The sequence below is a fragment of the Heterocephalus glaber genome, unplaced genomic scaffold (assembly GCF_053883595.1).
Source record: "Heterocephalus glaber isolate CG9 unplaced genomic scaffold, H.glaber_assembly_v1.0 deba00000470, whole genome shotgun sequence".
In the NCBI taxonomy this organism is placed as follows: Eukaryota; Metazoa; Chordata; class Mammalia; order Rodentia; family Bathyergidae; genus Heterocephalus; species Heterocephalus glaber.
The window spans coordinates 10,272,324-10,416,502 of record NW_028258145.1 but is presented as its reverse complement, the minus strand read 5'-3'; the positions used below and the strand labels follow the sequence as shown (position 1 = coordinate 10,416,502).

The window sequence follows — 144,179 nt, the reverse complement described above, 5'->3', positions numbered from 1 at the left end:
AGAATGCTTTGAACTGCTTGACTTAAATGATAACTGGATTTATTACGCCACATGACAAGGAGAGCAGGTGCCAAAGGTTGGACAACTGCTAAGGGACAGTCACAATAGCCTCCCCAGGGATATGAGTCTGCCCCATCTTTTGTTTTGTATTTGGTCAGCTTTCACTCCAGCCATATCCTTTTGCAGCTGCCTGGGGCTGGGCAGTCGCGGGATCCCAGCTTCACACAGCAACATCTAGACATCCAAAAGTTGCACTACAAGGCCCACAGATCCCCAACCCTTCCTGTCTCCTTATTGCTTTATTTTAAGAGGTTCTGGAGCACTCTGAATACCAGACTTCGATAGTCATGCAGAGAATTAGTCCCGCCCAGTGGCTGACTTCTCTTTGTTTGGATTCACAGAATCAAATGTTTTTGTTTTAGAGACATCTGCTTTATTTTGCTTTTTTTTATGGATCATACTTTTGGGGGGTTATGTCTAAAAAATCATCACTAAATCCAAGGCCACCTAGATTTTATTGCGTGTTACCTTTTCAATATACCTTTTTGACTTTTACAATGAGGACTACTGACCAGGAATGCTGCTGTAGATTTAGGCAAATGCAGTCTGCACCCTACACAATCTCTGTTATAGGAATGGAATCACCATCATTGGTTTCAACTACTGACTACCCAGGTTCTTCCAACATTGGTATCATCAGATATTTTAGTCAGGGTTCCCTAGAGAAACGGGGAAAAATGGGATATCTATGTGTAGAAACACAAGTATCAGTTAGACCCAGTCCGGGCCACCAGTGTCCCAGAGCAAGCCCAGCCATCAGGAACTGCACTGGCTCTTGGTTTTGCCTGCTCCACACCTTGTTCCATTCAGTCTGCCCTCGCTGCAGACAGAGGGATGGCCACACAGGGTGGACATCCCATGAGGAGGGACAGAGGTTGTGAGCCTTGGAGGTCAGGGAGTGACTTCAGTGCTGGACAACTACGGCCCTGCCTTTCAGGAAATCTTGCTCCAGCAGAGCCCCACAAGCATCTTGAAACCATTACAAGGATTTGCAAACATTTAAGTAGATGAGTAGCATCATCTCCTCAAAGAGCAGAAATGCTGGCAAGAAGGACTATAAATAAAGAGCAGAAGGCATTTGCCTTTCTAATAGAGCCTTAATTTCACTACAGTTTGAATCTTGGGGAGTAGATCTTCAAAAAAAGATGCTGAAATGTATTGAATGGTGGCTCCTAAAAAGACCTGTCCATGTGCAAATCCCAGGAACCTTGTTTGGAAAAAAGAGGATTTGTAAGTGGGAATCATCCCAGACTATCCAGGTGGGCTGGGAATCCAATGGCAGACGTCGTCACAAAAGATGTGCAGGGGAAAGGCTCAAGGGACACAGAGAAGAAGCTGTGTGAAAGTGAAGGCCTGGGTGGGCATCATGTAGCCCAAACCTAGCAGCCCAGGACTCCAGATACCAAGAGAGCAAGCAAGGACCCTCTCCCAGGAACCACAGAAGGAGTGTCAAGAAAACCTTGGTTTGGGGCTTCCACCTAATTAAAAACTGTCCATTATTTAAAGCCACAGAATTTGTGGTAGTTTATAACAACAGCTATAAGAAACTAATGTGAATGCTATGAAAAAAAATAGCTCACTGAATGATTCCAAAATTGGACCCTAGGAGGTATAAACCTAGAACGAGTTTCCTGTGTGTGTTAATTCTTACACTAACATTAAAAGAATATTAAACAAAATGCTTGCTGTTTATCCAAAAATATTTTCTTTGAAGCTAAGCCAGATTTGGGTAAAGCCCTGGCTAGGTTTCACAGACTTTGAATCCTTTTCTTAAGTCAAAGGCAATGCCGTTTTCAACTGCCACTAGAGGTAGTAGAGAAAAAGAAGTTAAAAGGGAGTCTTTATCTTCAAATGACTTTCGGGCTTTGTGGGTAGGGAGGGATGCTTCTACCCAGGTGAATATTTTGGCAGATACACTCAGGGCATTTAAAAGGCCTTTCATTGTCTGGTTCTATATTTCTACATTTTGGGCCAAGATAAAACATGTGGGAAGGGTAAAATTGCTATTATCCTTCAGGAAATAGGGGACGAAGTCTCCTCCATACATTGAATTGGGTTCTTCATATTTTTACACATTTCTAAGGCTTGCAGCAACTAAGGAGTAGAAATGACACTTCACTCCTATAGACCACTGCAAAGTGCCCAGCAAGGAAAGCATCCTATGTAATTGCAAGCAAACTAAACAAGTGTATTTACAATAAATTCTCACTGTGCCCTGGTGTGGGGCTTCAATATTATTTCCAAATTCTCCACACACAAAGGTCCAAAGAATTACATGATTTTCCTCTAAAGCCCCCTGGTGGCTTGGGCAGGTAAAGCTTTGCCTCCCCAGCATCTGCATCAGTGCTGCAGGTCCCAAGTGTCACTCCTGCACGTGGCTCAAGACTTCCTAGGGCATTGCTCCTCTTCTTCTGTGTGAGCCAGAAATGGGCCAGGCCCAAAGCAGTCCCAGCCGGTGGTGGTGATGCATTCACCACGCTACCCACTGTTGGGCAGAGACTGAAAACAGGAAGAGCAAAGCACCTGCCCAGTGGGTTCTCTCTCTCTCTCTTTCTCCCCACCCCCACCCCGAGTTCACCTCAGGCTACAGAGCCACACACTCAGCAAAGAATACTCGCCATGGAGTTGCCAGTGTCCTCACACAGAAGTGAGGTTGGAGTTCCTCTTGAACAGGCCAAGGACAGGGAGCGTACTTGAGGGGCAGTGGGTGCTGAAGTGAGCATAGGAAGACATGCATCCCTACCCAGAACTGCTCCTGCACCAGGCAGAGAGGCAAACATAGGAGCAAAAGGAGGTGTCCTTATGCCAATGTTGTCTGCTGGGCACCAAATTGTGGCCACAGGGCAGTACAGTGCTTGTAGGAACCCGCCTTGCTAGTGCTGCCCATGCAGAAGCTATGTCCCTGAAGCTCAGACTTCACTGCTGTCACCCAGCAGGCTGGCTCCCCAGTGCCATTGTTGCCGCTCTGTGTCCGAGGATTTTCTCTGGCAACAGGAATCTTCTCCACTAGCACAAAGAATCCACACTTCCCTCCACCCTCAGGCAAGCCTGGCACAGAGACTGGCAGGCCCTGGGCTTGAACAACCCCTCCCAGCACAGTCTCAGCTGCCCAAGCCCTGCAGAGCTGAGCTCAATGCCAGGGGCACTGTCAGTGCTTCACTGGCTGGAGTCCTCCCTACATTTCCTCACTGCCCACCAGGATCACCTCCAAATAAACATGTTCTTACCTCAAGGTCAGCTTCTAAAGAAACCAAACTAAATCCCTTAGTGGGTACATTCTTTGTGACCAGATCTCCCCCTGCCTAGGAGGCTGCTGGCTCTACAGTTCCAGAGGCCTGTTCCATCAGAGGGCAAGCTTCTCCCCCTAGAAAGGATCACCCAGCAGAGTCATAGGATCCAAGTGCATATTTTGTTTCTTGGCTTATATTTAATTGTTGACAGAGAAATACTTTGAGGTTTTCCATTTTAATACAGAAAGGATGGAGTGTCATGCTGCCAAGTCAGAATCTATACAGGATGAGGAGATACCCTACACTTCACATGAACCCAGCCCCCAAGGCTCCAACCCTATCTCTAGGCAGCAAGAAACAGAGCCCAGTGGAGGATATGGACTTTCACCACTGCCTCAAGAGTGATAAACAGATGCCTTTTCCTGCAGTGAATTGGTGTCAGAAAAGCCCTATCAAAGCAGACTGGAAATAAAATCCTCAATCATACAATACTCAAAATATTCAGGTGTAAGTAAAAAATAAAAAAATGTCTTGCCGTACAAAACACTGGAGAGATTTGAAACTACATGAAAAAAGATGGTAGACACCAAAACCAGGATGATACCAATTCTAGAGTTAATGACAAGGATTTAAGGCAGCCATCATAAAAATCCTTCAATGACTATTATAAAATGATTTTTAAAACATTTAAAAAATAGAACATCACAGAAAAGAAATAAAAGATGTGAATAAGAACAAATAACATTCTTAGAACTAAGCCAGGCATGGTGGCACATGCCTGTAACCCCAGCACTTTGGGAGGCTGAGGCAGGAGAATGACAAGTTTGATCCAACTTAGCTTGACTCTATCTCAAAATATAAATGTTGAAAAAGGTTGGGGATGTAGATCAGTGTTGATGCCCTGGGTTTCATCCTCTGACCACCAAAAAGAATGGAAAGGAAAAGAAATGAAGGGAAGGGAAGAGAAGGAGAAAAGACAGAAAGAAAAGAGTTTAGAACTACAAAATACACCACCAAAACAAAAGTTCGATGATGGGATCAACAGCAGAATGGAGAGGAGGAAAAAGGAAGAAAGAATAAGTGAAGTTGAAGATAGAACAATATAAATTACCAAACCTGAAAATCAAGAAAAGAGAAACTATAAAAAGGAGACTAAGAGAATTAAGGAGGAGAAGAAAAACAAGGAAGAGGGCCCCCTGAAGAACATATAAGATTATAACAAAATATCTAACACTTGTATCAGCATCACACCAGGAGGAAAGAAAGAAGATGGGGACAAAAAAATTGTAATGACTAAAATTTCCTAAAATTGGCAACAAAAAAAAAACATACAGATAAAGAAGCAAGCAATCACCTGAAGCTCAAAGAAATCCATACCAAGACATATTATTGACAAATTTCTGAAAACTCATGACAAAAAAATTCTTAGTAACAAGCAGAAAGAAATGACACATTACACACATAGGGAAATAATTCAGATGACACAGAATGTCTGATAAGAATTTGTGGAGGCCAGAAGAAAGTTGCACAATTTTCAAGCGCTACAAGAAAAAACTCGTGACCCAGAATTGCATATTCATTGAAAATGTCCTTCAAAAATTCAGGAGAAATACAGACACTCTACTATGAAGGGAGGCAGAGATCATCTTCACCAGAAGATCTATCCAGAGAAAGATGAGTAAGGGAAGTTCTCCAAAGAGAAAGGAAACTAGAATAACCTTGGAACATCAGGCAGGAAATGCTAAGAGCAAAACTGAGAAACTGCATTAGACTTTTCTTCTCCTCCTTGAATTTTCTAAATTATTTTTTATACCTGAAGCAAAATCATACATAATACAAAGTGATTTTCAATGAATGTTGAGGAAATATATAAGATAAATACAGTGGTCCCTCAAGATAAGATTGGCCTGACATATGAACATCTTGGGTTATGACCAGAATTTTAGTTTTAACTTATGGCCAAAGTCTTGACCAAATGCCAGCTGCTTGTGCTTCCATGTACAGATTTAACCCTTAAAGAGTTCCTGAACATTACAACATTCTTTCTTGTGTGGGGTTAATTGAGAAATCCTGGCACAGTGTCTCTCTAAGGACACTGGGATCTGCCTTGAAGAAAGGGTGGCCTAAAATTATCCAAGAAAGAGACTTCAAAGGCAATTGACCAACTTGAGTTTTAACAAGCTCTCACGAACAAATTGAGTTCATAAGTCAAGGATCCACTGTATAAAAATGGGAAAATACATAGTTGTGAAGAAATGTAAGTTTGCTACACTTTTCTCAACCTGGTAAAATACCAATCCTAATGGAATTTTATTCAGTGTGTGTCTACACTGTAATAACTAAGCAATTGGTAAATAAGCTATAATCAAAATATATTCAAAACACTATGTATAAATAAAAATAAAAGTTTAGTAGCTCACAAAAATACAGGAAAAAGAAACCAAAATATGAAAAAACAATTAATGGAAAAAAGTATAAATGGTAGCTTTAAGAGTCAAAAGATCAATAATTTCATTAAATGTAAGTGTTCTAAACATACCAATTAAAAGGCAGAAATTAAAAGAGTGGATTGAAATGGTGACCCAAGTAGATGCTGTGCATGAAAAACTCAATGACACTCAGAAATTGATAATAAAAGGTTGAAAAATAACATGATATGTAAACATATTCCAATGAAAGACAGAATTACCACTGAATTTAAGATAAAGTGGCTTTTAGACAAAATATTATTAAAGATAGAGGACATCACATAATTAAATATAAATCCATCAAGAAGACATAGAAATCCTAAATATGTCTGAACCAAGCAACAGGGTTGTAAGATAAATGAGCTTAACTTTTGAAAAAAAGAAACAGACAAATACAAACTTATAATTTGAAACTTCTCTGAACTCTACTATTCCATCAACCAACAGAGTATAAGTCATGAGCATAGAGTATTTCACCTAACAATAGCAGAAAATATATTTTTCAAGCACTCAAAGAATAGATACTAAGATAGACAATAATTTGGGTCACAAAATCAACCACATTGCAAAAGAAACTCAAGCAAAATAGAAAATATATAAATAGGAAGTAAAGAGATTGTTTTTCATGTGCGTGGGGGACAAAAGCTAGAGGGAAAGGGAAGAGAGAAGAGGGAAAGGGGATGGAAAAAATGAATTGAAGAGGAAAATAGAGCTTTTGCAAATGGGAAGGAGACCAAGAGTTGGAGGGGACAGGAAAGGAGAGGAGTGGTAGGAGAGAAGAAAGAAGGAAAGAAAGAAAGAAAGAAAGAAAGAAAGAAAGAAAGAAAGAAAGAAAGAAAGAAAGAAAGGAGAGAGAGAGAAAGAAAGAAAAAGAAAGAAAGGAAGGAAGGAAGGAAGGAAGGAAGGAAGGAAAGAGAGAGAGAAAGAAAGAAAGGAAGAAAGAAAGGAAGAAAGAAAGAAAGAAAGAAAGAAAGAAAGAAAGAAAGAAAGTTTAAGATGTACATGTACAGAGCCGGGGAGTTAGCTCAGTGGTGCTGCACCTGCCTCACAAGCACAAGGTCCTGTTCAATCCCTGGTACCAAAACAAAACAAAACAAAACAAAAAAAGATGTACTACTATGTGCACACACCAACTCCCCATAATAAAAGTAATCATTATGCACTACAAAGATGTACTAATAAAAAGTCAACCACAATAAATTTTAAAGAGCTAGAATCATGGAGATCATATTCTCTGACTACAGGGGAATGGATAACAGAAATCAATAACTTCTAAAAAACTCCTTGTGTTATTGATGATAAGATCTTAAGAGAAATGAGAACTATAATCAGTTAAATGAAAATGAACTTATAAGAAAATTTATGACAAGTTAAAGTAGTTCTAAGCATGAATTTTGTAGCACTGAACACTTACATTAAAATAGACAAAATTCTCGAAAGACTCACCTAGACTCCTACTTCAAGACAGAAAAAGAAAAGTAAACTAAATACAAAGAGATAAAAAAAAAAACCCACAAAGATCAGAAGTCAATAAATTAGGAAAAAGAGCAAATCAACAATGGTTGGGGACATAGATTGGTGGTGAAACACTTGCTAGAAAGCCCTGGTTCTATCCCTAGCATGTGTACATGTGTACACACACACACACACGAACAGCGTCTACCAAGAATAACAAAGAAAAAACACTCCTACACAAATTACCAATACTGGAAATGGAATAAGAGCTATCATTACAGATCCTACAGATATTAAATAAGTAATCAATTTCACATTACCTATTGTACATTTAGTCCTTATTTACACTTTCAGTTTCTCACACCAGAGAAACTATTTGGTATTTACACATGTGTGTCCTATTTATTTCACTTAAGAGTATTGCCTCAATGTGCATCCACTTAACTCTAAATGTCTCTAATTTCTCATTTTTTATGGCTGAGTAGTACTCCATTTTATAAAAAAAAACACATTTTCTTTATCCAGTCTCCAGTTGATAGGCATTTGGGCTGTTTCCAAGTTTTAGCTATTACAAACTGTGCTCCTATGAACATGGGTGCACATATATCACTGTGGTATGATTCTTTTAGTTCTTTGGGGAAGATCCCCAGCAGTGGAATAGCAGGGTCAAATGGGACTAAATGTATAATAGGTAATGTGAAATAGGAAGAAAAGGGGCAAAGGGGAAGGAAGTGGGAGGGCTAGGGGAAAGGATAGAAAGGAATGGGATTAATATGAGCAAATGGAAAAACAGGAACAAAATCTTTGTGAATAGGGAGGACTGGAGGGGTTGAAGGGAGGGCTGGGCAAGGGGGAAAAATAAGAACCAAGAGAGACTATGTGAAGGTGCAAATTTCCAATGATGAATGTCATTATATTGTATACCTAAAATGTACCGATGATTAGAATGAATAATTGATAATGTAAAATAGGAACAAAAGGTCCAACGGGGTTGGGGTAGTGGGAGGGGCAGGGGAAAGGAAAGAAGGGAAAGGAAAAATGCTGAGAAATGGAAAAAATGGAAATAAAGTCTTTGTAAATACGGAAGAGTGGAGGGTGTGAAAGGAGGGCTAGGAATGGGGAAAAAGTAAGAACCAAGATGCATTATATAAAGGTACAATTCCCAATGAGAAATGTAATTGTGTTGTATACCTACAATGTACCAATAAAAGTATTTAATACAAAAATAAATAAAAAAATAAGTAATCAAGAAATATGAAGAACTCTACACATATAATTTTGACAAATCAGATGAAATGAACCAATGTCTTAAAAAATAAAAACTACAAGAACTCATTGAATATAAAAAGATAATAGAGATATCCCTATAACTATGAAGGAATCAAATTTATATTTTTTAAATTCCTGAGAAAAAAATGCACTAGCCCAAAGGGGTTTATTTTAGAAATTATCAAATGTTTAAAAAAGAATTAACTACATTGTACATAACCTCTTCCAGAAAAAAAATACCTTTTAACCCAAAATAGATCTGAATGTAGAACATAAAATTATTAAACTCTTTGGAAGATAATGTAGGAGAAAAATTTTGGACTTAGGTCTCAGAAAAGAGTTCTAAACTATTGGGCAGGGGATTTAGCTCAGTGGCGCCACACCTGCCTCACAAGTGCAAGGTCCTAAAATTGATCCCTGGTACTGAAAAACAAAAAAGAAGTCTAAGCTATGACACTATAAATATGATCCATAAAAGAAAAATATTAACAAATTACACAAAGAATCTGTTAAAAAGGCAAAAATTCATTTGGATGTTGTGACACACACCTGTTGTCCTAGCACTCAGGAGGTTGAGGCAGGAGTATCATTGGGAGTTTGAAGCCAGTGTGAACTATATAGCAACACTCTGTCTGTAAAATCCCACACACACAAAAAAAAAAAACTGAAGGGAAAACCCATAGAATATGAAAAAAAAATTGTGAGCTACTCCTCAAAGGACTAACATCTAGAATATATAAAGAACTTGAAAAAATTAGATTGCCTAAATTTAAAGAACCAATTTTAAAATGGGCATTTGTAATAAATAGGTACTTATCAGCTGGAGAAATACAAATGGCCAATAAATACATGAAAAAATGTTCAACATCACTGACCATTCAAGAAATGCAAATTACAACAACACTGAGATTCCATCTCACTCCAGAAAGAATCGTCATAATCAAGAAATCAACCAATAACAAATACTGGTGGGCTGTGAGGAAAAGGGAACACTTCTTCATTGTTGGTGGGAATGTAGACTGATACAACCACTATGGAAAACATTATGGAGATTTCTCAAAAAAGTAAAAATAGAAATTCCATTTCATTTTCATCCAACTATTCTCCTTTAGCATACCTTCCTAAAAGAGTTAAAAAATCATACCACAGCAATATATATATATATATATATATATATATATGTTCCTATGCTTATAGCAACACAACTTTTAATAGCTAAATGGCCTATATGTCCATCAACAGATGAATGGATAAAGAAAGTATGGTATTTACACACAATGAAGTCAGTGGTATCTCAGTTCACAAACTTAATTCTTTTCATGATTTTGGTCACAAACTGAACCAGACAAGAACTGAATCAAATTTCCTCATAAGGTGAATTTGAACCTAACCTCTGAATTTGATTCAGTTCTTGTTCAACTTGATTTGTGACCAGAATCATGGAGAGAATCAAGTTCGTGAACTGAGGTCCCACTGTACTAATCTGTTATAAGATAAACTTGAGTCATTTGAAAGAAAATAAATGCATCTTGAGACCATAATGTTAAGTGAAGTAAATCAAACACACAAGCATGTACATCATATGGTTTCCCTTATATGAAAAATTTAGTAGGAAAGAGGAGATAAAAGAGAAAGAAAAAATAACTTATATTCTAAGTAAGTTGTCAGTCTCCAGTTTCACTCTAATATGGTGTGAGAACTCACTTTGCAGGATCTACATTTCTTTGCATGTATTAGGGTGTTTATTATTGTTACAAGCATGGTCTATTTTGAAAAGAAAATACAAATTCCCAGAATGGGAAAAATCTGTGAAGATAGAGAGTAGCTCAGTGGTTGCCTATATGTATAAGGGAGAGATTAGGAGAGATAATTAGTGGGCAGAGTGTTTTGATTTGAGATAACAAAAATGACCTGTGTTTGATTGTGGTGATAGTTATACAACACTTTCAATGTGCTAGAATCTATTGAAGCCTACATTTTAAGTTTGCAAATTGTGTAGTATGTAAATTTTTAGTTTAATAAAGTTGTTCTAGTATAAAATTTTTTTAAAAAACACCAAAAAGAAGACACCAAAATGTCAGAGTAATACTGCAAATCACATATATGACATAGGACTCATATATAGAACTGTCCAAGTCAACATTATAATCATTAATCCAATTAGGAAAATGACTAAAAACATAAAGAGGTATATAGATAGCAAATAAACACATGAACAGATGTTCAGCAATAGTAATCATGAAGAAGATTCAAATTGGTTATCACTACATATGTATTAGAGCACCTGAAGTAAACACTGGCAATCACACCAAATGTTGGCTAGGAAATAGAGGTGCTGGTGGAAATAGAGGCGCTCACCTAGATGGTGTTGGTGGGAATGAAGTGGCCTAGCAACCATGTGTGCTTTGAGCTCTGAGCTACTGCACTCCATGCATATGGTGAGACCCATCTACATCTTTGCCTGCAGTCACAGCATGTCTGTTTGTATTGCTGTAAAATAGCCCATATATGAATATGTCATAATTTCCAGCTGAAGGACTTGAAATTCTTCCTGTTGGGGGTAATGGAAATAATAGTAATGATAATGGAAATAATCTTAAGTTTTATTGTTGTTATTGTGTTTTATTAAATGTCAGTTAAACAGTTACAGAGATGAATTACAGGTTTATTTGCATATCTCTGATGACAAAGGCAGTTGAGCACCCTTTCTTGCTTATGAGTCATCTGCACTTCATTCTTTAATACAGTACCTGTTCAGTTTTCTGGCTCATTTTCCACCAGGCTGCTATCTGTTACTAACGGAATTGTGAATGTTGCAAGTGTCTTCTCCCATTCTGTGAATTTCATTTTCTCCTAACAGCCTCTGTGGATGAACTTGGTTTTTATAGCAGTTATATTAATATCAGCTCAAAACTGGTAATAACCAAAAATTTCATTAATAGATGAATAAGTAAATAAACTATACTGCCTTCATATCAGGGAACACTGCCTCTGTAGGAACTGAAATGAAATTCTGACACTCATAACTACTTGTGTTGAACCTAACTATGCCATCATGCTGAGTGAAAAATTCAAAGTTAATTGTGTGATAAAATTTATATGACTTTTAAATTTTTATTAGTATATGTTTACAATATATAACATCTACATTTGTTTGGGGAACTGGTACACATGTACTGGATCTTGATAATGTTTGATTCCCTTTTATCCGCTCCCAACTTTCCCTGTTCCAATCCCCTAGTCCCCTTTTCTACCTTCCAAAAAGTCTGTGTCTTATTTCCTACCACCTCTCCTTTATTTTTCACTTTAATTTATTTATATTTTGGATTTCTCATATAAGATAAATCATATATTTAACCTTCTGTGTCTGACTTATTTCACTTAACATCATGATCTCCATATTCAACCATTTTCCCACAGGTAACACAAATTCATTCTTGTTTATGACTATGTACAGGTCCATTGTGTGTGTGTGTATGTGTGTGTGTGTGTGTGTATACATATATATATATATATATACACACCAGATTTTCTTTCTCCATTCATCTGTTGATAGGCATCTAGCTTGCTTCCAGAGCTCAGCTATTGTGAGTAGAATTACTATCAACATGAGAGTGTCAGTGTAATATGATGACTTTAACTCTTAGGGAAAGTTACCTAAAAGGGAAATAGCAGAATCAAATGGAATTTCTATTTTTAGCTTTTTGAGAATTTTCCACACTGATTTCCATTGTGGTTGTACTAGTTCACATTCTCATCAAATATGTAGAAGTGTCCTTTTTTCCCACATTTTTTGCCAGGATTTGCTCTTTTTTGAGTCCTTAATGATAGCCATGCTATCTGGAGTAAGATGGAATCTCTATGTTGTTTTGATTTGCACTTCCCTGAAGGTTAGAGATGCTGAACGTTTGTCTTATACAGCATTGAAGATGGTCCTATTCCAAGGGACCCCCTGGTTTCTGTGATGGTGTTTTGCAGGCCAGCCAGGAACATGCAGAGAGCAGTGACAGTATTGTCACCCAGCACATGCTCCCAGCTGAGTTTGTGCAGAGGGATATTTTGTCTTCTTGTAAAATTCTTACACCTTAAACACATATCCTTTGTGCAGTTTATTTAGTACCACAATTCTCATTTTTACACATTTTGTTTGTGGACTCGAGGAGTAAACAGACTCTCCAGTAACACTCCAAGATGGTGCTTGCTACCCTGGGAACAAGAAGGCTGGGCCCTTCCTCAGGATAAGACACACACCAGAGACAACCTTCCTTGAGGCATGAGTGAAATGTGGTGAATGTTCACTTGTTAAACAAAATTCTTACAGTAAAAGACATCTTGCCATTGAGCATCCTAAAAATTTCCCTCTCATTTTGAACCCACTTATCCCAACATTCACGCCACTTTCCACAGCAGCTCTTGAAGTATCTTTTCAGGAGAATCTTTAGTTACACTGTCATGGGGGCCGCGGTGTCCTGAATCAGTTCAAAACATTTCTCTTTCCTGATCATTCTGATTTTGGGGAAGAACCAGAAACCCATGATAAATAAGGTAGATGAGGACACACTGTGTCTTACTCACCTTCAGTTCCCTGAGACACAACATCTGATACCCAAAATTTACCTGAAGGGTGGCTTCTTCTGGCTCAAATTTAATCTGAACTTGGCTGGCTCCAAGGCAGGAAAGACATGGTGGAAGGGCCTGCTGAGGAGAGCTGCTCACAGCATGGCAGCCAGGAAGCAGAGAGCAAAAAGGAGCCAGAGAGGGAAATAAACCCCTCCAGGTCATGCCCCCAGTGAACACCTCTGCTGACCAGGGCCTCTTTCTAACAGTAAGTCAGCTAGGTCATCCTCATGACTCCATCACCATCCAGAAGCCCTGCCTATGAGTGCATGAGACATTCTCATCCAAATCATAGCATTCAGATCTGTGTTTAACACTTTCCCCATCGCTGAGACACAATACTGGAAGCATGCAACTTAAAGGAGACAGGTTTATTTTGGCTTATGATTGCGGTACATGGTGAGCAAACAAAAGGACAGAAGTGGCATGGAAGAAGGGTATAGCAGAGGAAAGGTGCTCATGTCATGGTGGCCAAGAAACAGAGCAAAGGGAGGAGCTTGGAAGGGAGATCTTCCCTTCGAGATCATACCCCCAGTGACTCACCTTTAACAGCAAGATAACTATAGCATCTCTATGGTCCAAGCCTCTTCCAAAAGTCAGGTGTATGAGCACATCAGGTTCTTGGGGGTACATCTAGATATAAATGATAATATTCCACCCCTCCCCCCCCGAAAGACTTATGTACATATCTTTATGCAATACGCATTTAGGCCATCTCTAAAAGTTGCCAAAGTCTTAACAGTTCCAGCATTGCTGAAAGATCTAAATCCAAAGTTTCCTCTAAGACTCCAGGCAAACTCTTAGCTATGAGCCTCTATAAAAAGAAAAAAGACAATTAGACACTGCAGACATACAATGGCACAGAGTAAACATTTCCATTTCAAAAGGGAAGAATAGGTGAATAGAGGGATATTGGATAAAAACAAGACAAATCCCAGTAAGGCCAACATTAAATCCTATGGCTCCATGTCCAGCATCTGTGGGCAATCTGTGGCAAAATGTGACCCCCTCAGATGGCTTGGGCATCCTTGTCACTATGCCAGTGCCATAGCTTGTCTTTTGGGGTTGCCTTGCCCACTGTCTGTGGCCTTCTGCAGCAGGTATCCCATGTTCCAGGCATCTCCAACATCCTGGTGTCTGTGCATTTTTTTTTTTTTTGCTTTACTCTCACAGCTTCATGCACTGCTCTCTCAGCAGGGGCACATTGTCTGGCCTCCCAGGGCTTCTGAAATTTGGATGGAAGCCCCCTGATGTCATGACTCTGGCATTTAGCATGCTTGCAACCAGCACCATCTAGATGATCCCAAGGTCTACCACAAGCTGGGTCCCATGGATCATGTCTGCATCTGAACTCTAGGAAACTCTTGTATCACCCTAAATGAGCTGATTTCCCTTGAACTCTCTTTTCAAAGTGAAGTCTTTTAATTTTAGCCTATGAAGAGCGGGGTCTTGCTGATTTCTGAGGTTCCCTCAAGAGATATTTCCTATTATCATATTGTAAAGTACTTGGCTTCTTTTTAATGCTAACTCTTAGAAGGCAAGCTCTCTCATACCAAAGTTTACAGGCCTTCACTTTCTGGAAAAACTGCAAATTTAAAAATCACTCAGTTGTGCTGCTTAGTCTTGATTCTCATTGTAGGTCTGGCTAAAAGCCCCCAAGAGTACCCATGCCACAGCCTAAGTGTTGGGCTGCTTTGAAATTTTCTCAACTATATTAATTAATCTGACATCCTTAATTTCAGTGTCCTAGCAAGTCTCAGGTCTGTTGGCTCCATGCAATGAAGGGCATGATGGAAGGGTCTGGCAGGTCTGGCATAGAAAAGCTGCTTGCATCCTAACAGCCAAGAAGCAGAGAGCTAAAGGGCAAGTGAGGGTGGAAATATACCTTTCCAGGTCACACCCCAGTGACTTGCCTCTGTGACCAGACTATACCTCCTAAGAGCAACTTCAGCTCTGTAATTCTCATGAATCAGTCACCTTCCAAGAGCCCTGCATATGAATGCATGAGGTCTTTGGGGGACATTCATAATCCAAACAACAGCATGCTCTAATATTCTTATAAACCTCCCTTTTCATGGGATGCCACATGGCAGCAACATTCACCTATTTTTGATCATACCTCATAAAGACACTCTGGAAGTTCTCTTTCATGAGTATCTTTAATTATGCTCTTATGGCTGTCTTAATGTCTTGAACTGATTCAAAACTTTCACCCTTTCATGGGCATTTTGATTTGGGAGAAGAGCCAGAAGTCATATGGTACCAGATCTAGTGAGTAAAGTGGAAGAGGACACGCTCTCACGTTTTTGCAAGCCTGCCTTTCCATTCAACGGCACTCAGCAGCAGCATTCATTGTATTTGCTGCCACATCTTGTGAAGACATTCATGAAAGAGGACTTCAGAACAGCTTCAGAAAGCAGCAAAAATGACAAGATAAGTGTGTTCAAAGCAGGGGTGGTGAGTATTTTGAAGCAGATTAGTGGCAGTGTGTCTTTTAGTGTCTTTTACTTATTCGTGATATATTTCAACCACACATAAAATAAATAAGGCATCTTTAAACAGAAACTCACATCAAAGTACTTTATGTACTGATTGACTAATGAAAGTCTCATGGCCAGAGGCTCAATGGGACCAAGCTTGTATTTCTTCCACCAGTAGGGACTCAGCATTCACTCACACAGTGTTCAAGGGGATGTTTAGAACAAAACTGTGTTGGATAATGAGAATTAACAGTAAGTGTTTAAGAATGACACATAAAAAATTGAAGGGCAAATACTTTTACTTCATGTTTTTAAGTACTAGGTATTGAACCCAGGGTCTTCATATTGAACTGTAACCTCAGTTACTGTATACTTTTCTTCTTTTTTTTTTTTTTTTAGTTTTTGTTGAGACAGGGTCTCACTACAGTTGTCCAGGCTTGCAATCCTCCTGTCTTGGCCTCCCAGAGTGCTGGGATGACAGACATGCACCACTGTTCCTGGCTTTATTTTATTCTTAAAAATCCCAAATTAGCTGATAATGTGGGTTCTTATAGAGCACTGCATAACTTCTCAAACTTGGAATCAGACTGAGAGCTACCATCTTTATTCCTATTTCACTTGGATTTTTACATCATATTTTGATGCAATATTTTCACTGCAATAATTCCTGGAAACAAAACATCAAGGAGACACAATATCATCAATGAAAATCCTGCACAATCTAATGGTGCTGCTGTCAAGCCCTACCTATCCCTCACATAGATTGACTCTTCAGAACTTTTGCTGGAAAGTTAAAACATCCTGTGGCATCTCGAGGAGTCTGCTGTGCCACCCTAGGCACCTCCACACACAATTTAGAAAGATAGGTCTAATTAAAGAAAAATAAAAACAGTGAAATTGCATACCTTAAGAAATCACCACTATGAACATTTTTCTAATATGTAAAGAGATTGCATATTTATGAGAAATGGGAAAAAATAAAGAAATGGCTAATAAATTAGATTTTTTGCATATTAATAATTGTTATTCTACTTAGTTCAATTGTTCCAATATCTATGTCCTATCTTAGTCTGCTTTGGATTATTTGTATTGTTTTGTTTTTGTCTTTTTTATTAGAATGCACATGTTGCAGAACATACTGATTACACTCATCCCAGGGAGTTTGTACACAGAGTAACACATCTTAATTCTCTTTTGTCCCTTTCCTGTCTCATCCCTCCCTACTCCCTCCAACTCTTGTTCCCCTTCTCATTTGAAAAAGCTGTTTCCATTTCTCTTCAATTCTCTTTTTAATATCCCTTTTCCCTTCTCTTTCTCCTTTTTCTATCTCTTGTTCCCTTTCCCATTTGAAAAAAATTCCCCTGCTTCCTATTATCTATCCCTTACTTTGGTCTGTATTCACATTTTGGGTTTCTCATATGAAAGAAGCCAAGTGATATTGTGTATCTGATTTACTTCACTTAACATTATGGTCTCAAAGTGCATCCATTTATCTATGGATGCTCAATTTTATCTTTCTTTATAACAGAGTAGCTGCATTGAGTATAAAAACCACATTTTCTTTATCTATTCACCTGTTGATGGATGTATACACCTTTTTCAAGATTTAGTTATTATAAATCGTGCTGCTATAAACATGAATATGTATGTATTACTATAATATGATGACCTTAACTCTTTTGGGAAGATTCCTAGAGAGGGATTAGCTGGGTCAAATGGAATTCTATTTTCAGTTTTTTGAAGAATCTCCACACTGGTTTCTATAGTGGCTATACTAGTTTACATTCCCATCAGCAATGCAGGCGGATTCCTATTCCCTTCCTAGCCTTCCCAGCTTTTGATTTCTGGAAGATAACCATTCTTCCTAGAGTAGGATGGAATCTCAGTGTCATTCCACTTCGCATTTCTCTAAAGGTCAGAGACATTGAACATTTTTTCATGTATTTATTGGCTATCTGTACTTCTTCTGAGAAGAAGCACTCAGAAGTACTCAGTGTCATTCACTTCAGTTGACCAAAAAAGGAGATTTAAACTGGTGGATGAAGACCGTGAGCACTGCTTTGTGTCACTCAGTTTCTACCACTGTAATGACCCTAAGAAGATCAGCTGGAGAAGAGGAAAGGCTCACTCTCTTTGTGTTCGCAGAGGTTTCAGCAGTGGCTTCCTGGGCCTATGGTGAGGATGCACAAGATGGTGGAGGAAGCTGCTCACCCCATGGTGGCCAGGAAGCAAAGAGAGAGGGAAGAGGCTGGGTCCCAAAGTCCCTGCAAGGGCAGCTCCTTGATAGCCCCATTGCCTGCCCCTGTGCTCCATCTCTTCAGGGCTCTGCCACCTCTCAGTGGCTCCATGAACTGGTGACCAAACCTTCCATACATGGGACTTGGAGAAAACAAAATCCTAGGGTCCTTTACAACATATTCAGTTTCTATTTCAAAGATAATAGAGAGCCAGGGCAGGTTATAAAGAGGAGAAACTGGATTACATATCTGCACATGGATGTGTTTATATAGCAGGAAGGCATATCTACAAGGGTGATCGCAAAATTTGGTGAATGTTTGAATTTTTAAAAATGATGACAGTAAAAGACTACTTGCCAAGAAGAATGGGATGAGCATGTTAGAAGGGAGAGTCTCTGAGTATTTTGAGGGGGATTAATGGCAATGTTTTTTTTACTGTAATAATTTTTTAAATTTAAACATTGACAGTAGGTTTGAATCACTCCTCATGAATTGAACATTTATGGCACTTTCTATCCAATAGAAACATGGCACTGTGTCTCTTCCACCTTATTCACCAGATCTGGCATTGTGCAACTTCTTGCTCTTCCCCAAAGTCAAAATGACCATGAAAGGGAAACATTTCTAATCGACTTAGGACATCAAGGCAGCCACAACAGTGTAACTAAAGACACTTAGAAAAGAGGACTCCAGAGTTGCTTCAGAAACTGTCAAGAACCATATGATAAGTATGTTGGAAGCAACAGAGGGTGTTTTGAGGGGAACAAATGGCAATGTGTCATTTATTGTAATATAGTTTTAAAATTTAAATATCCACTGTATTTTATGATCATAGCTCACATACTTAGAAATAGATCAACTCATATTATGCATGTGTATTAATTTTTACAAGCCCACTATGGTGATCATCAAGGATGGGTTAAAGGGAGAAGACCAGAGGAGAGGAGATGAGTATATATAGTCATTCAGTGTGAGGTGATCTGAACCTGACCCAGAGTAATTGAAGTGGGATGGAACATTTTCCAGAGATGATGCAAATGCAGGGTTTGAAGAATCCCATTGAGTGTCAGGGATGAATAGATGTGTGTCTCTCCTTGGACTCTCGGCTTCCTAGCTTGCTCTGGCATCAAGGTGGCAGGTGGTGCATTTAACCAGGCTTATCTTAACTCCCTTCTAGGGTTCTTCCCATTAATGTTAGCTGAGGAGGTAAATTAAATGTCTCCATCCCTGTGCCAGTGAGCCCTCAGCATGACGACTGCTGAGTGATGCCAGGAACCCTTGCTGACTTATTTTCCTGCCCATGCCAAGCCCTGTTCAGGACCGATGGACTAAAATACTGCTGCTTCTGGACTTTGGGGCTAACCCTGTACCTTCAAACCACTCTCAAAATTTTTTATGGGTCCTGATGAGGTCAAACTTGCTAAGGTGCATACAGATAACTTTGCTAAGATGAGCACAGAAGGTGAGAGTTATGGCCCAGTCTCTCTGAGGACCACACCTCAGAGTTCCACATAGAAGGGATCCCCAGGGGCAGCAGGATGAGCAGCAGCCCTCAAACTGCCTAAGGAGGAGGTTGGAGCTCCCAGATGGAAGCTTCCTTTTTCAGGGTGTTGTGGACAAGAACCTGCACAGGGCATGGGAGGAAAAGCAGACACTCCTGTAGGGTGGCCAGGCAGAAGCTGTCTTGTGTCTGCTGCAAGGTGAAAGGAAGTGAAGACTTTCATAGGACAAATATTTACCAAGCACAGAACAGCATAGGTGACATCCTTGTCTTTATTGATTTAAGCACGGAAAGAGATACCAGAGAATGCTCCTGAATGTATTTTGAAAGCTTATGCTTCCTTGTAACGTTTAAGAAATGACTAAAGCTGCTTCTAGATGTTCCTACTCCTCCTGGCATCCAGGGCCTGGTCCATCTGGCCGTGCTCAGAGGGAGAGAGGAAAGGGGATGTAAAAAGAATGAAGGTGTGAGATGTCCATGTACGGAGTCCCCAGGAGAAGTGATCACTGTATGCTGCCAAGACCAACTCATAAAAGTAACAAATAAATGTAAATGAATAACTCAACCTACTCTTCTCTGTAGCTTGTATTCTCATCTGATGCACTGTATACTTTATCTACTTATTTGCTCATTGCCTGTGCTCTGCCCACTCTGCCCAGAGAAGCAGCCCCAGAAGGTCTGGGTTTTTCTGACTTGCATTTGTCACCTGGCCACACCCTGGATACTGGAGACACTCCACAAGAGTTTGTTCAGTACAGTCACACCACTGGTCCCTGCAGTCCAGAGGCACTGTGAGGACCCTGCTCCACAGCAACCATTTACTAAGAGGGTAAAAATGCCACAGAGCACAGCCTGGAGAGGGAGGGAGAGGCACAGACATGACGTCCCTGGAGGAGGTACAGGTTCCTGCCATTACCTGCTCTCTCTGAGCAGAGAGGAGGCCGGGCAGCTCGGGTCCTCACACCCTAGAACACTGTCATGGGAAAGGGGGCTCAGCTCTCCAGGGTCAGGTTCCCCAGCATTTCATCTCAGCATTTCTTCTCATCCTTAAAATCAGGGAGGACCCCAAGTGCTGCTTTAGTGTGGGCTGTAACTATTGGTATACACCACATGTGAAATTAAAACTTGGAGAAGCTTATTTAATGCACTTAAAGTTAACAAGCTATTGCATAGTAATCTACACTACATATTTTTATGTAAATGTATTTTTAAAAATTCTAGAGAGACAAATGACATTGTTTCCCATTTTGCAAATCACTTTAAAGCCTGGTTTAAAAGAGAGATTCTGAGAGCTGAAATATGAGATGTCACAGGGCCAGGGGGAATGAACAGAATGACAGCACCCAGTGTCACTGGGGACACCTGAAAACACAGGCAGTAGTACCCAACTCCATATACAAGGTGCTTTTCTCCTGTACCTGTGATAAAATTTAATTGGTCGATCAGATAGAGTAACAGACTACTGATAAGTAATAGTAAAGTGAAACAATTATAACAACATGCTGTGATATGTTAGAACTTATGAATTTTTTTATTTCTGGAATCTTACAAATATTTTTGGACCCGAGGTCCTTGCTGTAAATGAAATGACCAAAGTCGAAATGCAGGGTAGGTGGGGCTCACCTTTCAAGGGCCCGAGTTCTGTTCCTTCACAGGAATGCTGCCTTCTCCAAATAGCCTGTCCCCTGAAGGGCATGCTGCCACCTCTGAACTGTGTGTTCAGCAAAGCTTCTAAACAGATATTACTATATTTCTTAAAGTTAAATCATGAATATGTATTTTTCCTTTCATCATTTCTCAGGGACTTGATAAAGAACAGCCTTTACAACCCATATAAACTAGAAAGAAAAAAAAAGACTAAAATTCAAAATGCTTACCTTTCCAGAACAAATCACCCTTGTGTCTTATCAATACTGCCTCTGTAAGTCACGGCTGAACTAAGAGGTCTGAAGACAGCAACTGTCTTGTCCCTCCAATATTTTCACATGTCATAGTCTAATTGGTTTTCTTTAGCCAAGTCACTCAAAAACTTTAAAAAAGTTTTATCTTGCATATTATATAATATAGTTCACTTCAGTAATTTTTTTGTACTTTTGTTGATCTTTGAATTAAGATATGCATGACTGCCTAGATTGTGCTATTTAATACATGACACAATCAATCTTCATCATGTTAGAATTCTCATGGGAAACATATTGATTTTAAGCTTTGTTAGAAGAGACATAGAAATATGTTGGGCAAATGAGTTGAGTGGAATGAAACATCAGGCAATTTAGCACTTCTTTTTTTAAAGTGTGCAGTGTTTAAAAAAATCGTCCACATTTTCCACCTTCTATTCACACTCCTGACATCGTTAAATCGGTATTATTATTATCCACTGTTTTCGATAACCAAAGCTACAGGATTTAGAATTCTGAAATAGAATGGTGTTTCCAACTCTGAGGTAATTGTGTGTCAGTACAGCCTGCCTTATCCTAGAATGATTAGTGAATTGTGGAATATGTGTAAGAAATTGCTGCGCTAATCAAGGGAAAAATTACCCAACAGTTGAGGTGGGCTTTAATTAATTATATCATTCCACTTGCTTGTTAAGGGAAGGTCTTTGAGAATGTAATCAAAGAAATGCCACATATGGCTGTTTGATCTCTTCAGACGGTTTTTAAGATGGAAATGTCTTGAGTAGTGTTTAGTCCCTCTCTATGTCTTTCTGATAATTTCCTGATCAGTATCCCTTCTTCCTGTGAGGAAATAAACAAAGACCACCGCAATGAACAAACAAAGTCTACTAACCCTACTAACCCAGTTCTTGTCACAGTAGGGCAGCAGCAGGCCCCGCATACACAGTGGACGAGGACATGGCAGGTGACCCTGCCTGGTCCTGCTGGCTGGCAAGTGGCTTCCTAGAGAGGGGCCACTCCACTGCCAGGAGAGCTTATCCGGCTCCATCTCTCAGTGATGGAACCAGAGGTTTCGAGAGCAGCACCAGTTCTCACTTGATTTCGGCATCTCTGGGTCCAGGAACTGAACCCAGCAGATGACTGTGCTCCACCCAGAGCCACTGAGGGAATGGGTCAGGAGCCAGAACCTTCCAGCCACAGAGCGTCTTCATCTTCACATCTCTCTCTCGCTCTCTGTCAACAGATGCTCCTGTTCATACGATGGACTGACTCTCACCCTTTGAATAACAGCTCTGCTTACTGATTAGACGCCATATCTTAGTGGGGCAGGCACTTTGGCCATGATCTAATCCTCCACACCACCTTGGACATAAAGTTATTCTCATTTTGCAGACTGAGAAACTGACTCAGAGTTATCCTCTCCAGGATACTTCTGTGACTAGTATGTTTGATTGAGAGGCAACTAACCACCCCTCCAGGACCTCTCAGTTTGGCTCTCTTTAGGATGATAAAAACCACTGAATCAAAACATGGTCTGAATGAGGAGAAAATATTCCTTGTGGGAAAATGCCAGGTGCTAAACATAAGGGAAGAAGGGCATAGAGACTTCCAATGTTGAGATGGAATTGGGCTGGGAGGCAACAACTGGTGAGGGGAAGGCCCAAGGCAGACACATTCAACCTCTGCCCATGGGACAACTGACAGCCACAAGGAATGTGTGGCACATCCCAGAGGATCACACTCCTGGGAGAACCCCTCCTCCATGTCCCCAACACCCACCTTACCACTGCTGGAGGAGACAGATGGAGTCAGGCACTGAGTAGGTGCTACTGCTCTGGTGTTTCTGGCCAAGGACTAAAAGTAAAGATAAAAATCACAACTTGAAACTAATCTAATTCAAAATGTGGAGAAACAGTAGACAAGCCCCAACACAGGGGCATTTAACAAAATAAATAGCCTGAATTCTGCAAATACGTCAAGGTCATAAAACTCAGTTCCCTAAGGCAATGTTCCAGCTTAGAGACAGGAGGTGAGAGGGCTGCACCACTGGGATGGCATGGTTGTTGAGGTTAGGTAACAGTTCTGTATCAATGCCATTTTTATAATCATGATATTCTACTCTGATTATAAAAGAGAATGTCCTTAAAGATAAGTATTTAAGGAAATGGCAATGCTAATTACCCTCATCTGATCACTGCATATCATCTACATCTATTGAATTATCACTCTGTACCCCTATTTTTGCACAATTATTATGTGGCAACACAATATTTCTTCAGAGAGAGAAGGGGCAGTGTTCCCATCCTTAGGGAGCAATACATGGAGGATTTAGGGGTAAAGGGTCATGATGTATACAACTTACTTCCCAACTATTCAAGGATAATCATAAAAAGAAAGAAACCCTAAGAAAGATAGCCAAACACAGGAAAGGGTCAACATTCAGGGAATCTGGGTGGATGGTATTATTTATGCAACTTTCCTATGGGTCTTAAATTATTTCGTTTCAAAAAACTGGAAGTAAAAAGGGTTTTTAAAAGCTTTTTATGAGAATTAAATGCATTAATACTTAGAAAGGACATAGAACATAATCCTTAAAGCATCAGCAATCAGGTAGATTATTAACACCCCTCAGTGAGCCTGGGCAAGATCACCTCTGCTGCCCCAAAGCCTTGTCCTTGGCCCCATCACACCTGGACTTTGTCACACAGCCGGAAAAGTCCAGTGGGATGAAGGGTGAAATGTTTACACAAATCGTGAAGTGCCAAGCCATGGCAAGTGATTGTCCCCTTGGTCAGGTAGTCAGGTTCCTGTGGGCAGTGATGAGATGGCCACACTGCTACACTGCTGACTGAGTCATTAAAACTCATGACCTCAACCACTTTCACTCAGGATAAAAGGTTGGAATTAGAACCCAGGTCTCTCACCCTGGGTCTGATTCTCCTAACACTGGGTTGTGTCTGACAGGATGACAGGGGGAGGGGACAATGACTTGCACCCTGATGTGGTTTTCAGTCCTCTCTGTGGCCCTGCTCCTTGCAGGCTGAGGCCAGGTTTAGACCTAAGGCCTGGACTTACAGTGGCTCCTGAGCCCAGCGAAAGGCCAGCTAGGTGCTGGCTGTGGATCCTGACACCAAGTGCATCTCCTTCTCATCCGCCCATAGTGAAGGCTGCAAATGCATCTTTATTACCTTCAATGCTGAAAGTTATGTCTTTCTGTGTTAGCTGGGCTTCACTAGAGGAAGTGAATTAGTACAAAATATATGTATAATTATTTGAAGGATATATTAGGTAGGCTGACAGGATCAGAAAGGGAAGATTCCCAGTGGCTGTCAGTGGAATCAGAGGTGACAATTCATATTGGCGGCCTGCATGCTGGAGAATCCAGTAGCAGTCAAAAGTCAAGCCTGGAGCTCACTGCAGTCACCAATATGAGTCCATATTAGGAAGCTGAAGAGTCTGCACTGGTGGCAGAGGGAAGTGGGGACAAAAGTTCAAAGGCAATGGTGAAAAGGGAAGACTTCTATCTTCTTTCGCTCTTGAATCTACTGAGACTCGCAAACCTATTGGTTGGTGCCACCCACATCTGGGGTGCCCCCCCAGGTGTACAGTCTACTAGTCAATTGTCTAGGAACTCACCCAGAACCTTACTAATCTGCTAGGTGGTTGTTACTTCCATCCAGTGGACACAACACAATTAATGCTTACACCCTCTGTCTGACAGCACTGGAAGAAAGGTGGATAGGACCTTCCCCCTGGCTGTTTCTCCTTCATGCTGCTCTATTTCCATAATAACATTGGCAAAGATTAAGTGAATTCTTTAAAACAAATCTATGAGTTGACTAGCAAACAAATTATCTGCTCAATCTTAGGATTAAATAATGGGTTCCCAACAAGCCAGGGTCTGAAATTCATTTTTTATACCAACTTGCACAGATAGATTTGTTTCGCTGATTAAGTATGAAGAATCCAGATACAGGTGATTTCTTCCCTGAGGTACTAATTTCCCAAGCAAGGGAAGAAGTTACTGTGTTTTCCTCATGCTACGGAATGAAAATCTCACATTAATCAGGGCCAGAAGAGATTGGTTTACACATAAGTGTCCATAAGGGTTTGCACATAAGAGTATCTGTCAGGAAGTTTCCTCACCTGTAAAAATAACCTAGCTTATTATAAAAGGTGGACAGTATAAGGAATGAGAGAGAAATGGGTGCCTATGAATAACAGATAAATGAAAATAGCCCTGGAATCAGTGGTAGTGCAGTCAGAAAACCTTCACTCCTCCTTCCTCAACCCTCCAATGCTTTCCTCCCAGCTTAGGGATGTGGCTTGAGGACTGACCTTCCTAGATCTGCCACTTGGGATCATGGGCTTCAGGTTTCTTCCACACCACTTGGGATCATGAGCAGCAGGGACCCAAGGGCATTGGAGGGACCTGAGTTTTATTATTATTATTTTTCCCATTAAGTTTATTGGTACATTTTCAGTAAAAAATACAGTTACATTCATCATTGGGATCTTGTACCATACATGACTCTCTTGGTTCTTATTTTTTCCCCTTCCCTTGCCATCCCTTCACCCCCTCCACACTTCCCTATTTGCAAAGACCTTGTTTCCATTTTTTTTCCTCTTCTCATATTTTTTCCTTTCCCTTTTTTCCCTTCCCCTACTCCTCCCAATTCCCCTGCTCTTTTAGACCTATACATTTTTTTAAATTACAATATTAAGATCTAGGAGACATTACCACAGATTTTACAGAATTTAAAAGGATATAGGAAGCATATTACAAAAATCTTTTTTGAAATAAATTTGACAACTTCTAAGAAGTACCTTGGAAGACAAATTAATGAAACTAACTCTGGAGGAAATATAAAACTTGAATAGCACCTATTAAAGAAAGTAGATTCCTAGCTTGAAAACCTACCTATATGACAACAGCAGGCTCATAAACAATTTAACTGATAAATTATATCAAACAATTAAAGCAGAAAAAAGAAGGAACACTTCTCCCCTCATTTTAGGAACTCAACGTTGTGCTAATCCTAAAACTGGATAAAGATAATAGAAGAAAAAAGTATGAACATAGATAGAAATTTATTTAACAAAACAAACTATTGGAAGTCAGATCTGGCAGTATGTAGAAAGTGGTTTTGTTATAGGGATGGCAGTGTTGGTTCAGCATTGGAAGATCTGCCCCCAAAAGTCATCATTTAAACAGAGGAAAGGAAAAAGCCATATGATCCTGTCACTAGTTGGAGAAAAAGTATTGGACTAAATTCTACAGCTGTTCATGGTAAAAGCTATCAGGAGACTAGAAGTAAAACAGAACCTTCTCAACAGATTAAAGACATGTACTCCATACTTCCAGCGAGAATGCCTTATATGAATGGAGAAGATACAATGCTTTCTCCTTAAGGTGGGGAACAAGGGAAGATATGCTTACTCTTTAACTGTCCATTAAACTTTGAAACCTAGGCCCAACCAAAATAGTCTGGCAATAAAATGAAACAACTAGGATAGGATTGGCATGGCAGAAGCAAAACCTTTATATATAGATGAAATGATCATCTACAGAGAAAATACTAAGAAATCTCTAGGAGCCCCTAGAACTTGTACTTGAATTTAGCAGGATTAGAAAACACAAGCTATAAATCAAAATTCAGGTCTGTGTATACTTGCTATAAATGAAGAATTGGATATTGAAATTTAAAAGTTATGTAGGAGTACAAAGGACCTAAAAAAGTTAAAAACAAAAACAAAAACAGTGTTGGAAGATGTTCAGTACCTAATTTTAAGACTTCTTCTAAAGCTACAGTAATCAAGGCAGTGTTGGTGTAAGGAAAGACATAGAGATCATTTGAATAAAACAGAGTATCTAGAAATAGAACCACACATATATGGTCCACTGAGTTTTGAAAGATTATTTAACATTAGTATTTTATAGAATATAAACTCAATTTGAGAACCAAGGAAGAGACAGTGTTTTCAGCAAATGGCACTAGAACACCTGGTATCCCTATATAAAAAATTAACCTCAACCCTTTTTTTCCATACATGAAAATAACTTGAAGGGATCTATGAACCTAAATATGAAAGCCTAAAACTATAAAACTTTAAAAACAAATTATAAGGGAAAATACTTACAAATTCAGGGGAGGCAAGAACTACCTAGGATACAAAAAATATGATGTAGAAAAGAAAAAAATTGATAAATGAGATTCCATCAGAATTTAGAACTTTAAATGACATCATTAAAAAAAATGAAAAGTCGTTCTTAAACAGACCATATTTACAATGCATATAACCTATGACCAGAATATATAAAGAATTCTTAGAGCTCATTAATAGACAACCCAATTAAAATGTAGACATAAGAAGATGATAAATAGCCAGTATAGCACAAGGAATGGTGTGCAACTCTAGAATCAGAAAAATACTAATCTGTACAATAATAAGATTGAATTATACACTCATTGGGGAGATGAAGTTAAAAGTTTTAAAAGTCTTGTGATGACTTTTTCTTTTTGTTGGATTCTCCCCCTTTGTGTTTAATTTGTCATGCCCAATGGATTCATTCTGCTGGGTTTCCTGGTGTTGTGATCCTCATTATCTTTTCCTAGGGTATTGTATAAATTTTTTGGAGTGCCAGTTTGGTATTCATGAAGTTCCTGAGGTGCTCTTTATCATGAAAGTATCTTATTTCTCCATCAATTTTGAAAGATACTTTTGCAGGGTCCATCAATCTGGGTTGGAGGCTGTTTACCTTTAGGGCTTGAAATACATCACTCCCAGCTCTTCTTGCCTTGAGGGTTTGCATTGAGAAGTGTGTTGTGATTCTGATGGGCTTTCCTTTGTCTGTGATTTGTTTCTTTTCTCTCACTGCTTGTAGAATTTTGTTCTTCTGTTGGATTTCTGGAATCCTAACTATTATATGCCTATGTGTAGATTTTTTTTTATTAAGGCTAGCTGGAGTCCTATATGCCTCACTTATCTGTATGTCAAGTTCTTTTCCCCTGCTGGGGAAGTTTTCTGCCATCACTTCTGTGAACAGTATTTTTTATGTCATCTGCACTCTCTCCTCTTTCTTCATTGACTCCAATCAGTCTTATGTTATTCTTCTTTGCATCATCTAGCTGCTGCTGGATTGATTTCTCATGTTCCCTTACAATTTTAAAGCACTTTTTCTTTTCCTCCTCACTAATTGCAATCCTATTTTCTATATGTGAAAATCTATCCTCACATTGGTTCATTCTCCTGAGCAGACTTTCAATGGAGCTTTTAATCTCTTGGAAATCTGTTTGTATCTGTTTTATGGATTCCATTTGTTTCCTATGTTGGGATTCCATCATGTTCCTCAGATCCTCTATTTTTTTTATCTGTGTCCTCTCTAGATTTATTAATCATGTCTTGCACCATGAGCGAAATCTTTGCTGTTATCTGAGTAATTATTTCTGATTCCATTTTTCCCAGATCCTCTTTTGTTGCCAGTTCAGAGAGTCCAGGTGGTTGAGTATCAGAGTGTTCCATCTCGCTTCCCTTTGGGGTTGCTGTAGGTGATCTGGAAGTCTGTTTTTGAGACTTGTTTATGTGTCTTCTCGTTTCCACGGTGTGTGTGTGTGGGGGGGTGCTTCTGGCACCCACGCGGCTCACCTTCTCTGCCCTAGGAGCCTGGGATGGCAGCGGGGAGCTTCCTTCCGGGTTCTGGGACTGACTCAGCTTCTCTGCCCTAGGAGCTTGGGATGGCAGTGAGAGAGCTTCCTTCTGGGTGCTGGAATGGGCTCACCTTCTCTGCCCTAGGAGCCTGGGATGGCGGTGGGGGAGTTTCCTGGGACCTGAGTTTTAAACAGGAAAAGGAATTGCAGGTTCCAGTGAGCCAACAGATAGCAGAAATTGAGTTTTGGAATGCTTCCTGTTTTCTGTTTTTATTTTTAAAGGACAGGACTACTACAGTGCCAGATCTCAAGAATTCCTCTTAGAACTGTAAACCAATAAAAACAATCTGCTTTTGTCTTTGGTCACTGTGAGCAACTAAACTGAAGGCTGTCAAGACATTTACCACTATGCTCTGATAGAGACAGTCACTAACACAAGCCTCCATGTACACAAACCAGCACCACGATCCCTGGGAGGCAATAGATTAATCGAGCAGCCCCTTCATTTTGTATCTGAATCATAAATAATGAGCTCAATCCAACTAAAAATGCAGAACACTTCGCTTATTTGTCTTAAGGTGATAGTTTTTTTACAAGCACCAAGTTAGTTGTTATTTTGCTACTCTTATTTAATTCATTAAAATTTCTTTATGGTAGTCATTAAGACATCAGATTTGCTGAGGTTATGCAAAAAAGAACAAGAAATGTTACTCCCTCTAAGAAGTGTGCAAAATATTTTTTGTATTACGTAGAAATGTGTTTCCATAATGGTTACAATCATATATTAATTACTACAATTTTTTAGCTGTCATATATCAGGCACTAGGAAAGACACTTCTAAAAGATGTTCACTCCTTACAACCAGCTCTGATGACAGGTACAGTACTAATGTATCCATTGTAGGGACAAAAACTCCAAAGTCAAAGAGACTGAGGCCACTCTGGGGCCCTCATCCCCAGCTGCGGCATGTCTCTGGCATGACACTTTTCGGGGGGCACTGTTAGCACACTGCCCATTCCACATTTATGAGATATAGTTTGTTGTTTTAATCCGGGGGACATCAGAGAGGTCTGAAGAATCCCCAAGTGTCAGGAGCAGGTAATGCAATCTGGGGCCCTGTGCTGCCCTCCTCAGCCATGCTCCCGTTAAGCGCTGTAGCTTAACACTATGAGGTTTAAGTCAAATCCCTGTAACTTCTATTTTTGTTTTTGCTGTTCAATTCTTACTGTTTTAGGAGTGCATGTTTGCAGTGCATAGTAATCCCATTCCTCTTGGGAGCTGGTGCGTGGACATCACACATCTGAGTTCTTTTGTCAACCCTCCCCCTCCCTCTTCCCCCTCTCTCCATCTCTCGGTCCCCTTCCTGTCTAAGAGAGCTCTGTTCATCACCCTGGAGCGCAGTTCCAGGGCAGGGCGCATGGGTGAACTTCGAACGCATTGGGTAATTCAGTCAAAACCCTGCCTTCTTTGCAAAGCCTCTGGGAGTTCCATGAATATACTTGAGGTTTCTAAATTAGTCCACGCAGTGGAGTATTAGTCACCAGGACAAGGGTGGGTTCTGGATACAGCCCCCCACCCCCTGCGCAATGTCCCCTGACCCCTCCTGCTCCTAGGCCCTCTCCCCAGCCCTGGTAGGCTCCAGCGTCTTCGGCAGAGACAGGCTCCAGTCCAGACCGCCTGGATGCGCGGACAAAGCGCCACGACCACGTCCCGGGACAGCTGCTGTGGCACAAAGGCGAGGGCCGCGGGGACCAATGAACTCTCCGCACGCTACACCCAGGCCCTCCAAATCTCCTCCCGCCACTCCGGGTGGTCCCCGCGCAGCCCCCGGCCTCGGCCCGGGCCAGCGTCCCCTGGCTGGGGCCTTGGTGGGGACAGCGCGCGCCGCGGGGACCCGGAGCCCAGAACTCAGGCTGGCCAGGGAGGGTCCTTGTCCTACGCAGGAGCCCGGGCAGTGCAGGGCCGCGCCGACTCGGGAGCGCGAGGAACAAAGAGAACCCGCGGGTGCCGCGCTGCGCCCCGGGCGCGCAGGTCGCGGGCTGGCAGAGCAGGGCAGGGCGCGTCCCCGCGGGTGACCCCGCTCTCAGCCGGCTCCCGCAGGCCCGCGCCCCGCTCCCGGCGGGCTGGCAGGCAGCCCCCAGGCGCCAGGCGGATGGAGGCTGGTGAAGAGCAGCCTGCCTCTGCGGACAGCGCGCCGCCCCACGCAGCTGGGTCCGCGGCCGCCGGGACATAAGCTAGAGCTGCGGGCTGTACCCGAGCGGGGACGCGGGGACGCGGACGACTCCGGACCGGGCGCGCGCTTGGTGAGTGGGGTGCGGGGCGGGGAGGGGCGGGGCCAGGCAGGGGAGGAGCCGGGGAGCGGGATTCTTCGGCGGGCTCCGGGGCCGCCGCCCGCCCCGCGCCCTGCACCGCTGCCCCTCGGACCCGGAGCCCGTCCAGACCACGAGGCGCGTGGCGCTGGCCTGGATCCGCCGGCTGAGGCCGCGACCAGGAGGGGACCCGCAAGCCCCGGGACGCTTGCTCTCCCCAGGAACCAACAGTGGCAGTGGCCCGAGGACTGGACCCCGGCCAGGGTCCCCGTCCCAGCCCCGCAGAGCAGGACGTCACGGGAGTGCGGGGCGCGTGGCCGGGGATAAGATGTGAGGCGCGCGTCCCCGAGCCCCACCCGCGCGCCCCGCACCGCCGAGTTCCGGGCTGCAACGCAGCGCGGCGGGGAGCAGGTTGGTGCTCGGGGAGTGGGGCGCGGGGACGGCAGAGTCCCAGCGTGGGAGGATGGAGGATGGAGCGCGGGTAAGGGGAGCAGGACACAGAGAGGAGAGGGCGACTGACCGACACGGGGGCTCGCGCCCTGGGTAGGGACCCTGGCTGGCTCAGTAAAGGTGCTAAGTTATTGCACTGCATTTGGGCTGTGGGTAGAAGTGAAGAATTGTATTGTGTTCCCTGGCCCACACCCCCGCGAAAGTAGTCTTCCAGCTCGAAGTGCGTTTTGTTGGTGTCTTGTTCTCTGTAGCTACAGTGTTGTGGGGTGGAAGAGGTCTTAGAGATCCTAAAGCACTGTGTGGATCCTCATGCTCTCTGCCAGTGGAGAACTCCGCTTGGGGTTAGCTTACTTTCCGCCGCCCTGCGCGGAGTGGCTGTTGAGTGCATTCCTTTAAGCGCGGAACAGACGTCCGTCTCCGCTGGACAGAAGGTGCTGATGTCAGGAGACAAGTGAAGTTCTACGCCGTGCTCCAGCGAGCTGAATAGCTGTGTTTGGAAGAGCACTGCTTTCCAGGAATTTAAATGAGACTTTTTGTGATGGCTTCAGGTCCTCCTATGTTTGTCTTGTCAGGCAGAACTTCAAAACTGTTTCAAAATGTGAGAAGCACTTTGGCAGTGGGCGTTATATACTGCTTAGCGGGATTTTTGCAAATTTGTTTTTATTGGTGCTGAAAATGTGGCAAGCGGTGAGCCATATTAGATGAAATCTTTTTGTCCTGCACCACGGGGAGTCTCGCTGTGGAGAGGACTGCGATCCTCCAGGACCACTGCTCACCTGGGCAAGGGAATCTCGGGCGGGCTCGCCACACATTCTGTGCCCAAAGTATTTTTTGCACACTTACAAAGCCTCAAGAGTGACTTTATGGTTATTTCTTTTTGAGTTCCGATCAACTTTTTTTTTCTACCATTTTGAAACTTAAAATATGACTAAGGAAGGATTCCAATAAAGGCAAACTCTAAGTGTTGTCTCTCTTGCAAATTTAGGAAAAATGATGTGTGGGCTTGAATCTGCCTTTAGCCTCTTGTCTTCTATCATTTTCGGAAACTGACAACCAAAATTGTTACAGCAGTAGAGTCTTGCATTTTGTACCAGTGCATTAGAAAACCAGCTAGCAACAGTGCTTGAATATTGTGACCAAAATGCAGAAAAACTTAGTGGGTGGATTGCCTTAAATTTTACAAGCAGTCCAGAAAAGGAGTCCAGCATGCAGGGATTCTCCATCCAATTCCTATATGCTACTGTTAAAAATTGTAACAATTTGCCTTTTTGCTCGAGGCAGTAGCTTGAAGCTGCTGGAGTTTTGAGCTCAATCTCTTGAAGAGATTTTGATGTGAGCCTCTGCTCTCAGTGGAGTTCTGAGCTCCACAATTTAGACTGCCTGGGGACCCTGGAGGAGAGAGCGTTCAGAGCGAAGACCAGCATTTGGTGAATTTAGTACGTGGTGGAGAGAATCTAGGAAGTAAAGGTAGAGAACTGAAGATATTTAAACTGTGAACTTGAGGCAGAGACAATTTAATGTTTGAACATCTGTGAATGGTTTATTATGTGGGAAAGGCAATCAGCTAGGCTTAGCTTACAAGGAGTGAAAGGGGAAGAGTTTACTCTGGGTGAAGACAGAGTTGAGTCTATGAGTTGTGGTCAGTTCAGGCAGCAAGATCGGGTAAGTAAAGGAGCTAGGGAGAATTTCTGTGTGTGCTGTTTCTGGAGCATTTTTCCTTTTCTTTCCCCCCCCCTGAGTTTCTCCTCTTTCTGAGATGATTTAAGTGTGTCTCAGATCTATTGCTTATATTAACTGAAAACTTATCCTCTAAGTCTAGAATGTATTCAAGCATTTCTCAGTGCTTAAAAGTCTTCTCTCAAATGACACTCTCATTCCTAGGCTTCTGCAGCTCTTGCTTAGGTAAATAAATCTCCCCAATCTTGAAGATGTTTTTGCCTCTGGGAAACTCTTCATTAATTTGCAAATTCCTAGCCTCATACATAAGAATTTGAATAAATATATCTTATGTATGATAATGGGATCCACCTTGTTTTAAAAATGCATTTTCTCTTTAAGTATATTGAACTGTTATTCCTAATCGATTGTGTTTCTCCTCCTTGTGAATGTTCTGTAATATGATCTTAAAATTTAATTGCTTAAATTAAATTAAGTGTTTTATTCAACTTGTTTACATGCCTAAGAGAAACAGTGTTCTCATGTTAGGTGTATGTTAAGTTTTGATTTTTTTTTTTTAGGCATTGAAAGCTCATCCTTTTAAAAAGACATATGGCATGAAATTCACAAATGAGTGTAAAATAAATAATTACATAGAATCAGATGCTAATTTTGGAATCAGGTGAGTGAGGTGTGCGTTTACACAGAAATCCCCAATGTTCTTAGCACCAACTGTTGCTGTGGCCAAGGACAGAGGGGACAGTGGAAGATGTCCAACTGCTGCTAGCAGATTACCACCTTTCAGGGTCATAAAGCTGCCTACCACTTTGCTCAAAGTCCTCTTTTTTACTTTTGAGAGATTTGTTTGTAAACATTGTTAGGTACACCGTACAAAGACATGAGGGAAAAGCTGGATTCCTTGTGTCTCTTACCCAGTGGAAATTTATTCTTATGTGAAATTCCCAGCAACCCTCAAATTGAAAGGGAGCAGGTGCAATTCAGAATGTGCACTTGGAAACTACCTAGGTTGCATGTGACATGCATTTTAAGGACCTGAGGCAGGAGCTGAAGTCCTCTGGCTTTTCGGGAGTGGGTGACCCTGTCCAGCAGCAGCACTGGTCCTTGGTGAGGGCTGGTCAGGTGCTGTCTTCACCACAATACCAAGTGCCTCCTGGTTTGGAGGAAGAGCCGCTTTGTGCATACAGATGACATCAGAGCCCTTCGGGCCACTCTGGAATTGTCTCCGGGGTACTGTTCTGTGCCCCGTTGGCCTCTGCTGCCCCCTGTGGCCGGCTTTAAGAAAGAAGTCCAAATTCCAGGCACACCCTGACTCTACAAAGCTAGTGTGAGAACTGAATTGCAGACTTGCACAGGACTTTCTTAGATAAGAAAGAGGACAGGAGAGCAGGTGGCCCATGTTCATGCAGTGAGCTTCCCAGAGGGAGCCCCAGCCTCAGTGGAGCTCATTTCCAGGCCTGTCAAAGGAAGGCTGAGATGGAATCCTCTCCAGGTTGTCTCCAGGGGCTGGGGCTTCTTGTACTGATAATTGTATATTATGGTATACCAGAGAGTTAATTCCCCCACAGCTCCAGGAGACAGTAGCAACTCTGAGAATAATAATAGCAGCTGATTTGCAGGGATTCTGCACCACACCCTGCATTTGCTTTGCATAGATTATCACAGCTTCAAAAAGATGAAGAGCCTTGGCCTTGCTGGGTTTCAAGCCTGGCTCTGGGTGTTTGTGCTGTTAGATAGAGATCTGGCCAGTCCAGGAACGGGTCACACTCCTTCTGGCCATCGCTGTGCTCAGGCCCTGGAGGAGATAGAGCTTTGGTCTCCTGACTTCTGGCCAAGGCTGAGCTGGCTAGGTGGGGGTGTCCCACACAGAGAAGGGGACAGGGAGCCCCGGATTCAGAAACCTGTCCACACAAGGGCCTGCCAACAAAACAGAGCTCAGCTCAGAGCTTTGAAAGTGGACCATGAAATTTGGAATATCCAGGTAGTCAGTGTCAGAATGAAATTCTGGCTTATATGAAGGCTGTCAGCTCAGGTGAAATTTCCCAGGAAAAATTGAGGCTAAGATTGGAAAAATTATGCACCTGCACTGAGTTATTGGGCTGGTGAAGAGAGCAGGCTCAGAAAGTAGCCTCTTGGGATATTTAGAAATATATTGGCTGAGGCATTGGAGAATACACTGTAAAGAAAAACCCTGAAATCATGATTATAAGCCTCTGTTTTCAGAAGTTTATAATTCACACATTAAGTTCTATTCTGCACTGCTCCTGGTTTTTGAGCCTGAGAGGAAAATGGTTTATTAAATTTCAAACAATTGGTTTTTCTGTGTTCAAATTATACAAATTTTTCAAGTAGAGGTCCATGTGGGTAATTGTGGTTTCTAAAATGACTTAGCTTTAAATTAAATTCAATAAAGGGTAAATCTCTTAGATAATCCAATAGCTTTCATTATTCAGAAGCAAATTTGAGAAGCCAATTCTTTGGAAGGTCAGAGATGACTTCTGAAATATAAGTGTAGTGTCAGAGGCCAAAACCTATATTTCTTTCACTGACTACAAACAGGTCACAAAAATACAGTTGATACAGGATTTGTTCATTTCAGGTAATCCCATCACACATGGAACCATAAGTGTGTTCTTAAATTAATTATTTGTTTTTACAGTTAGAAGAGGAATCTTTCTATTGCTATGTTAATTATATCTTGAAATTGAAGGAGATATATCCCATTAGAAATCTCCACAAGGAAAAGAGGATTGTGTTTGAAAGATGCACACACTGACACACACTCACAAGTGATTGAGACCCTGCACCACATCAGCAATTAGGGGCACTCACAGCTGTCAAGTAGCTGGAGCAGGATGAGAGCCCACCCTCTCCCCAGGGCTCCTATATGACTTCTTTCACATGCTCCAGATTATGTATGGTTTGTGGGAAGCTAATAGATATGTTTAGTGTTCAATTTAAGCTAATTTCTTATAAATAGGACACAAATGGAAATACAACTTTATAATTTCGTGTGTGCAGAATACAGTGATTTACAAATAAATGGCAAGAGAATAAGTGCAGCATGTTTTATTTTAAAGCATATCAATATAAATGCATATAACATGTATAAAGTGTTACAGAGGTGTATAATTTCCATTTTCCAAAGAGCAGCCCAAACCGCCCACCTTGAGTCATACTGTAGTTAAAAATATTCTGCTCTATGTTCAATTAGTAAATGGGACAGTTGAACTAATTAGATAATTTGCCTGATTTAATCCAGTCAACTGTCTATATCTGTGAATTCCCCATCCACTCCCTCAATCCGCTGTGGATTGGAAATATTTGAAAAAAAAACTGTGTCTGTCACTGAACGTGCACAGACTTTTCTCTTGTCATCATTTCCCCAAACAAGACAACTACCACAACTGTGGTGTAACAGCTCTCACCACAGTGCTGGCAGTGCAGCGAGTGTCTCAGGTGATTCAGAGCAGGTGCAGCCATTGCATGGGCTCTGGGTGGACTATGTTCAGGCAACTTCAGCGTCTGCAGAGTTTGGTATCCACAAGGTCCTAGGACCTATTCCACCCTTATCCCAAGGGCAGAACATACTTGGTGCATTATAATACATTCAGGAGGTGCTGTTACATACATCACTTCATCATCATTTGAGGCAGGCGAGTGTCAGGCATTGACTTCCTACAGGAAAATATCTACAAGGTGTGCTTGAAAATAAGGCGATGCTTGCAGAAGTGGTACCTGAGTCCTTCCCTACGTGCCTCACCTTACACTTCACCCATCCCACTGCATCTGAACTACGCCCTGGGAATACCATGTGTCCCTGTTTGATTCTTACACAGACAACATTATTTTTGGTTTAGAATGTTTCCAGTGTTGTCTCATGACCGATAAGCCCAGCATTAGATGTAAAACCAGAGGGGATAAAAGAAAAGCTTGGAACAGTGTGTCATAATAGGCTGGACCCAGGAATGTATGACATGGATGTCCAGCTGTGACAGGGCTCTGGGAGGGTATTCGTGTGCAGGCCATGGCTGTGGACACACCTGACCCTGCATCTGTTGCTCAAGTTGAACCTGTCTGTACTTAGCAAGACAGGTGTGGAAAACAACAGATGAGCTTATGATATCCGGACATAGGAAGTGGCCTGCACATTTGACCTGGGCTTCCATGTCCATGGGGTGCCTGAGTGCAGCCCCTGAATGTTCAGTGCGATGGTCTCACACACAGGAGGAGCCAGGGTGCATGCTCTGGGACAACAGGAGCTTGGTTCCAGGCCTGTTCTAGAACTGCTCCCTGATGAGATGAAACTGTGTAGGCATTGAATAATTTGCTTCTCTGAGTATATATTTCCTACAAACCTACATGTTCTTTTGATCATGTGTACTTTTGTTTGCTTGCTTTACATTTTTAAAAATATGTATTGCAAAGAGAAAACAAGGATTGACTGTTGCAGCAAGTAAGGTACCATTCAGGTAGCTGCTAAGCAAGTTTGTTTTCAGACACGAGGTTAAACCCTGTGTTACCGTTTCCTGGCTGTGACAAAGCCTGAGAAAAGGCTTCTTTGCACTTGTGGTTTTGGGGGCTTCTGTCTGTGCTGCAGGGTTCCATGGTTTTTAGGGCCTGGTGAGGCAGAAGCATCACAGCAGTGGGAGTAGTGTGTGGCACAGCAGAGCTGCTAACCTAGAAAGTGGGGGGGGACAAGATGTAGCCCCCAGGGACAGGTCTCCATGGCACATGCCCTTCAACGAGGCCCCACCCATCAGCTTCCATCAGCCCCTATAATGTCATCCAAGCATGAATGGATCAAGCATGGTTAACAAGCTGATCACCTTCCAAAGCCCCAACTCTGAGCCCAGGAGTTTCTGGGGGTCATTTTAGACCCAAGCCATACTGAGCACCTTGGCACATTCAGCCATATGTTCCCAAATGATATCTCTTTCATTTGTCACTGCAGTCTTGAGACTAGGGAAGAAACAGTGACCAAGCCTGGGCGCCCACTGCCTGTGATAGTAGAATGGGACACGGCTGTGAAGTTTCTGAGAAAGCTCACAGCCACTGTGCATGCTGCACATCAGGTGCTCAGTGAGTGATGACCTTGAACAGGACGAGCAGCCTGTCCTGCAGTGTGAGGTGGAGGGGGTCAGTTCTGGTACCCCCACCCACAGGTGGCAGAATCCACCCATGCTCAGTCCCTCATGCAAAATGGTGCAGCACTTGTAGAACCTACACACATCTTCCCATGTACTTTAAATCATCCCTGGGCTCTTTGTAAAACCTAGCACAGCGTACAACTATGTACATAGATCTTACACTATATTATTTGGAAATTAGGAACAGGGAAAGTATCTTTACATTTTCAATACATACACAATTTTATTAATATTTTCACTTGTGGTTGAATTACAAAATGATTACATGCTATGTACAAGGTGTGTGTGTTTATGTGCATTATATATGTACCTATGTAATGCATGTGGATACATATATACAAACATGTATGAGATATGATCATAAATATGGTGAGTTTGAATAAAAAATGTTTTAAACATATTATAGACGAAGATACATTGTCATTAATGTCCCACAAAATACCCCTCATTTTGAACACACTTATCCCATTGTTCTTGCCACTTTCTAACAGAGTAGAGTAGATTACTTTTGTGTCCCTTGTGTACATTAAATTAAAAAAAAAAACTTATTTAGCAAGCTTTTCAAGAATGAAGGCAAAGTTAATGAGGAATGAAAGTCCTCCTGGTTGAGCTGTTAAAGTAAAAGAGTTCTGTACCTGCTCGTTGTGGAAACTTTGAATCCTAGGCTTGTTAATATCCTAAGAGCTTAGTCTCGCCATTTGCTGAAACCTGTAGATTTTTTTCTTTCCATTGACAAAAACTGCAAGATCAAAAATAATTTTTTAAAAAGTTCCAAAATCTACCACATTATGCTTTAAATATTGAAGACATACTTTAATAATCTGGGAAAAACACACAGTTAAAAGAAGCTTGGTTTTTCTAACAGAATATAATGTCATTTAGCAACCTGAGTCATTTACTACTTCAGGTGGACCCTGGTAGATGAGTAATTCTCAAAGCTGTTTTTATATGATGTAGTCAGACTCTGCTTGGAAATGTTGTAGAGGAAGCAGCTCATAGAAAAGATCAGCATGGCATGGAAGATTAAAGTCATACAGATTTCTTTGGCATTTTCATAGTGCTACACTGCCATTTGGAAATAAACAACAACCATAACCCTACCCAGCTACCTGGCCAGAGTGTGCCAACCAGCTCAGCAAGACGCTTGCACACTCCTGAGGACTGGAGTTCAACAGGACGTAGAGGAAGGTTAAAGAAATAATGTTAGAGCTTAGTAGAAAGGAAGAGCAATGGGGATGTATTTTAAGAAGTGAAGGAGTAACAAGGAGATTGTTCCATAAAGATCAGTTGTGCTCAGATGATAGTGTGTAAAGTCAGGATTTTCTCAAGCCCTAGAGCTGGGTTGCGTTTGAAACCAGATGCAGATAGTGCTATTCAGTGCAGAGCAGCCTGCCTGGCACCCGCTCTGGTGTCCAGGGCTCTGCTTCCGGTCTCTACCTCCTGAAGAGGAAGCTGTGCCACCACCTTCGGCCACTGAGCCTCATTCTGCATCGAGCCCTGGGCAGGTGCTGTTCAGGGGTCTGGGAAATAAGTCACTGCACCTCTGTTCTGAGTGTCTTCCCTGACAAGATGGTGCCATTTACAGTTTCTGGAGGGCAGTGTGTTCCCTGGGCCTTTGCTTGCAGTGTTTATCATTTCCAAGGAAAACCCTAACTGGAAGTCCTCACAGTTTGTACCAAAAGGAGTATCTTCTACCAGGAATCCCTTTTATGCCGGTCTACATCCAGGCTTTTCAAGAGTTTTGTTTGTTTGTGCTGACTGCATGCTTTAGGGGCACAGTGTGACAATCCAAGGAGGCAGTCCATCTCCTAAACCTGCATCGTTTCCTTCCCTGGTTACACCTGCCATCGCCTGCCTTGGCAGAATCCTGAGCTCGTTGTGGAGTGATGCCCCAACCTCCCCTGTCACCTGTAGGCCTGGTCTGTCATTTTTAGAGTGTCCTGTGCTTCTGGATTAGGTTCCAGCCCCTGGTCTCCACTTTCCCACTCTCTGGACCACTTTTAGACTCCTCTGACCAGACAGCAGTTATGAACCTTATTATTTCACATTCCCTCTCACCAGCCCCAACCAATTCCTGTTCTCTTTTTCAGCAAGCCTTCTCAGACACACACACACACACACACACACACACACACACACAAACACACATACATTCACTCACACACACACACATACACATGCACACCCTTCCTAGGTACCTAAGGTCCTTGCTACTCTGCCTTGTCTTTTCCCCCTCCTCCTGCTTCCCTGGAAGCTCCCTGCCCAGGACAGGGTACTGAGCTCAGTGGTTGCTGTGTGGGTGTCCCTGAGTGATGGAGCTGAGGGCCTGCGAACCCTGCAGTGACCTGGTGCAGTCCCTTACGGTTGAGGCGAGCAAGCAGCGTGTCTCCCTTTTCTTCAAGCTGCATCCCCATGATTTGGCTCCCAGATTCCTGCGCCCCACTTGTAAACACCACATCAAAGGACCTGGGGCCGAAGCTCAGGCAGACTATCTGTTCTTCTTTCTCTGAGGTCAGAGACAGGCACCCATCACTTAGAGAAGCCTTTTTACCAGTACTGGCAGGAAATCAAAGTTAAACCATTCAACCATCTAATTTGTGTGACACTTGTGAATCTCACAGAGAAAACCTGAATTCACTTTTCTTTTTATAATTATTACAAATAAGGTGAGACTCTTTGTTCCTCCCCTCACCAAAGCACTCAGAATAGAGGGACACATGTAATTGGTAAATAATTAGTGTATAAATGGTGTAGGATCTGTCTGGGGAGAACTTACAAAAGCGCGTTGTCTTGGATTCATAAATGCCCTATGAAATCCTAACAATTAGGACTGCCTATAGCACCGGAACCTGGTGAGATAATAAGGTGGCTTTGGAGGAAACGGGCTCAGGATGTTGTTTTGTAATTGGGCTGTGGTTTTCCAACCTGCCCACGTGTCTTCTTTGAATGGATCTTAGAGTTTGGAGAAGCCGTGTTAGACAGAATACAGAGCCCGGCAAAGTGACACACACATGACTCTGCTTGGTCCCGCGGCTGCAGTTGGGTAAGAGCATGCTGCCCACTGTACCTGGGCTCCTGCGGGAGTCCTGGGCTGGGGACAGATGGGCCAGTGTGCACTTAGGATCTCTGGGGTTCAGGTGGGTTTCACAGCATCTCCGTCTCCTCACTCTCATCCTCAGAGATAGGCCTCTGGAGGCCACAGACTCAGTCCCACATCCTCTGTGCTCTGCACTGTGCATTTCTCTCCCCCAGATTTGGTTTTTATCTTGTTTTTTTGAAATTTTGCTATTTCCCAAAACACAAGTCATGACTGGGGACACAGCTGGCACCTACCAGTTACCAAGGGCTCTTTCCTCACTCTGAATCCATACAAGCATGGAAGTTGAAAAGCCACCAGTGACTGAAGTTAGGGACATTGGATGGCACACGGCAGGACTTCTGCAAAAGCACAGGAGACGGAGTATGAAACAGACTGGGCAGAGAGGACCTGTTCTGTGTGTATTAGATGCTGGGGAGGCCTGGGTGTCCAGAGAGAAGAGCCAGAGTGGACCTCATGCCCACGTAGTTGTTTCCAATCACATCCATAGTCACCTTCAGTGGATTTGAATGACTTCCTGTGTGTGGACCATTAGTGATTTCCTGTGTGTGGCACAGCCGGGGCCTTCTGGTGACCCCACATTGCCTGGACTGTGCCTCGTTCCACAGCACAGTGTGGATCTGCAGCCCCAGACTCCGGCACCGGGTTGGGACATTCCACATGAGGCCGCCAAAGCATCCTGGGGTGACTGCTATTTAGAATAATGTATTCAAATGTGGAAAATTTGTGGAAATGAATTCGTGTTTTTAGTGATATGAAATCTTTTGTTTATCTTGAGGCACAACCTGCTCTTAATAGGGCTTCTGTGTCCTTTTTGTTTTGTTGTTGTCCTTAACAAGGTCTCTGGTAAGGGCCTGTGGTTAGAAGTCCCCCAACTTCTTGGAATGTGGGTGCCACCTGAGCTGCCCACCCTCTCTGAACCCCAGTGCATCTGTCTAAGAGTGCTGTTCTCTGCAGGAAACCCTAATGGCTGGGTACTGGAGTGGTTTCCGAAGGACCCCAGGCTCTGGGAAGAACTTGGCCTGGACATGCTGGTGTTTTGTTTATTTGTTGAATTTTTCCCAGCTGCTTTAGAGTCTATGAAAAGGTTGACTCGGCACTAAAAGTAAACACAATTTTGTGGCTTCCTAGAAAACTGGTAATAAATAACATGAATGTGACAAGACCTGGGTTTGCTTGTGGATCCTTCATGAACATCTGAGCTAACTGGGATAGCCTACGTCTTGGGCCTCTTTGGGATCACCATGTACTGCCCTGGTGACTCCCAAACAAGGACCTTTATTCTTTCTGGGAAGAAGAGGAGCATCCTCCTGTCCACAGATCAGGCTCTGCTCCATCTCTCTCTCTGCTGAGGGCCAAGTGGGAATATCAGAGCTGTGGCTGTCCTCGCAGCTTCAGTGAGGGCCTAGGTGGCCCCTGCTGTGTCCTGGCACGGCGAGGTCTTTGGTCCATTGTACCCTATAATACTCGTTGGGGAGAGGAAGAGGGCCACAACTGTTTGGAAGGCACTTCTTCCTTGCCCAGGGAAAAGTCTGTGGGGTCCCGGGAGTCCCTCCTGGCTTCGCATTGTCTCCTGGGCCCACACACTAATGCATATTCTGGTCACTACCCCCAAACACCCTCCAACTCCATGTCCTTCAGGGCTTCTAAGATACGGAGGCCTGGCTAACTTACCCTTTTCTATCCTACAGGCCAGGAAACCCCTTGCATAGATTTTCGATGAGTAAAGAAGGTTTCTGTTTCTAGTAGATATGAGTCTGCTACAGTGTTACATTATAACAGCTCCCAGGCCAGATACTCTTTATCTTGCTACTAACTTACTGCAGAGCCTAATGGCACTCTCTTAATGAATTACAAATTGTGTAAATGTTTGGTTTTTGTAAAAAAAATTGCACTCCCATATTCCCACTCTCCAGCCACCACTAACACATTCAGGGGCAGGAAGTAAAAAAAGAAAGGCACATTCGGAGGTCAGAGAATGGAAATGGGTTGGCTTGTTTTATTTGTCTGTTTGTTTTGGTACTGGGTTCGAACTCAGGACCTTGTGCTTGCAAGGCAGGTGGTGGAACCACTGAGCTAAATCCCCAGCCCAACAGGTCGGCTTGTTGCACTTGTCTGTGATGCCCCCAAACTGCATGAATGCTCCATTGACATTTTTATATTGGATTCTCCCCTCGACCTTCCATTTCTAGTTTCTGGATTCACTTCTGCTCTGTCCCTGGTCCGCAAGTCCAAGGCAGGGACTGGAGCAGGAGTTGCCCGCCCTTCAGAGGAGAGGCTTCAGGGCAGTCGTCTCCACTCAGGGACTCGTACACAGATATTTGGCTTATTATGACCAGTTCTAAAAATTTATGGCCTGTGAAAAGTTTATTTTCAGTGTAACTGAGGTCAGAATTGGACACTTAATATGAAATCCATGGGTCACTGATTTGCAGTCTGAAAGCACCAGGTAAACTGCAGAGGAGAACCCGGGGAGACACAAGGCTCTGACACAGCCAGCCTTGGGAGAGAGATGGCTCTGGAGACCACAGACTTGGTCCCAAATCCCAGGGCCTCCACCTTAGGGACACGCTATAAGGTAGTCTTTTTTCTTCTTCTTCTCCTCACCATTTTCGAATTCTAGTTTTTCTAATTCTCCTTCTCCTCCTCCTTCTAATTCTTTCTTCTCCCCTTCTTCCCCCTCCTCCTCATCTTCCTTCTCCTCTTCATCATCTTTTTCTAATTCTTCTTGTTTTTTTAAATTTTGTCTTCTATTTTTTAAAATAAAACACATACTCTCAAATTAACCATACTGTCGGTTTCAAATTCTTCTACAAAAATGAAGCAATGATCTGATTCTTTGTGCTGGCCCTCATCTTTCAGGGCCAACAGCAGCGCACCTGTCCAGGGCTGCAGGGGCCACCAGGCTCTTATTACTGGAGCACAATGGATCATGACAGAAAATGAACTTGGCTGTGTGTCTAGCATAGGTTTGGGCTCTTGCTTATGTAGCCTAGGGAAAGCCACGTGGCTCTCCTGTCAGTCTGCTCTGCACTTACCTTACCTTACAGAATGCCTACTCCATTAAGTGACTGTTGGTTGTTGTAATTTACAATCCAGGCAGTGGTTTTGAGGGTCAGAAGAGGGAAGAGCAGAAAATGTTTGGGGACAAAAGAAGTTGCCTGACTTAATCTCCTGGTCCCCATGCCCACTTGGTGCCCCCTTGAGCCCGGATGTCCGCATTGCAGCCAGGTGCTTGTGTCCTGCCACTCCTGCCCAGCCTGCTGTTCTGGAAGGTTAGACCTGGCTCCAGCTGGAGAGGTGATTAAGTGGGAAAGACTTTGAACTTAAGCGAAACCTGTCATCTTTTTGTTTTCGTTAAGGTTCTCAGAAAGGACTTGGCCATCTCTGTATCTAAAACAGTAGATTTTGCAGGATGCCCTTGGGTCAGGGGGCAGAGGTGAACAGAGAGAGAACTGCCAAGAGAACATGGAGCGAGCAGAAGAAAGCAAAGGGAATAAGCACTGTCTGGGCTCGATAGTGACAAGATTCTGAGAGAGAAGTGTCTGCTGCCCCCAACGGAGGCTAGATGAATGGGGGCAGAGAGGCTCTGGGGTCAACATGGAACTCTGGGTCTCTAGATGCAAGGATGCTGGGACTGACAAATCCTGTGATGTCCAGGGCTGGCCATGGGAGGCTGTTCAAAGTTAAAATAGATTGCTTTACTAAAAAGTAGGAAAAAGTGTCCTGAAAGTGACTAAACAGAATATGTTCCCTGCCCTTTTCTCCCTTCACTCCTTGCTATGTCCTGGTCTTTTAATGTCCTAAGAGATCTTTGAACTGTAATTGTGCACTTGACTTTTTCTGTCCATTTCTGTCTCGTGTAGGGTTAGTGCATACATAGCAGTGTGTGACTAGATTTAGGTCTTTGAAGTTACACTTCTCTCACTGCATAGCTGACACACACATGTGCTTCCTTCCCTCTGGCTTGGGAAGCCCATGTGAGGACCAACTCATCTGGGTTTCCGGCTCCACTTCATGGTCCACATGCATGCCCTGGCCTTCCCCTTGGCTGAGCGATGGGCAAGGCATTTGCCCTGTGTCCTCATCTTTGGGGCCATGTTTGCTGAAATGGGAAGCAGGAGAGGACAAGCTGGGGCTGTAGTCTGAGGTGGTTCTGGGAGCTCAGTTGTTTTCTCCCAGGTGCTCATAGAAGGCATCGCTACACAGAAACATGGTGACCTTTAAACCCGGTGGCCAGAGCAGCCTCCTGTGTGTTACATAACTAGAAGCCTAGTGCATAGACACACATGCTGCACACAGAACACTCACACCTGTTGTGCTTACACATGCATGTCCTCCCATCCAGCTCCACACCCAGCGTACCAGCTCTGTGACTCTAAAGGCTTTGCAGCCCCAGGAGCTGCAGGATGGGAAGCTGAGGCAGGAATGCCACCTCACCCAGAGTTTTTTCTCCTGTGTTTTGTGTTCATCACTTACACAGTGCTGCACTGGGTGTGGCGAAGGCTTTTCTGAAGTTAATTCTGCCACTTCTGCTACTGAGCACATTGTCAAGCTGGCTGGCTGTGTAGTTGTACAGACAGCCTGATGCATATGCAAGTCAGAGCCATTAAATATCACTCCTGGAACTGAGCAGCCTACAGAAGAGATTTTATAAGTTACAAATATGTTTTATTATCTCTTTTGAAATGAGTTGGTGCCTGAACAATTGAATAAGCAGGTAGAATGTAGTGCCTCAGAGGCTTTGAAGAACAAAGCCGTTTTTGAAAACTGCAATGCTGGGTTCCAATTCCACCTCCCAAACTGCAAGCAGCTTGCTGTCCTGCTGTGTGCCTCAGTTTCCCCACCTATAGAAAGAGAGTCGGACATGTGACAGGCATTCTGAAAATTGTCATGTCCTGGCATACTGCTTCCAGCTGGGAAGGACTTCAAATAAAATGAAGCCATGCAAGTAGATGCATGCCGTAAGGCTATGAGGGAGAGAAGCAGCACAGTGAATTTTTTGTATTATTTCCACCTTAGTTGGTGGAGTGCTTGCCGTGTGTTAGGGCTAAACTTCTTCCTGTCCTTACAGACAGGGTTTGCCCAGAAGAATGATGCATCCTATACAGGTGCACACTGACGGCAGCCACATTCCCCTCCAGAAACTCCAAGTTTGGCCTTCCTACATGTGTTTCAAGGATCTGGAAACAATAAAGCTCTGTAGGTAGCTGGAATTAATAATCTTCTGTAGCTGGAGTCTTCTTGATGGGGTGAGATGCTGTGGTGTGCTGGGGATGGCTGGTAGGTTTTCAAGAATTTTATGATCCAGTTATTAAATATTATTAAAAGCTCAGGTAGTAAATTTTCAACACCCATCACTAATGATTTTCTTTCACTTCACTGTGGACTGTGCTCCTGGAGTTATTTATATGCAGTGTGTCTGTGTGGTATGCACTTTGTACAGAGGCAAGCTTTCATCCATCTCTTCCCAGCTCTGCCCAGTGACATCACAATAGTGGCTTGGACTTGGTGGGGGGGGGGGATGTCTATACCACAGAATGGGCAGAGGCTGCCCAGCAGACCTCATTCTCCATGCCACCTCCCCAAGAGATGATTGAAGAACTTTGATCACCACGCCACGTTTGGTAGGGAAGTTCCTTCTGGAGGATTTGTTCAAAGCCCTGGCTGTTGTAGGCCATTACTGAACCCATCTGAGAATGTGAAAAAGAAAGGAGGATGAAGGAATGAATATTCTTGGAGTATCAGTGCCTGGCAGTGTGTGAATTGCCTATCATACAAAGGCCAGTTAAAATCCTCCTAAAGGTGGGAGAAGCTGTGATGCTACTCCAGTCCTACAGCTGAAGAAACTGATCTATGATTTTAAAAGTTGCCCAGGATGATGCATCATCCATGAAAAACCCAAAACAAAGGCCTGTGTTGTAAATATATTTGAGTCCAGGTATTTGTGTCTCAAATGCTTAATACTTTTCCCTTATTCAATGGAAAGCTGAATGCACTGGAATTTGTGTGTGTGTGTGGTGCTGGGGATCGAACACAAGGCCTGGTGCATGCTAGGCAAGCACTCTCCACTGAACTATACCCCTACCATGAAATGTGAGTGTATGTTGCAAACAGAACAATGGTAAATGTTGTGGTAAGGTCTTTACAAGTTTGATTAACAGTATTTTTATTCATTCATTTATTGTTGTACCTTGGATATTGAAAGTAAGTTGTACCAACTGCTTGCCATTCAAAGGTTGTGTCCAGGGAAGAAAGTTAGGTGTGAAGTCCAGAGCTGGGAGAGCTTGGGATGGAGGCAGGGAAGGTGGGAGGAGGCCACTTTTGAAGCAGGCCCTGCATAAGCCTGCTGGTGTGAGCCTGGCATTACACGGTCTCCAGGTATGAAGTGCGGCAAGACAGGTTTGCATGGGTCTCAGTGTGGTCAGACAGGTATCCGTGAGTATTTGGAGAATCCCGATCAGTGTGTTCAACATTGTTTCTGTGGGACACATGCCCAGAGTTCAGCATACCCAAGGCCCAGCTAGGATTCAGGTACCCACTTCTTCAGCCTCTTCTGGGTTCCTCTTGGCCAGCCATAGCCCTACCTGGACACAGATGGTAGGTGGGGTAGCTTGTCTTCCAAGGGCAGTTCATGTCTGGGCCCCAACAGTGGAGCTTAGTTTTCTGGGGTTGAACCCAGGAAGGTGCACTTTAAGCACAGGGCTTAGAGATTCCCAAGAGCTACAGGGTTCCCAGGATTCCATGCCCTAGTGTAATTGCTTTCCATCACTTGGACACAAGGGCTAACACCCCCAGCCCTGTACCACCTTCCTTCTCCGTGAGACTCTGTTGCTCTCCACCATGGCCCTCAAGGTGCTTGGCATGGTTCTTCTCTGCACTGGCCAGGTAAATTCAGCAGTGCCAGGTCCCTCTATTAACAAAGGATGGCCTGGACTTTACAGTATGTCCCCATGTGCTCTCCTTGGTGCTCAGAGCTCTACAGTGGCAATTGTGCCAGGACTAGCCTCATGGATATTGTGCTTTGGATAGTGGGGACCTGACACCTCAAAATATTCCTAACTCCTTGGAATGATTGCACAGAGTCCTCCTCCTCCTCAATTGTTGCAACTTCCTGTTTAGCTGCAGAACTTTGAACTGTGGTCATGCACTATATAATAACACTCTGGCCAGCAATAAAGGACACGTGATAGTGGCCCCAGGTGATTATATCACCTGGTGATGACATCGCCATCTTGGATGTTTGAACACCCTCTGTGAGGTTCCCACAGCCCTGGGCTTGACAAGGATGCATCTCTCAGGTCACATCCCTGTTGCTGAGCAATGCATGACTGTACTCCGAAAATGAAACCCATGATCTGATCCAGCTCATGCCAAGGAAACAGGGAGCTCCCTGCAGGTAGAACAGAGTTCTGCTGGTTTTAAGGGTTTCTAGCCCTTTCTGTCACTCAGTGGCAGAGATCACAACACTGAACAAGGTGACACATGTGCCAGAAACCTGTGTCTCCATTCTGTGTGTGCCTCGCTGGCCTGGTAACCACAGCTAACTTGCCTCATCTCTCCAGACCACAGGCTCCTCATCTGTGAGGGAAGAAAGTCAGAGTTCTTGGAAGATCCAGCTCACTTGACATATGATGAGAACCTCCAGGGAGAAAACCTCCATGCCTAAGGCCAGGAAAACGTCCCCAGTGTGAGCAGGGTATGCATGATTCTGCTTTGTGTTCATTTATTTAAAGTAGGAAAATAGAGACCCACTTTACCTATCTAGTCTTTGGGTTTAAAATAGCTCAATGACTTGGTTTCTCCAGCCTACATCAGCCCCTTTTCTCCTCGGCACTGCCCTTACTCTGTCTTCTTGGTCTAGAGAGCTTCCTTCCATGTCCCTCCTTGTTTTATTGCCTGGATCTCTGAGCACAGCAAGGCAGAACTGCATTCGTTGAAACCCATGCTGCTCCATTGTTTTCACTTAGGATCGATATTTTATTGCAAGATTGGGACTAAAAATTTTACTCCAATAAGAAAGGCAATCAAGTCAGAAGTGATTCTATAAGCATGTAATACGGTATACATTCTCAGAGACCATCATGGCTTAGCTTGAACCTCACACTCTGAGAGCCAGAATGCTTTTGGGCTGTAGTTTTTTTTTTCCTTTGAAATCAAAGTAATAACCCTACACTATTCAGAAATGAATTCCAGAGATAAATTTTTATCCAGCTCATCTGACACTTTAAATAAATTTCAGGCTAATGAATTCAGTGTTTCTGTAATAGGCATCAGAAATCTTCCTTTTTAAAAAGGCAATCCAGGGAATGTGTATTTGTGCTGTAGTTAATGCTGTGTAAGGCAGTGCAGTATAGCTGCTGTAAACATTTGTAGAGCAAAGGAAGAAAGCCTTTATTTAAATCTTGCCAAGAGCAGAAATAAAATGAGCAAAAGCACATTAGAGTGAGAGTAACATAAAGACTGGTGCTGTGTAATAAACCTGTGGTGCGGTGGCATTAGCATTTCCTTGAGCTCTGTGTCATGTATGAAGAAAATCGCTGCTAACTTTACATCTGAGCATGCGGCTTGCAAGAGAGGTCTGTTGAGCGAATAAGCATTGGGCAAGTGATTTATTTTGTGCTATGGAAGCATTATTTATCAGCACAGATACTGGATGCAGATTCCCTAATTATAATACCTTTTGTATATCTACATGACAGTGTAAAATACTTGAACAGCTGCTTCATTTAGTTATGAAATATTCTTGGCTGATGTGGGCACCATGAAGACCAGTTATTTCTACTAAATTACAGGATCACGGAAGATAAGAGTGTTATATTGTACATTTAATCCCTATCATCTAGCACAGTACCTGAATATCTAACAGATGTTTAGTGTGCACGTGTGTGAGTATGGGGTTGGGGGTATGTGCACACTTGCAGGCTTAAGCTGGGTATCCCTTATTCGAAATGCCTGGAACCAGAAGTCTTTCAGGTTTTAGATTGTTCTGGATTTTGGAATATTTTCATGTACTGTTATGGCTTGTATCTAGATATCTCCCTAAAGCCTCCTGTGCTCATAGGTGGGGCTTTCTGGACATGGCTGAATCTAGGGTGTGTGAATGTCGATTAAGGGTGTGATAACTAAATTAGTCCACTGATTGGTTTAGCATAGTTCTGGGTGTGGATAATGGGAAGGCCCACCAGTGTGGGTGGCACCACCTGATAGACTTGTAGCCTGGATGGGATAAAAGTCCAGAAGGCTTGCTGCTTGCTGCCTCCTGCCTGCTCTGCCATGCACTATTTCTCCTCTGCTGTGCTACTCTGCCTTGGAGCCAGCTGATGATAGACTAAAACCTTTACAAACTGTGAGCTGAAATAAACCTTTCCTCTTTTAACTTGTGGGTATCGGATATTTTGTCCCAGCAACAAGAAAGTAACTAAGAGAATGGGTAATGGGTACACAGTACAGTGAGACAGGGGCATGAGACCTGGTGTCTGGCACAGATTTCTAGCAGGAACCATGCCCCTGGATCCCAGTGCAGAGGGGAGCAAGGTCTTTGCACATTCAGTCCCCAAACTATGGGGGGTTCCATTGTCCTCCCTGGACACCAACTCCAGTAGATGGGGTCAGCAGGGCACAGGAAAGCTCTCTTCAGAGAACCTGCTGGGATTGGACTCTTCTGGTCCAGCCTGTAACCTTCCATCAGCCCTCAGGAAAGAGGAAACTGCCCAGCAGGTGTCCTTCCCAGGCTTTGCCCTCCTTCCCTCCTTGAAATGCATTTGTGAACCTAAAACCCACAATTACCAAGACTGCCCTCTGGTTCCTTTTTGACTGTGACACCTGTGGGTGGAAAATGTCCTTGGGAATGCATAAGGGTCACGGGATAAAAGCAGCTGTGGTGGGAAAATCAGCAAAGACCTAATGTATCAGCAAGATCTGTGTAGTCAGTGTGTCTCCCCTCCCAAACCACCCTCATCATCTCAGAGAGGTAGAAGTTAGACAGTCCTCCCTTGGGATCTGCAGGGGACAGTCCCATGACTCCTTGGATGCCAAAATCCCAGGATGCCCAAGACCCTACTGTAAGGACAGTCTGCAGAGATCCTTCACATGTCCTCTGGGGTCCATCCCATCATCTCCAGTGGCTCCCAATACTGAAGGTGCTATAAGTTCTGGGTGAACACTTATTGTCCTGTACTGGTTAGGGAATAATGATAGAGAAAAATCTGTACATGTTTTCTGCAAATGCAATTTTCCCCCAAAGATTTTTGCTCTGCAGCTGATTTTCTGTAGGGATCCTGAACCCAGCACACAGAAGGCCCTGTGGTGCCCTGATTAGCAGTATAGACCCAGAATCCAGTACACAGTAGCCGTTCAAGTGCCTGCAGAGTGTCTGAGTGAACAAAGCAGTGGGTGGGTGTATAAGGCATGCTCAGGCCCATGCTCCTGTATGTGCTTGTGCACGTGAACACACACGTGCACACCCCTCTGTGCTGCTGATAACATGGGAACATGACCCACAACAGGCTGGTCCTCAGGGTTTGTTATGGCTTGTATCTAGAATCCCCCCAAAGCCTAATGGGTTGGAGCTTTTTCATAGGTGGCTGGATCTAGAGTGTGTGATGCTGGAATTGATTCATGGTGCAATGCTAGAAAGGGCACTAGGATTAAAAGTGTGAATGCTGCATCCCCTAAGTAGTCTGGATAAGATTAAAGGGGCAGAAAGACATTGTTAAGGTCCCTTATTGCTTTGCTACTTTCTGCCTGCTGTTCATGGACTGAAACTTCTACTAACTGTGAAGTAAATAAACCTTTCCTCCCATAACTTGTGGGTGTTGGGTACTTTGTCTCAGCAATGAGAAAAGTAACTAAGACAGAGTTAGAAACTCAGAGATTACCGCATCAGCTGACAACTTTTACCAGCATTGACTCATGAAGGCCGATGCCAAGTCCTGAAGAGAATAAGCTGGACCTAGGTCCGGGTGACTGCTGCCCACTGTAGCATTTCTGAGTGTCACCAGAAGGCTGTGACTCTTGCTGCCCACTGGGCCTGAGAACAATTCTGCAGACCTAGGGTCTCCCATTCTACTCTAGGCCCTGGAGGCAGAGCTGAGAGCCTGCACTAAGAAATCTCCTGGAAGTCTCATGTTTGCTATTAAATATTCAAGTTGGCTTTGCATTTGACTCTGAAATATGTGTGTATATGCTTTAATACAAAAATTAACACATTCCTCTCTCCCATGCCTCTTGTTAAAATCACCTCAAGACAACATGGCTGGCTTGCCCTGTGGTTTCTGTGGCTAATTTGGAGCCAGCTATTAGGTCCTTAACAACTTTCTGTTTTCTTTTAATAAAATTTTGAATGTTCCAGCTTTAAAACCCACCCAGCTGGCAGTGTTAATCCCTACCAGCACCACCACCTCAGGCTCTACATAGCCTTACAAAGCAGATACCAAGAAGGGTCACTAGCCTGTGATTTATATTCATACCTCTACATCTCCCTAGGTGACTTTTTGTGTATTTCAGGATTATCTTTTCATTTACATGTATTTCAGGAAACAAAAATCAACTAAGATTACTGTGACATAATTATTGAATCTAAGTATTGATTATTCCTCAAATCACAGGAGCTGAATGAGTTTGTAGGACATCCAGATTTCAAATGCTCTACTAACAGTTTCTTTCCTGGCAATGTTCAAAACCCTGGAAGTAAGGACCATGGACATTACTACTGTCTCCCTTTTGACTGCCAGGAGTATAAGAAGGTGCTGTCCAAGCTCCACCTCATATTGACATATGGCCTTTTAGGCACCTGTGCTGTGGCTTATGTTCCCAGTTCTTAAAATGCTCTTAACCACAGATCCAAGGTCATAGAACTTGAAGAAAACTCTAATAGCAACTGTTCAGCATCTTGGGGCCATGAATGTCAGATGGAGGTTAGAGTGTCACACATGCATTAACAAAGCCATGCCAAGGTCATGAGCTGGATGTTAGCAACATATTGGATTGCCAGCCCCATCTCTGCTCCTGTACCTGAGTGTAGACCATGGACCAAGCATTGGAGGATAGGGGCTCTAAGGAGATTCACACCAAGGTGAATGGGCTGAGACTCCTCTATAGGAAAGATTAAAGGTTGGAGAAAGGGCTAGGGACACCAGACTTAGGACATCTTTAGGTACAGAGACAGGGGCACTGGGCACTGTCCTGTCAGAAGCTGCTTTTCACTCTGTTGTCCCCAGGAGTCAGGAGTCAAGATGGTGTATGTCACAGCTGTTCCTACAGTAGAGCCGGGCTTTTCAGATACTTAACGCTTGTGAGAGTAACAATAGAGTATATGTGCATTTATTGTATTTGTTTGCATTTTCTTATTTAAAAATTGTAATTGGCTTATCAGAAAGTATCTACACTCCCATGTTTATTGCAGTACCATTGATGGTAGCCAAGGTGCTAATAGACGAGTGGATAAAGAAAAGGTGGCATATTGAAATATTCTTCAGCCATAAACAGAATGAAATCCTGTCATCTGCTGCACAGTGGGTGGAACTAGAGGACATTATGTTAAGAAAAATCAGCCAGGCATAGAAAGAAAAATATTGCATGTTTTCTTTCATGAATATGAACCAAAAAAGTTAATCTCAAAGTAGAAGAGAGAAGCATAGCAGTTCCTAGGAACAGTAGAAAGGGATGGAGGGAAGTTCGATAGCAGGCACCAGTGAGTCACTAGTGAGGAAGGGGCATTTCCTGTTGTGTAGCACAGTCCAGTGCCTAGAGTAAACAGCAGCCTCCTATGTTTGTGATGAGAAACAGAAAAGAAGAGCTTGAAGGCTCCAAAGAGAGAAATGATAGAAATAGGAATATAATCACCTTGATTCCATCAGTGCACAATGGATGCATGGAGTGAAATGTTACTCTGCCTTGTAAGTATGTACAATTATCAACTAGAAAAAACTAAAATTTAAAACTATAGATTATTCTATGACAGTTCTTTGAGGTTGAGATTTTCCTTGTTTTACAGAAGAGTAGGCTGAGGCTCCAGATTCAGGTGACTGTGACAACTGGCCTCAAGGCAGGTTCCTCTGTAAGCTCAGTGCTCTTCCATGCTCCTCAAGCCCCTGTACTGCACAATTATTCTCCTTGTGACTGACAATGTCACTCCAGGAAAGTTTCCACCAACAGGAGTCCAGTGTAAAACGTTAGCTTTTTGCTTCCTGTCACTGTTTGCAGGAATTGTGACCTGAAGGGCTTGGGAAATAGAGACATGAATAGAAACACAACTAATGGCTTCTCTTTCTTATTTTTATAACTTCTTACAAGTTTTATTGCAAATGTTTTTTTAAAAAAAAACTTTTGTCATTGTTTAAAATCAAATAAGAATGTGATAAATCAGAAAAATATAAGGAACTTTATGTACCTAGAGTTAATGGATATTAATATCTTTACAGTTTTACTTCAAATCCTAAGAAAGGAAATATTTTAGCCACGATGCACACATCCTCCCACCTACCTACATCTCACTTCTCCCTGTTCACAGGTAGCAGTGCAACCTGTGTATGCAAGATCCTGCCTCAGTGGCCCACTTATGTGCTTTGCAACCTCTGTCCCCTACCCCCAGGTTACATTTGAGATATTTTCAGAGATGGAGCCAAGACACCTATCTTTTCTTAAATGTACCTCCTTCCACACATTTCTTTCCAGTGGGAGCAACAACTACCCTTCGGAAAGCATCCTTCTGCCCTTCTTCTCTGTTCTTGAGAGAGACGTTGTTTCAAATGCAGAGAGATTTCCAGAATTTGAATCTATAGAAACTTTCTGTTCATGTTTGTAATGCTCAAGCATTTAAACCTTCATTTCCACAAACTAAGTGAGTTTCCCAAAAGCAAAGGATCATGTGGTACAGAGCCACCTTACCTTAGGCTAAGTTCGTGTGCAGTTACAGCAGCACACATCCTAGTAAGCCAATGATACAGGGAACCCACAAAAGATGTTTATGGGCTTTGAGGTCCAGGACAGGCTCGCTTCCTATGACTGATGCACCAGGGACAGGTCCTTGTTCAGGCAGGATGTACTTAGTGCTTCTCAGCTGGATTTGCCTGTAGCATTTCTCTGAACTGGGGAAAATCATTTTGGGTCATTCAGATGGAGGGATGCCTCCTGCAAACTGTCACACATGACTGGAAGCCAGGAGACTAAATCCATGCTCAATGATGTTCCACTCTCACATTTACAGAATTTCAAAACCCTGCCTGAAAACTGATATCATGTAGCTGAGCTCACATGTGGGCCAGATGCTGTGCTGAGCTGTCAGTCATGCATCTGTGTTTGACAGCCTTGCCTATTTAGGCACCATGGAGATGAACCCTGGACCTGGAGCCTCCCAGGCCTCCCCAGAGTCTCTCAGCATCAGGCTTTCTGGCTGGGGGCCTCCTGGTCCACCTGGTGCTGCCTTTGCTTCTTATGATGGCATTGCCATCCTTGTCTCTCTGTGGCTTCCATTACAGCCTGGCACCCGTCCCTTGGCAGCAGCACTCTTTGGCCACTGGATGCCATCTGCTGCTGGCCCTCAGTGGTGCCCTGGGCCTTGCCAGGCATGGGTGAAGACCAAGCTCCATCACTCCTCCCAGAAATGGTGGCCTCTGCGGGCAACGAGCCTGCTTGTCAGAGCCACCTGCTGGCCACCACACTGCAGCACCAAACCCCACTGACGCCGGAAGCCCAGGTTAACCTTCTGAGTCTTGGGGCAGGCCTGCAGCTTTGCCTCTTCTTGACTACCAGACATTAGTGCCGCAGCAAATTCACAGCTCCAGCCATGAGCACGGCACATTTGGTATAAAGTGTAAATATTTGAATGCTAATTGCTGTAACACAAACAGGCCACCGTGTCCAAAGCAGATGAATGCTGTTTCAGGAAGCCAGCAGACCCGGGTGCACAGGCAGCTTGTGTTGGGACTGCACAGCCAATGACAGACGTCTGGAGCCCATTGCACCTCCCCAGCCCCACAGGGAGCTGCCAGAGTGGCTCACATATGTGAGGCTTTGCCTCTCAGCCATCACCCATCTGCCCAGTCTCACTTGAGGAAAACCTGTCCTGGGAAAGTGACCTGACCCAGAAAAATAAAGCCATCGTCTTTAAGAGCAGCCTGCTGTCATCCAACCCAAGCACGCCACTGTCTGTCCCCTGGACGTGTCTTTGCCCAGACCCACCAGCCAGCAACTCCAGCAAACAGAAATGGGATGCTCCTGGAAAGAGAGTGTGAGAGCATCCCTTGGTCTGGTTAATGTGAGCAACTTCCCTGATACTTGTCATAGCAGCTTGTGTCAGAGAAGCGGAAAAATTATTAAAATTGTGAAATTGGTACTTGAGGAGCACCTAGCATTTTTTTTCTGATGTTTTGATATACTGAGATAGCTGGGACAATATATTAGAAGGAAATCTATGGAAATTTAGCATCTTATAGACCAGATGAGAGTAATAATGTCAAATAAAGAGTTTCTTGTAGATTAAACTGAGATGAGGAATTAACATGAAAATATGCCAGATACAGATTGAGTGCCTGCTAAATGGCAGCCTCTGATGACTGTTGCTAGTTCACTCCACCACTGCCCTGACTAGAGCTGAAACTCTGTTAAGGACACAAGATCAGTCACCCAGGAATCCAGCCACCCAGAAGCTTAGCCATCAATTACCAGCCTAACCAGCAGGCAATTTAGCCATCTAGTGGCCTAACCATCCTGCAGCCTGACCATGCAACAGCCCAGCCATCCCATAGCCTGGCCATCCAGCAACCTTGCACCCAGCAGGTTTTCATACATTTGTCTGGAGCCAGCCAGACACTAATAACAGGCCAGGAAGCACAGCAAAACACAGACGCTCTCAGCAACCAACCAGAATCCCATGTGGACAACCCCAGTGCCATACATTTTCCCATTTATTTTTATTAATTCCAATCATTTATTTCATCTATTTTGAAATATTGATTAGGAACCTCCCCTGCCACCTCACCTGGTTTTCTGAATACAAGATGAATAAGATGTGGTTCTTCCCCTCAGGGAGCAAGAAGCATTCTCAGTTTTAAATAGCTGGTCTCCCTAGGACCGGCGCTTTAGACTCATGCCTTTGCCAGGTGAGGTCATTTGGATCTGTCCATCCCAGCAGAGCCCTTCCTCCTAGCTCAGCAGATTAGGCTACATCATCACATCCATCCAGAGTCAGAGACCAGGGTCACCAGAAGAGGCTCTGCCAGCCTCAGGAGGAGCCTCTCCAGGACAAAGATTTGACAAAGCCTGCTCTAGAGAATGGGGGCTGCTGTCCATGGCCCCAAGCTCAGCTGACCCAGCTGTCCTTTTTCTTTCTGCTCTCTGGACACTGGCTTAAGAATGGGCTGGAACTGAGAGAGGAGGGAGATGAACTCCACTCTCCACATGCAGCATGCTAGAGACTTGTCTCCCATTTATAAAAAATGAAGAAGGAAAGGGACCATTTGTAAGAGGTTGGCAGGAGACGGAAGAATTCCAGCTGGGGGAGGATTCTTCTTCCTGCAGACTGAGTGTGTCTCAGATCTGTGACAAGAGCTAATTTTAGAAAAATGATTCTCCAAAGAAAATGATTCCCCTGGGCTATTAAGATACAAGAGTGTCTCACTAAAGCTCACACACGAATCTTTATCATTTCAGCATTAAAATATTGAGACAGAAGATTAGTCCAGGCAACTCTTACACACACATACACACAGAAAACAAATCCACAAGTATTTCTCAGACCCACAGGAAACCTAGTCGGCTGGTGGGTATAGCACATACACCCATCAATGTGTGTTTAAAAGAAAAAGTCTCTATTCAAGAAAACTGGTGATAAAATTCATGGACTGCAGGGCTTGAGAGGGACATCATTAAAGTAGCACGGCCTAAAATTAACCTCTCTTTGCCCTTGAAGAAAAGGAGAAGCCGGCTGCAGTAAACCTTGCTGTGCTGTACTGTGTGTTGGCGGCAGGGTTCACATTTCATAATTTCATCTGACAACTGGTGATAAATTGTGCTGTTTGCAAAGTATGGTTTCCTTCAGAACAACTGGAGAGAGAATTTCACCACTCCTTGGCTTGTCTGGACATCCAGGAGGAATGTGGTTCCTTCCCTGGCTGAGGCCTCAGTGTTCAAGGCTTGGGCACTGCTAGACCCTCTGAGTGGACTCTTGGGCACAGTGTGTGTTGGGGGGTGATTTTGCCTGCAAAAACAGGTGGGTCCTGGAAACTTGGCTACACAGGGAAGAGAAGTAGGAGAAAAGGTGGGGAAGGAAGAAAGGGTAGCGGCTAGCAGAGAGCATCCACAGGGCATCAGCACCTTCCTGCTGCCAGATCAGAACCTTAGAAGTGCTATGGAAAGAAAAAGCCACTCTGCACCTGGTATGTGGATCACCTTGCCCAACCTCTTCCCAGGGGAGCCTCAGTCACTTAAACCATAGTCCACAAAACACGAGGAGTCTGGTCAGGGAGCACTTTCCATGAGCACCTGGGGACAGATGATTTGCCTGATGGGCCCCTTACATCTCCCCAGTGCCATTTCTATTACAGCACCTAATGATAGGGCATGGCAGCGAGTGTGACAGATGACTTTGCTTAAGCTGTGTCATTACCATATTTCAGATGTACTGTATTAGGGAAAAGGTGCTTTCCCTTCCTCAGCCACACCTTCCATTAGACTGTGTGGTCCTTTCCAGAAGAGGACAGGTCTGCTGGGCTTTAGCATTGATGATGTCCCCTGTCTCTCTGCCCTGGATTTGTTACAGATTTGTGGGTGACTGAGACTCATGCTACCTGGAGTGATTTCTGGAGCATTCTGCTATCAGAGGATTTGCTGTTGCCTTGAGATTTAATCCGTCTGGAGAAATGTTCCCTTAATTAGTAACAGAAGGTTTGCAGCTACAGAAGCTCCAGCAAAGGCTTTGGGATGATGAAAAGTTGAAGTCTTTTCACGAGTGGAGGCAGAAAACCCACTCCTTTCTATAATTACCATGCCGGGAGCCCTGATGCATCATGCTTCACAAGGAGCCATCATCCCTTGTACTGGGTGATGCACCCGTTTGTGGAGCTCAGAAGGTGCACAAATCCCTTCTGCCAACCTCCTAAAGCACAAATTGTCTTGGGGCCCTGGACCCAGGCACGCCCCCTGTCCTTTCCTTTCTGCTGTCCCCAGCCATGCTCTTCACATTCCCCCTCTCTATCAAGGCTGCCACCTCCTCCCCTGATGAGTGAGGCTGCCCATCTTTTCTGCTGGGAACAAGGTACATTCACATAAAGAAATCTGTATCTGATCAGCAGCAACCTTCAAGGATTATTTAGCAGGTTTTCCTTCTCAGCGGGTCCCTTGCAGCTTCCTGATGCCACCAAACCAAGACATCCCTCCTTTGCATGTTGTGGTACACTGACCCACATGCCAAAGGTTTTCGGCTCCTTCCTAACAGCTCAAGATTTTGTTTTTGTTGTTTAACCTCCCTCCATTCTGCACACACTTCACCTTGTTTCTCAAATGCTGCAAGCATAAACTTGCTTTCCTTCTAAAGGAGTACAGGAAACCAGGTGATACTAATTCCCAGCTACAGCAGGAAGACAATTCTTTAAATATGTGGCTGCAGCCCTGGCCTGGAGCTTCCAAATCTCTAGGAATTTCCTGAGCAATCGATGGTGCCTGCTGTCCTAATGAGGGTCCTCTTATGGACCCAAGGACAGCTTCAGGTTGGGCACTGATCCACAGAAAGAGCATCCAGGTGAAATTCTAGGGTTGTACCTTTATCCCAGCCTGGCCTCAAGGAAAGAGAGGGGCCCTGGAGATGGAGCTCAGTCACATGACCAACAAGTCTCTCAATCATGCCCCTATGATGAAACCCCAGTAAAACTCTGGCATCAGAGCTGAGTGGAGCCTTCTGGTTGGTAGTTTTGTGATGTGCCAGGAGGGACATGCACCCAGATTCCAACTGTACCCTCTAGATTTCACCCTGTGTGCACCCTGTGCTGGTTAATCTTGACTGTCAACCCTACTGGACTGACCTCACCAATTGGATTAACCTTGTTGTGCAGAATGTGTCCTTAGGAGAATGGGCTAGTAGGGGGAAGCAGATCAGCAGGGCATGAACGTAGGGACTGTATCTGGTCCCTGCTCCTTCCTATTGGTCTCTTCCCCTGCTCTCTGCTTTCCTTCTTTCTCCCTTGGAGCCGGCTGGCCTCTGAAACTATAAGCTGATAAACTTCTCCTTCAAGTTGTGGTGGTTAGGAATTTTGTCGCAGTAACAGGAAAGCTAATATATATGCTTTACAACAAAAATGTAATCCTAAGTATTGCATCTTCCTAACTTCTGTTAGTCTTTCCAACAAATTACCAAAGCTGAAGTGTGTTAAGTCATCAACTAGACTGTGGGTGGCCTGGGGACCCCACAGGCAGTAGGCATTGGCAGTGAGGGCAGTCTTGGGGATGATAGCGCTGACTCTGGGTAACGAGTGTCACGATTACCTTCAGTGTGGTAGAAACAGAAAAGTTGTTAGGGTAATTTTCCAAATTCTATTGGATACCTTGAAACACGGGAAAGAGCTTCTAGACCTTGTTGGGCATTGCAGCTTGAAGCCCTGGCTCCCATCACTGATTGCCACCAAGATGTCTGCAGAGCCTCAGAGTAACTACTTAGAAACTTTTACAGCCTTGGACACTGCCAGGACATTCGGGCACAGAAGGGAATACAAAAATATCAGATAGTGATGATTTGGGGAAGAATGATGCTTTATCACAGACAGTGTGAGGAACCTAATTTAGGAACTAGAACTTCAGTTGATAGGATGAGCAGATGGACTATGAATTTAGTGTTTAAACTGTGAGCCCTAGAATCAAGCAGATGGGTTTGCATTATCTGCTGTCTGCTATCTCTGTGGCTTTAAGTGAGTTATTTAACCTGGCTGGGCCTCAGTTTCCTCATCTAGAAAATGGATATAGCAGAAGTCTCTAGATGCTGAAAAAGCCAAATGAGATAGCCCAGGACACATGCTAAGTAGAGGGCTGGCACACAGCAAGTGAGCTGCTATGATCGTTTCTTCCATGTTTATTTCTTGGGGCTGGTGACCCTGTGCTAGTTGCACAGGGAGAAGGGTGATATTTGGGGGCACCACTGAAGTCCACGGGCACATACCTGGCCTAACACTTGCCAGAAAACATGGTCACCAGAGCACTGCTTCATTCAGTGTCATTGGTGACCCTTGGGCCTGAGGAGGTCATCCTGAGTCAGACCTGGCTGTCACCCCAGACATAAATGCACAGGGGTGCTGCTAGAAGACAGATAGGCTCGAGGCCTTTGGAAGACTACTCAGGAGAGATGTTTGCCTAGTTGGAATTCTGTAGCCCCCATGCAATCGCTTGTTAGGTGGGCCCTGTCTGGCACCTGCTGAGGGTTCTTCTCTCCCAAGACCCAGCAGAGGTGGTGAGACCGCTGGCTGGAGTGGTCTAGAGGTCTCTGACCCTGAATCCAGCCATCCCCCGTGGTTTTGGGTTCGGATGCCCTGTAAGCGCCCTACGCTAATGTCCAGGTGTTGGCTAATCCAAGCTCTTGTCCCTTTTTCAGGTTCCTCGGCCTGCCCCTGCGGCTTTGGGAACAGACGCTAACCCCAGAGATCCGCCATGAAACCACATTTGAAGCAATGGAGGCAGTGCATGCTCTTCGGAATATTTGCGTGGGGGCTCCTCTTCTTGGCCATTTTCATCTATTTCACCGACAGCAATCCCGCTGAGCCTGCACCTAGCTCCCTGTCCTTCCTAGAGACACGGCGGCTCCTGCCGGTGCAGGGCAAGCAGCGCGCCATCATGGGCGCCGCACACGAGCCCGTTCCACCCCGGACCGCGCTGCGTGGACGCCTAGTCGGCCCGGTCCACGTAGCGCCCGCGGACTGGCCGGAAGCGGTCTGGACCCAGGATGACACTGGAAATGAGGACGAATTCTTCTCCTCTCAGGTCGGGAGGAGATCCCAAAGCGCTTTCTACTCGGAGGACGACGACTACTTTTTTCTAGGCGGCGAGCCAGGGTGGTACAGCCACGCGCTGGGGGTCCTGGGGCTCCCGGGGCTCCCCTCCCCCGGCCAGCCCTCCCGGCGGGGACACTCTCGGTCCTCGGGGCCGGTCCCCAGCCGGCGCGCTCAGAAGAGGGCCCGGCAGTCGGCCAGGAGCCGCGTGTCGTTGTCATTAAGAGGCCTGGATGAGGACCGGCCGTCCGCGCCCCTGCCCGGCGCGCTCCTGCGGCGGCTGTGGACAGGCGAGGCGTCTGCGCGCATGCTGAGCCCGCGCCTGCAGAAGGCCATGCGCGACTACGTGCGCGCCAACAAGCACGGAGTGCAGTTCCGCGGGCGGCGCGCGCTGCGCCGGGCCCCGGCCGAGCTGCTGTGCGCGCTCAGGCGCGCGCGCCCACGCACCCTGGACGGCACCGAGCCGCCCTTCGCCGCGCTCGGGTGGCGGAGCCTGGTCCCAGCCACCGCCCTGAGCCAGCTGCACCCGCGCGGCCTGCGCAGCTGCGCCGTGGTCATGTCGGCAGGCGCCATCCTCAACTCGTCACTGGGTGCAGAGATAGGTGGGTGTCCGGGCGGGGCGGGCCTGCCTAGAGGTCACTGGCAGGGAGCTGGGGCAAGGCTTAGAGGTTCCAGGGCAAGGAGTGTGGTCCCCAAGCTGTGTTTTGGTCTTCCTGGTCCTCTCCACTGTGCTTGTCCCCAGTCACCTCCAACAGACACCATGCGCTGAGCTCCGTGAGTAGGTCCGGAGAGCCCCTCAGAGCCCAGAAAACAGGGAGCAGCCAACGGGAGACGGAAGGAAGGAGGTGTTTGGGCGATCTGCTGTCACCCAGAGGGAGCATGCACTATGAGGATTCTGGTCCTTCAGAATCCGAGCCCAAGTCCTGGGCTCCTAGGAGACCAGAGCAGGGCTGCATGGGGTGCGCCTTCCCAGCCTCGCATCAGACCTCTGGATCCCCACTAGGGCAAGCGGTGGGGGCCTCCTAAGAACAGGGAACCGCGTGTCACGCCGCGGTCTCTATTGTCCTGGCCAGACTGGCTCCAAAGCCTCCCAGAGCCTGGTATATGTTCGTTATAGAGAGATGGAGAGACTCAGGGGAAGGGGTTGGGCAGGGATGGTCAGTGTGCAGGTTCAGAATGTGTACAGTGTGCCCAGAGACAGAACCCAGGCAGAGGCTTTGTGGCATTCTTAAAGCAGAATACTTCCTTAGGACATTCCTACCTTAGTCCTTAAAGCTGACAGGATGAGGCCCACCTGCTGTGTGGAAGTATAGCTCTTCTTTAAGTCAGGGGTGTGGGTCACATCCAAAACCAGACCTTCCCAGCGACATCTCTTTGACCAACACCACCACCACAGCCTGGGCAGCTCTAGTCTTCACGTGGACTGTGGACAATGGTGTCTTCTGTTTGAAGGGCTGGGCAAGGCAGAGGCACAGTCCCCATACAGGGCACTCTTGGGACTGGCAGGGGCTCCATTCCCATGGATCACACCTGCTCTACCTTCCTACTCTCCCCTCCTTGACAGAGGGATCCCATTTCTCCTTGCAAGTTCTTCTCTCCTGCTGCAGTTCTGGACACCTTGGCAACTTCTCCCAGGGAACCCTGTTACTGCCTGGGTGTGAAATTCATTCATTTCACAAGTGTGTATTCTGTGTCCTTGAAGAGAGGCTGATGATGTTCTGAGACTGTCTTGGAATAGGAGACACTGCCATGGCAGGCTGAGAAAGCAGACTTCCACTCACATTCCTGGCAAGGAGGCTGAATGGGAAGTTTCTTCACTGAGAAACTAAGATGACGTGGCCCGAGGTCCCCGAGTCTCTGCTGACATTACATCAGGCTCATGATGACATTGTCCACGTGTTGCCACACTTGTAGCCAAGCCCAGAGCAGAGCAGAGTGCCTGCAGTTTATTAGGAAAGAGCAGTGGTTTAGAGCTCCCCAGGGTGGAATCACAGCGTGGTTCTTCCTCATTCTGGGGCCAATATTAATAATGTAGAGGAGGAATTTAAGTGATGCTGTGAAGCAGGCAGTAACTCGCTTCTGGTTTGGTTTTATTCTAAACTGCTCTGCATCGTAAATGTACAGTGTTTGGGCTGCTCCTGCATGCCAAGAATTCCCTTACTCTTTATTCCTGCATAAATATCCCTGTCCAGAGCCTTTGAAATGACTCTGAAGTTGGAAGAGAGTTTGAAAGATGACACTGGGAAGTCTGTGTTTGTGGGGAACATGAAAAGCTAGAGTTGGGTTTTTGCTATTTCTGGTTTCCAGATTCCACTCAGGCTGTATGCACTGCTGTGAGGCTTCGTGGTGGGAACTGTAAAATTCCAAATGAAGATCAAGCCTAGAAGTGTTTGAAAACCCTCTTTCCTGCTCTACCTCGTTCTCTAGAATCAGATTTGGTACCTACCATTTTCAGGACATGTAACTATAGACCCCTCATAAATTGTAAAAGCAAAGGCCTTCCTTTCCATAGGTTGGCATTACTGTGGGCCAGGTGATGCCCCTCTGTTCAGTCCCCGGTGGTTGCAGTGGTTCCTGAAAACCCAGGAGGCCTCGTGGCTTCCACAGTAAAGACAAATTTGTGCACTGGGTCTGCTGTAGCCACACTCAGGTTGGCCCCTCAGTATCTGCCCATGAATCAGGAATGTGAAGATCAAGGACTTGCCAAGTTCATGGCCTGATGAGGGCTGCAGCCAAGAGGTCCGTGCTGAAGTCCCACTTCTGTGGGCGCGCCCTCCAGAGGACAGAAGTCTGGTCAGAAGGCGGGGGGACACCCTCCATGGGAGGGGAAGGAACTAGTCTGCATACTGGGCGTGTGAATACTGGCATGTGGGTGGGAAACAGGAGGCAGGAGATGGAGGAAGAGGCGTGGGGACCCATAGTGGTTGCTGGGAAGAGCTTAGGGTATGGCACGTCTTGCTACCTTACTTTAAAGTGGTCAAGAAAGCTGATCATACAGCCATTCAGCAAGTACGGTAGCAACTCCCCTCCAGATCCTGTGTGGACACAAAGATGGATAAGCTACAGGCACAACCTACAAATTCTATGCAGTCTGGGGATCCAGACTGTACACAGACGAGCCCACATCCCAGGAAGAGGAGGAAGGAAAGCGCTGGAGTCATGAGTCACCATGAGGGTGGCAGCTGGGCAGAGGGAGGAAGGAGGAAAGGCTGCGCCAGATGTGCGAGTTGGACTGGAGGCTGGCACTAGGGAAGCAGAGAAGTAGCACAGGGTGATGGGAGGGTAAGAGAACCTGCAGGCATGCAGGCAGGACAGAGCAGAGGAGCTGGGCAGGCAGCACAGAAATGCCCTTGTGCATCATTGTACAGAAGTGGATCTCCTAGTAGCTCTCACCAGAGGCCCAGCTCCAGGGAGTTTCCTGCAGACAGAGACTGCTCCATGCTCAGTACATGCTGCCTAGGTTCAGGGACACTTGGCTGCTCCACTCACAGACAACCAGTTAGTGTCCCATAGTCACAAGGACAGGCAGACCATGACTTCTGTCCCCAGACTGGTCCCTAGAAATGTAAACTACCACCTGGCCCAGGATAGGGGGCCTCACTGCTGGGGTCTAACTCAGTCTTGTGTGTGCTGGGGCATTGGAGAGGTGATCACTGAGGCCCTGATCACAGGTGCCCATTGCAGTCTTACTCATTTTCTGACAGAAGACTAGGAAGGCAGAAGGGTGCAGGGTATGGACAAGGCAGGGCACTGCCTCAGTGTGTCCGGCCCCCAGTCTGGCACCACCTGGCAGGAGTGATCTTCAAGGGGTGGATGTCCTTGGCTCCTGTACTGAAGACCAGCACAGCCTGCCCTGGCAACGTTTTCTCCAGCCTTGGGCTTCGCTGGACCCCTCATGCTTGCTGTGCCACTCATTCCTCCTGTGTACAATGCATATGGACAGCTTGGCCTCTGCTGTTGAGTTGCCAGGCAGTGCCCAGCCAGGCTCCCACAGCCGAACCAGCCTACACAGAGGTGCTCAGCTCTGACACCTCCTGCAGCTTCACCAGGCATGGCACAAGGCTCCGTAGCTCTGCCCTACAGCTTTGAACTCTGCAGACTGGTACCACCTCTAGAAGAGGCCAGTGGCCTCTCCACAGGAGGGTAAACAGTGGGCATGTCAGTGCTGCAAGGCTTTCAGGGACATGATCCTTCTGTGGCCACTACTTAGGCAGCATGGCTCCCCAGAGAGCTGTGGCCAGGTAGTACAGGGCCATTGCCTCTTCCCTGGCCTGGCTGCTGACTCCTCGGAACCCAGAGTCCCTGGCTGTCTGGCACCCCCTCTCCTTTCCTGACTTCTCAGGGCTTGTCTCGAGCCACTCAAATCCAGATAGGGGCCCCGGGGACTCTTTCCAGGTCCACAAGGGAAAACTGGCTCTGGAGTGATGCTCAGGGCTCTTGTCCTTCTTCCTTTTGGCTTCTGCATCCTGAATGCAGAAGTGATGATGGATCACATGGTTCCTTCCTTAGCTGAAGACATGGCAGGGGTACTGGCCACCAGGGTGTTTCTCACCCAAATGCATCCCAGGTAGAGGGTGCCTTTTGCTACAGAAGGCCTGTAATGATCTGTAATGCCACAGAAGACATAATGGTCGACCTTTGAGCCCACAAGTGTCAGGTTCTGGGTGACCAAAGGGAAGAGAGAGGAAGCACTTCCTTGCCAGCTCACTTGGGAAATGACTTCTGGATGTGTTTGCTTGTCCACATTTGGCTATTCGACAGGTATTTGCTCAAAAAGGAATTAGGTGAGCCTGTCACCTGTAGGAAAATAATTGATAGTAGTTGTTGCCAGTGATAAAACTCAAGCTTTTAACCATGTGCTTGGAAGCTACCCGTCCTTGAAACCTAACAGAATCCAAGAGGCTGTTAGTCAGTGAGGCTTTTTGATACTTGATAAAGAAATGCACCAATATTTGAAAGATATGGCCAACTTACTGACTGGAGAATTTTCAAATGATCTTTGCTCCATAATACAAAATTATGCATGAGTGAAAGACCCATTTTAAGACCAAGATTTTAAGAGTGGATTTTCATGTAGCAAAACTAGTAGGATTCTTGGATTTGTACCCATTCACCCATTTGTTTGAATTTTCTAAAAATTCCCATTTTGGAAGCCCTTTAGCGTAGAGACAAGTGAACTGAGGAGTTCTTCTCTATGAAGAAGATCACTGGGATGGGGGTGCAGGTGCAGGGGTGGCATCAGACCCTTGCTTTCTGCTTAATTAAGTCTGGAGTTAACAGTTTATTAGGAAAAGGCAGCTCATTGGTTTATTTTTCAGATTCCATATTGCAACCAACCCTTAGCAAGTAGCATTTGCCAAGTTTTGCAGAAGTAACAAAGGAGAGTGTTCTCGGCTGTCTGGGAGGACACTTAAAATAGCCCCTTCTCAGGAGCTGTGTCCTAGGCTCCCCACACCGCAGCCAAAGCAACGCATTGCAGCAAACATCTGCATGGAGCAAAGAGGAGATACCAACTGTCTACAAAGCCAACTGGCCGAGCTTGAGAGAGTTTAAAGCAGTGCCAGCCTTCTCACTGTTTTTTAAACTATAGTTATGTTTATTAAAATGTTATTTAAAGATAAATTAATATGTGAACATTTAAAATTTTTCCATTCTACTTTCTAACAAAATGTTACCAACATTTTTTTCATAAAAGGGCCCTAAAGCTAAAAAGTCTACTGTTTGTGTAATCTAATGCTTTAGCTCAAATATCATTGGGTTTTTCGATAGAGTATTGAGTACACTATTTAATAAAAATAAATAATAAAGCAGTTCATTACCAGGAAAAAAATTGTGAGCAAGTGCTTAACTTATGATGTGAAGCAACTCCCCTAATGGGAAGTTCAGAGGTGTTTTGGCAGTGTTTATACCAAGCGTAGATCCCCTCGGCTCTGTAAACAGCGAGTAGAAGGATTTTCCATGGGTCTCCATTCCCACTGCTGAGTTCAGCCCTTGCAGACCGGGTGCACACAGGGCCTGTGTCTGTGTCACACTTTGGGTGTCTTTATTGCAACAGGGCAGCGGCAGACTTGGCCTTTGGGTCATGGCTTATTAACTGGGAAAATTTCCCCTAAAAGAATACTGGAGGGTTTTGCTGGCTCAGCCAGGCACCCTTCATGAGTTCACTGTGTTCCCAAAGTGTAACGAGTGTGATGCTCAACACTGGTATCCAATTGCATTTGAGTTCAGAGCTCTGGTTTGGGCTCAGGCTCATGCATAGAGATTCCCTCTGTGACTCAGTGAGCACATGTGTTGTTTCCACATGAGAACTGGGGACGGAGACACCAGCAGGGATCCAGGACCTCAGAGTGGCCTGTCTGCAGGGCCTGTGGGGTGGGCACAGTAGATGTGTCTGTGGCATTTCTTCCTCTCTCCGTGGCACGGGCATCACTGCAGCTTAAATGTGGTGTGAGCAGGAGTGTCCAAGGCCAAGGTGGTGCCCAGAAAGTCCCTCCCTACTGGTTCGTGCTGGTTTCAGGCTGGTTCCTGGGAATGGTGGCACCAGTATGTTTACAGCCTACTCTAAGGGAAGGGGACCCAGTTCCACCCTCAACCTCATCACCTGCACCCCAATTTCCACCTTCACTTTCTGTCTCCTCTTGGCACCCATGACAGGGAACCCAGTTTCCACAGCACCTGTCAGATGGCAGCCAGAGGATCCAGACACTGGGCTGTCCAGCTGTGAGTGGGGTGCAGGCTTCTGTAGATATGGGGTGCAGATCGTGTTTGGTGGACCATGGGGTGCAGGGCAGTGCAGAGAGCCCTGCAGCTATGACATGGCCCCAGCCTCCAGGTGGAGAGTCAGGTGGAAAGCTTCATGGAAATCAAGACTGGTTTTCTTTTTCTTTTTTTCCTTCCTTCACCCTTCTCTCTCTCTCCTTCCCTCCCTTCCTTCCTTTCTTCCTTCAGAAACGGGGCCTCACTGTGTAGCCCAGGCTGGCCTCAAGCTGACAATCCTCCTGCCTCAGCTTCCCAAGTGCTGGGATTAACAGTGTGTGCCACCATGCCCTTGAGGCTAGCTTTCTTTTTAAGCAAAAACTTTCGGCAGAAAGTAGTAATGTGGACTAGATGGTGGTGGTTCTCACCCAGTGAGAGATGCACTTGACCTCGGCGAGGGCAGCAGCCCTGGTGCAGTTCAGACTCACCCTGACAACCTTGGGGCTCTGTGGACAGCAGGGACCCCAAGGAGCACCCCCACCTGCCCAGCACCTGCACCTGCCCCTGTAGATCCACCTGTTTTCCACAGTTCAGTTCAGCACTTTGGGAATGGTGCATAAAGAATGTCACTCATAAAGAATGTGAGAAGATACAGTGTCTAAGTGTAACTTAGGAGACCCACTGTGATTGGGGCCTTTCTATACAGATGCACAGAGTCACTGCTCCCTCACTTAACACAGGGACAGGTTCTGAGGATGCATTCTTGGGTATGTTGCTCATTACAGAGCGTCGCAGAGTACTCACAGAGACTGAGGTGGCAGCAGCGTAACTAGGCCATGTGCTCTGGGGACACCTTGGGATGTGCAGTCTGTTCAGATGGACATGACATCATGCATGTGCAGCTGTGTGTTTTGATGTCAATCTCCTGAGCCAAGAGCTCATCCTAAATCAACAGTAAATTATCTGCAAAATGTGTGTGTGGATATCTTATCCTTACTGTCCATGTCTGAGTAGCTTCGGGTATTGAAAGGTTTGCTTTAAAGTTTTTTTTCCTAGATTATGTGATCCTACAGAGTAAAAGAGTAAGCTTGTCACTTGTGTGCCCTTAGATTCTCACGATGCAGTGTTGAGGTTTAACTCTGCTCCTACGCGTGGTTATGAGAAGGATGTTGGAAATAAAACCACTATTCGCATCATCAACTCCCAGGTGAGAGGATGGACTGGTCTCCTGGTTGTGCATTTCATAGGTAAATAGTTTAGCCTGGTTACCCATGACCATCATACTTGCCTATCCTTGGGCGTTGTAATTATAAAGACTCCATGATGAAAAGCGCAGAGGAATAAGAAGGTGATGAAATATAAATAAGAAGTTAGTAAGATTAAAAGGAAAATCAGGGTAGACACATAAAGACGCATGTCTTTTACAATCATAGACTTTCCAGGTTGCATTGTGTGACCCTAGGAAAAGCAGCAAACAGAAGAAATAACAAGAAGTGCAAGGATTAGCTGGCGTGGTGACGTGCACCTGTGATCCCATCACTCTGGGAAGCTGAAGGAGGAGGGTTGCAAATTTCAGCCCAGCCTAGCAACTTAGTGACTTAGTAAGACCCTGTCCCAGAGTTTCAAAAAGCTTTAAAAAAAGACTGGGAATGTAGCTTAGGGTAAAGACCCTGGGTTAAATCTCCAAACTGGGGAAAAACATTGCAGGGATTAAAGGGGGGGGGCGGGAATAAAGGCACCAAATCCGAGGGTTCATGGATGCCTTAGTTACTTGGAAATTTGAAAATGAACAGTGTTGTTTAATGAAAAATGAAAGTGCCCCATTGCCTTATATTCTTGATAAGAATGTCCTCCAAATTTATGGCAGAATTATTCTGAGAACAAACCACAAAAATTTCTAGAGTTTCAGAAATATATAGGAAAAATGAAGTGGTCAGTGATTTCTGATGAGTTGTCCCATAACAAAGGGTCAGCTCCCTGCACAGTTCACTGGGCCGGGCTGCCTCCAGGGAGGAGAGAAACAGTCCCCACACCTGCTTAATTTGAGGCTGTCATTGGCTGGAAGATCTGCCCATCCATTTGATAATAACTCTTGAGAGAGGAGGAGAAACCCACCGTGTTAAAATCCATGTCCCCTGTAAGATTCATCCTGATCTCAGAAAAAGTAACATGGAAAAGTGCATGTTGATCATCATGAAAATCCCCAAATGAGAGTTTATAAAGATGATTGGCAGGTGAAATTGACCAATTACAGGAGCCAGAGTGGGCCAGGGAGGGAGGATGGTGGCTGACCTTTGGGGACTGTCTCAGGACTCAGACTGTCCACACCTGCAACCCTGTCTCCTGACCATGTGATACGGCTCTGTATAGAAGGCAGGTCCTGAGGTACTGGGGTGTCACACCTTCCGGGCTGGAGCTGGGACCTCCAGACACAGTACAGTGCTGGTGAAAGTGGAAGAGTATCTCCAGGTGCCTTTGCCTGCTGTGCTGGCCTCTCTCACTCCCACAGAGATCAGAGAGCCTGGGTGCTTTGCTTCTTGTTCTGATGCCTCCTTTTAATTTACACCTGTTTCTAGAATATGCTTTCGAAGCAGCAGAGTTTTTAACGTGATGTTTTCTATGTCTTTGCAGATTCTGACCAACCCCAGCTATCACTTCATTGACAGTTCTTTATATAAAGATGTCATTTTGGTGGCCTGGGACCCAGCTCCTTATTCCTCCAATCTCTACCTGGTGAGTGTTTCCTTGATGGTCCCACCTCAGGTCCAGGATGCCTTTGATCTATGAGTCATGGGACCAAGATAGGGACTGACTTGCCCAGAGAAAAAAGGCCAGTGGCTGGGCCAATGTGGGTGCATGCAGAGTGGAGCCCATCAACAGTAGCATACTCAATGTCCTCTCCAACGGCTGTTGTGCTGGAAAAATGGGTGGAAATGGGGCGTCTCTGAACGCTCAGAAATTCCCAGTTACACTGAGGGGTAGGAGTTTCAACTCACAGCTTCACTTCCATTGAAACTCACAGTTTCAACTTCCGTTGTGACAGGATGACATCACACACACTCACAGTGACTGCAGGACCTTTGGAAATAAAACTGGAAGTGGCTGGCAAGAAAATCTAAACTTTGAGCAGCCACAGCTCATTGTTACTCACATGGAGCCTGTTCCAGTCTTTCCTTGAGTATTTCTCCTTGGCTTCTGAAAGGTAGATTTTCTGAGGTAGAATTGCAACAAGTTTATTGGCGGCCATCAAAATACGAGCAGGATGTATTTGGGACCTGCAGGCAAATGGTCACCTAGCTAAGCAAGCTGCTGGCTGCTTTTGGTGGATACTCAAATGCAAAGCCAGGGAGCTTGGGTTTTTAATGAGGCTGGGAAAGATGGATGAGGTTAGCCAAGTAAGAGATGCTGTCCACTCTTCAAATGTCCTCAACTTGGTTTGCTGGGACCAGAGAGCATTCAACCTTCTCAGATCGAATGTGGAGGACAGATTTTGGCTGCATCAAGGGGTGACAAGCTGAGAGAGCTATGTAAGAGAGCATGGGTCCCTCTAGGAGTGAGGACTACTGTCTGTCTTTAGCTTGGGGCTGGCCATACACCTTGCGTGATTGCTAATGGCTCTTACACAGAGGCACACATCAGGGGCATCTGCAGAGCATTTTTCAAAGTCTATCTGCCTGAGCCCCATCTCCAGGCATGGAAGACAGGGCTTCAATGTACATTTTTTGAGAATGCTGTCTGGCTAGTTCTCCTGTGCACCTCCACTGAGAATCCAGCATCAACTGTGGGTTGGGACTGTTTCTTCCCAACCCGAGCCTCCCAGGTGTGAATACTGGCAGCTCCTTTGCTGTTTGTGAGCTGGCTGCACTTATGAACTTCTGGATGTTCACCTTGTTTCTTCCTCTGTTGGAAGCACCCAGCTACCCAGCCCCAGGCACAGCACAAGCTCATCTGATCGGTGTGCATGGGAACCGTGCCCAGACACAAGGTCATGGCCCTTGCTCTAGGCTGGACTGCCATGGGAGGGAGAAAGGGCTGGGGAAAGACATGTTCCTGTCCTGGTCCCACATTCCTTTTCCATCCTTCCCAGTGCCACCTGGCCTGGCGCTTCATTTGTCACAGAAACTCTCATCTAGTCATTCCCAAAGGTATCAAAGCCACAGAACCTTCTTGTCACTGGATTATTAATTGGGATCTGAATACATGCCCATCGTATACCTACGGCATCTACTTAAAGAGAGCCTGGGGCTCACTGACCTCCATGAGCCAAACCTCTCCCCTTTTTTCTTGAAGCCAAACTTGCTGGCTTTTCCACATAATGCGCCTGTGATAAATGTGTGTGCACACATGCAGAGGTTTGAAGGAGCATATACCCAGGGTGTCTACCAGTCCAGGCAAGAAGACCTCTACCACCTGTGCCCCTGTCTCTGCTGTGGTCAGGCTCCAAGGTTACACCTTGTGCCAGGCTGCACTGAGGTGCTTTCTGTCACTCAAGCTGACATTTGAAGAAATTACTTTTAAATATGTACTCTATACCTGGGGATCAGCACATTCTAGCCAGGGACCAAATCTGGCCACCTTCTGTCTTTATAAATAAAGTTCTATTAGAACACAACATGCCTTCCTGTCCATAGGTACTGTTCAGCAGCTTCCATACGCTGTGGTAGAGGTAAGCTGGAGTTGCAGACACCATATGACCTGCTGACCCTCAGGTGTCCACTGTACTGCCCTTTGCAGGAAACATCTGTTGACCTGGATCCAGGCCATCTCTATCATTTTCCACTTGCCAGGGCCAGAACCCTGGTCTCTTTTTGCATGTGTTTCTAAGCAAGCATGTCTGGTCTCTGGTGGAGATGAGTCTTGGGCTCTACATCCCTCCAGCCCCAGCCTGGCCCCTTGGCCTCTTGACCCACAAGCTGCCCTGTCTCCTTGTCATGGCGTGTCCTTCACTAGATGCTCTTTTTCCTTTAGTGGTATAAGAAGCCAGATTACAACCTCTTCACTCCATATATTCAGCACCGTCAGAGAAACCCAGCTCAAGCATTTTACATTCTGCATCCTAAATTTATATGGCAGCTCTGGGACATTATCCAAGAGAACACAAAGGAGAAGATCCAGCCCAACCCACCATCCTCAGGGTTCATCGGTAGGTGTGGGGCAGCAATGGGGTGACTGGGGGTGGACAGGATGCCACTTCCTGCTCAAGGAGTAGACACCTACATTGCACAGCAGGAGCAATTAGCAATGAGGTGGCTTTGGAGAGGAACCCAGGGAAAGAGCTACACTGTCCCAGTTATCCACAACTTCATAACAGACTACTCCAAAATTTTAGGCTGGAGCACAAGGACCGTCTTATTGTCTCTCATGCCTCTGCAGGTCAGGACCACCTGTTATAAGTGGCATCAAAAGGGGCACTCGATGGTGTCCTGCTGCTTCTTGGATGGCTACGCTTGCACATCCAGCCCCTGGGCAGAAATGACTAAAGGCAGGCTCATCTAGGACCACTGGCCATGTACCTATATGTGGTCTTCTTCTGTGATGGTCCCAAGGTCATGGAGTTGGACCCAGGGTCTTCTCATGGAGTCATATCCCCAGCCCTTTTTTATTTTTTGAGAAAGGTTTTGATAAGTCCTTAAATTGCCCTGTTGGACTCAAACTATTGATCCTGCTGCCACAGCCTCCCAGAGTGCTGGGATTATAGGTGTACACCACCATGCCAGGTGATTTTTAGTCAGCCTCTTAACACAGCAGCTCAAGGATGCAGATGCCAGGGAGGGAGAGTGTTCCGAAAGTCAGGAAGTAAAAGTTTCTGGTTTCTCTGGACCAAGGCTGCAGACATCTGCCCTGTCCCCTGCACTGTCCTGGTGGTCAGGGCAAACACAGGCTCCCTGGATTCCCAGGTAGACACACAGAGCCCACCTTCCAGTGGAGGCACTCAGAGACCTGTGGAAGGAGGAATTCTCGGACCTCTTTAAGCTATACCCATTGTGTTCCCATTGTTTATACAATGCCAGTCTCAGGAGCTGGGTGTGTAATCCTGGGAGGTAAGGAGAGGGTTTAAGATCACTGGTGGGTGAGAAATGCACTGAGCCTGGCTCTCACATCTCACTATGCACTCATGCAGAGTCCATGCGCTCTCATTCAAATGTGGGCTTTATGGAGAGGATAATCACACTTGCCTTATATTTTTTCAGACAGACTTTGGTACTCAAAGTTTGTGGTTTTATCCCACTCTTTGTCTGTGGCCCATCAGGCCATTATCCCTTTTATTTTACATGGGTAGGGTGATCTTAAGGTACATCTTAGTCCCCCTTGGCAATGCAAGAGCCTGTGGCTGAGCCAAAGGATATTCCTTTCAGTGAATCTGCAGCCTGCATCCTTCAGGGCTGCACAGGTCCCCGTGAATACAGAACAGCTGTGTGGAGATGGCACAGGAGGGCTGGAGCGGGACACACAGTAACCTGCAGGGAGGCTATAAGATTATGAAGTGAGTTCAGACCCCTAGAAAGCTGAAATATTCTGTCTAGGATCCAAGGAAAGCATTCCAACTGGGCTACACATTAGCTCCTTTAAGCCCCACTTTTTTCCCTTTGTAAAAAGACACATCTTTGACCCTCTATTTCCAAATCATTCTTTTGAAATCTCAAATTCTCCATCTTTGGTGCAGTTTCATGTTGATTTGGGAAAGAAAATATAATCTGCCTTGTTGGCAAAAGGTAAAGCAGGAAAGAATAATTCATCCAAGGTATAATAGGATGTGGCAGAAGTTTAATAAAGGCTTTTTTATATATTGCTTTGAATACATGTGATGGTATTTGATTAGGGCAGAAGTTTTGAAGCAGAGTTGGGGCTGTCAGATATAATTACTATGGACATTATTTTAACAGATCAAGTTAGATTGTCATAGCCAAGAGAAGTAGAGAAGTGCTTTCCCAGGGGTGTGTGTGTGTGTGTGTGTGTGTGTGTTGAAAGGATAGTGCCACATCCAGCCACTTCCTTTCCTTGCTGTTTGCAAACAGCCTGGAGCTTTCCAAGGTTCAGAATTGCTTTAAGGCTTCCTTTGCATGAAGAGCAATTGCAGTTCAATGTCACTGTGAGAGTGGGTCTGGGCTTCCTGGATTTCACTGGATTTTTCTCTACCACTTGCTGGCTCTCTGACCTTTGGCACCATTGCTTAATCCTTTTGACACTTGATAGCCTCAGGTGAGAAACACAAATGACAATAAAACCTTCCAAGGATGCTGAGGATGAGGTAACTGGCTAGCGAGCAATCATTAGTATTTTCTAGCAGGGACTAGTACAGTACACAGCTGTAAGCCACGTGTGACTATTTAAATTTCAGCTAATTTGAATTACGTATGCGGATACCTCCTGCTTCTGAGCCCCCACCAACCTGTGCTCCTGGTGGCTGCCATACTACATGGCACAGACAGACAGCCTTTCCTGGTCCCACAAAGCCAAGTTTACCAATAAGAAAAGAAAGAAAAACAGCAAGTGGACAAGAAATCATGCAGTCCCACAGGGCAAGCTGTGCTCTAGCTGTGGTGTGCCATCATTAAATCCACTTGCTCCAGCCATGCCACCATGGGTGTGCCAGGCCCCTCTTGAGGGTCGGTGTGGAGACAGCCTGGGCAGCTTTGCCAGCACACCACGTGCCCCTGGTCCAGTTGTACTTTATCCCTCCTCTTTGATCCTGGCCAGAATTAGGCTGATGGTGCAGTCGGTCTCAGCATTTATTGGACTTTCTATGACAGCAGTAGAATAATCACCATGTCTCAATCTGCTATAGAACTTTTAGGAAATCAATGAAATTTTCTCTTTTTCTACTATCAAAAAGCTCTCCAAACATGCTCTGTGCTCCAAGGATATGTTGAGAAGTGTTGAATTGTTTCTCTGCCTAGTCATTCATGTGCTGGCCTCCAACCTTAGCTCCTAAGCAAAGCCCCTATGAAAGCCTTTGCAGGGATTAGGCATCCCTGTGTACATGGCCCAGTGCCCATCAGCAGGGCAGCCTCGAGCCAGGGAGCCTTCGGATTGTGAGTGAGATTCACCCTCTTTATCAGCAGGTTCATCCACAGTGAGGAACAGCCTCACCCTAATCACCCTGGTTTCTAAAACCAGCGCTGACATTTCCTTACACAGGGGTAGGAGTCTGCATGTGTGAAAGATAGGGACTCTTGAAGGTGACTGTTTTGAACACAAAAGAAGTGTCTCCTTAAGGAAGTAGATCTAGGGTGGTCAAGTCTCCAGGGAGATGCTCCTATGCACCTCAAGTCCAGTAGGTGCTGTTCAGAGGCTTACTACTGGACCTGAGTTCAAGAGCCCAGAGGGAGATAAACCCTTCCAACTCACAGGCCAGTGACCTGCTTCTTCCAACAGACCCCACTCCTAACAGCACATACGCTCTGATGTCATCAATAGATTAACCCACTGATGAGTGTAGTGCCTCCATGATCCAGTCACCTTCCAAAAACCTCACCTCTTTTTTTTTAGTACCAGGGATCAAACTCTGGACCTTGCGCTTTCAAGGCAGGAGGTGGAACCACTGAGCTAAATCCCCAGCCCAAAACCTAACCTCTTAAGTCATGAGATTTTGGAAGACATTCTAGATCTAACTATAACATTCTGCCTCTGGCCTCCAAAAGGCCCATATCCATCTTATTGTGAAAAATGCAGTTAGTCCATCTCTAAGAGTTGCCAGAACCTTAACAGTTCTCACATTGCTGAAAAGTCCAAAGTTGCCTCTGAGACTCAAGGCAAACTCTTGCTGTGACTATAAAAGTTAAAAAGAAAGTGAATACTTCTAACAAACAATGGCACAGGGTAAACATTTCCATTCCTAAAGGTATAAAAAAAAATGGAACCAAAGCAAGACAAAAACCCAGCAAAGCAAACATTAAATTCTATAGTTCTGTGTTCAGAACCCAGGCAAATTGTAGTGAGATGTAAGCTGCAAAGGGCTTGGGCAGCCCCACCCTTGTGGTATTACTGATTGCAGCCTTCATAGCCTTGCTCTCCAGGTGGCTTTGCTCACTGCCTGCAGCTTTCTTCAGTACATGTTTCACACTCTTGGCTTCTCCACTTTTCTGAGATCTCTGCAGAGAATGGCTTCACCCTCACAGGTTCACAAACTGCCCTCTCTGTGGCACACTGCCTGGCTTCCCAGGCCTTCTTCCAAAATCTGGGTAGAAGCTTCCCTGCCACCAGAACTCCTGCGTTCTACATGCCTGTAAAACCACCACCATGTGGATGATGCCAAGGTCTGCTGCTAGGTGGAGCAATAGCCAGGCTCCATTGGATTATAGCTGCAGTGGCCTTGAGTGCCTGGATGGCTGAGCCCAGGAAAACATTTCCCATTACAGCCTTGAATGAGCTGGGCTTCTTGAGGCTTTCTTTTCAAAGGAAAGCTTTACAATTTTGCACACTTAACTCTTCCAAGGGGTCTTGATGATTCCTGAGATGCCCTCAAAGCATCTTTCCTATTGTTCTGATGCAAAGTATTTGGCTTTTTAAATACTAATCTGTTCAGCAACCATGCTCTCCAGATCCTTGACTGTGCAGGAAGTGCTTCCTTTCTGTTAAAAATACAAACTTTTCATATTTTGGCACTAATGTTTCCTCCTAATTTTCATTGTAGATCTGGCTAAAGGCAGCCCACAGTTCCCATGCCACAGTCTGAATATTGATCTACTTTGAAATTCCCTCTGCCAGATTAATTAGTCCACTGTCCTTCATCTGTTTTGCCAAAAGTCTCAGAACCTGGGCAAAATGTAGACAAATTTCCTACTAGAACATAACACACGTGAGCTATAGTCCAACTGACAGTGGAGTCTTTGTTCCCAACAGAAACCTTCTAAGCCTGGTCCTTCCTGTCCACATTTCTATCAGTATTCTCATGTTCTGAACTCTGACTAGAATCTCTCATCAAGCTTGGCTTACAGCATTTCAGAACTTCTCTGGTTGGCATTTTCAAACCTTTTTAAACTTCTCCCTTGAACCACATCCAAAGGCTTCTAAATCACATGATTGAGTATAATCACAGCAGTGAGGCCCCTCGTAGTGTCAATATCTGTCTCAGTTGCTTTCCAGTTGCTGGGACTCAATATCCAATACCCACAACTTACAGGAGGAGAGGTTTACTTTGGCTCATAGTTTTAGTCTGTGGTCACTTGACTCCAAGGCAGAAACAGGATGGCAGAGGAATGTGGTGGAAGAAAAGGTGCTCAACCCACAAAGGCAGAACACAGAGAGAAGGGAGGAGCAGGAAAGGGAGACATACCCTTCCAGGTAACATCCTCAGTGACCCACCTCTTCCAACCAGGCCCTACCTCCACCATCACTCACTGATTTTACAACATCTTGCTTTCATTGGCAATGGTGAAAGGCTTCAGTACAATGGACTGAATGCTTAGTTTGCCCTTAGTTCCTATGTTGAAATCCTAGCCCACACGGTGCTGGATTTCGGGGTTGGGCCTTGGAAAAGTAATTAGGTTATGAAGGCTGAACTCTCGTGGATGGGATTAATGCCTGAATACAAGAGGCCCCAAAAGTTAATTCACCCCTCCCACCATGTGAGGACACTGCAAAAAAGATAGTCATCATTAAACCAGAAACAGAGTGCTGGTGCCTCAATCTTGGACTTCCCAGCCTTCAAAGTTGTGACAATTACATTTCTTTTTTTTATTAAATTTATTGGTACATTTTAGGTATATATTCATCATTGGGATCTTGTACCTTTACATAATATATCTTGGTTCTTTTTTTTCCCCATTCCCCTGCCCTCCCTTCACCTCCTCTACCCTTCCCTATTTAGAAAGATTTGCTTCTATTTTTTTCCTTTTCGCGTATTTTTTCTTTTTCCTTCTTTCCTTTCCCTTACCCCTCCCACTTCCCCTACTCCTTTAGACTTTTTCTTCCTATTACACAGTATCAATTATACATTTTGATCCTTATTTACACTTTTAGTTTTTTATACCAGAGAAACTATTCCGTATTCAAACATGTGTGTTCTATTAATTTCACTTAAAAGTATGGCCTCAATGTGTATCCACTTAGCTATACTATAAATGTCTCTAGTTTCTCATTCTTTGTGGCTGACACATTTCTATTGTTTATAAGTTACCCAGTTTAAAAGCAGCATGGACAGATGAAGGCATCCAGCAAAAGCTTCCACTTGGGAAGGATAGCATTGTTTTTGTACCTCATAAGCAGCCCCTAGCCTGGTTCTTTAGTGACTGCCATGGCTCACAGAACTCTCAGCCTTTACCTGTTGGGTGTGGAGCTGGATGTGTGCACATGTGCATGTGTGGGTTCTGTTGGGACAAGAGAAGCAATAAATGTTGAAGAGAGGAAGAATCAGATGCAGTTTCTGCTCAGACACCAATCTGAATGCTCCTTGGCTACCAGGAGTGTAGATATTTTGGCATCAGAATTGGTGCTGGTGCCCGTGGGCAGGATGAGTCCTCTTCCCCTGCTCAGAATGGGTGTATCACCATTACTAGTGGAGAAGGAAGTCAGGCTTCCTCAAGAAACCAAATAAATTTTTTGTTTTGTCTGCTTTTATAGGACTTCTTTTTCTGCTTTGAGAGAAAGAACAAAAAAATCATAGGATTTGAGGCTTACATTGCCCAAGCACTGAAGGAAGTAAATGCTAAAAATTTCTTCACTGAAACATTGTTGGAAGAGCAACTTGTTTCAGAAGTTTGTAGTCACATACAGAGATACTTTATCAAAGTTAATAATTTATTATGCTTTTTAAATAATCACTGCATTAGAGAACATGTAAATGGTTATAATGAAACAATGTAAATACATATTCATATAAATGAATTAAGCTATACTTTCATTATGCACTCAATTTAATATTAATAAGGTATGTTATTAAAGTTTTAATATCTGTAATGTATACTGAACTTAGTCCTGTCAAATTTTTAAATGAATATTTTAAAATCATGTTTTTTGCTTTTTAACATCAGATCTCATATTACTGAGCAGCTCTCCCCAATAAGATATTTTGAACACTCATCATCAGAGAGGTAAATATTTATTGAATTAAACATGAAAACTGAACCCAAAATGTGGCACACTGATTACTGATTGTTATGTTTCAAGACATTTTAAAATAACTCTACAAATATATTTTGACTGTAGGTAATAGGGTCTTTACATGGAAATCTGTGGTAACCTGAATAAGGTTTTTAAAAATCCCATTGTATTAACATGTATATCTAGGGCAGTGGTAGCAAACCTATGGCATGCATGCTGTTTTTCTTTTAAGACAAAAGATGTTAATGTTTGAGTTGTTTCTCCTAAACTAAAACCTCAGTATTCAGGTTTAATTTCAGTGTTGGCATTTTGTAATAAATAAGTGGGTTTGGGGTTGCATTTGGACACTCAATCCTGAAAGGTCTGCCATCACTGGTCTAGGAAGTTTAGGGATATTATTTAAAAGGTTTCACCAAACCTCAGAGAGTGACTGTCGTGCTTTGCAGCTTTTTGGAAGAATCACCTAAAGCTTTCCAGACCTTATAAAAAGAAGGAAAATAACATTATTAACTAAATGTTTTTAAACACACCAAATAACCACCTCCTTTCTGGTGCTAGTAGTTTCGTTCTAATGTATACTTTTCTAAGTTGGGACCACGCTGAGATCTGAGCACTGGTTCTGTGAGGGAACCCCTATGGTGAGGACACCACAGGATAGGCACACAGGAAGCATTTGCTGACTGAATGAGTGAGCAAGGGAATGGGAGGATGAGCTGGCATCTTAGGACTCTGGTCCTCATTGATGTAACCGGTCTTACCCCCAGGATGCCAGGCTCCTTGCACTGCAGAGACCAGGAGCAGATCTTGGCCCTACCACTCAGCTTGCTGGGGAATCTTGAGCAAAGTACCCTGCTAAACTCAAGTTCCACCCATAGATGAACATACTCAGTCCTTTTGTCTTGGAGTCATCATGGGCAGGACCACAATAGCTAATATTTAATGTTATTGTAAGATGCCTCGTCTAAAATGTCAGCCTTAGATAAGACTGTCCTCAAACAGAAAAGGATTGCTCACTAATGATGCCCTATAACCAAGGTGAAACAGACTTTGGATTTCTTTGATATTACAGAGGTCAAATAATTACATTAAATAGGTATATCTTCATTTAAGCCTCCCCTTAGTTGTCTAGGAGTTTGGTTGTTTCAGAATGTTCAATCTGATCAGATACTTATGTTGTTGACTCATTACTAGTTTCATGTACTAATATGTACTATAAGTTTCTTCTATATGTGATATATAAGCTTTTCTTTCCTTTAAACTATTTCCTCAAGATAAATTCCCAGCAGGTCCAGTGCCAGACAAAAGTTGTCACCTTCTGATGACCGTAGATCAGTGCCGGGGGGGGGGGGCTTTCCCAGGGATTAACCAGTGGCATTTCTAATTAGAGCTACATCAGTTTTCAGGGCTTGCAGAAAGAGGTAGGCTAGGGGACACACTGGAGCTGTCTTATGAGTACCACTGCTTCTCCAGAGAGGCAGGAAAGTGTATTCAGACCTATTATAAGGCACATGTAGTTTTCAAATTAAGAGGAAGCAACAAGATAATTTAGAAGATCCACAAAGACTGATTTCTTTGGAATAGGGTTTTCATGTCATTAGGCTCTTTGTCCTCAGCCCTTCTGGTGCTCGCTGCTCACGTGTGAGGAACCTGACTCCCTCGAGTCCCCACTTGGACAATTAGAGGTTTTATCTTGCTGTTTTGTAGAGTGCGTTCATTTTGATTCTGCTGCAGGAAGACTGAGTAAGGAATGATTTACTTGGGATCCCACAGCTTCTGTTTTGCCCTCCTGATGTTACATATCTTGTGGACAGCAAGTGAGCTTGCCCGGGGGCCAGGAAGCCTGGTAGACTGCTTGCCACCTACATGTGGAAGGTATCTGGGAAAACCTGGTGGGGCCCAGCTCCGTCAGGCAGGCAGGCCCTGCAGCCAGGAGTTGTGTCCAGCATCCTCATCCATGCCAACTTGGGTACAGGGTGCAGTTGCCAGCTTTTTATTATAGAAACCGCCAACACCCCACACTCTCTTTTCAAAGGCAGCCTCTTCTGGTTGTGTCATAAGTAATGTTTCTGAAATTCACAGAAGCAGACGCTGTAATTTCAATCTACTTAGTATATCCACAAGAGTAATATATTTAAAAATAAATCATAACTTCCTTTCTTTTCCATTTCATATGTATTTTGTGATCTAGTTTTCCAATATATCATCCAAACTCAGAAGATCAACATAAAATAATAAGCCACTTAATATCCTTATTTATTTGTGATTTTGCAAAATTCATTACAACTTTTTGCATTTTCCTTTAAATAATGAGCCTAATAATACAATATAAATGAGTCAAAAATGACCTTAAAGTATTATGTCATTTTCTTTAATGTAGCAGATGATTCTTAAATTATTATTTTATTACATCAAGGTTAAATTTCCAATCCATCTTTTAATCATAGATGTTTTCTGGAACTATCGCTTTAAAAGGCACTTATTCTCTTTAAGAAGTCTTATGTGGAGCTCTTGAGGGCTTACCCTTCTGCCCTTGGGCCAGTGTCAAATTTGTGGAGAAATCACAGAACAGCTGGGAGATATGCATTAGCCTGACACATTCAGTCTTTGACCTTTACTACTTCTTCATAAGAGTGTTCAGCAGTATTCTACTGGACATCCTCAGAAACTCCTAATTAACTTCACATATAAATTATGTTTGTGTATATTAGAATTGATGTAAGTGACTATTTTCCCCCGTTACATGAAATATATTCTGCTTTGTATCCATAACTCATTTTGCTATTTTGTGAAAGGTTATTTTCATCAAGGAGAAAATTTTGTTATTCTTAATGAGTCTGGATGTTATTTTAAATATTCTGCCAGGTGAAAAACAACCTTATTGTGGTGAAATCCTAACTCAGCTCAATGCAAAGCGACTAAACTATGGCAGACTCCAATGGCACAACACATACATCTGTACATGCAAGTAAGAGTTTGCAGAGAACCTTGTGCATTCAGAATTTGTGATGTCTGAACAAGGGTCCAAGTGTGATTCTTATCCAGGTTTTGTAGCAAATAAATAAGCGTCCATCTGTTAATTATGCTGAATCATGTAACATGACATTTTATTAAGACAAGTTGAAATGCTTTTAATTAGTATGATAATTATGTTGGATTACACAATATTTTAAAACATACAATTTGGCAAGTGAATGCTTCCTGGATCGTAATTGCCTGGAAAACAGTAATGCTGTTTATCTCCAGACGAATCCCTCATATGGACTCATCTGTAAAACTTGGCCACCTAAGAAACATTAACAGTTGAATTCTGTTTAAAGATCTCAACTAGCTGGCTGCATGCCCCTTGATTGCCTTGGAAGAATGCATCAAAAGGCACTTAACATGCATCTGCTTTTCAAAAAGTCCAGTTCCATACTGAAAGCAGTCAAACTTTTATTAGTGATGAAAATAATTAATTTGGATAGCTAGTAAACAAAATTATTTCACATAAAAGTTCCCTAAGTGATTTTTACAAGTTATCCTTTATTGAATTACCTGATATTAGGTGATTTGTACGTTTCTGCATCTCAGGAAATCTGAGCAGACAGAGAGAGGAAATGGGAAAAGAAGTCAGTAGCATTTTTAGCATGACCAGATGTGAAGTCCTCATGTCAGTCTGGTGGGGATGGGATTGTGAAAGCACATGGGATTTTGAGTGTAGACACTCCTGGTGTCCATGTGAGGAAGAGTCACTAAGGCGGGCTTAACTGCTTCTCCTTTTGGCCTTGGGCTGGTGGCTGGGAGCCTGGCTTTGGGGAGTCCCTGCCCACAGTGATAAAAGGGGTTCCCTGCACCTATGCTGTTCATGCAGCCAAGGGGCTGACAGCAAGCCCCACATTCCTTGCAAGAGCTAGGAACTCAGGGACAGGACAGGCAGACACTATGTGTGTGCAGCACCTAGTAAGCATCCCGAGTACTGTGTTCCTGACAAGCCTCCCTGGCTGATGGTGCTTCAGAGGTGCTGTCCTCTTAGTCCCTTTGGGTGATTAGACAGCAGAACCCACTCTCTGACAGTTCTGGAGTCTGAAAGTCCAAGGTCAGGGTGCAGCCAGGCCAGGTCTTGGTGGGGATCTCTTTCTGCCTGGTGGATGCTGCCTTCTCACTGTGGCCTCACAGGGCCTCATGGGGAGAGACATTGGCTGCATCTCTACTTATAAGGATGCCAGTCTCATTCATGAGGCTCCATGGCATAACCAGTTCTCCTAATACCATCCACTGGGGACCAGGGTTCCATCACATGGATTCAGAGCACCCGTTCTGTCCACACAGCTATCACAGCTCATTGCTGGGCACTGGAGGACACCCCTCATGACTGTGGCATAAGCTTTGGGGAGCCTGTCCCTGGCCTCTTCCAAGCCTCCTCCCAGCACGTTTCCTTGCTGATCATTCTCTACATCCTTTGCCATAATGAAGTGTATCCATGAGTGCAGCTGTGTGCAGCATCCTGCAGTACTGGAGGCAAATCTTCAAACCAAGGGTTGTGTTGGGACTTCCACAGTAGAGGTCCTAGGGGTAACAATTAGAAATTTTTCTCCACAAGACATTTCAAACATCCTAAGAGCTCATGGCTTGTCCCCATCTCCAAATATAGTGGTAAGATTTTTAGTTCGGCTTAATTATTTTTTTTAAAGAAAGTTTATCTAAACCCCAATGATTTGCCCTGGGCCCAGCTCAGAAATATCAAAGGTCACTGAGGAGGCTCCCACAGCACATGGCTCTGTTCTCACCAACACCCATCCCTCCTCCCTGCATGCCTGGCCATTTACCCCACACTCTAAACTACACAGCACTGTTCTGTACCTCCTGACGTGGGTGACAACCTGGTTCCTTCTGCAAAGCCCAAAGAAATTTATTCCTCAGCTTGAGAATTTATTAAGTGCTACTAAAGACTCTTAGAAAAACTGATATGTAGGTTTAACACATTTAATAATAATTTTCAGTTTTTATTATATGACAGTCTAAATTTAAATGCAAATTTATGTGCTAATAACAGCCTTGAGAAAATTAAAATGCACAGTATGCATATGCCAAATGAATTAACCATACTGACTGAAAAACAGTTTAAAGTATTAAACATTCTTCTCTTTTGGTATCATAAATCTCCCTGTCTACCTTTCACATAGAACCAATGAATTATAAGTAGCTTTTTCCTTCCCTTTGAAAGTGTGTCCATACCAGTTCATGCATCTGTACCATAGCTGGCTGCCTTTTCAACCTCTGGGGCAGATTCTGCTATTACTTAAATCTTAAGGTACTCTGGGCTGAAGTTCACCTCCTCCTCTATACTTTAAATCATCTCTAGATGACTTAAAATACTTCCTACAGTGTAAATGCCACAGAAGTAGCATTTCGGGAATAATGACAAGGACAAAAATATCTGTATACATTCAGTGCAGATACAGTTTTCTTTCCAAATATTTTCTCTTTGAATCCCCAAATATGGAACCTTGGGATATGAGGGCCGAGTGTGTATTCGCCAACGGTGCCCGTGCTGTAAACACAGGCCTGGAGTCAGCGAGCAGCCTAGGCCAAGTGCAGGGCCCAGCAGTGAGATAGGCTGGAGGCCCCCTGGCCCAAGAACAGGTCAAGGAAACCACACCCCGAGAAGGCCCACCAGAGTCCAGAGTGTTCCATGGCCACCCGCCCCACACCCGGAAGCCACACCCGCCCCCTGCTGGAAGTTGTGACATTGCAAATGTAAAAACAACAGGAAATCAGGCATCTCTGGCCAGGGCCCTCTGCTGCCTTTGCCACCTCTCCTAAACGCGGTTGGCTCTTCTTTGCCTGCTCACCCAGTCCTCTTTCTCCCCACCAGGTATCATCATCATGATGTCCATGTGCGACGAGGTACACGTGTACGAATACATTCCCTCCGTGCGGCAGACGGAGCTCTGCCACTACCATGAGCTGTACTACGACGCAGCCTGCACGCTGGGCGCCTACCATCCGCTGCTCTTCGAGAAGCTCCTGGTGCAACGCCTCAACACGGGCTCGCAGGCCGACCTGCACCGCAAGGGCAAGGTGGTGCTGCCGGGCTTCCGCACGGCACAGTGCCCTGCGCCTGGCCCAGGGGATGCATACTCTTAGGAAGGACCTTTGGGAACCCACGCGCAATAAGGTACCACTGCTGTCTTCGGAGTCACAGAGGATACTTGAAGCTAGATCCTAGACAGTGTGGTGTGGAGTCTTGAACCGTAATGTAGTGTGGACATGAGAATAATTCTCTCCCAAGCCATTGAGTATTTTTTAGTACTTTGAGTATGGAAATGGAATTTTAAATAAAACACTCAAAAAAGAGGCAAGAAAAAGACTAGATAGAAAACCATGGGTCCAGTACCTCGTGAAGTGCTGTCTTTCTTAGGTCAGGGCTGCCCTTTGTCAGGGTGACTGGGGCTACAGGCTTCACTGATGCTGTTGGTGACAGAAGAGGCTTTCTGTCTAGAAACAGCCACATGGAGGTCAGTGTGTGGCTGCCACTGATGAAGGCAGTCATCCTTAAAGATCCTCTGTTTTCTCATGAATGTCTGAGTCAGCAAGCAGACAAATTGAACAGGAGAAATCTCCCCAGATCAGGTCAGGTGCGCAAGTTCCCAGCTTTGTACCCCAACTCTGCTTCCCTCTTCCCACTGAATGCTCTGCTCCCTGTATCAGGACCAAGTTCTAATACCTGGCCAGTCCAAGAAACAGCCAGTCCGTGATGGCATCCTCAGGAGGCCCTTGTCCCCTGCAGTATTTCAGGACTCACCCACAGTGTCAGTCATAGGCAATATCTCAAAGGATCACTCACAAGGCACAGAGTGTCCCAGGCAGTGGCTTTTCTACCTTCCATCCCTGGTTTGCAGGTCCACCCCACAGGTGGCACATGTGGCACTCTGTCCTTCCAAACTAGAAGGAAGGACTTTGGACCTTCACCCCCGGGTTGCAGGGGACACACACCGGCCTCTTTTATGGGGCTTTCTACAAGTTCTTATAGCTGCTACAAACCTGACAGCTAATTCTTCCAACTGACAAGCATTTCAGAACCCAATCCTGGTTTTCACAGGTGTGTTTTCTGTCAGCAGCATTACAAAGCCTTAAAATTAAATAAAAATGAGTGAAAGCATTGCTCTTTAACAAGGAAAATCATACCTGTTCAGATGGAGAGGCAGGCAGGGGAGAAACTCATACCAGCCTGGTAGCGATACTGAGGTTTTTAACCTCACATTCTGTCTCTGATACATCAGTGATTTTTGGTGGTGCAACAGAAACATTTCAGAATACCTTAACTAAACATACTATTATTCCAATATCAAACCAAAACCTATCTTAATGGCACAGTTTAGACTTCAGGGAAGTGACAGCAGCTCAATTAAAGACAGACTCCTTTGCAGGGTGTGTGGCCATCGGGAGAGTTTAGTGGCAAAGGCTTTTTTGTTTCTGGATTGGTTTGTTTCAGTACTTTCAGGATGGCTTCTGTGAGCAAGAATAGTTTACTGAGACTGGCAGCTTCTCCTTGGCTATTCTACTCAGCAGAATAACATTATTCCCATAGAGAAATGGGAGCAATTGAAAAGTTTTCATTTATTAGATATTATCTAATAAAAGTCCATCCAAGGAACTTCCTTACCAAATCTATGAGAAGGGGTGGATGGTTTCATCTTATGTGTTAAATTATGTCCAAGTAGACACCATCCAGCCCTGGTTCTCCCTTATTTCCTGAAAGAGCTTGGTGGCATCCACACACTTAAGTAAGTAGAACCTTCCCAGCTCTGGAAGGAGGCAGCAGAGGTGCTGATGGAATGAGTTCTACCCCGGAGTCCAGGGATCTTCCTAGATCTTCCAAGCCTTGCCATTTTAAATGCCCAAAGCTACTAAAATCCCTGTTATAGTCTTCCAAGTGGATTCACTCATGGGCATCCTTATTATCCAGGACAGCCTCCCTTTGGTGGCATGAGAATTTGGTTAGCAAATAATAGATTCAGGCCAATGTAGATATTCAAGTTCAAAAGCTCCAGAAAACACTTCAGAGATTTGTTAAAATTGCATTCTGTTGTAGCACCTGTACTTCCAAAAGAGTACTTTCAGTTTGACAGAATTACAAGAAAGACTGGTGAACATAATGCAAATTTAATTAAAATTTGTGAATTTATTATGGCCTTAAAGAGTCTTGGGAATCAGAGTCAGTTGAAGCCTGAGGAGATGTGAGCACACATGTTTACACAGCGCTGGCTGCACAGTCTCCAGTTTAAAAGTTTAAATCGTTCAGCCTTACAAGTGCATTCTGCTGTGCATCAGTGCAAAGACTCCTCCTGGTACTCTTTGGTTCTGAGGGGTGGGATTTTGTCAGACATTGGTTAACTTCCTGTGTGCAGAGTGCTGAGCTCCAGTAGGCACATGGCCTTCTAAGGAGTGGTTAGTCGTGAGTGACTCAACTCCTCTCCCCACCTCTGCCCCTTCCAGAACATGCCATCCTCTGGGGAGGAAGAGCTGAGGAAATCCTTGCATCCTTCCTGAAGGCCTCTGGTGCCACTCTGCACTCAGCACTGGCCAGTGTCACATACCTCTGTACTTCAAGGTCATTTCCCTCTGTCTTTGTGAAGACCAATACTGGCATCTACTTGCACCTTGATTCCCCCATCATGTTTCTCCAGTTGTCGTTTTGGGGTTGGAGACTCTTCTGTCCACTGGGTTAGGGCCAGATGGACTGTCTGGGTGGATTAAGTGGGATCCATCTTAGATAAGCCACACTCACTCTGTGACAGAAAAATGTCATGAGCACCAATGACGTGATTGACTTTCTCCAGGTTTTCCCCTCACTAGACATAGTGCATGTGGCTGAGGGTACCTGGGCCCCTTCTGCTTATCTATGAGAAGACAGACAATGGGGGTTGCATGGAGCTGGGGGATTGTGGGCAGACACACAGCGTCCCATTGTGTTTCCATTTCTGACCTTTGGCTGATTCAGACTTACCCTGTGCCACACAGCAGACAGAGGCAGCTCTGTTTAGAAACTAACTGGGAACACACACTTGAGGTTCAGCTTGGCTTTGATACTCTTGATATTTCCATTGTGAAATTACTCTGCGTGATTGAACCACCGGGGCATTATTTAAACACTTGGCAAATGAAAGGGATTCCTCTGATAGCTCAAGGAAACAAAACGTATTTCTGATTCTTGTTTTATTAAATGATCGAAGTCTTTTAGAAAGAGAAAAATAATCCAGTCTATTCTGTACAAGTTTCGGTTATGAAATTTGAAGAATTCAAGACATTGATATAGTTCTTACTCTTAGTATAGAAGTGTGCATGTAGATATAGTTATATAATTGTATATATACATATCTACACACATGGTTGGTTTTATATTGTCTTTTTCATTAACTTTTATGATATAACCTTTACAGTAAATTTTTAAATTACGCAAACTCTAATTTTTCAAGAGAAGGAAACAAATGTTACACATCCTTCTATTAAAATATGGTTTTCCACACCCTCTGTACACACATTCTACACCCCCTGACTATGATAAACAAAAAGAATAACAGAAATATTTTAAAGGCACCATGAAGGTAGAATCACTACCTAATATTGGATCTTCACTGGAAGCCTGATTGTAACTCTGAACTCTGAAGTTTATCACTAATTTATGGCTTTTACAAGACTGGGTGAAGAAACATTTATTGGTTCCACGGAAAATAGCCTAACTGGATAAATGCATTGGTGTGATAAAATCTAGTGTTTATAACATGCATCCTATTTTGCTTTGGATTAAATACTTATAAAATTCTTCCATTGGAAACCAGTGAACTTTTGTAATAGCATTGGGAATTTTTTTGTATGACAATTTTTAAACTGAAATGTGTACTCTTCCAATTAATTAAGGCTTGAGGTTTTCCAGAAGTTGCATTTTAAAAGTGTTTGTACACATTTTAACACTTTGATATTTTCTACTTTTGTTTTGTATATTTTTATGTGTACACAGTGTACAGACTTTTCTTGTAAATAAAACATGTTTTCATTTGTCTAGAGGTTTCTGTTTTAATTTGTAGAAGTTATACACGCAGGGGAGTAAGTAGTAAAGAAATGGGCCATTAATAATGAGCATGGAGCCAAGATCTAATTAAAAGCCTGAGTGGCAAAAGCAGGGACCACTGCCTTCAGACTGTCAACACCACTGACGCAGCCCGGCTGGAACCAGAGGTGGCCACTGGGGTCTTCTTCCCTCATTAATTGTCACATGCAACAAACCGAAATGGCAGAATTGAGATAAAAGCATATTTTAAGCTCACACGACTTAGTAAACCAGTGTTTTGGTTCATTCTTACCCTTTTTAATTGATGACTTTTCCCAGCCTGCCCAGGCTTTACGTCATAGAAAACACACGCACATGTTGCAGGGGAGGCTGGGCAGCAAATGGACCGTAGTGTTTCCACTGTGCTGCAAAAGGAGAAGGTTCATCCGGCAGGCAGCCTGGCACACAGGCCACGCTGTTGTCAGAGAAGGCAGCCACCACCTTCGCAGTGGTCATCTTTCTTTCCTCACCAGATGCCAGCTTTGGGCTCTTTGCAGGTGATTGCACAGAGATGGCCCTGCCAGTCGGAAGGAGAAGGGCCAGGCCAGGGCTCCAAGATGACCTGCAGGTGACAGTGGGGTGAGCAAGCCCTGGAGACACCAAGGGCCATGCAGACTGTGTCTTCTGAGATTTGGGTGCTGTGGGAAGGACTCAGGGAAAGAAGAGGAATTGTTTGCAAGGACTCCGAGAGGAGGGAGAGGGCAGAGCTGCCACAGCATAGATACCAGCTTCCCTATATCTTTCAGCTTTACAGAGACACCAGTGACCCACAGTCTGTGGAAACCACAGTCAGTGTTTTGACTTTGGATCTTTGCCAGGATGGAGCTATGTGGTCCGATCTTCTCTCAAGGTGCTGGGCAACTCCAGTGGGCCCCAGGTCATGTAAGGACACAAGTGACATCCCACAGTGAGAAGGACCTGAAGTGGTTTTTGAGTCTGATGAGGAGGTGGTGGAGAAGGACAGGGAAAGGAAAGGAAGCCTAACTTGAAAAGGAGCATGTAATACCTCCCAAGGGTCTCTGGTGTCTCTTGAATATCAAAGTCATTAATTCAGAAACCAATCTACCCTCAGGGGACCTAGGGGTCCAGAGAATGGAGGGGCAGGAATCCTGGGGGTGGACTTCTAGGCAGGGTCCCTGCTGTCCTGGCCAGCTGTGCCTGGGGATGATTTTGTGAAAGAACTTGCAGAGAACACAGCAGGCTCCTTCCCCCTCCCTGGCTGTGGCTGTGCTCCTGCTTCCACAGCTGAGTGGAATAGTTGAGGCAGAGATCTTGTGGCTGGCCAAAAAGTGTTCACAATCTGGCCTTTTGTGGGAAAGCTTTGCTGACTGCTATCCTGAACTCTGCTATTCAGAGGTGGGAATTCTGTGAATCCTGGAAGGGGTGGAGTCAGAGAGGTCAGGTTGCCAACCTGCTATCACACAGCCAGAGCAGACAGCCGAGCTTGCAGTCCTGTGTGCTCCACAGAGCCATGGGTTAGTCCTTAACACAGTCCCCACTGAGCCTCTGCCCTGTGAATCAGATCACATACCCCAACCACTGCCAGGGACCCAGATAAGTGCTGTACAGTGACATTTCTGTTAAGTGACAGATTGTCTATGGGATGGTTTTGCACCACACGCCCAGTTGTGTGGTGGCCACACCATCCACATTGGTGCAAATGCACAGTGTGATATTTGCACAATCAGAAGCTCACCTGGCTTTGCATTTCTCAGTGCCCCAGCATTTCTCAGTTGTCATTAGGCAACACAGGATGGGTACTTTGGTGTCTGAAATTGAGCTGTGAATTTACGGAGAGGATCACTGGGCTTTTCCTGATGCTCTTCTAATCCTCTCAGACCCCAAGGCACTGACACGGATCGAACTGCTTGTGCCCACCAGGGTCAGTCTTTGTCTTATAGGAAGCCAACATCTCCAGATGTCACAGCTGAGGGAAGGGAGCACTGCTGTGTGGCGCTTGGACACAGCCATAAGAACTGACACCCACGGGCTCTGCTCCACCAGGCCCAAGACACTGAGTGATGCTGGAGAGGAATTAGGCCCCAGCTCAGAAACTGACTGACACAGTCAAGGTCAAGATAAATCAACAGCTTTGAAAAATGCTGCATCTTCTTGTCCTTGTCAAATTCCTCACTGTCCCCAGAGTGAAAGAACAAAAGGATGGAGACAGAAGGATGTCTTTTGCTTATTTGCAAATCAACAGAGTTTCTGCAAAAAGGGAAGGGGACCAAGAGATGGAGGGGGAAGAGAGGAGAAAGGGGATGAAAAAAGAAATTGAGATGTGTCCTGTTCATGTACCAACTCCCCCACAATGCATGTGATCATCATGTACTACAAACATGCACTCATGAAAACATAAAAACAAGCAAAACAATCCTGAGCAAAGAGATGAGAGGAGATGATTTCCAGCTGTTTTATTCCCATCTGCACACCTTCTTGGAAGAGCCCCTAGGGCTTGAAAACCAGGAGGAGGATGTCCAGAGGTGCTGACAGCTGAGGAGCTGCGGCCACAGTGGCTCACAAGCTCCGCTAGGAATCCTGCACACGTGGCCTCATCCTGTGCATGAGAATTACTGCTTTACTTCTCTCCTGAATCCCCTTCCCAGCATATGGTCTAAGCTATCATGTTTCATGCTTACTTTAGCACCACATGGACTAAAATTGGAAGGATACAGAGCAGGTCGGCATGGCCCCTACACAGGGTGGACACACCAACCCGAGATGTTCCATGTTTTGGAGGACCTCATTTTAAGTGCAATAATCCAGGTACAGAAAGACAAATCTGCGTGTTTTCACTCATACATGGAAACAAAAGTAGTTAAACTCAGAAGTAGAAAGTAGAATGGGGTCCCTGGAGGCTGAGAAGGGTGGGGATGGGGTACCAGAGTAGGGTTAGATAGGAGCAAGACCCAGTGTCCTGCAGCACCACAGGGACAGATCTCAAAATAACCAGAGGAGATGGAAGGATCCCAACAGAAAGAGTGACCATCCAAGGAAATGGAAAAACTAATGATGTGTTTGTCACCACACAGAGGCTCATGTGCTGGCCACAGTGGGGAAGCTGATCTGTGGGGATGCAAGGGAGTCAAAGAGAAAGGACTTTCCTGAGCCATGAGCTGTCTGGTTGGGAGAAGGCAGACTGCCCAAGGCATAATTAGTTATAGGAGGCTCTTTTGCACCCCACTACAGAGAAAAATGCTGTGACTGCACAGTGACCTGCAGTTTACAGTTCAGGTGAGCAGGTGAGACAGTCACTGTGGGCCACATGTGGGCCTGCGTAGCTAGGATCTGAACACTCCTCAGATGGGAAGTGGGGAACATAGTTTGGACTTCCAAAACCAAGACAAGTTGGACATAACTATCTCAATAACTTTATGTTAATTACATTTTGAACAGATATTTTAAATATACTCATTTAAATTAAAATATATTACTAAGATTAATTTCACCAACATTTTACATGCTTTAACACACTTACTAGAAGATTTAAAATTAATTTTTACCAATGGAACAGAATCTGGATTTTTACCTTCTGCAGCCAAATGACCTTTACAAAGGTGCTAAGAATGCATGCTGGGGAATGATGGTTCTTCAATTAATGGTGCTTGGAAAATTGTGTATCCACATGTGGAAGAATAATACTGGAATCCTGTTTCTCATCATATAGAAAAGGCAACTTACAATGATTAAAGTCTGGAATATAAGACCTGAAAAAATGGACCTACTGGAAGAAAACATAGGGGAAACACTTCAGAACATTGTACTAGGCAAAGACATTTGGATAAGACACCCAAGTCACAACAAACAAACAAAAAAGAGGAAACCAAAGACCTTTTTTGCATGAAACTAAAGACCTTTGGCACAGCAAAAGAAAACAATCAGTACAGTGAAGAAACAACCTATGGAATTGGAGAAAATATTTGCAAATTTACATCTTTCAGGTGGTAAATATTGAGAATATGTAAGTAACTCAAACAACTCAATGCCAAAATCACCACGACCACCACTATCATTGTCATCACCTGATTTATAAAATAGGCAATAGACCCAAATAGGCATTTCTCAAATAAGATGTATAAATGGCCAACAAGGATATGAAATATATCACTAATCATCAGGGAAATGCAAATGAAAACTACAGTGAGATGTCACCCTCACTCAATAGGAGTGGCTATTAGCAAATAACAAAATAACATGCCCCAGAAAAGAAGTGGTTAAAAAGAAACCCTACACACTGTTGGTGGAGGTGTGAGTTACTACAGCCATTGTGCTAGATAGTGTGGAGTTTTCTCAAAAATTAAAACAACAGTTCTACTACTGGTTGTGTATATAGAAAGAGGGAATGACATTATTATATCAGAGAGACATCTACAATTGAATTTTTTGTAGGTGAGTGTGTGATACTGGGAACCAAGCCCAGGGACATTCTGCCACTGAGCTACATCCCTAGCCCCTTTTATTTATTTTAAGACAGGGTCTCACTTATCTCCCCAGGTGGGAATTGAACTTGCAGTCTTCCTGCCTCACACAGTGCTGGATAACAGGTATATAGAACTGTGCCCAGTGTGCCCGTGCTTGTTTGTTGCAGTGTTATTCACAATAGCCCCAAAATGGAAATAACCTTAATGTCCATCAACAGATGAATTAGTAAAGAAAACGTAGTACACATACACAATGGAATACTACTCAAGTAGTGAAGTCATCGTTTACAACAACATGGAAGGAATAAGAGGACACTGTGTTTATGGATATAAGCCAGGCACAGAAAGACAAATGTCACATAATATTACTCACATGTAGAATCTAAAAAAGTTAATGCCATGGAAATTGAGAGTAGAATGGTAGTTACAAAAGGCTGAGGAGAGTAGTGTGGAGAGAGACGGGGTAAAGTTGCTCAATGGATATTAAGCTATAGATAGAAGAAATAAATTCTGGTGGGGTTTTTTGCATAGCAGAGTGACTGTGGATTATAATTATGTACTGTACCTTTCAAAAAACTAAACCAAAAGGATTTTGAATATTTCACCAAAAAGAAATGATGTTTGAAGAGACAGACATGCTTATCATGATTTAAACATTACACAACATAACATATACTGAAACATCACATCATACTACAAAATTATATACAGATTATATATATCAATTAAAAGTAAAATTAAGTCTGTGCTTGCATTATATAAACAATAGTAACTTAGAACTTATTTTATATTTGTTTGAAAAGATTTAGACTTATTTAGACATATTTTTTATTACATACAAAAAAGAAGAACATAGATGAAACTGATCATTTAGATTATTCTTGAAATATTCACAGTCATTCACTTCAGAAGTACTTTTTGAATGAGCAGTTGATTTCTCTGATTTTTCAACCCCTTTGTCCTGTGCATCATTAGAAAGTGATGGCAGTGCCCATGTATAAGTGTCCTGGCTAGGCCCACATAGGGTCTCGGGTTTGTCTCCTAAGCTGCTGATGTGGCCTTCAGTCCTGATGTCCACAGTAGACAGTGACTGAATCCTTGGGACTGCAGACTGGAGAAGGGTGACTACAAGATGCATTTCAAGTTCAGAGAAGTCAACATGGGGAAAAAATAAATCTTGGTGTTGATGAAAATCAGCATTTGAATCTAGAATGGGTTTAGTCCCATTCTTCTATGATTTTTTTTTTTTAATTCTGGGAAGCAGAAGCACTCCTGATATGGCAAAAGGAACACTTCAAAACATCCATTCCCCCCAAAAATCAAGAAGAATGCTGGCAAGAATTTTTCAAACCAAACTTTTCAGACCTTTGGGAATTAAGGATTTCAATAATCTGATTCCAGAAAAGTGGCCAGCTATCTGTAACATGTGGAATGTGTGGAACATGGGGACATTTACATTGTTCTATTGCATTTCTCCTCAGCTCCATGAGGATCTTGAAGACCAACAATATCACCACTATGGTAGCTGTGAAAGCTGGGAACCCCATGGCCCTTGGAGGTCTTGGAGGGGTCAGATAGCTTTGAAGCTTCCTGAAAGCCCAGACAACTTCCCCTGTATTTCTTATGCTCACTGAAAAGTTCCATTCTAGGTTATTGTACCTATTTTACCTGATTTAGAGCTCACTGTGGGCTAACAGCTCTATCCCTTGAGTGTTTGTTGATGACAATCAGTGCCAATTGTTTGACACCACAGCTATGAGATAGTGATGTTCCTTGGTACTACCAAGAGGCAGAGCAAAACACTTACAAGGAAAACTGGGGAATGAGATATCACCAGTGGAATTTGCAGACTTCTGCTCTATTCCTGTGAATTAAGAAGGGCGTGCCAATGTGCATGGCCAAAGAAGATCTAAGAGGAGCCTGATCTCACATCTGGCTGACCCAAGGCCAAGTGTTGAAACCATGTTCTGCACACAGTCCCCTTTTCTCTACCATGAGAGGAAAGGAATGAGTCAAATGAACACCTTTGTCCACCTAATACTGTAGACAAAAATTAACTCAAAATAGATTATAAACTAGAAGTAATAGTTAAAACAATAAAGTTCTTGGAAGAAAACAGAAGTAAATCTTTGTGATTTGTGATTGGGCAATGTTTTTCCAACTATAATATCTAAGCACAAGTGACAAGAAAAAAAATGATATACTGGATATCATAGAAATCAAGACCTTTTGTGGTTGAAAGATATCACCAAAGAAATGAAAAGCATGGAAGGAAATGCTTCCAAATCATACATCTGATATAGGTAAAGAATTATTACAGATCCAGCCCAGGCCAAGCACACCCACGGGGTGTCATAGAGACGTCCCGGGTAGCAGGGAGCCCCGCATCATCCAGCCCATGCCAAGCACACTGGCGGGGACCAGCCAGAAGGTGAGGACCTCTCGCCACTGGCCATGCCCACAGCAGGGATCCACTTAGTACCCCCACCCCACCCCGCTCCTCTGACTTCTTGGCTATACTGTTACATGGTTCCACACTACAAAGACACAGGGCAGGCCAGACCACCATAGTTGGTAAGTTGGAGGGATCATCACCTCCCATCGGAACCTGGACCATCTTCAGGGAAAGGGAAGCTGGAACCTGCAGTACAACCTTTCAGAGTTCAACCCTACAGGAGGACAGGGACTTACAGCCAGAAATCTGCCTGAATCTCACAGTCTGTGACTGGCTCGCTGAGACTTACTGACTTATATCTGCGCACTGCTGCCCATGTTGTCTAATTGTGACAGCAGAGACATACCCTGAAGGAGGCCCTTCATTTTCATTTTTATTTCCAAAATTATTATTGTTGGGGGGGGGTTCCTCTTATTTTTAATTTTTTTCCTACTCTTTTCAAACTTTTATTTTCCTATTCTTTTTTTTCTTTCTTTTCTCTTTCCTTTCTCTCACACACTCACTCTCTTACTGTCCCACATTGTTCTTCACCTACCTTTTTGTTCCTCTTCTGGCCCTAATTCAGATTTCTTCTTTATTTTTCTTTTATTCTCTTTTACCTTCTCTCGCCTGTGTCCTCTGGCCTTACTGCTAACCCTCCCCTATCCTTCTACCTATCTATCCCTCCATCCCCAACTCCTTCTGACTCCCCATCCAGAAGAGAAAAGTTGCTATATTGAAGAGTTTATTCACTATAAACATATGTTGGGTAGGTCCTCAATTTTGATTTAATTCCCACAGTTCAATGTGATAATAACTTTCATAAATTGTCATTTTCTAAGATGTACTTGATGCTATGGTGTTACTGATTGTATCACTTGGGCTAAGGTGTTGTTATTGATCTAGTCAGTGGTCCTTCCAGGTATAATGAAAATGAGATGGCCTCAGAGTCATTAGAGACTCAAAACCTAAAGACCAGCTATATCTGGAAGGCACCTCTGAGACACAATCATTCTATAAGGGCTCTAATTACAAAACAACAAAGATATTTACAATAAGTAATTTTGAAGTATCAACCCAGGAATTACACCAAGGACAATACCAAAAACAAAAATGAGAGGACAATTAAGCAAGGCACAAACTCAGACTTCCACCCCACCAAGGGTAAATTCTAGGGGAAACGAGGTGGAAAAGTCTGATAATCAACCACCTGGACATCCTGAATTGATAGCACAGGAAGTAACAAAACAGATGAATGAGGCTCTAGAAAAATTCAAAGTAGAAATAATCTCCCAGATAACTACAGAGATGGTGAGCAGAGTGAAAGACATGATTAGAGACTCTAGAATAGAAACACATAAAAAAAATAGATGAGCTCAGAAACATGCTAGAAGCCATGAATGCCCTGCATAAGAAAGAAATGGAATCCATGAAACAGATTCAAACAGATATTCAGGAGATTAAAAACTCCATTGAAAGTATGCACAGCAGATTAAGGGAATCTGAAGATAGAATATCAGATATAGAAAACAGGATTGTGGTTAAGGACCATGAACACAGAGATTTCTTAAAAATAGTAAGGGACCATGAGAAATCAATCCAGCAGCTGCTAGACAATGCAAAGAAGAATAATATAAGACTGATAGGAGTCCACAAAAAAACATGAGAAAGTACAATAGACATTAAAAAAAACTGTTCACAGAAGTAATAGTTGAAAACTTCCCAGACAGAGGTAGAGAATTGGACATACAGATAAGTCAGCCATATAGAACTCCAACTAGCCATGATCAAAAAAAAAAATCTGCACCTAGTCATATAAGAGTCAAGATTCCAGAAGCCCAACAGAAGAAAAAGATCCTACAAGCAGTTAAAGAAAAGAAACAAATCACCTACAAAGGAAAGGCCATCAGAATCACAGCAGACTTCTCAACACAAACCCTCAAGTCAAGGAGAGTCTGGAGTGAAGTATTTCAAGCCCTAAAAGAAAATAACTTCCAATAGAAGCCATCTATGAAAAACCAACAGCCAATATCATACTAAATGGTCAAAAACTGAAATCCCTCACACTCAAATCAGGAACAAGACAAGGATGTCCACTATCACCACTCTTGTTCAATATAGTTCTGGAAACATTAGCCACAGCAATTAGACAAGAGAAAGAAATAAAAGGAATAAAGATAGGTAATGAAGAAGTCAAATTGTCATTATTTGCAGATGAAATGATACTTTATGTAGAAGAACCCAAGAACTCCACCAAAAGTCTTCTAGACTTAATAACCAAATTCAGTCAAGGAGCTGTTACAAGGTCAACACACAAAAATCAATAGCTTTCCTCTACACCAATGACAGACTCACTGGGAGAGAAATAGGGCAAACAATTCCTTTCAGAATAGCATCCAAAAAACTGAAATACCTAGGAATCATCCTAATGAAAGAAATCAAAGACCTCTTCTCTGAAAACTATGGAACTCTGAAAAGAAAGATTGAAGATGATATCAGAAAATGGACAGACATCCCTTGCTCCTGGGTAGGAAGGATTAGTATAGTGAAAATGGCCATACTTCCAAAAATGCTATATAGATTTAATGCAATTCCAATTGAGATCCCAGCAGCATACTTCATAGACCCTGAGAAAACAATCCAAAAATTCATTTGGAACAATAAGAGACCCAGAATAGCAAAAGCAATTCTAGGTAACAGAGACATGGCAGGGGGTATCACAATCCCCAACCTGCAACTCTACTACAAAGCTACTGTGATAAAAACAGCATGGTACTGGCAAAGAAACAGACTTGAGGACCAGTGGAACAGATTAGAAGATGCAGAAACAACACCAGACACACCCAGCCATCTCATCTTCGACAAAGGAGCCAAACACCCTCACTGGAGGAAAGATAGCCTCTTTAATAAATGGTGCTGTGAAAATTGGGCTTCAACTTGCCAAAGATTAAAACTAGACCTATATCTCTCACCATGCACTAAACTAAAGTCAAAATGGATTAAAGATCTAAATATTATAATAGAAACTCTGAACCAGTTGGAACAGAGGTTAGGTAGAACCCTTGAAGACATCGGTGTAGGAAAAGATTTTATGAACAAAACCTCAGTTGCCCGTGAACTAGCACAAACAATCAACAAATGGGATCTCTTCTTATTAAAGAGCTTCTGCACAGCAAGAGAAATCACCAGCAGTGTGAGGAGACAACCCACAATGTGGGAAAAAATCTTCACCTGCTCTTCCTCAGACAAAGGTCTACTATCTCAAATCTATAAAGAACTTAAAAAGATCAGACCTCCCAAATTTAAAGACCCAATCCAAAAATGGGCATCTGAAATTAACAGACATTTCTCAGACAAAGAAGTAGAAACAGCAAATAAATACATGAAAAAATGTTCAACATCACTGGTCATTCGAGAGATGCAAATGAAAACAACTCTGAGATTCCACTTCACTCCAGAAAGAATGGCTGCTATCATGAAATCAACCAATAACAAATGCTGGCGGGGCTGTGGGGAAAGAGGAACCCTGCTCCACTGCTGGTGGGAGTGTAGACTGGTGCAACCACTGTGGAAATCAGTATGCAGATACCTCAAAGAACTAGGACTAGAAGTCCCATTTGACCCCACTATTCCACTGCCGGGGATCTTCCCCAAAGAATTAAAAGAATCATATCACAGTGATATATGTGCACCCATGTTCATAGCAGCACAGTTTGTAATAGCTAAAACTTGGAAACATCCCAAATGCCCATCAACTGGAGACTGGATAAAGAAAATGTGGTTTTTTTATAAAATGGAGTACTACTCAGCCATAAAAAATGAGAAATTAGAGACATTTATAGCTAAGTGGATGCACGGTGAGGCAATACTCTGAAGTGAAATAAATAGGACACACATGTATAAATACCAAATAGTTTCCCTGGTGTGAGAAACTGAAAGTGTAAATAAGGACTAAATGTATAATGTGAAATAGGAAGAAAAGGGGCAAAGGGGAAGGAAGTGGGAGGGCTAGGGGAAAGGATAGAAGGGAATGGGATTAATATGAGAAAATAGAAAAATAGGAACAAAATCTTTGTGAATAGGGAGGAATGGAGGGGTTGAAGGGAGGGCTGGGCAAGGGTGAAAAATAAGAACCAAGAGAGATTATGTGAAGGTGCAAATTTCCAATGATGAATGTCATTATATTGTATACCTAAAATGTACCAATGATTAGAATGAATAATCGATAATGTAAAATAGGAAGAAAAGGTCCAAAGGGGTAGGGGTAGTGGGAGGGGCAGGGGAAAGGAAAGAAGGGAAAGAAAAAAATGATAAGAAATGGAAAAAATGGAAATAAAGTCTTTGTAAATAGGGAAAGGTGGAGGGCGTGAAGGGAGGGCTAGGAATGAGGAAAAAATAAGAACCAAGATGTATCATATAAAGGTACAATTCCCAATGAGAAATGTAATTGTGTTGTATACCTACAATGTACCAATAAAAGAATTTAATACAAAAAAAAAAAAAAGAAAATAACTTCCAACCTAGACTGTTGTATCCTACAAAATTATCTTTCAAAATCAATGGAGAAATTGAATACTTCCACAACAAAGAACACCTGAGAAATTTCATGAACACCAAACCAGCACTACAAGCAATCCTAAACAATATCCTAGAAAAAACAGTGAAGGTCACAAGTCCATGAGGCTCAACAGAAGAAAGCCACCAGGCAAGGTAAGAAACTAAAGGGAAAGGGGAAAACCTAAGAAATAAAAGCCCAACAAAAGTAAAACATCATGATAAGGATGAGTCAATATCTATCAGTTATAAGCATAAATGTTAATGACCTCAATTCACCAATCAAAAGAAATATACTGGCAGAATGGATTAAGAAACAAAATCCAGCAATATGCTGTATACAAGAAAAAAGGAAATTCATAGACTGAAAGCAAAAGGATGGAAAACAGTTCTCCATGCCACAGGAACCCAGAAAAAAGCAGGCATAGCAATCTTATTTGCAGACAAAGTAGATTTCAAACCAAAACTAATTAAGAGAGACAAAGATGGTCACTACATCCTTGTGAAGGGAATAATCCAAGAGGAAGAGATGACAATCATAAATATATATGCACTAAATACGAATGCCCCCAACTATGCAAAACAAATATTAATGGACATGAAAAACTAAATAAGCACTAATACAATTGTAGTGGGAGACCTCAATACCCCACTATCACAAATAGACAGATCATCTAGACAAAAAATTAACAACAAAATTCTAAAACTCAAGCAAGCTATTGAAAAAATGGACTTAATAGATGTTTACAGAGTGTTCCACCCTACAAAAATCAGAATACACATTCTTTTCAGCTGCACATGGGTCATTCTCCAAAATAGACCACATGCTAGCTCATAGGACATGTCTAAGTACATGTAAAAGAATTGAAGTTACCCCCTGAATATTATCAGACCACAGTGCAATAAAATTGGAGATCAATAACATAAGAAAACGCAAATCTCCCACATATATATGGAAATTGAATAACACACTCCTGAACAACCAATGGGTCACAGAGGAAATTAAAGAAGAAATTAGATAGTTTCTACAAATAAATAGTAATGCCAGTACAACATACAGGAATCTATGGAACACAATGAAAGCAGTTCTATGCGGGAAATTCATAGCAGTGAATGCCCACATTAGGAAAACAGAGAGAACTCAAATAAATAACCTAATGCAGAACTTCAAGCTTGTAGAAAAAGAAGAACACAACAAACCCACAGCTCATGCAAGAGAGGAAATTATAAGGATCAGAACAGAAATCAATGTAATGGAGACTAAGAGAACGATACAGAAAATTAATAAATCAAAGAGTTGGTTTTTCAAAAGAATAAATAAAATCAATAAACTTTTAACCAACCTTTTCCAAAAAAAGGAAAGAAAAGGCTCAAGTCCATGCAATTAAGAACTAAAAACATGAAGTCACAATAGATCCAGCAGAAATCCAGAGGATCATCAATACCTACTTCAAGAACATGTACTCTAATAAAATGGAAAACATGGAACAAATGAACAGATACTTAGATACATACAAATTACCAAAGTTAAATGAAGAAGATATAGAAATACTAAACACCCCAATTACAATGAGTGAAATTGAAAATGTAACAAAAAGTTTACCAACAAAGAAAAGTCCAGGTCCTGATGTCTTCATTGCTGAATTCTACAAGACATTTAAAGAAGAACTATCACCATTACTCTTTAAACTCATCAAGGAAATTGAAAGGGAAGCAAGGCTTCTAAATTCATTCCTGGGAGCAAGTGTGACTTTGATCCCAAAACCAGGAAAAGACCCAACCCAAAAAAGAGAACTACAGGCCAATCTCCCTAATGAACATAGATGCAAAAATCCTCAACAAGATACTGGCAAACAGAATACAGAGGGTCATCAAGACGATCATACACCCTGACCAAGTGGGATTCATCCCAGGGACACAGGAATGGTTCAACATACATAAATCAATAAATGTAATACATTATATTAACAGAACCAAGGAAAAAAAATCATATGATCATCTCAATAGATGTAGAAAAAGCACTCGACAAAATCCAACACCCATTCATGAAAAAAACCCTACAGAAATTTAAAATAGAAGGTCTTTATCTCAACCTGATTAAGGCTATCTATGAAAAACCAACATCCAACATCATACTAAATGGTCAAAAACTGAAAACTTTCACACTAAAATCAGGAACAAGACAAGGATACCCACTATCATCACTCCTGTTCAATATAGTTGTGGAAACATTAGCCACAGCAATTAGAAAAGAGAAAGAAATAAAAGAAATAAAGATAGGAAAGGAAGAAGTGAAACTCTCATTATTTGCTGATGATATGATATTTTACATAGAAGACCCAAAAAACTCTGCCAAAAGACTTCTAGACTTAATTGACAGATTCAGTAGAGTAACTGGATACAAGGTCAACACTCAAAAAATGATGACCTTATACACAAATAACAGACTCACTGAGAGAGAAATTAGGGAAATAATTCCTTTTACAATAGCATCCAAATAAATGTAATATCTAGGAATCAATCTAACAAAGGAAGCAAAAGATCTCTACACTAAAAACTACAGCACTCTGAAAAAAGAGATTGAAGAGGATATAAGAAAATGGAAAGACATCCCTTGCTCCTTGGTAGGAAGAACCAATATAGTAAAAATGGCTATCCTTCCAAAACTACTATATAGATTTAATGCAATGCTGATTGAAATTCCAACATTATATTTCGCAGAACTAGAGACAATAATCCAAAACTTCATTTGGAACCAGAAGTGACCTAGAATAGCAAAAGCAATTCTAAGCAACAGAGATATGGCAGGGGGTATCACAATCCCCAATTTGAAACTATACTACAAAGCTACTATGATAAAAACAGCATGGTACTGGCAAAAGAACAGGCCTGAGGATCAGTGGAATAGATTGGAAGAGCAGAAATAACTCCAGACATACTCAGCCACCTCATCTTTGACAAAGGAGCCAACCAGCATCATTGGAGGAAATATAGCCTATTTAATAAATGGTGTTAGAAAAACTGGACTTCAGCCTACCAAAGATTAAAACTAGATCTATATCTCTCACCATGCACTAAACTAAGATCAAAGTGAATTAGAAATCTAAATATTAAAACAGAAGCACTAAACTTTCTAGATGATAAGTTAGGTAGAACTCTTGAAGACACTGGCATAGGAAAAGACTTTATGAAGAAAACCTCAGTAGCACACAAACTAGCACAAAGAATCAACAACTGGGACCTCATCTTATTAAAAAGCTTCTGCACTGCAAAAGAAACCACCAACAGAGCTAAGAGACAACCTACAATGTGGGAAAAAAAAATTAGCAGCTGTACCTCAGACAGCAGACTACTATCTAGAATATATAAAGAACTGAAAAAAATCAGTCCCCCCAAATTCAAAGACCCAATTTAAAAATGGGTATCTGAAATGAACAGACATTTCTCAGAAAAAGCAGTAAAAGCAGCAAATAAATATTTGAAAAAATGTTCAACATCACTGGTCAGATAAAAATGACACCAAGATTCCACCTCACTCCAGAAAGAATGGCTGCTATCAAAAAATCAACCAATAACAAATGCTGCCAGGAGTGTGGGGAGAAAGGAACCCTTCTCCATTGTTGGTGAGAGTGCGGACTGGTACAACCACTGTGGAAATCAGTATGGTGATACCTCAAAGAACTAGGACTCGAGGTCCCATTTGACTCAGATATTCCCCTGCTGGGGATCTTTCCAGAAGAATTAAAAGAATCATGCCACAGTGATATATGTGTACTCATGTTTACAGTGGCACAGTTCATAGTAGCTAAAGCTTGGAAACAGCCAAAGTGCCCATCAACTGGAAACTGGATAAAGATGATGTGGGTTTTTTATAAAATGGAGTACTACTCAGCCATAAAGAATGAGAAACTAGAGACATTTATAGCTAAATGGATGCACATTGAGGCCACACTCTTAAGTGAAATAAATAGGTCACACATGTAAATACCGAATAGTTTCTCTAGTGTGAGATACTGAAAGTATAAATAAGGGTTAAAATGATTAAAACAAATAATTGATAATTTGAAATAGAAATTAAAGGTTCAAAGGTGTAGGGGTGTTGGGAAGGGAGGAGGAAAGGAAAGGAAGGAAAGGAAAAATTGTGAGAAAAGAAAAAATTGGAAACAAAGTCTATGTAAATAGGGCAGGGTGGAGGGGGTGAAGGGTGCACAGTAATGGAGGAAAAATAAGAACCAAGATACATCATGTACAAATCCAAGCACCCAATGATAAATGTAAATGTATTGTATACCTAAAATGTACCAATAAAAGAATTTAAGAAAAAAAAGAATTATTACAGCTCAATAACAAACAGCCAAGAAGTTTGAGGAAAGTTAAAAGGAAAGGGCTTCAAATTGATATTTCTACAAAGAAGGTAGATCTTAGGTGTGTGAAAATAATGTCAACATTATCAGTCAGGAAACTGCAGATCGAAAACACAATGTGATACCACCTTGTGCCCATGAGGATGGCAGACTCAAAACTTAGACTTAATAGGGGTAGATGAGGATGGGGAGAACTGGAGCTGTCATAAATTGCTATAGGGATGTAGGATGGTGCAGATGCTTAGAAAAACAATCAGTAGTCCCTCAATAAAAATTAGAGATTGTAATATGACTCAACAATCCCATCAAAGGTGTACCCCTGTGGTAGGCAGAATATACCCTCCATAGACAACTCCATTGTGATCCCGAGAAATTGTGAATGTGCCATGTCATATGGTAAAGATGAATCAAGACTGCAGATAGAATTAAGGTCACTAATCAGCTGACCTTAAAGTACTGAGATTTTCTGGATTATGTGGTGGGTTTAATGAGTCACAATGGTTCTCAGAGAGACATAGGAGTAGGAGAACCATAGGCCAGAAGTGTGCAAAAGTTTCTGTCGAATGTTGCTGGCTTGCTCCTGGAAAAAGACAGCCAGGAGCCAAAAAATGTGGGCAGCTTCTATAAGCTGGAGAGAGCAGGAAAAACAGCTTTCCCAGAGCCTTCTACTGAGAATGCAGCTGTGCCACACCTGGGCTTTAGTCCATGTTGGACTTCTGCTCTATATATCTTAAGAAAATAACACTTTATTGTTTTAAATTACTGTGGTAACTTCTGATAGGATTCATAGGTAACTGATACAACACCAGAGAAAATTATTAACATATACCTGCAAAAAATTATACATAGATATCTATATTATCCTTATTTGTAATAGCAAAAAGCAGAAACAACCCAAACATCCATGCTGATAAATTGATAAAGAAAACGTGATGTATCCATGATGCCATAGAACTGTTTTCCATTAAAAGGAATGACGTATTGACAAATGCTACAATATGGGTGAACTTGATAATATTGTGGGAGGCGAGAAAGTATTCCATGTTTCCATTTTTATGAAATGTACAGAATAGGTGAATTCATAAGCAGAAAGGAGAGTTATGATTGCCAAGGAGTGGAAAGTGGATGGCTGGAGAGCACCTGTAGATGGGTGCAGTTTCTACTTCGGTGATGGAGAGTTCTGGAATTGGGTAAAGGTGATGGTTGCATAAACCTGGGAATATCCTCAAAAAGCATACTTTATGGGTGAATTCTGTAGTATGTGGATTTTATCTCAATAAAATATTAAACCTTTATATTCAATTTTACTTATTAAATTACAAAGTTATACTGAAAAATAAAACCTTTTATTATTGAAATAAAAATTCTAGACTATGAGAGGGAGTAGCTACTCACAGTGAATTTTGGGCATCAGGAGGAAGTCTAGTCTTGGCCACTGTTCCTCCATACTGAAATGTCCTCCCCCTGTCCACAACCTGGCCACAAGTCACTCTAATCTTGACCACCATCCATCCATGCTAAGATGTCCTCAACCCCATCCACAGCCCAACTGTAGGTCAGTCTGTCCTAGATGTTGTCTGGTGCAGCTCTACATTACTGCAAGCACAGCTGCTGCCTCCTCTCTCCCTACACCCCAAGGCCTCTGAAGTGTGGATCTCCCAGGTGGTTTCTTCTCCTCTGTGGGCTCACAGTTTCTGTCTATGTCTGGCTGGTCCATGTGGACATCAGCAAATTCTGCCATGCTGGAGTGGGATCCTGCTGCATGTCCCCATTTCCCAGGACAAGCAAGTCCTGTGGTGCCTCTTTGCCTACCTTTGAAGACTTTCACCACCCCAACTTGGGATTTAGGGTACAGTGGGAGGAGCAGGCAATGGTCCTTGCTTGAAAGCCCCAGTACCTTCTTGATTCCCTTCCCTCTTTTCTCTCACTCCCAGCCTGAAGAGTCCTTAGCCATTTATTTTCAAACTTTTGTCTTTAAACTGTGGCTAATGAAATTCAGAAACTGGAAATCTGGCTCTATTTCTGTTTGTTGTAGCTCTATCCCTTCCTGAGGAGCAACGGAGCATGCTTTTACCCCTGGACTAGGGAGAGCTGTGGCTATTAGTACTCATGGGGAGAAACTTTAAATTAATGTCACAACACACCAAATCCACAAGATGGCCCCACTCTAGGAGAGATGCAAATCAACAACAGTTCACAGTTTGGGAACTTCTTGTTCATCCACATCGTGCTCTGACTTAATGATTCTTCAATACCTGAAGGTTTTATAAAAGTTTAAAATAATGATATGTTACATTCATCTCATATCCTGGAAACATTTTCCTCCTAGAAAAAAAAGTCTCTATTTCATATGAGTCCAAAATAAAATTATAACCATGGGAAACTCTGTAGACAAACAGAGCAAATTTCTGAACTAAAAATAATTTACTCCTCAAGTTCAAAATTCCTCTTCTTTGAGTCTTGCTCATTGGATTTGGCATTTGGCATCATTAGTAGACAAGCAGCACTGTAGGCCAAAGGTTTAAGAGAAAAACATAGATGGTTTGCTTTACATTGAGGAAACTCTGCCAATTATGATAGTTTCTCTAGCTGCAAATAGGACATCACTGCTTTATTAGCAAGGCGGATTACCGCTGTAACAAGTCCCAGACATCAGAGTTGACTTCTGCTTATGTGATGTTTCTGGGTTTTGGCTGACATCTTCCCAAACAGGAGATAGGGACACAGGGCTCCAGAGCTTCCACTGCTTTCTCTGCTGTGCTGCAGGATGAGGGGACAGCTCCCCAGCTTGTAGGTCCCAGGAGATCTCTGTCCACTATTCCTGCCCTGAATTCCATAAGTTCCCCTCCCCATTATGAAGATGACTATATAAGAGCTGGTATTTATTAAGTGTTTCATTCTGTCCAGTGGCCTGCCATGTGTGCATTGTCTTTAACCTGCTGGAGGACACACCATTTCTCACTTGGCAGATGAGAAAACCAGAATAAGGGGAAGTGATTCAAGGTCAGAAAGTGGGCAAGTGGCAGAGCTGGGATCCATCTCCAGCAGTCAATTTCATGGCCCTTATTCTCTTTGTTGTGCCACCACTATGATAGAACAACTCAAAAGACCCAGCATCAAGCCATGTCAGAGGCTACACATACTAGACAGCCATCTTTTGGACATTATGAGACCCAAACTTTACTATTTAAAAACAGCCACTCCTTCCCTTCCTCAAAGGAATGAAGCCTGGAAAAAGGAATTAATATCAGATTCAAGTTGGACTCACTGTGTAGGAGATGCTTGCCAGTGTTTCTGGTTGACTTCACTAGTTCCTGGGGACTACATAGCGCCACTCAGTGGACATACAAGGGAACTGAGGCTTTAGTGTCCCTTCTGGACCAAGGTCGCTGTAATGAGACAGGATTTGAGCCCAGACCCCCTTTGATCAAAGTATGCCATTTTTCGAACCCATAGCCCACCTTGGGGACAGAGTTAAGGCAGGTGTAAACACTGGAACTTGACTGTGTCAACAACTTTGCACATCCACTGTGACTTGGGATTCCCAAAGAAACGGCCCCAGGCTTCAGCTCCTGTGTCCTGACTTCAGCAAAGCATCACAGAGAGACTGAACTAAAGCAGAAGGGGCCCCCCACAGCCACAAGAACCAGATTTGCAAGCAGAAATAAGTGACATGAGGACTCATGTGATATGCTTGGGAGGACTTGTAGCCTAGTGGGAAGAGCATGGGTTTGTTGTGTGGGTGATCTCAGAAGAAGAGTCACACTTGTTTATTCATTTGCTTAAACAGCGTGTGATGGGGACCAGAGCCCTGAATGCCCACACAACACTGGGAAGCCCCAGTAGTGAGCAATGCCACCGCTCAATGACCACACCACACAGCGTCACACAGAGCCAAATTCCTGAGCAGAGGCCAGAGTTCAGCACCCACCTGCCCAGCCAGCTCTGTGACCTGTGTACATCACCGATTTCCACAAAGTTCCCATTTCCTCAAGGGTAAAATAGAACTCGTAACAGTAATTACCCATGGAAACCTTGCAACGTTTAATTTAGGAGGTGCGTGTAAATTATTTAGCACAACTCGACACCTAGTGAATATGAATTGTTGGTGGTACCATCACTATTACACTTCCTTCTCCCCTACATATCTAAATAATTCATCGAAGAGAGCAGTGATGGATGCTAAATGCTGCCATGGCTTCTTTCTCCACAAAGGTTCAATAGCTTAACTGGAAAACGCAAAATAAAACCTGATCTTGGTGGAGATGCTTTGTTTTCAAGGCTCCCTACGCATAACTCTGCAGGAAGCCTCTTTGGTAAGATGAGGAAGCAGAGACCATACCTCTGATCACAGTTTTCACTTTCCTGTCCTTTTTCATATAAAGACTCCACCCCTGCTGTCCCAGGGTCATGGTCACTCCCCTGATGGAGGCTGATTCCCACCAGAATCTGCACCAACACTCACAGATGAAACACAGGGAGCAAGAGACTGTGAGCTCTGCTGCCAGGTTTCCCTGCCCTTTGCAGTGTCTCACCCAGGGGCACATCCCTCACAGCCTCTTGTGCTAATCTCTGTCACACACACCATCACTACTGGGAATGGAGATGATGACCACTCCACACTCAGAAGGGTGGCCAGGTGGCCCCTGCCACCTGCTCTAGAGCAGGCCACCAGCTCATCACTGAGCAGTTATGGCTGTAGCAATGACTGTCACTCATCCCCTCAGTATTCCTCCCCCGGGAACCTCATGCTAGTGACCCCTTTACCCCTGCAGGTGATATTCAGGCAGAGCTCTGACAGGATGGAGGGACAAAGGGAGAGGCCAGTGCTCACCCAGTGCCACATTCTATTTGTCAAAGTAAAGTGAGAGAAGAGACCCTGTGATGCAAGGGGCAGGGACAACTGAATCAGGAGTCACACCTGAATGTGATCCCCACCTATTCCACTTGAGCCAGTTAGCCCTTCAGAAGTCACTATTTTCCCACAAATTTGCCCAGATTGGAGCCAAGCTGACCCTGTTTCCAGTGCTGTCACAGAATGCCACATTCTGGATATCTCATAAGAAAAGAAAATTGTTCTCAATGCTGGGGGCTGGGGAGTCTAGATACATGGTAGGATGGGAGTGCTCCATGCTGCATCACCCCACGGGCCTCATAGGTGAGAACCCACTTTCACAGCAAAGCCAACCTCTGCCTCAATAACAGCATCCATCCCTTCACTGCATCACCTCCTAAAGCTCCTACACAGCTTAATTTCCAAGTGGAAATTGCAGGAAAGTCAGAGAAGGCCCCCCACAGGCCAGGTGCATGGGTTCATCTCACCAGTGCCTCAACCAAGGACACAGCACTTGCCCTTCCCAGAGCCACTACCTGCAGGGAGTAGAGAATGTGGATAAATACAGGGTCTCACAGAGTTCAAAGCATGTAGACGCCAGATTTTTTTAAAAGGCTGGAAAAAGCTTTAAGCATTGATGATCCATTAAGTCTTCTCAGTTACATAAAGTGATCCATCCCCATGGCAAGTGTCAGATCAACGGTGTGGCCTTCCCTCACCCCAGTTTTTTCCAACTGAAGCAAGCATAGAGTTCAGGAAGAAACATGATGATCATACCCAGAAAGACTTGGGCAGGGTGGAGTTATACAGATGAGAAGAAGCTTACAGAGATTTAAGGGAATTACCCTGAAGGAGGTAGACCAAAACCACATTTATTCATCAGATTTTAATTGATGTGACTAAAACCATGAGAAGTCAATGAAGAAGAGAAAAGGCTTATTTGGACTCCCGGTCTAGGAAGTTTCAGTCCATGGGTAGCTGGCTCCAGGGTGGGAACATCATGAATGAGAATATCTGGCTCCTCCTGACCAAGGGTCTGGCCCTGACCCCTGACCCCATAAGACAGGAGAAATTTCTCTCCCCTCCATTCACCAGCTGGGGGCTATGAATCCACCTGACAAGATAGCTTAGCGGGACAAAAATAGATTGACATCAGTACATTCTGACTGATGTTAGTATTTTTACATTCATGAGGATTTCATTAAAAAAAAAGTGAAAACTCAAAGTAGGTTGGAGACCCAGGGTCTAATATACCATTTTAACAAAGCATCATAAACAGTGGAGAAATGACCCAAAGAAAGAGGGGTTGAGCACTCAATCATGGGAAAGTGGAAGGTATCTAGGCAGAGCTAACAGAGGACAAGGGTTGTTTAGTTAGGTTTGGTATGGTTCTGTCTCTGTGACAGAAGGGCTGCTCCCCTCCTCCAGGTACAGGCTGAGGCCATGACAGATGTCACCTTCACAGAGGGAAGTCTGTGCCCTGCTTTAGGCATAGAGGGGGAACAGAGACCTATTCCTGAACTTGCTAGTTCTCAGTGGTTTCAGCTCAATCCTTAAGCCAAAGGGGCAAGTTTCAGGGTAACATGCTCTGGATGCCTGTGCTGGTGATCAGGACACACTCACACGAATGTTGTTGGTATTACCTGACAGGGATGCTTAGACATACAAAACTCCTCTTGGTCTCAGTCTGAGGGGGGTTGAAGACTGCCTGGGAGCCTGGGTGACTGTTTTGGGAAATGGGTGGGGACATGATGAGAAGGCACCAGCTATGAACCAGGAAGTGGTGCTCACCAGACAAGCACTCTGCCAGCACCTTGATCTTGGACTTCCAGCCTCTAGAACTGTGAGAAGTAAGTTTGTGTTGTGTTGTGCGTAAGTTCCACTTTAAAGTACTTTGTCACAGGAGAAAGGATGGACTTGGACTATACCTCTGCCCTGACTGTATCTGAAAGTTTTCTGTCCCACCAGCTCTCTCTTTTCCTCTGATGATCCTGAGTCAGGAGACTGTGGAAAGTCTAAGCATCCTGCAGATTTGATTCACACATGTGTTACTGGGCTCTGTGTCTTTAGTGCCCACCACATGAAAGCTACATGACAAATACTTATTGCCATCTCTTGAATTCTAAAGTAATCCTCAAACTAGAATCTCAGCTTCCTTATTTGTAAAATTCTATTCATGTTCTCTGTGAGAACTTTTCAGCAGGAAACGTCAAACAGCTTTATTTCTGCTCTTCAGGTCCTTCCCATGCCCTTCATCAATCATAGCGACCCAGTAATGGGTGAGACAGAAGGACAAGCTCTGCCTGAGCTTGAACACAGCTGCATGTGTGTGTGAAATGGCACAGTTTATAACAATTGGGGATAATATTACAATAACTGAGGAAATTTTACTTGATGTTTGTGAAATGTGTCATGATTAAAACTATCACTCTCAAATTGATTTTTGATAATTTTAGTATAACCATGCTCTTAAAATGATTTTGGAATAGAATACTAGCTTTTATCAATCAAAATAGAGAACAAAAATATCAGAAAAGAAAAAACAATCATCAACATTGAACAAACCAAAAAAATGTAAATGGACTCTTATGAGAGGTATGTATTAAAATGAGCTTGTCCCGGGTCCCAGCGCTGCTCTAGCTGATGTGGAAAGAACAGAAACAGTATTTGCCCCTGGACATCTGACCGCAGAGATATGACTGTGTCAACAGCAGCTGCTCCTGGACACAGTCCCATGTTCTCTCACTCTCATCAACCAAATTTGTCAGCCTCTCATCTGTCACTAACGTGAGTCCACAACAGGCATGGGGGACAGGGATCACCATCCTGACAGAGACCTGTGAGGACCAGAGTACTAGGGGGCGAGGATGCCCTGGCCCTGGCTCTTGGGGACACTCCCTAGTGGAGAAGGTGTGGGGCCTGAGAGACCAGAGTCATGCAGGGCACCTGTGAAGGCACAGAGGACAGGTGCCAGCCAACACCTGGGGACAGGAAGGGCGTAGTCAGTTGTCTGTGGCATGGGGGTGTTCCCTGCCCTTGAGTGAGCTCTGTGAGTTTCCAGTCCAGGTGAAACAATGAGACAGATGCCATGTCCAACCACACAGCATGTGCCCACCAATGACAGTGATGGCCAGCTTACTGTCCAGTCCTGTTCCAACACCAGCGACCTATCCACTGGCCATTGCAGCTCCTCAGTCTCTGTCATGGTAGGGCCTGGGGACCCCCAGGCTGACATGGAGGTTGGTGGTTAATAAGAGCAACCCAGCCATCCTGTGCCTTCCTTACTGGCTGTCAGAGTGACTGCCCACACTGCCCACGACCACTCTTGGCTTTGCTTCCTGCTGCAGAGAAAAGAGGGTGGCCAGCCTGATGGGGTGGAAGTCATTCTGACCTCTTCCTGGGAGCAGGCTGGAGGGGCAGTGCCCGGAGGAGCAGCAGAGGAGTCAGGCCTTCCTCTCCAAGATCAGTGGCCAAACAGCAGCATCCAAGATAGTATGGTTTCTTCCCAAAAGCAAGATTTCTAATTCCTTTCCCTGAAAAGTGCACTTCAATAGCAGCCCCATTGAATTGAAGGTGTCTCAGGGCTTAATTTAAAGAGAAAATAAGGTTTGCCTCAATCACAAACCAAAAAAGAAAAAAGATGTCTTAGAAGAGAGACTCACAGGAGCCCAGCACTGAACTTAATAGGAAGGCTTTTTGCTTTCCTCTCCAGAGGCTGAGGTTATGTGGTAAATTAGTGTGTGCTTCACCTCATCGTATTCCTGGAGGAGAATTTCCTCTGCAAAATAGAGGAGGTGGCTGGAAGTAACAGCTTAGGCCTTTGTCTCAGCCCTTAGCTTTCCTCAGGTTGTCTGCTTCATGCAGCCTTGGTTTCTCAGCCTCTGATTCCCAGCATTTATCTGTGAGTACCTTGTACAAGAGGAAAGGCACATAGCTTGGCTAATATTCTTACCAGAATTAAGAAAGTCAAGGGGATGTATCCTAGGGAATGGTCACAATGGCCAAGGGCACAGCCAGAGTGGGAAAAAGACCTTCAGACACCGAATCATTCCTGTACAGTCCCTAGCAGCTTGCAATCTCTCCCTAAATCCCACTTTTGGTTGAAATTTTTGGGGAAAAAAAAATTTTCCATACCTGGCACTGGAGAGATCTTCAAACACTGTTTCCTTGTTGCATGGATAGTGTGGAAACCTGTCAAAACTGGGCACCTATGTGCATTTCCCAGGCTTCCATATACAGGTACTGATGCCACAACAGCCAGATGGCTCCTTCCTGAGTTTCAACACAGGAGATTCCAACAAAGAAATCACACCACACTTTGCTTAAATTCTGAAGACTCTGCCATAGGAGTGAACAGCATGTACTGTGCTCATTACCATGTTCATTACTTGTGTCTACTATGCTCTTTTCTTGGTCCATTTCTGTTGCTAACCCAAGCCAAGGTAATTTACAGAGGAAAGGGGTTTAATCCACCTCCTGAGCTTTAGTGGGGACAAATCCTGTCTAACCGTCAGACTCATCATCTTGGAGGATAGGCCCCTCTCTTCAGAAGGCGACTGGCAGGCCCCACCATGGCCAGCAACCATGGTTCAGAGTGGAGGACGCAACTGCTCGGGGCTGTGGTTCAAGAGCTCAACCAAACACACTGCCAGCTCAGAGTTGCACACTGACCCTGGCCCTCCCTGTTTTGAGACCATTGATTCCTGCATGGAATTTTAAATCACAACAACACCTCCTCCTCCTCTGTTCTGGATTCTTTGGTCCCCTGCCTCTGTGCTGTCACTGTTACCAAGCTCAGCACAGGCCCCAAAAAGAGACTAGATGGACACACACACACAGCACCGACAAAGCTGAGTGTGCAGCTTTATGGCCGCCATTGCCTTTGCACCCAGAAGGAAAAGGATTAAGGACTGGTGGGTGACGAGAATTAAGGGAAGTTAGTAAGTATGTGCGAATGTGTTGTCTGCTGGACTTTACAGCTTGTGGAATGAAGCTTAGCTACTTTATATAAAGACAAAAAAGAAAAATAAAGAAATCATTTACCAACTTCCCGGGAGCCAATTTACAAGTTTTTAAAACACAGCATTATGTGTGCAACTGAAGTGTTGAAGTTTAATAAAGACTTGATACATTTTATAAAATGCAAACTCAAAACCCCACTGCATTCTGCTATTTTTGATAAAAGTCCTGGAGTTAAAAAAAAAAATCATAACAGCACTGCCATGTGCAGAAGATGAGTTCTAAGATCCTCTAGGAGTGCCTGAAATCATGGTAAGAATCCCATATATACCATGTTTTTTCTTATACATATATACCTTGCTGAGAGAGTTTAATTTATAAATTAGGCACAATAAAAGATTAATAACAGTAACTAATCATAAAATAGAATAATTGTAACAAGACACTGTGATAAACTTGCCAGACTGCTACTCACCTGCTCTGGGGCCATTAGTAAGTAAAACAAGGATTACTCAAACACAAGCACTATGATAATGTGACAGTGGGTCTGGTAACCCGGCCCCTAAGTGACTCACAGGAGGGAGAGTATCCCGAGGACACAAAGGGATGATTCATATGCCATGTGGGATGGAGCAGGACAACATGAGATTTCATCACACTATTCCAAACCAAATGGTGAGCAATTCACAACTTATGAATTATTAACTTTTTTAATTCTCCACTTAATATCTTCAGACTGCAGTTCACCGAATGTAACTGAAACTACAGAAAGCAAGTAGGGGGAAATGACTATAATGGATTTTTAGGAAGGCTCATCGTCAACATCTGCATTAACTTACTACTCATTCCTGTTTACTCATTTTCAGCTCTAAAGCCACACTGATATGGAAAACAGCATTTTACTTCAGTAAGAGAAGAATCAGTCCTTTAGCAAATGGCACCTAGTATGTTCCAGGAACTGTATTAATTAAGAATTTATTGACACCAACCAGAGGTAGTGAAGAACCAAAGCATCCCAGACCCAGTAGACTGCTTCATGCTTAGGGTGAGTGTCACACTGTGCACCTGGCTCTGACCCTCCAGTGTCCACTCTCAGAAGATTAGGAGTACCCCCCTAACTGATGAACTCCAGTGTCAACTCTCAGAAGACCAAGGATGCCCCCTGCCTGCTCCTGAGCTAGGTCCGTATTTCACCCCTCCTTGATGTCTTTGCTCAGGAAAGGTTGTTAGGGCCCATGTGTTACATTTCAAGGCATCTAAACTTCTTCCATACCTCCTTGCCTACTCTAAATTAGTTAATAAAAGCTTACTGAAGCAGGGCTATTCTTGTCTTCCTTACAGAGCCCTCCCAGAAAGCCCATGACACATACCTGCTACCCAGCCACTGTGTTGAAAGATTTAATAAGGCTATACAAAATCTACAGAGGAGCCATCAAAGAGACTAAGGGACTAGAGGAACAAGAACTTTCCACTGTGAAAGATGAGTGATGAGGCAGGATAGTGGGTCCATAGTCCTATATAGTTCCGGTGAATTCAGGCAAAGTGTAACAGGAATCCTAGACTAGCAGACAAGGGTAGGTTTTGGTAAAGTTCTCAGCACAGTGCATAGCAGCATTCTGAAGTAAACCATCTTCAGCTAGGGTCAAATCAGCACAAGCAGGAAAGAAGAAAATTTGGGAAGCCCTAGGAATCTTTCTCATCCCTAGACAATAGTCCCACTGGACCAGTGTCTGGTGCGACCTTCTTGCAACTCTGGAGTCTACTGAAGGTTGCAACTTCTGGGAGAAGATAATTTAGGGTCAATTTCAACTAGAAGAATAGTGAGGTGGGTGAGAAAATGGGGAGTTGGAGTCCAATGCTTCCATTCGGGCAGATGCAAACCTCTAGCCATGGTCAGTGGTAATGGTTCCCCATCGATCTAAATGCACTTAATACCATACTTAACAGTGGTTAGGAGGATAAATTTTATGTTATGTGTACTTCAATGGAATAGGATATAGAAAAAATGAATACATAGACATTAGAGAAGCATTCTGGTCTACTTAGAGTTGGGGAATTTATTTAAGTTCTCAAGATAAAGACACAGTGTTTGAGTATTGTACTTCTCACCTCATTTGAAGCAAGATTAAGGAGGCCAGGGATATTTCTTGCTGTCACTATCAGTGTCAGAAACTAACATCTTATTACTGAATATGTACTGGGCAATGGTCCACCTCTGTGTTAATTCCACAGTCTGTCCCCTGTCCAGTAGAAACGAAATTGCTTGGGCTTGCTTCAGTGAGAGATGTTGGCCTTAGAACACGGTCCTGCAACAACACAGGATGCCAGGCCCCTTAAAAGAAGCCTCAGGAAAGAGGGCTCGCTGCTTGATTCTGTTCCCTTCAAGGTCTAGAAAGGGAAAACTGACCCAAGGTGGGGAAACATCTGAACAATACCGCCTCCAAGAGGATGGAGCACTGGTTGATGCGGACAAGGTGCAGGGAACTCTGGGAGGGCAATTCCGACTCATCACAGGGGCTTGGTGTTCACAGTTAGAGAGTTTTGTACAGCCTGTGTGACCATTGTCTGTGAAGTTTATATTACAAGGGATCCTTGACTTATGAACTCAATTCATTCACAATGACTGGTTGTAACTCAAGTTGGTCAAGTGAAGGCTCGGGCTCCTCTACCCAGCCTACAAAGTCTCTCTCCTACAGCCAGATCTCAGTGTCCTTAGTGAGACACTGGCCTAGGATTTCTCAGTGAACCGCACACAGGAAAGGATGCTGTAATGTTCCTTCCAGAACTCTTTAAGGGTTAAATCTGTATCTCAGACCATCTGTAAGCACAAGTGGTGGGCATTCAGGTAGTAACTCAAGATGTTGTTCATAAGTTAAAACTAAAATCCTAGTCTTAACCCAAGTTGTTCAAATGTCTCTCTCTCTTTTTCTTTAAATAATTGTATTGGTACATTTTAGGTATGAATTATAATGACATTAATCATTACAAATTTGCACTGTTACATAATCTCTCTTGGTTTTTATTTTTTCCCCATTCCCTGCCCGCCCTTCAACCCCTCCATCCCTCCCTATTTACAAAGACTTTGTTCCCATTTTTTCATTTTCTCATATTAATTCCATTCCCTTCTTTTCTTTCCCCTACCCTCCCACTTCCCCTTCCCCATTGCCCCTTTTCTGCCTATTTCACATCATCTATTATACCTTTTAGTCCTTATTTACACTTTCAGTTTCTCACACTACAGAAACTATTTGGTATATGCACGTGTGTCCAATTTATTTCACTGAACAATAGCACCTCAATGTGCATCCATTTAGCTATGAATGTCTCTAATTTCTCATTTTTTATGGCTGAGTAGTACTCCATTTTACAAAAAAAAACCCACACATTTTCTTTATCCAGTCTCCAGTTGATGGGCAATTGGGCTGTTTGCAAGTTTTACCTATTACAAATTGTGCTGGTATGAGCATGGGTGCACATCTATCACTGTAGAATGATTCTTTTATTTCTTTGGGGAAGATACCCAAAATAACTGTGGAATAGCTGGGTCAAATGGGACTTCCAGTCCTAGTTCTTCGAGGTATTGCCATGCTGATTTCCACAGTGGTTGCACCAGCCTGCACTCCCACCAACAATGGAGAAGGGTTCCTTTCTCCCCACACCCCCACCAGCATTTGTTATTGGTTGACTTCATGATTGCAGCCATTCTTTCTGGGGTGAGGTGAAATCTCAGCATAGTTTCCATTTGCATCGCTCAAATGACCACTGATGTTGAACATTTTTTCATATATTTATTTGCTATGTCTACTTCTTTGTCTGAGAAATGTCTGTTCATTTCAGATGCCCATTTTTGGATTGGGTCTTTAAATTTGGGAGGTTTGATCTTTTTAAGTTCTTTATAGATTCTAGATAGTAGACCTTTGTCTGAGGAACGGCAGGTGAAAATTTTTTCCCACATTGTGGGTTGTCTCTTCACACTGCTGGTGGTTTCTCTTGCTGTGAAGAAGCTTTTTAATAAGAAGAGATCCCACTTGTTGATTGTTTGTGCTAGTTCACAGGCAACTGAGGTTTTGTTCATAAATTCTTTTCCTACACCAATGTCTTCAAAAGTTCTACCTAAGCTGTGTTCCAGCTGGTTCAGAGTTTTTCTTTTAATATTTAGATCTTTAGGGGAAAAAATAAGAACCAAGAGAGTATGTAAAGGCGCATATCTCCATTGATGAATGTCATTATATTGTACACCTAAAATATACCAATAAAAGGATATTCAAAAAATTTAGATCTTTAATCCCTTTTGATTTTAGTTTAGTGCATGGTGAGAGATATAGGCCTAATTTTAATCTTTGGCAAGTTGAAACCCAATTTTTCCAGCACCATTAATAAAGAGGTTATCTTTCCTCCAGTGAGAGTGTTTGACTCCTTTGTCCAAGATGAGGTGGCTGAGTGTGTCTGGAGTTATTTCTGCATCTTCTGATCTGTTCCACTGGTCTTCAGGTCTGTTTCTTTACCAGTACCATGCTGTTTTTATCACAGTAGCCTTGTAGTATAGTTTCCAGTTGAGGATTGTGGTACGCCCTGCCACGTCTCTGTTGCCTAGAATTGCTTTTGCTATTCTAGGCCACTTCTTGTTCCAAATGAATTTTTTGATTGTTTTCTCAAGATCCGTGAAGTATGCTGCTGGGATCTCAATTGGGATTGCATTGAATATATGTAGCAGTTTTGGAAGTATGGGCATTTTCACTATGTTGATTCTTCCTACTCAGGAGCAAGGGATGTCTTTCCATTTTCTAATATCATTTTCAATCTCTCTTTTCAGGGTGCTGTAGTTTTCAGAGAAGAGGCCTTTGATTTCTTTCATTAGGTTGATTCCTAGGTATTTTAGTGTTTTGGATGCTATTGTGAAAGGAATTATTTGCCCTATTTTTCTCTCAGTGAGTGTGTTATTCAAGTACAGTAAAGCTATTGAATTTTGTGTGCTGACCTAGTGTTCTCTACTCTACAGAATTCGGTTACTCAGTCTAGAAGACTTTTGGCGGAGTTCTTGGGGTCTTCTATATAGAGTATCATGTCATCTGTAAATAATAATGATTTGACTTCTTAATTTCCTGTCTTTATTCCTTTTATTTCTTTCGCTTGTCTAATTGCTGTGGCTGATGTTTCCAAAACTATGTTGAACAGGAGTGGTGACAGTGGACATTCTTCTCTTGTTCCTGATTTTAGTGTGAAGGATTTCAGGTTTTGGCCATTCAGTATAATATTGGCTGTTGGTTTTTTCATAGATGGCTTTTATCAGATTGAGGTAGAGACCATCTATTCCAATATTTTGTAGAGTTTTTATCATAAATGAGTGTTGGATTTTGTCAAATGCTTCTTCTGCATCTATTGGGATAATCATATGGGCTTTGTCCTTGGCTCTATTATTGCAGTATATTACATGTATTAATTTACATATGTTGAATCATCCCTGCATCCCTGGGATGAATTCCACTTGATCGGGATGTATAATGTTCTTGATGATCTTCTGCATTCTATTTGCCAGTATCTTATTAAGGATTTTTGCGTCTATGTTCGTTAGTGAGATTGGCCTATAGTTCTCTTTTTCAGTTGGGTCTTTCTCTGCTTTGGGGATCAAGGTGATGCTTGCTTCCAGGAATGAATTTGGGAGTATTGCTTCCCTTTCAATTTCATTGAAGAGTTTGAACAGTAGTGGCAGAGGTTCCTCTCTAAATGTCTTGTAGAATTCAGCAGTGAAGCCATCAGGGCCTGGGCTTTTCTTAGTTGTTAAGTTTTTAATTACATTTTCAATTTCATTGGTTGATATTGGGTTGTTTAGAATTTTTAGGTCTTCTTCATTCAACTTTGGTAATTAGTACATAACTAGGAATCTTTCCATTTCTTCTGTGTTTTCCATCTTATTGGCATATAGGTTCTCTAAGTAGGTATTGATGATCCTCTGGATTTCTGCTGGGTCTGTTGTAATTTCAGCCTTTTCATTCCTAATTGCATGGATTTGGGACTTTTCTTTCCTTTTTCTGATAAAATTGGCTAAAGGTTTATCAATTTTGTTTGTTCTATCGAAGAACCAACTCTTGGCTTCATTGATTTTTTTGTATCATTCTCTTAGTCTCCATTGCATTGATTTCTGCTCTAATCTTTATAATTTCCTCCCTTGTATGAGCTTTGGGTTTGTGCTGCTCTTCTTTTTCTGGAAGTTTGAGGTTCAGCATCAAGTTGTTTAATTGGGCTGGCTCTGTTTTCCTAATATGTGTATTCACTGCTATGAATTTCCCTCATAAGACTGCTTTCATTGTGTTTCATAGATTCCAATACATTGTATTGTCATTATAATTTAAATGAAGGAACTGTCTGATTTCTTCTTTAATTTCCTCTGTGACCTATTGGTTATTTAGAAGTGTGTTGTTCAGTTTTCATGTGTTTATGAAATTTTTGCAGTTTCTTTTCCTATTGATCTCCAGTTTCATCGCACTACTGTCTGATAATATACAGGGGATAACTTCAATTCCTTTGCACTTACTTAAACATATACTATGAAGGAATATGTGGTCTATTTTGGAGAACAACCTGTATGCAGCTGAGAAGAATGTATATTCTGATTTTGTAGGGTGGAACACTCTGTAAACATCTGTTAAGTTCACTTGTTCAAGAGTTCAATTGAATTCTAGTATTTCATTACTTATTTTTTGTCTAGTTGAACTATTTATTTGTGACAGTGAGGTATTGAGGTCCCCCACTACTATTGTATTAGTGCATATATGACTTTTCATGTCCATTAGTACTTGTTTTATATAGTTGGGTGCACTAGCGTTTGGTGCATATATATTTATGATTGTCATCTCTTCCTCTTGTATTGTTCCCTTTTCAAGAATATAGTGTCCTTCTTTGTCTCTCTTAATCAGTGTGGGTTTGAAATCCACTTGATCTGCAAGGAGGATAGCTACTCCTGCTTTTTGGGGGGTTTCTGTAGCATGGAGTATGGTTTTACACCCTTGAACTTTCAATCTGAGTTTGTTTTTGAATTAAATGTGTTTCTTGTATGCAGCACCTTGTCGGATCTTGCTTCTCAACCCATTCTGCCAGTCCATTTCTTTTGATTGGTGAGTTGAGACCATTAATATTTATGGTTATAAGTGATACTTATTGACTTATCATTGTCATGACTTTCTTGTTGTTGGATTCTCCCCCTTTGCACTTAATTTCTTGTCACACCCAATGGATTCATTCTGCTGGGCTTCCTGGGGTTGTGATCCTCATTGTCTTTTCCTAGGATGTTGTCTAAAATTTTTTGGAGTGCTGGTTTGGTATTCATGAAGTTCCTATGGTGCTCTTTGTCATGAAAGTATTTTATTTCTCCATCAATTTTGAAAGATAGTTTTGCAGGGCACATCAATCTGGGTTGGAGGCTGTTTTCCTTTAGTGCTTGGAATACGTCACTCCAAGCTCCTCTTGCCTTGAAGGTTTGCATTGAGAAGTGTTCTGTGATTCTGATGGGCTTTCCTTTTTATGTGATTTGTTTCTTTTCTCTAACTGCTTGTAGAATTTTGTTCTTCTGTTGGGTTTCTGGAATCTTAAAAATTATATGCCTATGTGTAGGGGTTTTTTTGATCAAGGCTAGCTGGAGTCCTATATACCTCACTTATCTGTATTTTAAATTCTTTTCTCCTGCTTGGGAAGTTTTCTGCAATTACTTCTGTGAAAAGTTTTTTCTTTTTATGTCATCTACATGCTCTCCTGTTTCTTCACTGACTCCAATCAGTCTTATGTTATTCTTCTTTGCATCATCTAGCAGCTACTGGATTGATTTCTCATAGTGCCTTACTATTTTAAAGAAATTTTTCTTTTCCTGGTCACTAATTGCAATCTTATCTTCTATATCTGAAATTCTGTCCTAGTATTGGCTCATTCTGCTGCATAAACATTCAATGGAGTATTTAATCTCCTGGAAACCTGTTTTATGGATTCTATTTGTTTCCTATGTTGGGATTCCATCATGTTCCTCAGCTCTTCTTTTTTTTTTAATCTGTCTGCTCTAGATTTATTAATCATGCCCTGCACTCTAGGCACAATCTCTGCTGTTTCCTGACAGAGGCCCTGTTTCTGTTGTTCACTTCTGCTCTATCTTCTGGAGCTCACAACAATGTCCTTTATGACCCCGGCAACTCTGAGGTGTGGCAGTAGAACTCGTGAAGAAATTGTGATAAGAAAAGACTTCATGAACAAAACCTCAGTAGCACAGGAACTAGCACAAAGAATCAACAATTGAGACCTCATCTTATTAAAAAGCTTCTGCACTGCAAAAGAAACCACCGACAGAGCTAAGAGACAACCTACAATGTGGGAAAAAAATTTTAGCAGCTGTACCTCAGACAAAGGACTACTACCTAGAATATATAAAGAACTGGAAAAAAACAGATCCCCCAAATTCAAAGACCCAATTCAAAAATGGGCATCTGAAATGAATAGACATTTCTCAGACAAAGAAGTAAAACCAGCAAATAAATATATGAAAAACTCTTCAACATCACTGGTCATTGAGAGATGCAGATGAAAACAACACCAAGATTCCACCTCACTGCAGAAAGAATGGCTGCTATCAAGAAATCAACCAATAACAAACGCCGGCAGGGGTGTGCAGAGAAAGGAACCCTTCTCCACTGTTGGTGGGAGAGCACACTGGTGGAAACACTGTGGAAATCAATATGGAGATACCTCAAAGTACTAGGGCTAGAGGTCCCATTTGACCGAGCTATTCCCCTGCTGGGGATCTTCCCAAAACAATTAAAAGAATCATACCACAGTGATATACGTGCACCCATGTTTATAGTGGCACAGATTGTAATAGCTAAAACTTGGAAACAGCCCAAGTGCCCATGAACTGGAAACTGGATAAAGAAGATGTGGGTTTTTTATAAAATGGAGTACTACTCAGCCATAAAGAATGAGAAACTAGAATCATTTATACCTAAATGGATGCATATTGAGGCCATACTCTTAAGCAAGATAAACTGAACATACATGTGTAAATACCGAATAGTTTCTCTAGTGTGAGAAACTGAAAGTGTAAATAAGAATTAAAATGATTAAAACAAATAATTGATAATTTGAAATAAGAATTAAAGGTCCAAAGGGATAGGGGTGATGGGCGGGGAAGGGGAAAGGAAAGGAGGGAAGGGAAAAATAATGAGAAAAGAAAAAAATGAAAATGAAGTCTATGTAAATAGGGCAGGGTGGAGGGCATGAAGGACCCACAGGTAATGGGGAAAAAATAAGAACCAAGATACATCATGTACAGGTACAAGCACCCAATTATAAATGTAAAATGTAAATGTATTGTATACCTAAAATGTACCAATAAAAGAAATTAAGGGAAAAAAGAAAATGGAAAGACATCCCCTCCTCCTAACTTGAAACTATGCTAAAAAGTTACTGTGATAAAAACAGCATGGTACTGGCAAAGAAACAGACCTGAGGACCAGTGGAACAGGCTAGAAGATGCAGAAACAACTCCAGACATACTCAGCCATCTCATCTTTGACAAAGGAGCCAAACACCCTCACTGGAGGAAAGATAGCCTCTTTAATAAATGGTGCTGGAAAAATTGGGTTTCAACTTGCCAAAGATTAAAACTAGACCTATTTCTCTCACCACCCACTGAACTAAAATTGAAATGGATTAAAGATCTAAATATTAAAACAGAAACACTGATCCAGCTGGAACAGAGGTTAAGTAGAACTCTTGAAGACATCAGTGTAGGAAAAGATTTTATGAACAAAATCTCAGTTGCCCATGAACTAGCACAAACAATCAACAAGTGGGATCTCTTCTTATCAAAAAGTTTCTGCACAGCAAGAGAAACCACCAGCAGTGTGAAGAGACAACCCACAATGTGGGAAAAAATCTTCTCCTGCTGTTCCTCAGACAAAGGCCTACTATCTTGAATCTATAAAGAACTTAAAATGATCAGACCTTCCAAATTTAAAGGCCCAATCCAAAAATGGGCATCTGAAATGAACAGACATTTCTCACTCAAAGAAGTAGAAATAGTAAATAAATACATGAAAATATGTTCAACATCAGTGGTCATTCGAGCGATGCAAATTGAAACTATGCTGAGATTTCACCTCACCCCAGAAAGAATGGCTGCAATCATGAAGTCAACCAATAACAAATGCTGGTGGGGGTGTGGGGAAAGAAGAACCCTGCTCCACTGCTGGTGGGAGTGTAGGCTAGTGCAGCTACTGTGGAAATCAGTATGGAGATACCTCAAAGAACTAGGACTGAAAGTCCCATTTGACCCAGCTATTCCCCTGCTAGTTATCTTCCCCAAAGAATTAAAAGAATCATACTACAGTGATATATGTGTGGCCATGTTCATAGCAGCACAATTTGTGATAGCTAAAACTTTGAAGTAGCCCAAATGCCCATCAACTGGAGACTGGATGAAGAAAATGTGTTTTTTTAAAACAATAAAATGGATTACTATTCAGCCATCAAAAATGAGAAATTAGAGACATTTATTGCTAAATGGATGCACATTGAGGCCATACTCTTAAGTGAAATAAGTAGAACACACTTGTGTACATACCCAATAGTTTCTCTGGTGTGAGAAACTGAAAGTTAAATAAGGACTAAAAGGTATAATAGATAATGTGAAATAGGATGAAAAGGGGCAAAGGGGGAAGGGGAAGTGGGAGGGATAGGGGAAAGGAAAGAAGGAAATGGAATTAATATGAGAAAATGAAAAAATGGAAACAAAGTCTTTGTAAATAGGGAGGGGTGGAGGAGTTGAAAGAAGGGCAGGCGAATGGGAAAAAAAATAAAAACCAAGAGAGATTATGTAAAAGTGCAAATTTCCAATGATGAATGTCATTATATTGTATACCTAAAATATACTAGTAAAATAAAATTTAAAAATAAAAGTAATGTGGTCTCACCCTTGTGAAATATTGCAGGATTAACAGTAATATGATTTGACACTTGAAAGGAAAATATCAAAAGTGAAAATATTGCAGAGAAGCCAGATGTGGCAGTGTATTCCTGTAGTCCCAGCCTCTGAGGAGGCTGAGGAGAAAGGAATTGTGGAGGAGAAAGCCATTGTAGGAATTCAGGCTCCCTTCATGTCCAAGAAGGAAAATGTGCCAAAGTGCCATTCTCTTTATTCTGGTAATACCGCGCCCTGCTCAGGCTCATGATGGCAAGAGGCAGAATGCATGATTATCACCGCTACTGATGCCAGCCATATAGTAAATGTCAGGAGCAGACTGATTAAGAGAATGATTACAAGGATGACACATCAAGTCTCTTTCAAAAAAGAAAGAGGAGGGGAAGTCTCCCTCAGATTCTCTCTGAGGGCCAGGCAGTGATGGACAGGAAGTCTGAGCCCAGGGTCTGGGACTCCTTCGTCCCCAGTGATGGAGAAAGATTTGTCCTCAGCACAAGGTCCCAAGGTCATGCTTCTCTCTAAAGTCCAATTCTAGACTCCACCCTGAGTGGCCTCAGGCACCAGGAAAGTCCCTGTGGTGACCAGGGACCAGGTCAGCCTGAACTCCTAAGGACAGGGTTGTGATCAAGCTCCCCCTTGGTTCAGAGCTGTCTCTGTGACTAATGTGGCTCTATGGCTTGGGTACCAGGCTGGTCTCTACAGGAGAGGCAACTCTCTCTCCATGTCCCCAAAGGACTTGGATTGCCCCTGCTTCTGGAAGGGGTGTCTGGCCCTCAGCCCTGTCTCAGTGCTCTGCCAGCCCCTGAACATCTGTTCAGCTTGCACCTGAAAACCTCTCTGGCTGTGCCCTTCCTGTCCCCGGACCTCATGTTCACACCCAGTGGAAACTCCTCCTCCCTCTGCTCTTCCCAGGAAAATGTCATTGGCTCAGGGTTCAACCCAAAGCCACCAGGGCCCCATGCTGTTGTTTCTGCAAGAACTATCTCCTACCCAAAGAGAGTTTTTATGAAGGCCTCTGTTCTCATAAATATCATTACAAAGGCAAATCTATACTTTGGGTCATGGTTTGCATACATGCTCAATTAGCTAAAGGCTGAAAATTCTCCAAGAAAGAATCACCACTTTACTCTGTATTCTTCAGGGCCATAAGATAGCACACAAGTGGAAAAACTGGGGTGGGTGGATGAGTAATTAGGTGATACTGATACTGCCACCTCGGCATGGTGGAATCCAGAGGGGAACATCATGGCTTCCACTAGGTTCCCACATCTGCCATCACGGAGTCCCACAGCCTGGGGCTTCAACAACACAAAGCCATTGTTTCACAGTCTGAAGGCCTGAAGCCTTCAATCAAGGCATCTGTGGGGCTATTTCCTGTGTCCCGGTCTGGTAGGCGCCACCTTCTCCCTGTGTCCTCACCTGGTCATCCCTCTTAGAACGTCTGTGTCTTCAACTTGCCTCCTGCAAGGACAACAGTTTCCATGAAATCTTCATGGTTTCTTTGAAGACCTTATCTCTACATATAGGTATGAAATGAGGGTTAGGGCTTTGGTGTAAGTTTTAGGGGACACAAGTCATCACAAGAATGTTCACTCTAAAATTTCTCCAAACTCATTAAATATTTAGACTTATCCACAACAAAATGTTGGGGGAAATTTAAATCAGGCAGAAATATATTTCTTGCTTATAATTCTTCTAGACAGCTTGGCCAGGAAGGAGGTTACAACCCCTCAGCCAAGAAAAATGCAAGAGTTTTATAGATAGTCTCACCCTCAGTATCAGGCTCTATCAGTGGGGACAAGAGGGGGCCTGCAGAAGTTTGTATTTTGCTTACAATCACTGCTAAAATCTCTTAGTACTTGGCTAAGCATCTTCTTCTCCCTGGGTGATAGAGACAGACAATGTCAGTGGCCATCGTGGTTTGAGACTGAAATGTATCCCTTTGGAGTGGTGACTCTTCTGAGAGACTGAGCTGGCTCTCTAGCCTCTGACCTTGGACCTGGACTTTAGACTGGGAGTGATGCTATGCATAGGAACTCCTGAGGGAGATTCATGCAACAAAGGCTGGAGATTCCCTGACATCTACCAAGGCACAGGTCAGAGTACAGCAGTCCTCCATCACCTCTGCACAAAAAGACTCCAAGCAATTCCAAGGAAACAGGTAAAACAGCTTTAGCAAAATCAAGTGGACTGCATTTGGGTCCAGTTAGTATCCCAGAGTGATTTACAAATAGGGAATTTGGCACTTTTCCATTGGTAATGGCAAATCCCACACTGTTAATTAAAGGCTGTAGAAAATGCCAGGTTGTGATGGGAATGGAGGAGCTGGGCAGGGGAGGGGGAGGAGCCACCCAGGAAGTTTGAAGACTGCCAGCGTGACCACAGGACACATCTGCACACATGAGAAGCCCTCAGCTAGAGCTGCCACCATCTGTTTTCAATTCCTCAATAATGCTGGCTGGACTTTTAGGTATTATTCTCATTTTTCATATAGCTTATCCCATAGACTAATCATACCAGGCAGAAAGTGAATACACCACAGCGTTTCTGCAGAAGGCTACAAAACTGATGGGAACTTCAGGAAGTCAGAGCTTGGATGTTGTCTTGGTCATCAACTCGTAGCGACCTTGAGAGAGTCACACTTTGATGTGGCTGGCATCTCTGGTAATGGGAGGTGACAGCTTTAATCTCCATCTGGGGAGAGCTGGAGAGAGGAGGGCTCAATATACCCTCACTGTCACTGTCCATGACATCCACAATGAGATCCATGTGTTCAGCAGGGCATGGATAATTTCTTGTTGAACATAAGGGAGAACTTCCCATGTATGAAAGCTGAGCACACTGTGGTACAGGACTTTGAAAGAACAGATCATTGTCGAGATGTCACAGTTGACTGGCTGGGTTTGGGTGTCGGTCACTGAAACACATGGGTGGGCATGTGGGGTTCCAGGGGATGTGGGCTGGGTGTGCATGGGGTCCTAGCAGTGTCCAATGTCACACTCACATGCCCTCATTCGCTTAAGTTCAAAAAAGTGACCATTTGTAAACATGCGGGCATGTTGGGAAATAGCACAGTCCTTGGGCACCCATTGGGTGGAAGGGACAGGAGAAGGAGGTGTCTCGAACTACAGAGGGCAGCTGTGGTCTCACCTAGGGTCAGAGTCCAGCCTCTGGTGAACCAGAGGGAGGAGACGGGACCAGGGAAACCTTGGCCACATGCTTCCCCTCCCTCCCAGCCCCACTGACCCCACAGGTTGTGTGGGCACAAGGGACAGGTCCAGGAAGCCCATCCATGTCACCAACCAGCCAACCTTGAGGACCAGTACCAGTGGGGGGGGGCAGGAGGGCTGCTGCAGTATGCAGTCAGCACAGGGCTTGAGGTGGGTGTGGGGTTCAGTGTGCCAGCTCTGGAGCCACTGCTTAGATGGAACCCCAGCTCCTCAGTTTATCAGGAGTCATCTGAATTATGCAGACTTTCAGCAAATTGCCAATCACGTGACTACAGAGTGGCACAAACAAAACTGAACACTCCTTTCAGAACTCATGCCTCAGTGACTGGGCAGGAGGGAGCTGAGGCTGCTGGCCAGGGTCCAGGCTTCCCAGGCATCCCTGGTCCAGGGCTGTCAAGCAAAGCAATAGGGGAAGAGACAAGGGCACTGCCAGGAGGGCGGGGCTCTGCTCCCTGAAGGCCTCTAACAGGACATCACTGCTCAGGAACAACTTCAGTAAACAGACCCAGAATCCACCAAGCAAGGCTTCCCAGGAGAAGGCCAGGAGGGCAGGATGACTCTCTGGGGTTCACTATGGAGTGAGGAAACCCCTCGCAGTGAGAGTCCTCGCTTTCTCTGCTGACCCAGACAAGTGTGTGGGTGGGAGAGGGAAGAAGCCCTTCCTTCAAAGCACCAGCCACCTGCAGTCCAGAGTTATTGGGAAGGATGAGGCAAGCTCCCTCGGCAGGGACCAGGAGGAGGCCACTGAGGTGGTCAGGACACAGGAGAAAGGAGACCCTCACTCTCCACACCCTGTGAATGGAAGCAGGTGTTGGGGAGGGGCATTCTGGTACTTTGTACCTAGCACTGGTTGGGCCTCAGCCTCATCCTGCCCCACCCCACCCACTGGGATAGTGCACTGGTCCTTTGTGCACATTCGGCTCCATGGAGCCCTGGTCTGGGTCCCTGCTGTCCAAGGAGGCTCCCAGCTCCCCCTGCACACCTCAGACCTGCTGAGTCTGTATCTGAGCTTCAGTAGGACCTGCAGGTGCCCATGTGGACACTCATAGAGTGCCTGAGACCTTCTTACCTAGAAGTGGAATTCACAGCCACAGCCTGGCTCCTCACCATCCAGGCTGGATGGATGAGATTTAGGGCAAAGTGTATGCCTCTGTCAACAGGCTGGGGTCTCTGGACACTCCAGGGAGCACATTGCAGGTGGAAGTCCCTGGAGTTTCCTTCCAAGCTCCTTGGCGTCCCAAAGAAGGAATCAGAAAGACACACAGTAAAGACAGTGTAGGTGCACATTTATTGAAGGTAGAAATGAGGTTCACTCTACAGGGCAAGAGCTGGCCAGTAAACAGACTCACAATATCCTGAGGATAAGGGAAAGGGCTCTTCTGTGTCCAAAATTCACAAGTTGGCTTCCCCCTTCACACAAATGAGGCATGGGGACAGTTTTCCTATGAAAAACTCACTTGGGCTTTCACCAGGTATGAACTGTCCCGTGGAAAAACTCGATTTCCCACCAGGTGGAAATGAAGGATCTGGAGCAGTGTCTTTTGATTGGTTGTGCCCACATGCAAATGAAGGATTGAGAATAGCATCTTCTGATTGGTCCTAGAAACAATACCAGATTCAAATGAAGGATTGAAACTAGCATTGTTCTGATTGGTCCACAGTGCTCAGACTGACATGATTTTGAGTCCCTTGTTCTGAACATGTCCTCTCTTTTTAGAGAATGTCTCACTCAACCTCTTAGCTATGGATTCTTACGTGTTTAACACATTCAGCCCTGCTGGTTGTCAGTTTGCCCAGGCCTCTGTCCTTTCTCACTAGGAACATGATGATTCCCAAGAGTCAGAGCTGCTGGCAGGTGACGAGGCTCCAGGGCAGAGTGATGGATTCTCTCCAGTATGCAGGGAGCCAGTTCACTTCAGAAGTGAGCTTGGCCCCTTTCCTGTGTCCCTTTGCTCTCTGCCTGCCACTGTGGGACAAGGCAACAGGAATCCTCTCCAGCAGCAGGCTCCTTGACCTTGGACTTCTGCTCTCCAGAAGTCCAAGCTGAGCCAAGGACTTTATGTTCCTCACTCACTACCAGTCTCAAGTGCTCTTTGAAGGCAGCACACAGCGGTGAAGAAGAGCTGTGCCCTGACTCTCAGGGCCATTGGTGACCATTGAGAAGCTCAGTGCAGTGCCCACATCTGCAGAGTGCTCAGAGTGAGCCCTGTGACAAAGTGGACCCCACCCAGAAAGTGAACACCGAGAGGCTGTAACTCTGAAACACCTGACTTTACACCCAAGGGGACAACTTCACAGCCTGCTCCCAAATCAACATGCCATTCAGCAGCCTCCAAGCACAGACAAGCAAGTGGACAAAGCACACAGAACCCACGATGGCATACGCCTGCCTCTGTGGACCTCAGATGCACCAAAGGGCAGTCTGGACGCCGAGTCTGCTTTTCCTGTCGCTCTGTTCCAGAGATGAAGATTCATGCAGGGAAGTCTGACACGGTTCTTGCTGTGGCCTCACTTGAAGGCAGTGGGGAAGCTTTCTGGCTTTCTCCAGAGAAAAGGCATCTGTGACCCCAGGAAAGAACACAGTGCTTCAAGCTTTCAGGAGCCAACCCAAATAAGACCTTCAATTTTTATTCCAAAATCCAAGTTGACTTCTCTGCTCTAGGAGGAATTCTCTGCACCCAGTCTATGGCTGTGCAGTTGCTGGGGGTTAAGGCTGTCATATGGAATTCATTTATAATTGCATTCAGCAGGTCAGGTCTGGATAAAGCTAATACTGGTGGGCATGACTTTTATAATTCCTCACAATCAAACTTTTAGCTCAAGTCCCAGGATAGATCATTAGCAGCTCAGATAAGCTTTGCCCTTGATTTTTCAGTTTTTCCTCAAAGAATTCTGAGGTTCAGCTGGGCACTGCATGCTTAGCCTCCGTGTCCTGAGGTGACCACCTGCAATCCTCAGAGGATGTCAGAATTTCCAGAATGTCAGTGCCCATGCTGACAAACACTCTCAAAGCTGCGGATTGCTGAGAAAAGGAGAAATGTTTCAAATACCAGCTCGAGAAATCTCAGCATTAATATCTATCATGTGTACAAACAAGAAGACTATTAAGTTTCAAGAAAGCAACTTGAGAAACCACACGGCAAATTGCTATTTAATTCACTCCCCTGCCCTGAGGGTCACAATGTTACAACTGATCAGTATTTCAACTCCATCCAAGGAAACTGGGAACTCCATTAGAGAAGGGGCATTTCAGGCAGAAACACCTTACCAAGTGGCATTTGTCAAAGATGTTACATTATTATTATATAATAAAATATCTTTCTAGACAAATGTAGGATAATTTTAGAACTGAAATCGAGAACAAACATATCAGAAAAGTAGGGTATAGTCAGAGCAACATAAAACCAAACTCAGATTTTGAGAAAGTTTCACGAGTTTTCAGCAAATTTAGAAAGAAAAGGAAAAAAAATAATGAAATATTGCAGCTTGTGTTCAGATTTGGAGTCAACTTTGACAAAATGAATTAAATTCCTATGGGACTGGGGTCAAGCTAGCTGATTTGGGCTTTTGGATTTTTAAAATCTTGTGCAGGGGAGGCTGATAGAGGATAGAAAAAAGTTAAAAACAAAATAGTGGGCACACTGAAGGCCAGGCCAATTTCTGGCCCCACTTCTTCATCTGAGCCTGTGGTCCCTCACCATGCCCTGGCCCCAAGGAGTGCCCAGGGGAGCTTTGCTGAGAGGGAAGCAGCCAGGCTGGGATCTCACATCTCAGTGTCGTGCTCAGTCAGGTCTCCTCCAGGCCCAGAGCCAGCTGAGGTTGCTCAGTTTCCAGGGAAGGAAGATGCTCCCAGTGTTTTATGCATGGAAGATGGTGCTGTGCTGCTGGCGTAGCAGATAGAGATGGGTGAGCTCTGCACACCGTTATCATAGAACCTACTGTGCCATCTTGGTTGGCAGTGGTCCTCGGGGTGGACATGGGCATTCAGGAACCATCACAAATTAAATGAATCACCTGATGTTGAAAACAATAAATCCCATTACTAAAAAAATGATAACTTATATGTGAAAAGCTCTCTTTGCACACATACAGATGTGGCCACTGCAATATTATTTTTCCTGTTTGTAAATTAGAAGGAAGTCAAGGGTCAAACCTAAGATTGTTATTAGGAAGCCACGTGATCAACTCTTGGACACAGGAGAAATGCCAAAGCAGGGGTCTCCATCATCCTCCTGCAGCCCTGGCCATCCCCTAGTGACCAGGCATGCACACATACATGTGCTGTGACCCTCTCCCTACATACATGCACACCCAGATGGGCTCTCCTCTTGCCTCGCAAACTGCCACCAGCTCCACTGTCACACAGGCAGCATGGCATGAGGGCATGAAGAAACACAAGTCCCCGTGGCACACCAATCTGCCCCAAAATGACAACAGAGTCCATCTGACGATGTCAACTGGCTTCCAGGTGCAGCTCTAGAATTGGACAATGATTCATCCAGCAACACAATGGGTGTTGGGGCAGAGGAGCTTGGCTCTACAGGCAGAAAAGGGCTGAGAAAAGCTGAAACAGAACATAACATGGCTAGGTCATCTCAAAGATAATTGTAGGACTCAAAACAAAGGGGGCTACCTTATATGCTGACTCAGCTTGACAGGAATCTCCCATAATTTTTTTTGGTATATCCTTTTATTAGTACATTTTAGGAGTAAAATATAAGGACATTCATCATTGGAAATATTTACCTTTACATACTCTCCTGGTTCTTATTTTTTCCTCCTTCCGCTGCCCTCCCTTCAACCCCTCCATCCCTCTCTATTTACAAAGACTTTGTTAACACTTTTTTATTTTCTCATATTAATTCCATTCCCTTCTTTCCTTTCCCCTACCCCTCCCACTTCCCCTTCCCCTTTGCCCCTTTTTTTCCTATTTAACATTATCTATTATACTTTTTAGTCCTTATTTATGCTTTCAGTTTAGCACACTAGAGAAAATATTCAGTATGTGCACATGTGTGTCCTATTTATTTCACTTAAGAGTATGGCCTCAATGTGCATCCATTTAGCAATAAATGTCTCTAATTTCTCATTTTTGATGGCTGAATAGTAATCCATTTTATTGTTTTAAAAAAACACATTTTCTTCATCCAGTCTCCAGGTGAAGGGCATTTGGGCTTTATCCAAGTTTTAGCTATCACAAATTGTGTTGCTATGAACATGGCCACACATATATCACTGTAGTATGATTCTTTTAATTCTTTGGGGAAGATAACTAGCAGGGGAATAGCTGGGTCAAATGGGACTTTCAGTCCTAGTTCTTTGAGGTATCTCCATACTGATTTCCACAGTGGTTGCACCAGTCTACACTCCCACCAGCAGTGGAGCAGGGTTCCTCTTTCCCCACTGCCCCACCAGCATTTGCTATTGGTTGATTTCATGATAGCAGCCATTCTTTCTGGAGTGAGGTGTAATCTCAGCGTTGTTTTCATTTGTGTCTCTCAAATGACCAGTGATGTTGAACATTTTTCCATGTATTTATTTGCTGTTTCTACTTCTTTGTCTGAGAAATGTCTGTTCATTTCAGATGCCCATTTTTGGATTGGGTCTTTAAATTTGGGAGGTCTCATTTTTTTAAGTTCTGTATAGACTCGAGATAGTAGGCCTTTGTCTGAGGAACCGCTGGTGAAAAATTTTCCCACATTGTGGGTTGTCTCTTCACACTGCTGGTGATTTATCTTGGTATGCAGAGGCTTTTTAATAAGAAGAGATCCCACTTGTAGATTGTGCTAGTTCATGGGCAACTGAGGTTTTGTTCATAAAATCTTTTCCTGCACCAATGTCTTCAACAGTTCTACCTAACCTCTATGCCAGCCAGTTCAGAGTTTCTATTTTAATATTTAGATCTTTAATCCATTTTGATTTTAGTTTAGTGCATGGTGAGAGATATAGGTCTAGTTTTAATCTTTGGCAAGTTGAAACCCAATTTTTCCAGCACCATTTATTAAAGAGGCTATCTTTCCTCCAGTGAGGTTGTTTGGCTCCTTTGTCAAAGATGAGGTGGGTGAGTGTGTCTGGAGTTGTTTCTGCATCTTCTAATCTGTTCCACTGGTCCTCGGGTCTGCTTTTTTTGCCAGTATCATGCTGTTTTTATCACAGTAGCTTTGTAGTAGAGTTTCAAGTTGGGGGTTGTAATACCCCCTGCCATGTCTCTGTTACCCAGAATTGCTTTTGCTATTTTGGGTTTCTTCTTCTTCCAAATGAATTTTTGGACTGTTTTCTCAATGTCCATGAAGTATGCTGCTGGGATTTCAATTGGGATTGCACTGAATCTATATAGCAGTTTTGGAAGTATGGCCATTTTCACTGTATTGATCCTTCCTACCCAGGAGCAAGGGATGTCTTTCCAATTTCTGATATCATCTTCAATCTCTCTTTTCAAAGTGCTATAGTTTTCAAAGAAGAGGTCTTTGATTTCTTTTGTTAGGTTGATTCCTAGGTATTTCAGTTTTTTGGGTGCTATTGTGAAAGGAATTGTTTGCCCTATTTCTCTCTCAATGAGTCTGTTGTTCTTGTAGAGGAATGCTATTGATTTTTGTGTGTTGACCTTGTATCCAGCTACAATACTGAATTTGGTTAATAAGTCTAGAAGACTTTGGTGGAGTACTTGGATTCTTTTATATAGAGTATCATGTCATCTGCAAATAATGACAATTTGACTTCATTTCCTGTTTTTATTCCTTTTATTTCTTTCTCTTGTCTAATTGCTGTGGCTAATGTTTCCAAAACTATATTGAACAAGAGTGGTGATAGTGGACAACCTTGTCTTGTTCCTGATTTTAGTGTGAAGAACGACAGTTATTGACCATTTAGTATGATATTGGCTGTTGGTTTTTCATAGATGGCTTTTATCAATTTGGGGTAGAGACCATCTATTCTGATTTTTTTTGTAGGGTTTTTATCATAAACGCATGTTGGATTTTGTCAAATGCTTTTTCTACATCTGTTGAGATGATCATATGTTTTTTGTCCTTGGTTCTATTGATATAGTGTATTACATTTATGGATTTGCATATATTGAACCATCCCTGCATCCCTGGGGTGAATCCCACTTGATCAGGGTGGATGAACTTCTTGATGATCTTCTGAATCTTATTTTCCAGTACCTTAGTAAGGGTTTTTGCATCTATGTTCATTGGTGAGATTGGTCTATAGTTCACTTTTTTGTTTTGGTCTTTTTCTACTTTGGGGATCAAGGTGATTCTTACCTCCAGGAATGAATTCAGGAGTATTGCTTCCCTTTCAATTTCATTGAAGGGTTTAAACAGTAGTGGCAGTAGTTCCTCTCTAAATGTCTTGTAGAATTCAGCAGTGAAGCCATCAGGATCTTGGATTTTCTTAGTTGGTAAGTTTTTAATTACATTTTCAATTTCATGGATTGATATAGGGTTGTTTAGAATTTTTAGGTCTTTTTCGTTCAACTTTGATAATTTATACGTGTCTAGGAATCTTTCCATTTCTTCTGTGTTTTCCATCTTATTGGCATATAGGTTCTCTAAGTAGGTATTGATGATCCTCTGGATTTCTGCTGGATCTGTTGTAATTTCACCCTTTTCATTCCTAATTGCATGGATTTGGGACTTTTCTTTCCTTTTTCTGATAAAATTGGCTAAAGGTTTATCAATTTTGTTTGTTCTATCGAAGAACCAACTCTTGGCTTCATTGATTTTTTGTACTGTTCTCTTAGTCTCCATTGCATTGATTTCTCCTCTGATCTTTATAATTCCCTCCCTTGTATGAGCTTTGGGTTTGTCCTGCTCTTCTTTTTCTAGAAGCTTGAGGTTCAGCATCAAGTTGTTTAATTGGGCTGGCTCTGTTTTCCTAATATGTGTATTCACTGGTATGAATTTCCCTCATAAGATTGCTTTCATTGTATCCCATAGTTTCCAATATGTTGTATTGTCATTGTCATTTAATTGAAGGAACTGTCTGACTTCTTCTTTAATTTCTTCTGTGACCCATTGGTTATTCAGAAGTGTGTTGTTCAATTTCCATGTGTTTATGAAATTTTTCCAGTTTCTTTTGCTATGAATCTCCAATTTCATCACACTATGGTCTGATAATATGCAGTGGATAACTTCAATTCCTTGGCACTTACCTAAATATGTTCTATGAATGAGTATGTGGTCTATTTTGGAGAATGACCCATGTGCAGCTGAGAAGAATGTGTATTCTGATTTTGTGGGGTGGAAGACTCTGTAAACATCTGTTAAGTTCATTTGTTCAAGAGTTTGATTGAGTTCTAGTATTTCATTGCTTGTTTTTTGTCTAGTTGATCTATCTATTTGTGACAGTGGGGTGTTGAGGTTCCCCACTACTATTGTATTAGTGCTTATATGATTTTTCATGTCCATTAGTATTTGTTTTATATAGTTGGGTGCACTAGTGTTTGGTGCATAGATATTTATGATTGTCATCTCTTCCTCTTGGATTGTTCCCTTTACAAGGATATAGTATCCTTCTTTGTCTCTCTTAATCAGCGTGGGTTTGAAATCCACTTGGTCTGCAAAGAGGATAGCTACCCCTGCTATTTTGAGGGTTGCTGTCACATGGAGTATTGTTTTCCACCCTTTAATTTTCAGTCTACGAGTTTCTTTTTGACTGAAGTATGTTTCTTGTATGCAGCATATTGTTGGATCTTGCTTCTTGATGCATTCTGCCAGTCTATTTCTTTTGATTGGTGAGTTGAGACCATTAACATTAATGGTTATAACTGATATGTACTGAGTTATCATCATCATACTTTTTCTTTTTGTTGGATTCTCCCCCTTTGCTTTTAATTTCTTGTCATGCCCGGTGGATTCATTCTGCTGGGCTTCCCAGGGTTGTGATCCTCATTGTGTTTTCCTAGGATGTTGTCTAAAACTTTTTGAAGTGCTGGTTTGGTATTCATGAAGTTCCTAAAGTACTCTTTGTCATGAAAGTATCTTATTTCTCCATCAATTTTGAAAGACAGTTTTGCAGAGTACATCAATCTGGGTTGGAGGTTGTTTTCCTTTAGTGCTTGAAATACATCACTCCAAGCTCTTCTTGCCTTGAGAGTTTGCGTTGAGAAATCTGCTGCGATTCTGATGGGCTTTCCTTTATGTGATTTGTTTCTTTTCTCTAACTGCTTGTAGAATTTTGTTCTTCTGTTGAGTTTCTGGAATCTTAAGAATTATATGCCTATGTGTAGATTTTTTTTGATCAAGGCTAGTTGGAGTCCTATATGCCTCGTTTATCTGTATGTCAAGTTCTTTTCCCCTGCTTGGGAAGTTTTTTGCCATCACTTCTGTGAACAGTTTTTTATGTCATCTGCACTCTCTCCTGTTTCTTTATTGGCTCCAATCAGTCTTATGTTATTCTTTGCATCGTCTAGCAGCTGCTGGATTGATTTCTTGTGGTTCCTTACAATTTTAAAGAAATTTTTCTTTTCCTGGTCACTAATTGCAATCTTATCTTCTATGTCTGAAATTCTGTCTTCACATTGGCTCCTTCTCCTGCATAGACTTTCAGTGAAGTTTTTAATATCCTGGAAATCTGTTTGCATCTGTTTTATGGATTCCATTTGTTTCCTATGTTAGGATTCCATCATATTCCTCAGCTCCTCTATTTTTTTATTTGTGTCTGCTCTAGATTTATTTATCACGTCTTCCACTATGGGCCCAATCTCTGCTGTTATGTGAGAAATTATTTCTGATTTCATTTTTTCCAGATCATCTTTCGTTGCTAGTGCAGGGAGTCAAGGTTGTTGAGCATCAGAGTATTCCATCTTGTTTCCCTTTGGGATTGCTGTAGGTGATCTGGAAGTCTGGTTCTGTTGTTTCTTTATGTGTCTTCTCATTTCAATGTGGGGTGGTGGGCGTGGGTGCCGCTGGCACCCGAGTGGCTCACCTCCTCTCTGCTGGGAGCCATGGCATGCCTACCTGGAAGCTTCCTCTGGGCTGGGAGCTGTGGCACACTGACCCGGAAGCCTCCTCTGTGCTAGGAGCTGTGGCATGCCTACCCAAAGCTCCCATTTTTAAGGCAAATGTGTATAAAACCTAATACTGTACAAGTTCTATGAGTAAAATTCTAAACGGTGTGGTTGGAAATACTTAGAGCAGTGATGGTGAACCTATTGCACAGGTGTGGCAGCCAGCTGTTTGTTATCACTGAAAGCTCTGAAGGTTTACCCATCACTGCTCCAGAGGAGTAGACAGGCAGTGCTTCCCTTCAGATCCAGCAGAGGACTCCACTAGGAACTGAGTGGAAGCTCACCAGCTCTACCCTGTTGGAGATTTCCCATGAAGAGCAGTATTTTCCTATGTCCCAAGCTTTCCTTCCAAAGAGGCTAGAGCTCAGAATTCTTCTTTTCCAAATTCTTATTTGTATTAGTGCATGTTTTCAGTACAAAATGATTGCATTCTGCATGGGGAATTGGCACATGGACAGGATACATCTTCATTCTTTCTTCACCCCCATCCCCTCTCTCCCTCTCCCACCATCTCTTGGTCCCCTTCCCATATGACAGATCCATCTCCTTGTTTCCTGTCATCACCTGTCTTTTATTTTGCTCTTTATTTATACTTTGGGTTTCTCCTTTAAGAGAAATCATGTGAAATTTAAGCTTGTGTATCTGATTTACTTCACTTAACATTATGGTCTCAAGGCGCATACATTTTCCTACAAATGACTCAAGTTTATCCTTTGTTAAATCAATGTAGTACTTTTTTAACACAATGTGTGGTGAGCAGAAAGCTGTTCCTGGCCTGCCCTGTGCTGCAATTCCACACCACCAGCTGACCGACCTTTGGCCAGACATTCCCAGTGCCAGAACTGAGCCCTTTCAAAATTTAATGCCCAGTAGATTTTCATTTTCTTCTATTAAAATGGCAGTCCTCAAAAAAAAAAATTTCTCATCAGTTGTCAGTTAATATAAGTTCAGCACTTACTTATTTCCTTGGTTCAGCAAAAATATATGCATGCCATTTTACACTAAAGATTTAGTGAGAATGCATCTTTTGAGAGAAATTACTCATTTGAATTTCACCAATAAAGTATAATTTTTATTTCTGGGAGAGAACATACATTACTTTGTAGTTAATGAGAATGGACTGACTCCAGAATGAATGGACATTTTATTTCTAGTTTTTAAATTCTTTGAGTTAGACAAGAAGTGTCCATTGCATATCTCATTCATCCTTTTTTGGTGGAAATCATAGCTCTTTTTCAAATGTAAACATAGTCTTCTTTGAATTATATGATGTTTATGATAGGGACAGGTCTTATTTCCATCCTATCAGCTTAATTATGATTATTTTTCTTTGTGGTAAGATCAATTCATTGATCCAGTTTTTCCACAATAAATACAGAAAAATCAGGCAATAAATTCACTTATTCTTATTTTTTCCTTTCTTAAATTCTATTATTTGCTTTGGTCTAAATATTAGTCTGTAATCCATTCTATTTCACGGTCATATGTCATGTTTATTTTACCATAAAAACCCATTGACTCATCCCTTAGTGACCCAGGGAAATTGGTTCCAGGACCTCTACAGATATCAAAATCCATGAAAGTTCAAATCCCTTACATTAAATGGTGTACTCTACACCCAGCCTCCTACGTACTTCAAATCATCTGTAAGTGACATGTGGTACCTAATACAGTGTAGCTTCTATGCAAATAGCTGTTATACTGTGCTGTTTAGGGAATAGTGATGAGAAAAGAAACTACCTGTTCAGACAGATGCAATTTTGGGGAATATTTTTGATTCATCATTGGTTGATTCCATAAATGGGGAAACCACCTTGTGCTGTGATCACTGATGGGTAATGCAGTTCATGACTGAACCTAAGCACAGGCTGGAGCCAAGAAGTCTCCAGTGCAGCCACCTGGAAAGCTCACAGGCCCTTTCCCTGGAAAGGAGTTGTGCTTCCTGCAGCTGTGTCCTCCTGGGATCTGTGGTGGCACACCACACACACACACACACACACACACACACACAGAGAGAGAGAGAGAGAGAGAGAGAGAGACCTAGGTCCTGTGAGGCCCTTCATCCACACACACCCAAAGGGGCTTTCCCTGCCCTTACCCCACATGTTATAGTGTTGGAGTTTGGATTCCTGTTCAACATCTAGCAGGTGGTCTTCCCTACTGCCCAAGATGATAAAGAGCTGTCAAAATGCCTAACACATCTCTGATAGGTTTTCTTTCTCACCAATGACACAAAAATTCCCTCATGCATTATGATGACCAGTCAGATGAAGCACATTGAAGTCAGACTGTGTTCCTCTTCACAAGGAGGGCATCCTCACAAGGCCTGCATAGGACTCCAGGGTTCCAAATGGCACGTTGTAGGGAACACGGGAAGGGGACGTTACCAGAACCTCTGCAGTAAGTCCTAGTCTCCTGAGAGCCACATCAGCACACTGCAAATTACAGGAAAGATAGACAAATGAGACTGAGAAGAAGCTGAGCTTTGGGTCTGATCAGTGCTGCTCTGGGTGGCAAAGACTAGAACCCCTAGCTTGCAGCACCTTTTATTTAGTACATCAGGAGAAACAAATGTAACAAATGAATATGTAGATTTCAGTACTTCACATTGGGATAAACAAAGTGTAATAAAAGACTGGGTGGGGGCAGCAGAAATCTAAGAACAATGAGGAACTATGCAGATGAAGATTTGGCTCCTCTCTGGCATCTCCCCCAGGTGTGGTCTTGTCCTGGAGCATTATAGCATCTGGTATCACTGAGGTCTCAGGTGTGACCCAAGGCCAAAATGCAATTATGTCTGGAATGTCGTAGCTGGTCTGTAGGCAGGAGAACTAGGCCTACTCAAATGATTTTTCCCTAGAATTATGTAGCATTGCTCCCAACAGCACCTACTGCATTGAATGGGGAAAAGCTCAACTTTCTTTCCTCCTGTCCACCTGGAATAAGTTCCTTCTCGATTCCCAATGCTTTTCTTTTGTTCTTATTGATCTATGTTTGATTCCTTAAACAAAGAGCTCCTGTCTCTGCTTCATTCTTGGATCCTCCATTCATCTTTCCCCTGAGCTGCAGATGG

At 43.4% G+C, this 144,179-nt stretch overlaps 1 protein-coding gene and 1 non-coding gene across 6 annotated transcripts; both read left to right on the top strand.

Annotated features, from left to right (window-relative positions):
* The first annotated feature begins 31,046 nt into the window (after positions 1-31,046).
* St6gal2 (ST6 beta-galactoside alpha-2,6-sialyltransferase 2) lies at positions 31,047-91,295 on the top strand. 5 transcript variants are annotated; one of them, XM_004844497.3, is made up of 7 exons: positions 31,214-31,584; positions 49,110-49,243; positions 62,120-63,115; positions 70,319-70,416; positions 71,841-71,942; positions 74,178-74,352; positions 87,106-91,295. In XM_004844497.3, the coding sequence occupies exons 3-7, from the start codon at positions 62,176-62,178 to the stop codon at positions 87,375-87,377; spliced, it is 1,587 nt and encodes a 528-aa protein (XP_004844554.1). In that variant the 5' UTR covers positions 31,214-31,584; positions 49,110-49,243; positions 62,120-62,175; the 3' UTR covers positions 87,378-91,295. The 5 variants fall into 5 exon arrangements, with proteins under 5 accessions (XP_004844555.1, XP_004844554.1, XP_004844553.1 ...); XM_021258148.2 differs by lacking the exon at positions 31,214-31,584 and adding an exon at positions 47,073-47,485; XM_021258147.2 differs by lacking the exon at positions 31,214-31,584 and adding an exon at positions 47,101-47,171.
* Positions 91,296-93,972: 2,677 nt separating this feature from the next.
* On the top strand, positions 93,973-94,077 carry LOC147829761 (U6 spliceosomal RNA). Its single transcript, XR_015448573.1, has one exon. It is a non-coding gene; the product is annotated as a U6 spliceosomal RNA (small nuclear RNA).
* The last annotated feature ends 50,102 nt before the right edge of the window (positions 94,078-144,179 follow it).

Excerpts from the sequence above, each read along its gene's own strand:
- St6gal2 (XM_004844498.4), top strand. The coding sequence starts at position 62,176 with ATGAAACCACATTTGAAGCAATGGAGGCAGTGCATGCTCTTCGGAATA. Across the intron at positions 71,943-74,177 it reads ATTCCTCCAATCTCTACCTG|TGGTATAAGAAGCCAGATTA; the intron begins GTGAGTGTTTCC and ends TTTTTCCTTTAG. Across the intron at positions 74,353-87,105 it reads ACCATCCTCAGGGTTCATCG|GTATCATCATCATGATGTCC; the intron begins GTAGGTGTGGGG and ends TCTCCCCACCAG.